Source organism: Manis pentadactyla, chromosome 9 (assembly GCF_030020395.1).
Source record: "Manis pentadactyla isolate mManPen7 chromosome 9, mManPen7.hap1, whole genome shotgun sequence".
Lineage (NCBI taxonomy): Eukaryota > Metazoa > Chordata > Mammalia > Pholidota > Manidae > Manis > Manis pentadactyla.
Window position 1 is genome coordinate 123518550 of NC_080027.1, and position 142962 is coordinate 123661511.

The window sequence follows — 142962 nt, forward strand, 5'->3', positions numbered from 1 at the left end:
TGAGCCCTTCTCTAGGATGAGGGTACACAGCTTTCATTAGACTCTCAAAGGTCTCCTTCTCCAAAAGAGCGTTAAGAATGACAGGCACGGCGTAGCCTCGTTTTCAGGGGACAGTGGGGCCCAAAGGAGAGACCTGACCCCCTCACACATACTGCAAGGCCATGTGGCTAGTTCCAGAGAACTGACTCCCAGACTCATTACAGTGCTCTTGTCACCACCACCTTCTTCCCCAGGACATGCTACGTGGCGAGGTCCTGCAGGGCAGGGGCAGGGCGGGTGTGTGGGCTCCATCCGCGGGGGTGTCACTCCAAAGCCACTCCTGAAGTTCCCTCGCGCTGCCACCACGGGGCACTGGTGCTGCGGCTGGCAGCACTGGACTTGGGCCAGTCTCCCCCTCCCCCGCACCAAGGGCCAGATTCTGAAATGGTTTTTATTATGCCAACAGAAAACAAAAAAAATTCCCCGAGTGTAAACAGGAGAAAGGTGCTGGTTAAGTTACTCATTATCTTATTATTAACAAAATAAAGCACTATCTATGTTTACAGTCATAAAAAAAGAAACAGCCTGGAGAGAAGTTGGGCACGGGGTGGGGGAAGAGGGGAGAATATGGGAGGCAGGCAGGCTCCACATCTGCCCCTGTAGGATTTGGGGTTCCCTCCCCACCCTTACCCGAGGGCTGTTCTGGATCTTTGGAGTCAGGTGCCAATGGGATTTGATTTTCTTGGCAGAATAACTTGTGAAAATGATCAGGGCTGAGGCAAGTTCCCCCATGTACAGTGGGGGAGCAGAGAACAGGCAGGCAAGCCTGAGCCTTCTCCCTAACCAAGAATGGGGGGCCCTTCCACGCCCTGCTCATGAGGGAGGAATGGAGACCAGCTGCCATGAGAGCCCCGCTCTCCAGTGCTTGTGTCGCACACAGGAAGGGGGCACCACCAATCCCCTGCCCCCACTCTGGGCATTCAGGCTGGGACAGGGGCTGGGTACCCTTGGCGGCTGAGCATATTCCCATGCTGCTCGGAGCTAAAAATGGCTCCGTGGGAACTGACCAGCAGAGTCAGGGAGGGAGTGAAGGGGTAGATGGTGGACATCAGGGCGCTGGTGGGCCCAGGGGCAGGCCAGGGGTCCAGAGACCTGCGTGACCAGTGGGCACTCAGAGGGCAGAGGCAGACACCAAGAAAGGGAGACACAAAAAGGGCCCTGCAGAGACAAATACACACAGAACACACAGAACCTGAGACACCCAGACTGACAAAGAGGTAGCAAGTTGGGGACAAAGAAGCACAGAAAGAGGCCCCCGAGAAGCCAGAGTGGCATCAAGAGACGCACCCACAGGAACTCAGCAACAGAGCCTGGCACATAGTGGGCACTCAATAAATACCTTGTGCAATGAATGAAAAGATGCAAACACACACATGCGTATACGCACACATACATCACACACACACACAGAGCAGCCAGAGGCACAACAGGCTTGGCAGAAGAGACAGACAGGAGGGAAGCTAGACCGTTTTGCTCAAAGAACAAAGTGGTCCTGGTGATGGAGGGGCGATCTGGGGGGGTGTTGGTCCCACAGTGGCTGGTCCAGCCAGGACAAGAATGGAGACAAAGCATATGGCCCCAGGGGGACAGGTCTGGAGCTGCCACACCCCTGGGCTGGGTAGACCTGCAAGAGGGGTCATCCAGTGTCCCCTGGCCATGAGCCCCAGGGGCTAAGGAGCTCAGGTGGCTGGCCCACTACCACCATGCAAGTGCTGCCCACCTAAGCCAACAGCTCCTCGGGTGTGCGTGCAGGTGCAGTGGGTGGGAGCCTCTCCCATCACGGATGTATCTACAGGTGCACAGCTGTGCCCACCTCCCAGGTATGTCCAAGTCCAAGTACCAACATGGTCCAGGTCGGCAGGCTGTGCCTATCTTGGGGCCACGTCTTCCCCAGGGAAGAGGCCCGGGCCCGCCCAGCTGATGTCAGTCCGTGAGCACCACCAACTCCCCGTCGCTCTTCTCCTCGCCCTCTGAGTCCTCATCCTCACTGTACCGGTACATCTCCCCATCGGCCACCGAGTGCCTGTCTTCTGCGGCCTCGCCCTCCTCCCTGAGGCTGCAGGCGTTGATGATGACAGGCATGTTAGGGTCCAGGTTCCGGGGCACATAGTGCTCCACCAGGGGCTGTGCCAGGGCCATGCCTGCCACCCGAGGGTACAGGACGTCTGAGGAGCTCATCTGCACTTGGCCAGCCTGCGGGCTGCGGGCAGAGAACACCTGTGGTCACAGATCACCCCCCCTCGCCCCCAACCCAGCTCCCCTGCTGGCCTCCTCAGGGCAAGCCCTCTTGCCCCACCCCCTTTCGTTTCCAAGATGCTCTGCCCCCCTGGTCTGCTTTCTGATGGCCCAATTCATTGTTGGCTACGGTGCCCCACACACACGCAGACTCACGGACCTGCATGTGTTCCCCAGATATTCCTGGAGGACTGTGTGCAAATCTAGTTTTTGGAAATTATACATTTAAATCCCCCGGGACATTTCCTATTTAAAGGAATCCACTAGGGTGCTCCTTCTGATCAAATCAGGAATCCTCGTATGATTTCTGGTATCCCTAGAACCCGAGTTTGCCAGAAATGAGATTCGCAGGCACATTTCTCCAGATACACGTGGCTGGGCCCCCTCAGCCACACTCACCTCTATGGTCGCACACGGACCCAGCCAGACAGAAAATGCCACCCACATAGCTAAGCACACATACACACACCACGCTCCTGGAGTCACAAAGGCAAGCCACACACTACCACCCGGCCACTGACGTGGGCTGCACAGACACACGCACACGCACGCAGTCTCAGCCGCCCGGGGAGGGCCTGCTCACGGGGCCACGTAGCTCTGGCGGGCATCCTGGCGTCGGGTCCTCATCAGGGCCTTGTACTCGCCCACGCGCAGCCTCTTGCCTTCCACGATGCACGTGCGCTTGGGCCGCGGCTTGTACTTGTAGTCAGGGTATTTTTCCAGGTGCTGCCGGCTCAGCCTCGCCTGCTCCTCGTAGTAGGGCTGCTTCTCCTGGTTGCTCATAGACTTCCAGCGAGAGCCTGGCCCAGACCCCCGGGGCAAACAGTCAGCTCTGAGCTTCGCCAGCCACCCCCAATCCCCTGCAGGCCCTGGAGGCTCCTGGAAGATTTTGGTCTCCAAGCGGGTCAACAAAATGGTATCTGTGCAAGCACTTAGCAAGGGCCTGGCTCTGTGTGTGTGCCCCTTGGATTTCGGTCTTGCAAATGAATAAAGTTGGCATGTAGATGGGTATTTGACTGCCAGCTTAAGACAGAGCACCCACCCACCCCAATCCCAAACTACCCAGCAACTTCTGGAAGCCTCTAGTCTGTATGAATTGCATAAACAAAGGAGCAGCCACCCCAGGTCCCCAACAATGCAGACAGGCTCCCTACTGAGGACAAAATACCTGGTGTCTCACTTGACAGGAGACATTGGAGGAGCCTCAGTCTTAAAAACAACGTCCCTCTTCTAAGGAAGGAGGTAGGACAGGTGCGATACACGTGTCCTGCCCTGTGTCCTTCCTCGGCCTCTAATCAGGACATATACTTTTAAAAACCTTTCTACTGACACCTGAAAAACACCAGTCTCTCCCATTTCCTGCCAGAGCCAGCTGCAAGGGTCTGAGCAAACAGCAGGACAGGGGAGGGAGATGGGAGGCTAAGGAATGTACACATGTGCGTGTGTGTGCACGCACACACACACACCCTTGAGTTCCTGGGTGCAGGTTCTAGAAGAGCCCCACAGTGGTACGAGACTCTAGGACCCAGCTGCCCCACATCCCGCCTGACTCCCGTACCCCGTCAAACCCCACTGGTGCTCCACATGGTGTGGACTATCACCCAGCAAGGCCCAGGTAGACCTCGTTGTTCCTGCAACCAGGTCCTGCTGGACCACGGCTCCTGGCCCCCTCAAGTCCCCAGGGCCCCCGCTCACTGGCCCTTACCGAGGATCTTGCTGATGCTGGAGTTGTGCATGTCTGGGAAGGCTTGGAGGATCTTCCTCCGCTCGTCCTTGGCCCACACCATGAAGGCGTTCATGGGCCTTTTGATGTGGCTGCTGTTTCGGGACTCAGGAAAGTGGCGTGAACCTGGGGGGCAGGGGTGGAGTCAGCCAGCAGGGCGGCAGGTCTGGGGATGAGCACAGTCCCCCAGGGCTGGCAGAAAGCGATGGCCCACGCCTGACCACTAGGGGGCGCTGGGGAGGCTCCAGCAGTGACCAGGGAAGGCCAGTCAGGGACCCAGGGACAGACCAGGACCAGCCATGTAAGAGGACGCCACAGACAGACAAAGGGCCAGGAGGGGTCGCACACAGACAGCCTGACCCCGCCAGCCCTGGTGGGAAGCAGAGGGGGTCCTCCTGCCCCTCAGCCCAGCGTGGGGGCCCTCACCATCCATGTCACAGCCCAGCACGGCTTCGTCCAGCGGGTGCACACAGCTCTCCTCCAGCCGCTCCTTGGCTGGGGATGTGTCCAGGCTGATGAGGTCCTGGGGTTGACAGGGCCAACTTGTGTCACCCCGATGCCCCCCTCCCCTCCCTTTGGTGGCTCAGCCTATCTCCTGCCTATTTCCAGGTACAAAGAGAGCGGGGGTCCGTACCTTCCGGAAGGGGGCATTGGAAGAGCCTTCTAAGGCCCCGCCATGGCCATGGAGCAGCTGTCGAGCATCCTGGATGGCTTTGGTGACAGCGTCCCCTTCACCAAGGAAGCCTATGCGTGAAAAGGTAAGACAAGAAGGGACAGGTTGCGGAGGGGTCAACCCAGGTCACAGCCTGCCACTCCTGTGAGGCACCTGCCAAGGCTGCGGCTCCCTGTTGCCCCGCCCCAGGGCTGTTGCATAGCTCATCCCCAAGGGGGTGCCATTGATACTGGCTTTTGCGAGGTACCCAGACCAAAAGTAAGAATCGCCCCTCGAAAGTGAGCATCTCAGTGGCCTGAACCTCTGATCCTGGAGCACCTAGTCAGACATGGGGGTGGGGAGTGGGGCAGGCACCTCCGGACACAGCAGGTCTGACCCCTTCCGGAGGGGTCGGGACCCACCCACGGCCCTATCACGCCCTTCCAGCTCTCGAGGCGAATGCTGACAGGAAAGGTGCACTTGGCAGAAAGCTTACCCAAAGGCAGGCTGGGGGGGCTGGACTGCAGGTCCCGTGTGGGGGCCCCATGGCTGGGGGGACGGGGTCCACAGGTGCTCATCTTCAGGCTCGGGGAGCTGGAGGTGTTAGGTAGCTCGGGGGCCTTGGGCTTGGCTGTGAGGTTCAGGGGCTGGGAGGGCTCCTGAGGGAGACCCGGAGGTCAGGGGGTCAGACACCAAAGGACACCCCACAGAGGGGCAGAGGGGACATATGGTGACCCAGGAGTGACAAGGAGACAGGAAGAGAAGAGATGGAAGGAGCAGGTAAACGAGACAAAGGCCCCCCCTGCTCCCTGGGCAGTGGGCAGCCACTGCAGGGAGGGCCCCGGGCAGCGGGCACGGTGGTACCTGCATGGGGTGGTGGGCGGCCAGCGCCCCAGGCCTCTTCACCACGGGGGCAGGGGGGCTGTGCAGCAGCTGCAGCGGGTACTCCACTGTGGCAAAGGAGGCAAGGGGGAACATCTCGGGTGAGCACAGAATAGCACAGGCCCGGCTGGCGGTCCCGGCAGCACGAGACGGCCAGAGGCCCGGAGCCCGGAGCTAGCCCAGCTGCCTCTGGCCACTGCCCTCTGCAGCCCCGGGACGCCGCTGAGGGCCTCCTGGGGCTTCGTCCACCTCTGCTCTGCACACTGATGGACATCTTCAGCCTTTTCCTGCCCGTCCCAACCCACTGAGCCTGGGGTTCCACCCCAGTGGTGAGATAAGAACATCTCTGTCATCTACTCATCCTGTGGGTACGTGTACCTGTGTGCAGGGTACAAAGGCAGCTACCTGCATGTGGCAGGTGCTCAATACATTATCCCATTTTACAGATAAAGAAACTGAGGCCTGGAGAATTCATATGAGTTGCCCACATCATTAATACATGAGAGCACCAAGACATGAACCCTGGTCCTTCTAGACTCCACAGCCCACATCTACTCCACATCCACACGGCTTTCTCTAGTCTACCAGGCCTCCCTTACTCTCCCTCAACCAGGCCCAGTGTTGAGGAGTTGACAGTGCAGGTGGAGAGGTAAGCCAGGTGTACTGATGGCAAACCACGTGGCCGGCTGTATGCGTAGCACGCCAGAGAACTTTGTTCCAGCAGGGGTGACTGGAGCAGGTTTCCCAGGAGGAGGTGAGCTGCAAGCTGGTGCCTGCAGCTGGCGGGTGGAGATGGATGCATGGAGGTGGGTGTGAGGGCGAGACATGGGAAATGAGACTGGCCGGTGACAGGCAAGGTGGGCTCAGAGCCCTGAAGGCCGAGCAGGAGTTGGACTCCACACTGCAGGGCAATGGGGCACCACCTAAGGCTGGGGAGCCGGGGAAAAGCCTCATTCCCTCGGCCTTGGGAAGGGGCCTCCCGCTGCCTGCGGGCCCCACCCGCTGGGATTCTGGAGCGAACTCAGCAGGTGGCCAGTCCAGGTCTTCCCCAGCTGACGTCCGCTGCTCTCGCCCGGGGCGCACGTGGCCCTCTGTCCTGGCCAGGCCCCTGCCCTCCTCACCCCTGCGGTTCTGCACCACAGCCACCTGGCTTTGGGCTGCTGCCCTATCCCCCACCTCCAACCCTCTGCTCCCCAGGCCCCCCCACCCCCTCACTGGAAGCTTCCTTCAAGGTAGGGCCTGACTCTTCTAGTCCCTTATGCTCCGCCTTCCCCACCCTCGAGTGCCTGGTGCAGAACCAGGCGGTGGCAGAGTGGGGCTGACCACAGGTCTTGGTGGGGGGCCCAGAGGAACTCAGCTCCCTGCTCTGTCACTTGCAAAGTCAGGGTGGCCCCAAGGGGGTTGACTCGAACGCTGTTCCCACTGCTGAGGCCATTACAGGCAGCCTCTCTGCCCTGTCCCACAACCTTCCACAAAGAACCAATGATCGTGGCCTGGTAATTCCACCTCTGCCTCCTTCCTGTCACTGCGAAGTTCAGGCTGCCGCTCCATCATTATCCTCAGCAGCCCCTGCGGTCCAGCCTCTAGTAGGTGCCCCTCCGCTTCCCTATCACCCACAGCCAGCACGGCAGCACATCCTCAACTCAAACACTTAAGCATGTCCGCATCCTCCTACAAAACGAATTTCAAACTCCATGCGTGGTCCCCACAGCCCTCCCCAGCCACACCCCAACCCTGCAGGGGCTGACGCTGCCCCCCCCTCCAACAGCCCCGGCAGCTTCCTGCCCCCGGGCCCCAGTCTGCACAGCCCCCAGCCCACACCCCCACCGTCAGCCCCCAGCTCTTCGCGCCCCAGTCCACTCTCCCAGGCCCAGTCACGAGCCCCCTCAAGACTCCTTCCCAGATTCCCCGGGTTCTGGTGTCTCCCATCCTCCCTCCCCGGACTGCAGTTCCTTGAGCTCAAAGTCCACGTCTGATCACCCTCACAGCCACCGGACTACCCAGGGCCTGACACGTGGTTGGTCCTCTGTCTGTGTTGCCGAACTTCAGGGACGGGGCAGAAGGCAGGAGTGACATGGTCAGGGCAGGAACAAGAATGTGATTTGGGAAATGCATAAACCTCAGTGGACATTCAAGGGCAGAAAACGTGGGAGATTAGACCGGGACTGGCTGTCTGCTCACGCGGGAAGCACTGCATGGTTTTCCACGTGCTGTTCTTTTCATTCTCAGAGTGAAGTTGGAAAGGGGATTATTCTTCCCCTGGACAGATCCGGAAGTGAGGCCGGGAAAGGCCACACTGCGGATCAACGGAGGACGGTGGTCCCGGGCTCCTTCCCCGACCCCAGCGCAGCCCCCAGGGTGGGATCTGCCTCCCACACTCACCTGGCTTACAGGGGATGGGCTGTATGGGTAAAGCCAGCTGGGAGTCTGGGGTGACAGGCAGAGGCTGGTGGCTCGGGGGGAAGGCCGGGATCATGACATAAGGCATGTTGACCTGCTGAGGGCAAAGAAACCCTGTGTGAGTCCCTGGGGGCCCCAACAGCTCCCGCAGGAACAGAGGATGGGCCCAGAGATGAGTGGCTCAGGGACTGGGGCAGGGACAGTCTTCAAGATGACCCACGTGACCCCATGCCGCCTGCCGCCCACACCACCCCACCTTCCCCTCCTACCTGGATCTGCTGCTGGAGGAGGTTGATTTTATGCTGCTGCTGAATCAGCTGTTGCTGCTGTTTGGCAATCTGCGGGGACGGGACGGGGGCAGGCCAGGGGCTGGGTTAGGCCTGGGCCCATGGCCCAGGCCGCCATCAGGGCCCAGCCACACCCTGCCCTCCACGCCCGCACACACCCTGGAGGAGGGCTGGGTGGCAAGAAGGAAGAGCCAACCCTGGATTTATCCTCCTTTCCTGGGCAGCTCACCCTCCCCCGAGAGGCCGGAGGGAGGCTCAGCAGGGGCTTGGTGCCCCTCCACCTGCTGTCCCCCAACAGGGCTTCTGAGTGGCCAGAGACGGGGCCCTGCCGCCCTGGCACAGCCCCACCCATGCCGACCCTGCTTGCCTGCCCCCCTAGGCCTGGTGCCTACTCCCTGGGAGACCCTGACCCCAAACCCTCCCTGGGACCGAGACCCTGACCCCTGACCCCTGACCCCCCCGGAACAGAGACTCTGACCCCCAACCCCTGACCCCGACCCCACCTGCTCCTGCTGCTGCCGCGCCAGCTCCATCTGCTGCTGCTGCCTCTCCAGTAGCATGGCGGCCACGCTCTTCTGCTCCGAGTGCGCCGTCAGCAGCTGGTCCCGCAGGCTTGACAGCTGGTGGATCATGACCAGAAGCTGGAGCTCCTTCTCCGCCAGGCTCTCCTGGGTCCCTGCACCACAGGGCACGGCTGCCACTGAGAACTCTGTCCCCGTCCCTCTGACCCCTGTCCCTCTGTCCCGTCCACCCGTGCAAGCACCTGGCCACCTGACAGGACTGAGCGACTGCCCTGTCCCAGGCTGTGAGGGGCTGAGGGCAGGGAGACTGTGGCCGGAACGCTGACCTGGACAGGCACCTCATCGGGCTCGCTGACAAGCAGCTGCCCTAGAAGTTCCCGCCATTCATTGCCTCCAAGTCCTGGAAATGCCACTGGTGGGCATCTCAGCCCCAGCCCACTTCCTGGCCTGCCACAGGTGAGGGAGGGTCATCGTCCCATGGCAGGAGCCCAGTGGGACACACCATGCTTTGGAGCGAGACAGAGCGGCGTTCAAATCCTCATTTCAACCCATCCCGCCCAGGAGCTGTTGAGCAAATAACCAACTTCCCTGCACTCGAGCTGTTTCAGTTTATAAATGAGCACAGTAACTGTTACTTCACTGGGCCGTACAGAGACCATCAATGTAAAGACAGGAGTCCAGGATCTGGTACACGGTCCTCAGCCAGTAAATGCTAGCACTTCCTGCCCTCCACGTTAGCTAATGTCAATGCAGCAGTTTGCTCCTAAATGCCAGGCCGCAGAGCATCTGCATCAGAATCACTCAGGGAGCCTCTGAAAAATACAGATGCCCAGGCCTCCGCTCCTGGGGTTCTCATTCAGGAGGTGGCACCGTTACTGTCTACAGCTCCCTCTGCGGGTGAGAACCCCCACACTAGGAAAATGATAATGGCAATGAACCCAAGCAGCGCCTTACTTTCACCTAGTGAGGCCCTGGTGGCCTACAGTTAATTTTCAGCAGTGAAAGGGAATATTTGGCCCATTTTATAGTTAGATCTGGGCAGTGGCAATGATGTGCCTGAGGTTACAAGGGTCCCTAGTAACTAGAGCCCAAATTCATACCCACGAGCTGTGATTCCCACCAGGCCTCTCCTGCCTGGGGATGAGCCAGATCCACATGCTGGGTCCCCAGGTGAAGACGGAGCTGGGTTTTTAATCCAGAGTGGCGCAGGTCAGGTATGAGGGTACCAAAAACCCCAAGAATTCCCTTACAGATCCAGACTGCATGGCCAGGCCAGAAAGGGAAGGGGCTCAGCCACGCCCCCCTGGCACCCCAGGGGCTTTTTACCTTTGACATCTTTGGTTTCTACGGAACTCCTTCCCAGAAACCTCTCCTTCCAGTCACTGGAGAGCAGCTTCTCGATGGCCGGCACAACTGGAAAACACCAAGGGGATGAGAGGCAACATCCTAAACCTCCAGCGCAGGTCCCTGCCTCCAACTAGGGCAGATCTTACCTTCTTTTAAGTTCCGGTGGAAGTCCAGCTTCTCCTGGCTTCCAGAAGCAGCCGCAGGACCTCCTGGTCTCCTGGGTCCTGGGGACCCGTCGCTCTCTGGCGAGCTGCAGTCCTGCAAGACACACTGAGTGTCACTGTCACCCTCAGGAGAAGGGAGGCAGACTGCAGGGGGAGCTGAGTACCCCAGGGACGAGCACCCTGGGGAATTCCAGGCTCCACCTGGCCCCTCAGGAGGGCCCTCCCCCTGCCCCCCCTTCCCTACGTGAAAAGAACAAAAGGCTGGAAGCAAGAGACTGGGATTTCAGGCCAGGCACAGTGACTCACAAGGTGCTTGATCCCACATGAGTCCCTCAACTTCTCTGAACCTGACTCCCCTCTTCTGAAAATGGAAATGCTAATACCTGCCTGTCACAGGCTAGCTGCTGGGATCAAGCGAGTTAATGCACGTGAATGAGGCTTGTACTGCCGACTCAGGGCCCCAAAGCCAGCTGCTAATTATCACCCGCTTGCCAACACCCACAGCTCCACCCAGGGACCCCCTTACCCCTTCTTAACACTGTCCTCTCTCTTCCTCTCATCTGAGTCCTCTCTGTTCTTGGAGGCCCAGCTTACTCCTCCAGGAAGTCCTCCTCAATCACCATCAGTACCCCCTCCCCACCCCCTGCTCCTTCAGGCTGGGTCCTTCCTCAGAAACCCAAAACTCTCATGTTCACTCATTGGGTTTTTAATCACATGGTCCCTTTTTACGCCTCTTGCATGGAATCAGAATTTTTGAGAGCCACAAGAATCCTTACTGCTTGGGTCGTTTATCTCCTTCATTGGAAGGATGAGAACCCCAACCTATTGTCTGTAACTGCGATTCAACTCTGGCTTGGACAGTAAGGCTGATTTCCTCGTCATGTAAAAAAGCTGGTAGATTTACCTTTAAGCCAAAGTTGGAGCGTATGTATATATATATCGTCTCCCCAACTAGTCCTTGGGGGTAAGGACTACCCCTGTGCATGAGCACTTAATATCATGCGAGTGAGTCCATGACCCGCTCAGACAGGTGGCCTGGCTGAACTTGGAAGCCCCTTCCCCACTCACCTAAGTCTTGCCCCAGAGATGAATGTTCCTGCCCGCCCCTATGCCCAGGTAGGGGGTAAGTGCCCACCTGGCTCAGTGCAGAGGCCAGGTACAGAGCACAGGTGTGGGTGGGGACACTGACCCAGGAGCCCCTGGGAAAGGGCTGGGCACCTGGGCTGGAGCTGGGGGGTCAGCACCATCCTGAGGGGCCCGGGCTGGGTCTCCAGGCTGGGGTTCGGCTGCGGCGGCTGAGCCCTGGAGGGCCTCCTGGCAAGGCTCCTTCCTCCCCTCTGACTTGACAGTACAGTTCACCATGGTGCCAACGCCCTCCAGGGCCAGCTGGGCAGAGCCGGGGCTCCTCATGGACATCCTGAGGGAGGAGAGACAGGGTGAGCAGGTAAGTCCCGAGCCCCAGGGGCAGTGCCCTCCACACCCCCACCCGTTCCCCGGCCCAGAACAGACATGCACAAACTCTAACTTGCATTTCCATCCCACGGTGAAAAATTTTGAAAGATTCTTTGATCCCTCATTTTAATTTTTTTTAATAGGAAGGTTGAGAGAAGACTGGGCCCCCCCACCTTTGGCACAGCCTGTTGGAACTGGGCTGATGGGTCCATCCACAAGGTTGAAAGCTGGCTGTTTCTGAGCCCAAAAAAGCCAAATTTACACAAACATGTATGTGTCTCTGTGAATGTTTGTGTTTGTAATTACACAATAATAGCTGTAATTATTTACCAACATTTAAAAATCACAAAATATCACATAAAAAACATGGATTTGAACTTCTCTTGAAGTTGGCCTGTGGCAACTGGCTGAACTCAAACGGCAGGCCCCCTACGGACAGGCCAGGTGCCTTAGTCCTCACCACTCCGCAATGAGAAACCAAGTATAAGCAACCCTATGTCTACATTTGTTCTCTTTTTTCCTTGTAATAGAGACAAGATACAAGTGAAATATTTCTTACGTCCATGTATCTACCAGAAGTGGGAAAATAAGTAACAGGCTGGGATACGCATGGCTTGAAAGTATTGTCTTGTATTTAGCTCGTAGTGACCTCCGCTTTGAGCCTGGCCCCTCTTGGCATTTGCAATCCCTGGGGTAACCTGCGGCCCCCATGCTGCCTCCCCAGCACCTAAGACATCCGGAGTAGGTGAGCAATCAAAGGATCCCGGGGAGCAGTTTCCAGGGGTCATGCCAGGCTCGGGCCAGAGCAGCAGATGCCCACAGCTCACCTGCTCACCATCCAAAGTCACTGAGATGAGAGCCATGGGCACACACAACAGATTCCAATATGCCTGGGTCCTACCTTGGCTACTTGACTAGCAGCTGAGTGACCTTGGGCAAGTTACTTAACCTCTCCGTACCTCGGTTTGCTCATCTGTAAAATGGGCAGTTGTGATAAAACTCACATGGTGTTCACAACAAACCAGAACACCAACCATGGTACCAGGAAGCCCAGATGTGCCTTTGTTAAACCACTAGTTGCAGTACAAGGACCCAGAGGTGCTTGTTTGAGAGGCGCTGTCATGGGTCACCCACAAATCACTGTGGGCGGGGCCAGGGGTCTGTTTCAGTAAGTGCCCCAGGTGATTCTGATTCATGCTAGTTTAAGAAACACTGTTAAGTACAATTTAAAAAGTTTTTTTTTTTACACAGCCATTAAATTTTTAGGAGGGGGAGTGTAAGGCAAAAATCAGATATAGTAAAACATTCCTTAAACTCAATTGCAGGTGTGTATACTGTTTGTATATTGCATCAACTCTGTACAATAAAAGGTTTCTTGTAACGTATAATGGGTGGCGCAATGTGCCATATACAAAGGGCCCAGGCACAGCGTTAAATAACTGCAGACGCACGATGGTTCAATGGGATGCATCTGATATGATGCCACCCTCGACAGCAGTCCAGACTAGACTCTCCCACCACTTCTAAAGGGCAGGGTGCCCTGGGGGCTGGCGTGGGATCCAGGACAGGGTGCTGCAGGGCGAGGGGCACACCTGACCCCAAGGACACCAGCCCAGGAGAGAGACGGGACCCCGGCCAGCTCACCCTGGGGCTTCACGGTCGGGCTCCCCGCCGCCCAGGGACCTGGAGAGCGTCCAGGAAGCAGGCGGCTCAGCCCATCCGGGTGCAGGGAGGGGCGCAGAGCCAGGCCCCGAGGGGGGGAGCCGGCCGTGGGGGAGGGGAAGCCAGGGAGAGGTATTATCCTGAGGCTGAGGGCAGCAATTACATAACAAACAAACCCCGGGCTCAAGCTGTGAATTAATCAAACCGCTGAAAATAAAACCTTCCTCTCAGGAACTTCAGACAAAAGAAATGAAAACAACCAGGCTGGCTGGAAAATAAAAGGCAGCGGTGCTGAAAGGGGGACAAAAGGAAACCAGACAATAGGGTGCTGGACAAAGGCAATAAAGCCAAAGGAAGTGTGACAGGCGGACAATGCGGGCCTGTGGGCTTCTGATCCCCGGCGTGGCCCTGCGCTACCTCGTCCCACACCCACGGCTCTGTGGCCACAGGCCTGCGCAGGTCACCGGGTCACCTCCTCGCTCTGGACTCCAGTCCCAGCTCTGCGGCCCTCCGGCTCCCACCTCCAAGCCTTTCTTCCCGCTGCAGCGCAGGGATGCCAGCAAGCGGCCGGGCACGTGGTTCGGGGAGCAGGTTGGGAAGGCCTTGAGGCCTCCGAGCTATCGGGCTGCCACCTCCCCAGGGCAGGATGCTGACCTTCCCGCCATCCCGAGCGGGAGGCAGGGGTGACCACCGGCCCTAAAGAACTCTGCGACCGCACTGCCCGAGAGCACAGCCACTCACCACGTGCAGCGACTGAGCACCTGTAACTCGGCCAGTCCCGATGCAAATGTCCTGGGTGTAGAAGACACCCCGGTTTCCAAGGCTTAGCAGGAAAAACGGAATGTAAAATATTTTATTAATGATTGGTCACTGATGACATGTTGAAATTATAATAGTCTGGATACACTGGGTTAAATAAGTTGTTAAAATTAATTTCACCAGTTAATTTTTATATCTCTTAACGTGGCTACCAGAAAATTTTCAACTGCGCGCGTGGCTCACGTATTTCTTGGGCAGCGCTGCACCGCGCTAGGACGTCCCCCTTTGGGCTTCTCTACTCACACGGCGTCCCCAGGAGCACCCCCGGCCGGGCTCCGTGCGGTACCTGTACACTGGGAAGCCTGCCTCCCGGGGCTCCCAATAGCTCGTCCTGGCCTCTCTGCACAGTGCCTGGTAACCAAGAAAATGGCTCCTGGTGACCAGCCAAGCTGACTCGGAGGCGTCCGTCTGTTCACCAGGGTGGGGTGCCCACCAGACAGCCCTGCCGGGTGTATTGATAACTCCCACAGGTGTATCATTCAGTTTTGGGCACTGGCTCAGTCCGTCCCCTCTGGACCCATTTGTTGATGGAGAAGCAACAGCCCCGGCCTGCTGGTCTCCTTCCTGGGACTCACCATAGGAGAGGGTCCTTGGGCACTACCCTGCCTGCCTCCCTCTCGCCCTCCACGAACACACAGGCCTGCTGGAGAAGAGCAGCTTGCCTTCCCTGCCCTTGCACAGCCTTGAGGCCCGCAGAGAGGAAAGCCTCTCTGCAGAGCATGAGTGCTGGGCTCTGGACCCTCACCACCTCGCCTCTCTTTTCCCAGAGCGTGCAGCGAAAGCCCCACGTGATAGACTCAGTAAGGAGAGAGGAAAGAACGAGGTGGGGCTTGGAGTGGATACACAGTCCCTGCTCTGCTGTTCCGCAGCTGGGTGTCCCTGCACGGGCGGCTTCACACCTGAAGGTTCTGTCTGCAAAAAGGAGGGTACCTGGGGTGGGGGCAGGGGTCAACGGTACAGGGATTGGAAAACTCACAGGCTTTTGAATTCAACCACCTGGATTCAAATTCCTGCCCTGCCAACACAGCTGCCTTGTGTGACCTTAGGCCAAGTTAATTCACTCTGAGCCTCTGTGTCCTCATCCACAGAATGGGTACAAGAACCTATACTGCACAGGTGCCCATGAAGAGTCAGGTGGTTAAGAGAAAAGTATCTGGCACCAAGCAGACCTGGGTACATTTTAATCCCAACTCTGCCCAATTTACTGCTGTACAATCTTGAACAAGTAACTTAACCTCTCTGAACCTGTTTCCTCCTCAATAAGATGGGAATAAGAGAACCCAGTATGAAAGGCTGAGCCTTCCATTAATACTCCAGATGCTAAAAGATGCACTTGTTTTACATTCTCCCAGCAGCCTGAATTTGGCCTTTAAAGTACTTATCACGGTTGATAAAGATTATCTTCACCTGCTTAATTTATTTCTGACTCACGCAGTAGCCTGAGAACTTACTCAACCCGACCCGGGGCACTGTGGAAATATATGTGGTTTTACTCTACACCGTAGCCCCAGAATCCAGCACTGAGCCTGGAGCATAGCAGGTGCCCAGCACATATGTGTACAATGGTCAGAGAGCATAACATAGTTCCGCAGCATAGCGTGAGGCCGCCTGGCTGTTACTAATTGACAACTACAGACCTTCCTCTCCTTACGATGGGGTTATGTCCCAATAAATACTGTGAATTGAAAATATCCTTAGGTCGAAAATGTATTTACTACGCCTAACCTAGCCTGCCTTATACATGCTCCGAACACTTACATTAGCCTGCAGTTAGGCAAAATCATCTAACACAAGGCCTATTTTATAATGAAGTGCTGAATGTCTCATGGAGTTTATTGAACACTGAACTGCAGGTGAAAGCCAGAATGGCTACATGTCAGGTGCCCACCGTCAACCATGTGGCTGACGGGAGCCGCGGCTCGCTGCCCTGCCCAGGGTCACAAGAGAGGGTCGGACTATGTGTCTGCCTGGGAAAAGATCCACATTCTGATTTCAACATGTGGTTTCTAGTAATTTGGGTCTCACTTCTGCACCATTTTAAAGCTGAAAAATCCTGAGTCAAACCATCTTAAGTAGGGGACCGTCTGTACGACCATCACTACAGATGCTGCTCCCTGCAGTTCATTTCACATCAGTTACCCTCAGCGGCCTCCTCCCTGCACCCAAGCTCCTCCTGCGAGTGACCTGAGTCACCCCAGCAGCAAAGCAAGTCCGTTTCCTTTTGCTGTTACCCTGGGACAAGTAACATTCTCCATACCTTTCGGATTTCAAGACCCTGTCGGAGCCTTCCGCTAAGTCTCTTCTTTTCCAGAGACTAAATGCCTCAAATTCCTTTACCTTCCTTACAGAGTCCGCTCCATGCTTCAATCATCCAGTTTCTCAGGAGGTTCTAAGGCCAGAAGCCACGCCTGCCCCTCTCTCCAGAGGCCCGTCAGTCAAAGCAGCCCAGCAAAGTTATGAGGTCCTGGTCAAAGGCCCTGAGGCCACAGGACACTCTAGTCAGCCTCCACTCGGGTGGGTGGACGTGCTCCTCTATACCAGTCTCTTCCCTCTTACTCAGCAATACTCATATTTTTAAAATGGAGGAACTGAAGCCTGGAGAGGTCAAGTTCACAGGGCTTATTTAGGCAGTACTGCTTCGGATTACCTCCCACCAGCTGGGACACCGAACAGCATCCCTGGTCTGCCTAACAGCTGCCCTTCTTGGGCACCCACCCCCACCCCGGTCCTCTGCTGCCTGCCTTCTAGGCCTCGTCTCACCTGAGCGTCGGTAGGAGGTGAATGCCCCTAGGGGGAGAGGGCTCCAGCCATCCTCAGCCTTGATGCCAGAGCCTTGAGTCTCTGAACAGGTGCTGAGAGGCGCTGGGGCCCCCGAATCCTGTTCCCAGGACGGGGCACAGAGAAGCGCCTGCCCCCCAGGAGGGCCACTGGCTCAGAGCACACAGCTCTTCTGTGACAGAGCGAACTGCAGGTGAAGATCCTCTCCCTTTTCTCCTCCCCACAACCAACCCTTTCCCAGCCCCTCCGACCCCCACTCAGGCCCACACACACACGGGGCCCCTTTCTACCCCAAACAAATCACCAGCCACTTCCTCCCCCAATCGACCAACGACCAGCCCAGCTGGACTGGAATCAAAGGAGTTTTCACTGAGCCCTTCCTCCCTCCACAACGAAAGCCCCCCTCCCAAATATCTAGATGCAGATAAAGATAGAGATAAATTCCAGTCATCGGAGCATGACGGGTGACTCAAACCCAAGGGTACAGGAAGACAGACTGAACAGACAGCAGACCCTCGGAGGGCAGCCGGTGACTGCATTTTCCCACCATGCACACACCAACCCCTACTGCAGGCTCCCACTCCCAAGCTGGCCCTGAGCGGGGGGTGCCAAGGGGCATCTAGGGGAGAGATCCACACAGTAGGGGTGGGGCAGGGCCTGAGTCCCAGGGGAATGTCACTTCCTCTCAGAGCCCCAGAGAGTTGAGAGCCCCAGGCAGCCCTAAACAATAGCCCAAGGCGTGGGTGCCCAGAACTGTGCCCCAGTGCCACATCCTGCCATTCTTCTCCCAGGCCGCACCCTGCCACCCTTCCTGGCTACGCCCGATCCTATCTCTGCTGTTTACTCAGAACTGGGAGCTGCGCCGGCTAAGGGCTTGGGGCAAGCTTTCCTGAGAGGCCCCTTCTCTCCAGCCTCCATGGGCCTTGGTGGGTAACAGATTCAGGGCCTGGTCTAGCTCAGCCCAGGAGGCCGCCACAGCCAGCAGCCCCAGTCCTTGGGCTGTTCTGGGCTGGCCGAGGTGGTGTTCACCCGGCAGAGCAGCCAACACCAGCTGATGGCGGCTCCGTGAACCCCCGAGCTCCTGCCCTCCAGCCTGCAGGAGGGACAGCCTCCCCCCATCTCCGGCACCGAGGTGGGACGGTGGCTGTGATGTCCCTGGCAGGTGCTGAGGCACTGAGTCTTCGCCCAGTCCAGGGGGAGAGTCCAGGGGGAGAGAGGACAGCTTGGGAGCGCTAGCAAGGCTCCCCAGTGGCTGGGATAAAACCGAGAAGAGGTACCAGGGTCTTCAGGAGTCCCTTCTCTGGGGGCCCGCCTGCCTCAGAACCTGATGCCTTCTCCAGCACCCCCACACAGGGCCAGGAGGCAGCCGCATGACGTGTCCATGTCTCCCAGGGACCAGTGCAAGCCTCTGTCCTGCACAGGCCCAGTGGGTCTGGTCTTCTGCACGCACAGGGCTCAGCCCAAGGCCAGCACGGCAGAAATGGTGCAGCTGGGGCTGTCATACCCAGTCAAAGGCCTCCCTTTTGCGACAGCCACAAACATTAACCACAATAAGGAAAGCACAAAGGGCAAAAACTCAAGGACAGAGCACTGAGTGAGGGGCATGCCACGCACTCCCTCTCCCCCCCAGGGCCAGCACCGGTGGCCCCTGAACCCAAAACCCTCACTAAGGCCCAAAGCACTGTCTTCTCCTGTGTCACCTGGCGCCCTGGCCACGCACCCTCTACCCCAGATCACGGATCCCACCCAGCAAGGACAGACCTGCCACTGTCCTCACCACGGACAGGATTCTAGTTGCTTTTGACTTGAGTCATGGCCAAAGAATTAGTCAAAAGAAACCAAGGCCACATTAGGACCTTGGGGAGAAAACTCAACCTCTCAAAACCTCAGTTTCTTCACATGTAAAAGTAAGGACTCTGATACCTGCTTTGTGATTAGAAGGTAAAGCTTACTGGAAGAGTCTGGCCCAGAATATAAGCGCTCAGGGGAGGAGGGAGGGACAGACCGTGTGCAAGAGGGGATCTCTCCCTTCCAACCCCCAGAGCGCCAGGAAGGACACCCCCGCCTTCCTCCCTGGCATGGCCCCCTCCGTAGCCTGCAGCTTCTCCGCAGGCAGATGGGCGTGGCCCCCTGGCATTGCTGGGAGGTATCCTGGCATGGCAAAAAGAAAATAGGCTTTGTTCCCACCCCTTTGTGGTTTGAAGCCCGGCCCCACTGGTATACTCCTAGCTATGTGACAATGGAGGAGCGTTGGGGGTGGGGGGTGGGGGTTCTATTTCTCTATCTCTAAAAGGGAAGAAATAACTATCTTGTTGAATAACTGAGAACACTGAATGTCAAGTTTGTCAAAAGCAAAACAAGTTTGCTCCCTGAACCCTCCCCAATACCCCTGGGGAGGCCTCCCTGACCCCCTCGTGGCCAAACACCCAGAAGACCCCCATCTGGAAAACAACAGCTCACGTCCCCCTCCTCCACCTGCTCCCTGTAGGTCTCTCCCACTCTTTGGGGCTGTGTCACCACCCCACTTAGGTTGTCTGAATGTCCCATCAGGAACGTCAGCCTGGAATCTCCCCTGCTGGGAGCCTATGCTTAGTCAGGCACCAAGGCCCCCCCCACCCCCGTGAAGACAGGCCGAGAGGACCCGAATTTGCCAAGGGAACCCCACAGACTCAGCACCACTGCGTATCTGGCTGAGCTGCCGTGCCTCCCCTGCCCAGGCTGGTGACAGAAAAGCTCTGTAGAACTCACGAGCTCCCTCGTTTCCTCTGGGGCCCAAGAGGGGCAGAAGGACAAGCGGGCACAGAGGGACAACAGCCATGTTGACACAGCAGGCTGGAAAAGGGTCATCTTTGCCACATCCTTCCTCCCAGGCCTGGCATGGGCTGGGCACATTTGGCTTCTGCTTGGCAACCAATCTAAGCCGTGCAGACTGAGCTCTCGCGGCACACAGTGACATGGAGGCTCTGGGGACGTGCAGGGTTGGCTCAGACCCCGGCACCCTGTTACTAGTGACATGGACAGGCCAACCTGTTCACCTCTGTAAGCCGACAACTTTACCTACACGTGGGACTAGTAATGCATATCCGATAGTGTGGCTGCAAGAAGTACACAAGGCAGTACAGGTAAAGCCCGGAGCCGGACACACAGCTGTGAACACCGAAGGGGTATCACCATTGCAATCCAGTGCTGGGGGCTGAAGGGTGGCCAAGTGGGGAGTCAGCCGGTTCCACACCGCTCTAAGTAAGAGCCCAGGGAATGCTTGAGACCTAACCTCTTTGCACCTCTTTATCTGTAAAGACGGCTAACAGTACCTACTTCTCATGGCTGTTAAGAGAATTAGTAAGTACTGTACATAAAATAGCACAATGCCTGGGACAGAGCAGAATCGCTGTGGTTGATGAATGAATGAATGTGCTTCCAGGGGACCTCTGCTCTCAGCCCCAAACCAGCCTGAGTTTCGAAGGCCTTTCTGAAAGGCATTTCAAACGTCAGCCTCCACACGTCCGTGAGCCCGCAGCCCCGGCCCAAAAGGACACTTTCACATCCCAGCCTGCGGTCCCCGAGGGCTCAGGAAAGGAATCTGACTCTCCCCACTTCCTCTCTTGCTTCCTGCCTCAGCCATCCACTGCAGGGATGGGAGAAATGGGTCCGCAATGGAGATGGGTAGTTGGTACGAGAGAAGAAGAAGAGTCAGTCAATGCTGGCCACCAGGCAGCACTGACAGGAACACAGCCTTGAACCCACCAAGTCGGCAAATAGTCAGCAAATCCACCTTGGCCTCATCCTCTCCTCCCTGGGATGTACCTCCCTAAGGCACACAAAAGATACACCGTGAGACAAGGTCTGGGGGCTTCCAGAGGGGTTCGAGCACGTAGCTCCCCAGCTTAAAAGGGAAAGCAGGCGATGGCAGAGGCAGTCCCGGCGGCCAGGGGCCATGGCTGCACCGGCGCGCACTGGCCTCCCCCGAGTCCCCGCTCAGGTCTGCTGCCCCCCGCCTCCCCCTCCCACAACCCCCCTGCCCCAGGAGGCTCTGGGCGGGACACCACCTGCGCCCTGTACAGCCCGATCACCACCATCTCCCCCCCGACGGCTCACTCGTCGGAAGCCCCGATTCAGCAGCTCTTGCTCGGGCTGCCTTCATTCTTCCAGCGAACAAAGTGTCCTGTTCTTTTTCTCTGCAAAGGCTGCATTTCCTCTCCCATTATCTACCCCATAGGCAGCCAAGCCTGCCGCAAAAGCAAGATTTCCTCTTTCTTTCTGTTATTTTCACGGTCCGCTTTGCTTACGGGTGGCTTTTTTTTCTTGGCTCCGGCTGCACTTCAAAAGGACAGAGAAGCCAGGGGGGGGAGAGCAGTACGTAGTTAGTCTCGATTTCATCTAAAGTGCTCATCACACCACAGGGGCCACCTACCCCTAGGTGGGCCTGGGACCCACCCTCCAGCGCCAGCACACCTTGGGAAATGCAGGCAGGCCCCCTCAACCAAAAAGGCAGATCTAGGAACGGGGTGGGATGAGGTGTGACTCCGGGAGCGCTCTTGACATCTGGAGCCCACAACGCTAATAATCACGAAATAGTAACAGTAGCATTCAAAAGATCTAACAAGTGTGGGCACTAACCAATCAGATGGGACCCTTGGGACCATCAAAGAGTTGGCAGATGACAGACAGACAAGCAGTTGCCACACTGGTGTGTATCAGCTGAAGACCCCCTCGGATCACAGCTAACGTTTGCTGGGCATTTTCAGTGTGCCAACCTCTATCCAAATCACTTTTACTTATATTAACTTACTTAATCTTCACAATAGCCACCTGGGGTAGACGGTATTATTACCTCCGTTTTGCAGGTGGCCAGACTGAGGCACCTGAGGTGATCTGAGCCCTGGTAGTGTAGCATCAGAACAGGAATCGAGCACACAAGATGCTAAGTGTCATCTACAGGGGATCAACTCTCTCAATTCTTTCAATAGCCCTGTGAAATAGCTGCTATCATCTCTGTTTTACCAATGAGGACACAAGAGACTTAAGGAGGCTAAGCAACTGCCCAAGGTCACAGCCAGTGAGTGGTGACCAAGAGGCTGAACCCAGAAACTGGCTTTTAAGTCCCATCTTTTAAGCTCTGGATTGTACTGGTTTCTCTTCCACTGGCCTGAGGTCCTAAGAGCCAAAGAGAGCCATCCCCTGGATCCTGAGCCACCTGCTCTCCACCTCCAACCGGGGCCAGGGCAGCTCCCACGATGGGGGTGCGCAAGGAACCCAGGCAGGTCCGGGTTCAGACAAGAGAAGTCAAAGGCAAGCCTGGGGCTGAGAAAACCCTGGTTTCACAGGCTGCAGGCCTTGCTTACTCCTCCCAGCCACGCCAGGAGACCAGGTCAAAGCAGGCAAGAGCTCAGGGTGGCCGACCCACAGCATTTGCAGAGATAAGGTGATTCAAAGCCAGGGTCCTACCACAGTGGCTTCCAAGTGAATTAGGGGCAGCATTCCAGAGGCCCAGGCTGCCCCAGCCCCGACCTCCCTTCCAGGCACCACTCCTCCCCTGGGTTCTGGCCACCCTTCCAGCCACTTAGCCTCATGCCTCTACTCCTGACGGCCGCTTCTCAGGCCTGACCCGCAGCAGCACCACGCAGAGTGATGCACTTCCTCCACAGGCCCCTGCAACAGGTCCATCTGATGAACAGTGGCACTCATTCTTATTTTCTTATCAGTTTTTTTCAGAATATAAAAGGAATGTGCCTCATTGTAGAAAATCCCCCCCAAATTAGAATAAAATACAGAAAAATTAATCACTCACTTCCCATCAATCCAGAGGTAGCTACTCATAATAGTTTGGCATATTTTAAATTCTTTTTTCTATATGGTTTTCTTTCTCATCATTGAGCTCATAAGCAAGTTTTTATACTACTTCCCCACCCACCCTGCTGCCAACACATACTTAACACTGTACCTAGGGAAGTTTTTATGTTACTAACAACTGGAAATCATTAAGTATTTCTTTATAAAGCCATTTGGAGTGACGGCACATCTTCTCCCCTATGGCTGCCCCATACGTTTATTTTACCCAATGCCCATGGTTGAGAAGATTCAACTCTTCAAACCTACTATTACTGAAATTTCATCCTTACGTCCAAGGTCACCCTCCTCTGGTGGGTCACAGCCATCCTGCTCCTGTGGACGGATGGCAAGGAAACGACCCTGACAGTCTGTGGACAGCATGAGGCCCTCTTGATGGGCCGGGGACAGACCAGTCAAGGGAGAAGGGGCTAAGGATGGAGGCGAAGACGGGCACGCGGAAGCCTGAGCCCAAGGCCTGACTGCTTCTGCAGCACAGAGGGTATGCCTCAGCCTTTCTCAGGGCTTTGACTTCCCCGTAGAAAGATGGAGAACCACAGTGAAGACCACCTATGACTGGCTGTGACAGAAAGAAAGGAAGCAAGAAGCAAGGAAGAAAGAGGTGTCAGCAAGGATGCGCACAGCTGCTGGTGGGAAGTAAAATGGTGCAGCCTCATGGGAAACAATACGGAGGTTCCTCAAAAAATTAAAGAGAAAACTGCCACATGACCCAGCAGTTCACCTCTGGGTCTACACCCCAAAGAAGTGAAAGCAGGGTCTTGAAATATTGTCCACCTATGTTTATACAGCACATTATTCATAATTGCCAAACAGTGGAAATGACCCACGTGTCCATGGAGGGACAAATGAATAAACAAAATGTGGTATAAATATATACAATGGAATCTTATCAGCCTTAAAAAGGAAATTCTGATACATGTTTCAACATGGCTGAACCATGAAAACATGCTACGTGGAATTAGCCAGGCACAAAAGGACAAGTACGTCATGACTCCACTGACATGAGGTACTTGGGATAGTTAAACTCATAGGGACAGAAAGCAGAATCAAGGTTACCAGGGGCTACGGAGAGGGGCGAGGGTAGAGTTGTTATTTAGTGGGTACGCAGTTTTTCGGTTAGGGAGGATGAAAAGTTCTGGAGATGGACGGCACTAATGGTTGTACACCGTGGATATACTTAGTGCCACAGAACTGCACAATTAGAAATGGTTAAAATGGTAAATTTTGTTATTGTATATTTTGCCACAATAAAAAAGGGATGAAGAACACGAAACTGCTAATAATTTGCACTTTCACAGCGCCTCTCATCTTGCAGCTGGGCAGAGGTGAGAACATAGACACAGGCTCACAGGCCAGGGACTCGTGTCAGACTGGCCGGGCGGCAGGGCGGGCGGCAGGCTGGAGACGGGCTCCCTTTGGAGAACCCCATGCTCACAAAGCCGTAATTAACGTCACTAACTGAAGTGTCTAGAAAAGGCCAGAGCCAGACAGTGTCAGACCTGCCCCCCCAGCCAGAAGGCCTTCCCCTCCTCTAGAACTATTACGGGCTTCCAGCTGCCACACAGAGACAGGTGTATTTAGGATTCCTCAGCAAGGAGAGAAAGGCATCTGGGGGCAGGAAGATGGGGATAGAGAAGAGATTTAGCTTCCCTTGAAGTCGTTTCCTTGGCTTTCCTGGAAATCCCTTCCTCTAATGTCCTTCATCGGACGGCAGTTTCAAGGAAAGCACTGGGCTGACCCCTGGGTTCAAGCACGGGGCTGCCCCAACTTGTATAAACCTGGGCGAGTTATCCTACTATTCGGGGCCTGTCCTGAGGTCCATGCGCAGCGACAAACGTGTAAGCGGGGGCCCTAAACCAGGTCTGTGCTAACCGAGGGCAGTGCCTGGGGCGGGAGGTTGGCTTGCCATTTCTATTTTCTATTACCGCTGCCTTGGCTGGTGAAAAATATCCTAATGCCCACTTTACGAGGAGCACGTCGCAGGGCTTCCAGTGTCTCTAAGGGCTGCCTGTGGTCTGTGGCCTGATTCAGGGTACAGGCCACGCTGACGCCAGTCCACAAGGGGCCCTCAGGGATTCCCTACAGAAACCAAGAAAAGCCACCGACATCATTGCCCATCTTTGTCCAGAGAGGGAGAGGGGAGCGCCCCCGCCCCCCTCGCCTCCCCAGGCCCTCGCTGCGCTCCTGCTGGGTCATTACGGCTGCTCTGCCCCCCTCCCCCACAGCCCGCCTCCGACCCAGGGGGTGGGGGTCAGTGATGGGGTCAGCGAAGGCGAGGAGCTCAAAACCAGCTCCGTTTCTTAGGAAGGATTTAACCCTCTCCCTCCCAGCTCAAGCCTGTCCACCCTCACAGGCCACCTATATGGAGGGAAAAGGTCTTTGCAGAGAGGATCAGACAGGCCCAGGAGAGGAGCTGAGAGCCCAGGGCAAATGAGCTCTGAGTCTGGGGGAGAAGGTCCGAGCCTGAGTCCTCCCTCTGGTGCAAACCCAGGGAGCAGTCCTGGGCAAGTCTTAAGTCTCTGAGCCTCAGTTTCCCCCATCTGTAAACTGGGAGGCAAATGCACACCCCTCGATTGCTAGGCACCTCAGCACAGTGATTTTCTAAACGTCAAAGCACGTCATACCGTGATGGTTTATAAAGCCCCATATGGAATAAAGGACACGGACGCCTTTGACTCACTGTGGGGGACCCAACACCCAGCCTTCCAAGGTCTGTCTTTGCCCTTGTATATGGAGTGAATTACTAGTTCTTCTCCCAGAGATAAAATTATAAGTGGGGGAGGGCACCAAGGTCTTGATACAAGGGAGAGATACAAGGGTGGAAAGCCCCTGATTTCCGCCTGCAGGTTGCACCCCAAATCAGCAGAAAGATAATGACAGCACCTGCCGTTCACAGAGTGCCACACGAGGCTGAGCACCTCACAGGTAATTTCTGCAACAACAAAACCCATTTTAGAGATGCGCACCTGAAGCTACGTGTAGAGGCAGAATCCCACCGGAATGTGCCCAACTCCAAGTCAAGCAAAAACCAATGCTCCCCACGGGCCCTCCAAACCCAACTAACCCCTCCTCCCTGAGGTCTGGGTGCTGAGGGGACCACCTTTGGTTCCTGCCAGGTTCCGTAGGCAGCTTCAGGGTCCAAAGGTTGAAGGCTGTTTATTGTTAAGAATTATTGAAATTCAAAACAGCAGCAGACTCACAGAACCCAAGAAGGGACTAACAGTCACCAAAGGGAAAGGGACTGGGGAGGGTGGGTGGGAAGGGGAATAAGGGGCATTACGATTAGCACACATAACGTGGGGGGGGCACGGGGAAGGCAGTATATACAGAGAAGACAAGTAGTGACTCTATAGCATCTTACTCTGGTGATGGACAGTGACTGTAATGGGGTGTGTGGGGGGGACTTGATAATGGGGGGAATCTAGTAACCACAATGTTGCTCATGTGACTGTATATCAATGAGACCATAAAAAAAAAAGTATTGAAATTCACCAGCAGTTGAGTTTTGTGAATGTAGATGTTCCGTGCCTCGAAGCAATCCCCACTACATGTAAGTTTCATAGGCTTTACAAAAATGCACCCCATTAAGAGTAGAACTGCCCCCTGAGCGATCAGTTTAAGAAGAGCTGGCACTGGGCAAGCAACAGAAGGCAGGGCCAGACTCTGAGCCAGACCGTCGTCTCTGCTACACCCGGCAATGCCCGCCGGCACTTAGCGTGTGAGAAGTTCACTCCCTGTCCTGGGCTGCTCCCCAAGCACCCGCAGGGCGGGCTCCGTGGCCCAGCCTACCTCCACCCCACCGCACCCCGCAGCGCTGCTCAAGGCCGGCGCAGCACCTGGGCCAGCAGCTCTCTCTCTGGTTTCTTTGAGTGAGTAGGTCACGCTGGTAACCAAACCACCACACCAACAGGAACAGCAGCAAATGCCCGGAGAGGATCCAGGCGCCGGACACTGTTCAGAACACTTTCCCAGGAAAGCTTTGCATTTAATCCTCCCAACACACAGGCCTGCTGGTCAGCGGCACTTCACGGCCGAGGAAGCTGAAGCACAGAGAGGCCAAGTAACCTGGCCAGTGCCGCACAACCATCAGCGTGTCACCGCTGGAGGAGGGAGGGGGTGGACGGCTGAGCGAGGTGTGAGAGCCAACCATCCACCCTCCCCACACTCCTATCCCAGATCCCACGGAGGCCGTGCTTGCCAGCCCCACACCCAGGCAGGCCCAGGGGAGCCACGCCATCTGCACCCCAACACAAGTACCAACCACACCACAACGGCCATGGTACTGGTATTGGCCCCACTCACGCTGAGCACTGCAATATATACGCCACCTCACTGAATCCTGGCACCCTTGTGAGGTAGGTATTTTTCTGCTCCCACTTTGCAGGTGAGAAAAAGAGGCCATAGGAAGGTTCCAGTATTTGCCAGAAATCAACACAGCTCAGCAGAGCAAGCAGAGCCAGCACTCAAACCCAGGTCTGACTCCACCTTGCACCTTGCAGCCTCCCGGCCCAAGGCTGCCGAGATGGAAGTGTCTCTGCCCTCCCAGTCTTGCCCATCGGCTGAAAGGCTTTGTAGCCACAACGCAGCTCCGCTGCCCATGATTCTGCCTCACCTACCCAGACAGGCTGCAGCTTCCCGGACCTCACCCAGTGACCTCACATAATGAGGTAACACTTACCCATTTCCTGAGTAGCATGTCTGTTCAAAAATATATCAGACCATTGCCTTTTAAAAAGACATCTAGATATTAATACTCCTGAATCCTGAACAACGTGTTTGCCCATTCATCAAGGAATGGCACATGCTGGATTTCCCAGGCAAGCTGGCCATACTCACTTGGATGCCAGAGGGTCCAAAGCCCAGGGCAGCGTGGATCATGAAGACAGGGAAGAGGAATGACTCCCCCTCCCCTCCAAGGGCAGCCAGCCCCACACCCTGGGAGCCCCCCAGCCCCAGCAGGAAGGGGAAGTCAGCACAATTTGATTTGAAGGCAGCAGTGTCTCTGAATGGGAAGAAAGAAACAGGGTTCCGCTGGAATTTTCACATAACAATGAAAGAGAAGTTTCAGTCTGAATGAATGAGCCACCCATTCTGAAACTTGTCTGAAATATTCTCTGGTTCCTCATTGTCAACCAAGTCCTAACTCCTTGGCCTGCCCTGACCTCGGCGCTCTCCACCTAACTGCAGTCTAAGCTAACGCCACCCTTCAGCAGGGCTCAGGGCTGGCAGGTCAGCCACCATTGTCACAGCACCTTACAGCACCTAGCACAGAGCTGGCCTGCGGACATTTGTCTTGGCAGGACACAGGGTTGCTGAGAGAGCCCGGAGTCTGGTGCTGGGCCCAGAGTACGTGCTCCATACACACTGAACTTAGCCACGCTGAAGTGAACCTTGGAGTTCATCCTTTCGTGAACCCCCGGCAAGGGCCTCAAGCTGGCTGGAAAGGAGGACGCCAACCCGGAGAACAGAGGACAAGCAACCCGCCTCAACGGAGTGGCCATCGGCGGTAGGAGGATAATAGTAAGACAATAGTCTGAGCCTCGCAGCTGGACACCGGGCCTGTTCTCGCCCATCACCCCTTTCCTCCGCTGCCCAACACACATTCTCTGCTCTGCTCTGCCCAGTGTCCCACAGAAGCTTCTCCTCCTTCCCATGGATCGCGTCTGCCCTTCAACCACCACCCAACAGCACCAAGCTGGGGACCTGGCCGGGACGCAAGGATGCACCACTTGACGCATTCGCTCTTCCCAAAGCAGCCAGTCTCCTCGCGGCCGTTGAGGGAGAGGCCATGGGACCAGCGCCCCTGACCCTGAGAGGTACCCCTCACGCCACAAAGCTCCCCGCCCTTCGGCACCACGGCTCCCCAGGGGACGCTGACCCCTTGAAGAACGGCTGAGGTAGCTACTTCTAGTCGAAGCCAAGGTTGGGAGAATTGGAAAATCAAGGAACAAATAGACCAACTTACGTGAGGGGCGGATGGAGGAAGGGGATTTGCTTCCAAAACTGGGGACAGGGACTGAGTCCAGGGAAGCATAGAGGCCAGCCTGGTGGAGGGGGTGCCACAGATGCTGCTCCTGTCCTCTCTGTTGTTTTCCGGGACCCCCACATAACCACCTGCACACGTACAGCCCAGGCGCCTGCAGAGCTCTATCTACTGCCCCAATCTTGCGGCTGCGGAGCTAAATTCCACCAGCTCAGCACTTCTACAGAAGGGGGTTGTTTTTTGTGCACCATTCTTTCCACAGAGGTGGTCCTCTTGCCCGCACCCCTCTTCCGGGGTCGTCGCACACATAGCTGCTCCCCTTCCCTCATAGGGGTCTTCCCAGGCTCACCATCTCGATAGACTAATAATGACTCAGTGTTCTGTGTGTCACCACCCTGACCCCATTTCACAGAGAAAACCTGGTGCCCAAGGCCCAGTGGGATGAGTGTGGGAGGGGAGCCCAGTCGCTCTGCTTACCAGAGCCATTTGGGTTCCCAGGGGGTAAGCCACAGCAGCCAGAAGGGCATCTCTCCACACAGGGCTAGGCTCGGGTTGGCCCCTTGTTAAGACTGTCCCCCAGCGAAGGCCGAGACACTACATAGTCAATCACGAATTGCTGACCTGTTCCTCTTTCCTGTCCAGCCTCTTGCCATGGCCCCTAAGAGTATTCCCCCAACACTAGAGAACAGAATGTGCTTGGCTGGAGACCTGGATGTCATAAACTGCTAATAACAAATTTTCAATCTGAAAAACAAAACAAGAGAAGGCCTGGCCCTTCCTTTCTGCTGCTCTGGTCCTCGACTCTGTTTCCTGCAAAGCCAAGAAGAGAAAGAAAGCACTCCTCTGGCCACAGTCAGAGAGAAAAATCGATCCCTCCCTCCCCCAGGACCCCTACAGACTCATTCCCCCCAACCAGCATCAGTGACCCTTCACAGTACAAAAAGCCAGGCCCCAGGGAGATGACTGTCTCTCATTTTGCTTTATCCTCAGGTTTACTGAGCACCTGCTAACGGCTAAGGACTGCGATCTGCATGGGAAGGCACACAGGTGAGGGGTGGCCACCGGGCAGGGTGGGGAGACTGGGCCCGTGTCCGCTCTAAAGAGCATGGCTGTGGCTGGCCTGGTCCTCTGTGCTCACCCAGGGAAGGCAGATCGATAGCAGGGAATACGGACCCGCTGCTCCCGGCCACCTGCCCTCCGAGAGAGGGGTCGGGGAAATGGGACAGGAGTGAGAAGGCAAAGAAAATAGCAAAACGCCAGAGCAGCCATCGCTGCAGAGAACAATAGTAAAGGCAGATCTGAACGTGCTGTGGGGGGGATGGATTCTAACATTGTGCTCAGTGTACGGGTGACATGCAAAGTGCACATAAACATGTGCATGGCCCTCGGAAAAAGCCACATGTCACTGATGCTCCTTCTGCTTCCCTCTTGGGCGGTTTCCAGGGCTACCTAGGAGGCTATCTGCCCGCCTGGCTGAGGATCCCAGAGTGCTGTCCCCCGGCCCAGCATTCCCCTGCACCGACTCCCCTCCTCGGCCTCACCGCTCCTCAAAGCCACCTGAGACATGCGAGTGTGTTAGAGGAAGAGAAAGCGGGGCTGTGCCCACGGGGCACTGGCCAAGGTGGCAGGTGAGCAGGAGCAGGGAAGGGAGAGGAATGGTGGCCTCTGCCAAGGCCAACATCCTTCCAGATCTGGTGTCAGATGGGCTCTAGACATTCCTCCCTGCCCCTAGGCCTTCCCATCACCAAGTCCTCAGAATCCACGGCAGGAGGCCAGGGGACGCTGCAGCAAGACCCCCGCGTGGGTTTCCACTTGTCCTGCACAGGGTCAGACATGCCACATCCCTGCAGACCTGCAGCCTCACGACTTGGACCAGTCCCTGCCTCAAATCTGTTTTCCTCATCCACAAAATGGGGGTCCTTCCTGACGTGAGATTTTGTGAGGCACCCCTTGATAAGCAGCACGGGAGGAGGCGCACGCGGAGGGCTCTGCTAAGCGCAGCTGTGGGGTTGTGACCACATGCCTGACCCCACATCTGGATCCCAACGCCACAACGATCCCCAGGGTGGCCATCCCCGTCCTCATCTATCACCGCAGCAGCACAGCATTCTAGTTTTATCCCGGGAGGGGTCAAAATGGTCCTTCCCACGTCACAGACGGGAAAAGCTGGTTCCCAGAGGTGAAGCGACAGGCCTGAGGGCACACGGGCTGGTCCAGGGCCTGGGTGTCCCCTGGCGCCCACTAGCCCCAGGTGCCTGACCGCCCCCTGACCATCAGGGCAGCACTAGAGAAAGTCAGAAGACACTGCAGGGGCTTCACCCACAGGGAAAGGCGGGATGGGGCTTCCCACCACTGCCTGATGCTGGGACCACCGGCGGCAGCCACCGTGGGGCCGGCTCCCTCCGCCGCAGTCCAGCAGGCCTGGCCAGTGCCCCGGGAAGGCTACCGTCTGGTCCTCCTGATCCTGGGCCTGCTGGCCTGACTGATCTGCCCAGAAAGTGGGCAGCCTGGCCCACTACCATAGAAAGTCACGGGAGGAAGGAGACAGGCCACAGTTTCCACGTCACAGATCTAGAGAGCAGGACGCAGAGAGCTGTCTGACCTGGACAAGACCACACAGAAAGTAACCCAGTGACTGTGAGGAGGGAGGTAAACACCGCCTGTCCATCAGCAGTCCCTCACCACTCGGCACACCTTTTCTCTAATCCTCTCCCAACCCCACGGTAAGGGAGACAGCACCCCATTTTATAGATGAGTGAAACGCAGCTCAAACAAATCAGGCCCAGGATCAAGATTCAAGCTCCAAATTTCAAATCCACATTGGACTCTAAAACTCCTTGGTGCTTTCACTAAACTATCCTGCTTCTCTGTACATCGAAGAATATTCCAGAGTGAGTGAGAGTGTTACTCATAAAGCACTATGGTGGGCGGGGAGGAACAAAGCTGCCAGGTGAGGCCTGACCTTGGCCTCTGACCCCGGTGCCAGTGGGGGATGAGCCCCAGCTCCCTCACCCAGCACGCGGCCCTCTGGTGTCACACGGCCACCCTCCAGCTGTCCTCACACACGCAGAATACGGGCACTTTCACACCTCTGGGCTCCGGCTCACACAACGCCCCTGCCTAGAAGGTCCTTCTCCTCCATGCTTAGCCAGGAACCCACACCCCACTCAAAGCCCAGCATGGACGCTGCCCCCCCTTTATACACCACTCCCCAATAATCCTGGAAGAGTTGACTGATTGTTCGTCCAGGGCATCCCAAAGCCCGTGGACATCCTCGGTCTCCAGGACTTGACTGGACTGCATTTATTTACTTACCTGTCCACTTCCTAGGCTCTGGCTAGATTTGAGCCCCTGGTACTCTCTCAGGGGCAAGGACAACAACGACCTTCTCTTATCAAGCCCTTTCTATACAGTAGGCATCATGCCGGCGTCTCTGTGCCTTCCACAGTCACAGCAGCCCCTCGAGGCAGGGAGTGTCACCCCCTCCAGCCTCCAGGTGAGGAAACCGTGCCCGCGGTGAGTTACTCACCCAGCCGCACACAGGCAGTCTGGCTGCTGCCCTAGATCCTCTTCCTTGCCTCCCCAGCCCTACTGCGGGGCCTGGCACAGGGTATGTGTTCAGAAAAGGTGTTTCACCAAGAGGGACGGAGGGAGGCCAGTGTCACTGCACTTGAGCCACAGCAAGCTCCAGATCCCACCTGGAGTCCCTTGGCCCAGGTACCCCTACTTCCCACCCCACCTTCCATCACTCCTGACACAGTTTCCATCTTCCGAAAGCTCCGTGTGGCTTTCCCATCTCCTCTCCGTTTCTCCCTTGGGTGCCCCAGCAGGCCCGAGGGGTCTTGCTGTCTTTCCAGAGGGAAACTGAGACCCCCAGAGGCCGCGTGGCCGGCTGCTCACAAGCAGGTCTCCTGCCCCTGGGGCTTCTGTATGGACTGGTTTTACCTCTGCCTCAAGCGGGAGAAAATGATCACTGCGATGCTGGGGTGTGTGGAGGTCAGCACCTACCCTCCCCTCAGTCCCAGCACCCTCTGGCTGACCTGGCCACTTCTCTGGGCAGGGCCAGAGAGGGGGAGGGGGGCTGCTCCCTAGGGCCAAGGAGGAGGAGACAGGAGCCCTTTGTGTCTGCAGTGCTCCTGAGACACCTGTTCTCCCTCCTGCCTGCAGTGGCCTCCCTCCCTCCCTCCCTCGCGGCCAGCCTGTGTGCGGCCTTGTTTATCCTGCAGCCCTGGCAGCCAGGCCCAGCCTGCTCCCAGCGTGGGGCTCCAGCAGCCCTGCCAGCACCTGCCCAGTCCTGGCAGCTTCGGGCTGCCGGCCAAGCACAATCACCCCGCTGTTGACACAGTTGTTGATTTTTGGGAGCACAGGGAGGAACGGGGCGGAGGGGGTAGGGGGTAGGGAGGAGAGAAGCAGCAAAGGCATTTAACGCCAGCCTGGCTAATTTGCAGTTGGCCCTGGCAATCCTGCCCCCACCCCCACAGCTGCCTGGGACAGGCCTGGGCTTCCAGTTCCCGGGCCGCTTGGGCCACACACCACAGTGTGCCCAAGTCCCACAAGAACCCACAGCGCCCCAGACCCCCATCCCACACAGACCCGTGCACCTGAGTGAGACCCATGCCCCCGCTTGCTGGCACACATAGCTCATAGCTGAACAAGGCCTCTGCTGCCAGGAGCCCTAGCCACCGTGTCTTTGAATGCCCGCCACTCCCCCTTCCCCCAAAGTCGCGATGCCCCCAGGTTCTTGGTGAGGGACAGGATTTGCCCTTGGAGACCCAGGTGAGGCGCCCAGAGACTTAGGGGATCTGCCCTTGCAATCTGTTTTTCTCTCACTTGTTCTTGCTAAGCCATCTTCTCCTCACCCTCCAGGTCCTTATGTGTGTCCTCTTACAGGGAGCCTTCTCTGACTGCGCAAATCTGATTGTGGTGCCCTCCCTCAGTGCTCCCAAAACATTCCACCCTGCACCTCCCTACCTTCACTTTTGTCAGTCAGCATCTAATTGATAATTTATGTCTCTTTATCTTGGTCAAAACTGTGTCAGAGCCCTGGCTGGTCCCCCTAGCCCCAGCAGAGACCCAGGCGCAGCCGTCAGGCAGGCACCGCTCCCCATCTACCCCAAGCTCCCACTCTGATAGTCACCTCTTGGGCTAATAAAGCCCAGGGGCTGGTTAAAAGGCTCCTGTGCTTCAGGAATCACCTGCTAATTTGCCACCAGCACAAGAATTTAGATTGGTAAATCCGATTAGCCTAAGTTATCTCCCCAGAGATCAACAGTGAGATCCTGAGTGACAAGGGACGGCTGGGTTTTGCTGAGGGGAGAGGGGGGGAAGGCACAGACCAGGAAGACCCTGTGGGCTGAAGGCCACGCGTGGGCCTGGGGTGGGGTGCGCACCTGAGGCCGGCCCTCCGCTCATCTGCACCCCCCTCCACCTCGCTGTGAGGCTTCCCTGCTCCATCCAGCCCTCCCCAGACCCCACCAGCCTTGATTCGGGAACCAGGTGGTCCCTTGCATCTGCGGCCAACTGACTCACACACAAGCCCTCCCCTCCATTCTGGTTCCCCATACTCCAAGTCATTCAATCCCCAGAAAGGGGTAACAAACAGCCAAAATCACCCCCCAAGTTGGGGTGTCATGCTGAGGAGTATGGATCTACGGCCAGGCAGAGCTGGTAAAAGAGGAGGAACATTCCACCATGAAAGCCGTAGGTCCCTGACACTGAGCAGTTCCAGCAGGGCCACCATGCACCGCTGCATACACTGTGCACTGCACAACTCTAAGAGCCCTGCTCACCCAAACTGGTGTACTTATTACAGCTTGGCTTCCTCTAGATACCAAAAAGGAGGCTCTCCTGCTACCTCCTCTGTCCCGGACAAGAGGCGACACAGATCCCTTCCCCTGTTCTCTGACCCTGTTTCTGGGCCAGGGTACCTGTGAGTGAGGGCTGAGTCCTTCACCCCGGCTGAGAGGAGAGGCCTCTGCCTCCCTGCCCCACCTGCCCCAGCTGGGGACCCCACTGGCTCTTTCCCTCCCCACTCCTCTCTTCCTCCAGCCCCTCATCCTGGCCAGACTCCCCATATCGTCCATTCCTGGTGGGGGTTGTGGTTCGCTGATCACAATGGCAGAGCGGGAGGAAACTGAGCTTACCGAGAGCGCAAGGAGGGCAGGAGGTGACTGCCCACTGCCCAGCCCCTCCCCAGGTAGTCTGGGGTGGACACCCAATCCACATGGGACACCAGAGGCTCCAGGGGACTGATGCTCAGAGGGAGGCACGAGTGGCCACCCCCCACCCCACCTCTCCTCAGCACCCCACCTGCTCTGACCCTCTCACTCTCCCCTTTCCTTCTTAACACTGGTCTAACATCCCCCGCACCTCCCTGGGGCCCTTAGAGGCGTAGCCTGGTCCCCCAGGGCCGGAGGGGGATGACCAAGGTCTCTGGAGTGCAGGGCCCTGCCTAGCTGCCTGGACACACAGCTGCTCATGTGCACACACACATGCATATGTGTGCACACAAACCCACAAACATGCACACCCTTCTCCACCAGCCAAGAAAAGGGGAGCCAGGCAAGCCAGAGAAAGAGCAGGGCTGGAAGGGCCCCTCTCTTCACTTTCAACAGCTCCCTGATCACTCCCCACCTGCCTCTGAGGCTCCTTCCAGCACCTCCCCACTAAGCTTACATCAGCCCTTCCTTCCCACCCACCCCACCTCTCAGGGGACAGGCCCAGAACTAAAGCCTCACGGGAGTGGATGGGTGACCGACTTCAGGCTCCCACAGCAGGGCTCGGGGCTGTTCTCTGAGCTTCACTCCCACACCCACACCAAGACAGAACCCTCTCCTCACCTCCCACCCAGGGGTGCACAGGGCCCACCTTAGGTGGCCAGGCGGGAGTTAACTCCACTGAGTCCAAGTGAGGGCAGCTTAAGCCAGGCTTCACTCCCTCTCCATGCCTCCTCCCAGGTGCCAGGGTCAAGGCAGGAGGCTACAGGCCTGGCCCCCAGCCCACCAGGGGGCCCAAGGGACCCACTCAGCTGTCATCCTGACAGGGTACTGGCCCAGTCCACAGGCTTCTTCCCCGATTTCCGCTATCACCCCTCCCACCAGGGACCCTCCTTCTGCAGAATCTTCTAGTGTCAGTCAGCCTCGACTCCTCTTGGTCTCCCAGAGAAAAAACACTACCTGTCCCGTTACACTGTCTGGCAGTTCCAGACAGATTTTAAATCGTTTCCATTCTGATTACAAAAGTAATACACATTGTTGGACTACTTTTGGAAACTACAGAAAAAAGAAAATACGTATGAGCAACAATTTTTTAAAAAGAAGTTAAAGGATTCTGGTCCAGGGTACGCCACCCCCAGCTGGAGGTGGCGATGGGTCTGCTTGGCCCGCTCTACCCCTGGCCTCTGACTGGCCATCCACTCTCATCTTGGACTTACGAAAAAATCCCCCAGCCCTGGCCATTCCTTCAAATGGCTGGACCTGGGCCCCCATGACACCCACCTCTGCCCCAACTCAGCACAGGGCCTCAGATGGTCAGCAGGGCACCTCGGCGCGCCAACAAGCGAAGGACCCAGCCCCAAGGCCCCCCACCCCCTTTGGGGGGGTTGGGAGGGGGCTGGGACCAAGGGCCTCTGGGAACTGGTTCTCACCCCATCCAGTTCCACAGGCTGCACATTCCATTCTGAGTCAGGCAGGGGGCGGGGCCTGGGGGAGGTAAAGCTGGTGGTGGGGGAGAACAGGCAGGCCTCCTCCAGAGCGGATCCCCGGGGGAGCTCCAGGCCTGGCAGGGATCAGACCTAAACCACCGGCCCAAGGGAGCCGCGTTCCTGCTCGGTCTGCGGCTCCTGCCCCTTGTCCTCTCAAGCTGAAAAACTGATAGGCTACTTTGGACATGTCCCCAGAAGACACCGGGGGACAACGTGGGGGGTAACACTAACCCTCCCCCCAACCCAGCCACAATCCCCTTGGCTGCATATGGAGCTTTGTGCCAAGGCCATTTAAATGCTAAGGCCACTGCTGGAGGAGGGGAGTCTGAACACTGTATCAAAGGAACTGAATTCAGATTTGATGTTGTGTGTAAGGTTTCCTGGTGTGACCAGAAGGGCTGGAGTCGTGAATGCTATTTAGGAAAAACGGGGGCAGCTAAGATACCGTCCCCACTTCTTTCCTCTCAACCACCCCACACACACTCCTACTACCAAACACTCCTGGCTGGAACCCTCATCCTTTGGGTAGGAATCTCAGGCCCTGCTGCGCTCCCAGTTCATTCCCACGTGCGCAGTCAGCGAGATGCTCGGCGGCACACAGCACTTCCGGGGCCGTGCCCGGACTTCACTTGCCCACAGCCGACCTTGGGAGGAGGCATATCCCAGCCACTTCCTCCTCACCTCACAGCCTCAGTGGTGTGACCACTGTCACTGTCCCATCCTCCCTGGCAGCACCTAGGAACACCAGGGGCGCAGGGGGTAAGGAGGCGAAGTACAGTGTTCCCGGCCCCTCCCAACAGAGGCAGAGGTCCTGTGCTGCGGACCACACAGAGCAGACAGAAACCTTTTCCCAGGGACGCCGCATGAGCCTTCAGCAGCCCAGGGTTGAGCAGGGATGCTTTCGTGGGTCTCTGGCTAAGGTCCACGACACAGAGCAGGCACTCGGGCTGAACTGGATGCACCCCCCTCCTGCACTCTCACTGTATCCCTGTTGCTCAGAGACAGTATTTGAACTTTTAAAAGAAACAGAGTCTCCTCTGATCAGAGCAGCTGGCAGAGGTTGAAGGTGGCCCTGCTGAGCTGGCCTGTAACTTATCTAAATCTAAATAAGTCTTTCCCAAGTTGTGGGAAGGAGGAAGAGGCAGTCAAAATGGGGAGTCACCCAGGCAAAGGTGCCCCCCAAACCAAGGCACGCCTTCCTACTCAAAGGCAGGGTGACAGGGAGGTGACAAGGGACGTGGAAGCGAGCACCATGGGTCCTGGTCCCCTGCCATTGACGGGCACTGTGACAGCTTTCCTGGCCTAGCAAAGGGTGAGGACTGCAGCGAGTTCAGGCAGGACTGAGCCCTCCTAAGCAAACACTGAGCACAGAAGTAATTCCCATTCAAAGCACGATTTACTGTGGGCCTGGTCAGGCCTTCACAGCACAGAGCCCTTTTCAAACACTCAGCTTCACCCCTGAATATGGCTGGGGGAGGGGGCCTGCCCACACAGCTGCATTTGAATTCCACTCTTTCCAGTGGCGTCAGCTTCCTGGTGACCTACTGGGAGCTGCCCAATTAGGGCGAACCTCAAAGCAACCCTAGAGAGGAGAAAATCTGTGTAGAATGAGTGAGTGTCAGCTCCTCAAGAGCAGGAACCGCTGAATCCTCTGTAGTAGATCTGGCTCAAGCAAACACTTGTCTGTCAACAGCAAAGCCCGGCCCTCCACCGCTCATAGTACACTGCTGCGGACTGAAGGGGACGTGAGTTTTAAGAGGTTAAGTATTGTCGCTGTTACTGTCCCATTTCACAGATGGGAAAATGGAGGCTCTGCAATCGTGATGAACACCTCTCCTGACTCTAAATCCCTCTTACTGTAGACATGATGTTAGCCTGACTCTGCTAATTATCAAAGTGGCAAAATGTTTAGGATAGGGCTGCCCCTACCAGGAGGAAATATGGGAATAAGGATGTATTTGGAGGCCAAGATAATTCCAAAGAAAGCAACACTGAAACTGTCCTTCACCATCACTGATCCCAGCGCTCCTGAGCATGAAATCTGAGTTGGGGGGGGAAGGGCCCTCTCTAGGCAAGAGCTGACCACCATGTTTTGCAGTGGCACATTAGTGCAGCCTGCTGGCTCTGATTCCAGAATGGCCTCCCGTCCACCGCCCTATCCAAGTCATCATCTCAGGTCGGAATCAGCTTCCCAGCTAACCTGCTTCCATTCTTGCTCTCCTTCCAACTATTCTCTACTTAGCAGCCAAACCAATCTCTTTAAATTTTTCCCCACTTTTAAAAGTAATTCATGACCATTGTACCTTAGGAAAAAATCAACGGACAATAAAGAAGGAAATAAAAGTCACCCATATGTCTGGCATCTAGAATTAACCTCCATAAACAATTGACACCGCCTTCTATGTATGTATGCATGATGAGCATGTGTACACATGTAATTATCTTTACAAAACTGCTACTATACAATAGTTTTGTATCGTTTTTTTCACTTTTTATCATGCACATTGTCCAGGTTATAAGCTATTCTTTTCTGACTGTGCTTTTTGCATTTGGGTGTTTGGGGTATAGTTGATACTTGCACATGGTACTTTATTTATTAAGGATGAAAGGGTCTACAATGAAAACACCATCTTTCCTCCATCCCATCCCTCCAGCCACCATTTCCCTCCCCTGGGGAAACTCTGATTACCTTTTTTGCTTACCAAATAATCCTTTAAAATCATCAATCACATCCATTCACTCTCTTTAACACCCTCCAATGGCTTTCCATTGCCCTGGCCATAAAATCCAGGGTCCTAACCAGTCCGACCAGGTACCCTGTGACCAGGCTCTGGGCCTGCTCTGATTTCTCATCTCCCCCTGCAGCCACATTGCTGTTGCGAACCCTGGCCTCTGGGATTCTTCATGTGCTGTTCCTTCTGCCTGGAATTTCCTTTCTTCAGGTCTCTCTGTGCAGCTCCTCCTTCAGACTGAAGTGTCCTCTCCCTGGGGCAGCTCTCACAGGCCTGCCTCCACATTTCATTCTCTGTCACACCACCTGTTCTAGTTCTTTCACATCACACAGGATCTAATATTGTCTTGGATACTTATTTCAAGTTATGTATTGCCTGCTTCCTCCCACTATGAAGAAGGCTCCTAACACTAACCTGTCTTGCTCACTCCAGAAGCCTCATTGCCTGGGGCAGGGCCTGGCACATAATAGGCGTTCAACAAATTTCTATCAAAGGAATGAAGGGGGGGACGGCAATGCTGGTTCTCATCACCAAAAACAGCCCACTTGCAGGCTCTCCAAGCGCCGAGAGCCGCACCCCTAGCCATCTTCCCCAATGCCTGGGGTGATGGCTACAGGGTCAGAGAAAGAAGAGGATTGGGTTGTCCAAAGCAGCAGCCACCTACTCTTCCTCCCTGACACCCAGCTCACCCCTTACTTGTGCTGTGCCTTTGCAGAGCCCAGAATCTGACAAGGAGCTTGGGACAAACCCGAATTCCTAGAAAACACTCTAACTGCAAGTGATAAGTTGAAGGCCAGACTTTTGCCCCTTGCTTACCCCCAAATCCCACATGCAATCTGTCCAGGCTGCTGGGATATTCCAGGTTCCCAAGTGAGCCCCAGGTAACACAGACCCCACCAAGGAGCAGAGCTCCCCCAGGTACAGCCAGCCCATCCTGAGTGACTCTCCCCCAGGCCCCAGACACCTGGGCTCCTCTCTCTGGAAATTCACCCAGCCCCAGAGACACAAATGCACATCCAATCTGGAGCCAGCAGCCCAGAACAGGGTACTGGGGGGACAGCCTTGTGGAGTCACTTCCTTCCTGGGGCCCCATTTCCACTGAGAGAACACTGCAGTTGGGCCAGAATTGATTTTTAAGAGTGAGAAAGAGGAAGGAATGAAGTGTCTTTCACAGGAATTGGAAGAGAGGAAGAACGGAAGGGGGAGAAAGAAAAAAAAAAAAAGGCTTGCGTCTGTCTATATGAGATACAGACAGACAAGGAATAGGAAGACCCTAGAAGCCAAAATCAAGAAAGGGTGGGAAGAAGTATGAGGTTTCTTCATTCCCAAAAGCGGACAATTCTAACTGGTTAAATGAGCACAATTCCAAAGTGACCATCATCTGGGCTCTGTTCAAGGTGAGCTCAGTGACCGTGGCGGTGAGCGCTAACATTGTCCAGTGCGCACTACATGCCAGGCATGTTCTACGAACTTCACTTTATACTGTGAATCATCAAGACAATCTCATGAGGTAGGTGCTGTTCTTATTAAACCCATTTTGCAGATGAGCAAAGCGAGGCACAGAGCAGCCAGGGTAAATTGCTCAAGATCATGCCGTCAGTGGCCAGTATCTGGCACCTAACTCCGGAGCCCTGGCTCTTTTCCACTAAGTTATACTTAGCTTTCAGGGGTCCAAGTGGGGCGGGGGTCCCTACCCTCCTGGAACTCATGCCTTCCAAACTAGTCGTCGCCAGCTTCAAAGACGGGTGCACAATTCTTCCCATCTTGCACAGGGTAAAATCTAGAAAAGTTACAGGACTCCCCTGAGCTCACGCTGCCCATAGGTGGGGAATTAGGACCAAGACGTGCTGAATCCCAGCTTCTTGGGCGCCACTTCCTAAGGGAGCACAGTGGAAAACCAGGGTTTCTGGAAACTCCGCCCAGAGCAGCAGCATCTCTGGCTGTCTTTGCCAGACCCCTCCACCAGCGCCAGCGTCGAGGCGCCCTGCCCGGAAATTCCCACAGAGTCAAAGCAAACTTCCCGGGAAAACGCCTCGGCTTCCTCGTAGCCCCCGTCGCGGAGAAGGCTGCCAAGGGCGCCGCTGGAGTTCTTGCAGCTGCCGCAGGCCCTCCGGGGCGGGAGCCGCAGCTCGTGCGCTCGGGGTCCTCCCGGAAAGGTCCAGGGCTGAAGTTCAAAATTCACTTCCCGTGCAGGCACGGCGAACGGCCCCGCCCGGGGCTCGCGGGCACCCCCACGCCTCTTGCCCTTCCCGGCCCCAGATAAGTAAAGGGGTACCTCCAGCCTGGAAATCAGGCTGGCAGCTAGGAAAATCCCGCGGGCGGTCCCAGCGCGTCTGGGGACTCAAGCAGCCGGCGCACGCACGCACACACACGTGTGTGTGTGTGTGTATGTGTGTGTGTGTGTGTGTGTGTGCGCGCGCGCGCGCGCGCGGCTGTGTATATGTGTATGTGTGTGTTTACGTACGAACGCTCGGGGTGGGAAAACAATGGCGAGCGCTGTGAACAGAGCGGCTAGCCCCCTCCCCACCGCTCCGGCCCCAGGCACGATTTCCTTCAGCAGTGAAATAGGGATGAAAAGATTCACCTCCGCCATCCGAAGGCGGGGAGGTGGGGGGCGAGGGGCGGGGGGCGCTGAAACAGGAGCAGCCGCAGCTCAAAACAAACAGGCTGCAGCGCCCGGCTGGTCCGCTGGGGACGAACCTGAAGGGATGGAAAGGACCGCGACGCTGGCCCCCGGCACCCCGCACAACCAGGGCGGCGGGTGGATCCGCGTCTCAGCGCGGGTACCCGAGCCCCACGCTGGGCGCGCACAGGTCCTCTCGGATTCCTGCTGGGAAATCCTCGGCCTGGGCGTATAAAGCCTGGTGAGAAAGACCCAGTGCCCCCGGCCGGTCGGCGAGGAGCAGGCGTGGTGGGGCACCCCATGCTCGGTTCGGTGGTGCGCGCACACACACAGACACAAACAGCCACCCACGGCCTCACCAGGCTGCCACCCCGCTCCCAAGGACCTGGGTCTGCCCGCGGGGAGCCGCCACCGGCACGCGTTGTTGGGGATACGTAGGGGTCCGTTCCTTCTCAGAAAACTTTGCAAAAGGCGGAAACTCGCAGAGATAAGAGACGGCGTGTGCCCAGCAACGTGGGGGCGCGAGTGTCAAACTTCGGAGGGCCGGGGAGAGGGGCGCGGCGGCACGCAGCGCTCGCGGCGCGGAGGGGGCGCACTTACTACTCAGCCCGGTGCCGGGCTCGGCGCTCGCGGCTCCGCGCTCCTGCTCCTCCTTGCAGGTCCTCGCGGCCGGCAGCCCGGGCTTCCCGCTCACATGCCCGGCCACGCAGCGGGCTGGGGCGGCCGGGCTGGGGGAGGCACGCCCCCCGCCGTCGGCCCGGGAGCCGCTCCGGGATCGGGGCCACCCTGGGTCTGCGCCCCACAGCGGCCCGCCGTCCCGGGCAGAGGGCTGGCTGCGGCCGGGCGGCGCCCTGCTCCGAGCCAGGCCGCTCTGTGCACTCTGCCCTCTGCCCTCTGCCCGCGGCCGTCTCCCTGCCTCCCGCGGTCCTGCTCCCTGCCTCGCCCGGACGCTGCGCCGGCCCGCCCGCCCGGCTCTCCGGCTCCGCGCCTCGGCTCGGTCCCGAATCAGGCCGCAGCGGCGGCCCGCTGCACTCCGGGCTCAGACCCGGGCTCGCCGCTCCGGGGCCGGGCTTCCAGGACGCGCACTTACGCGGCTCAGTTCTAAGCCGGGACTGCGAGCTGGGCGCCCGCCGCTCGCCGCTGCGAGGCGACTCCACAGCCTCCGAGGAGAAAGAGGGAGGCAGGGCGGGCAGGGGAGGAGGCAGGGGGAGGGTGGGGAGGGTGGGGAGGCGGGGAGGGAGGGACGGACGGAGAGTTCCCTCCTCCTCCCCGCAGCCAGGTCCGGCCCGGCATCGGCAGCTGGAAACCTCTGTTGGAAGAGCGGGGAGCCGAGGTTCCGGGGCGCTGGCGGGGGTGGAGGTGGAGTGAGGGGGTGCAGGGGGTAGAAGAAAGAGGTGACTCTACCCACTCCCTCTGCCCAGGTACGAGGGTCGCCACAGAGAGTCCACCACTCTTTGAGCAAGACCCAGGAAGTCGTCGGTCCTGCTCGCAGCCTCTACCCCCTCCAGGCAGCCTGGAGTTTGGGTTTTTTAAACCCCATTTCAGGATCACCCCTAGGAACCTAACCCCCTCTCAGCCAGCCGGCTTCCCAGCGGCTCAGACCGCTCCCGAGTCCTGTCATTTGCGTTCTCTCAAACGTCCTTTATTTTGTTTTTCCTGCCTTGTTCCATATTGGGTGGTGGTGGATTCGTTTACTTTTAAGGTATTTATTAAATGCCTACAATATGTCTGGCCCAAATGGTGCTGCGGACACCAGGATGAATAAGAGGGTGCCAGCCCCATCTGGATTCCTATTTTGTGAAAGGAACAGATGAGTGAACACACAATTACAGTGAAGTGGAAGAGTGCCACGATCAGGCAAGCACATGGGGTGTGGGGACCACCAATGGCACTAGGGGGTGAGGACAGGCATCAGTCTTCTTCGGGGGGTATCACCTGAACGGGGTCTTGGAAGGACCTGTGGGGGTAGAGCAGGTTAAAGGGGTGTCACTCTGGGAACCGCAAGTCACAAAGTGCCCACAGGGCAGGTGGTGGTCAGCAAGGCTCATAAGACCTTCAAAGGGCTTCAAAGGGCTTTGCATTTCATCATTCTGCCCACCACCTTCTTTGGCTAACTCGTTATTCATCTTGTAGGTCTCATAATTAGTGTGGGAACCTCACTATCCATTTATCTGACTGTCCCCGCTGGACTGTAAGCTCCGTGAGGGCAGGAATATGTCTCTGGCTCACTGTTATATCCCCTGTGCCTATCCGGGGCTTGGCAAAGAGCAGTCACTTATAAATGCTTGTTGATCAGTTCGTTGACTGAAGGGAATTGGGAGTCACTGAGGGGTTCTAAACAGGGTCCCTGATGACATCAGTCTAGCCAGAGACAGGGAGGCTGATGACCACACATGGCAGTAGCCAGGGTAAAAATGATGCAGGCCTGAGCTAAGCTAGGGGTAGGGAGGATGGAGAAGAGGCAGTGTGGGGGTAAGGAGGTGGGGGAAGTCAATATTAACTCAAGGGTCAGGCTTTTGGGTGACTGTGGATGAAGCCATTTCAGAAACCACAAGAGTTACCCAGGTGCCCCAAGCCTTTCTTCCTCCCAGCCTACCTGCCTGTGTTTTGCATATGTCTAGTTGTTTTTCTCTGGCCCCTGATCAGCTTCAATGGGCAACTTTTTATTATGTGTCCCTCCCTGTAGCTGTCCTTAGCCACAGCAGATTGACAGAGGAGGAACAGAGAGGTGGGAGGTAGGACTGTACCCCCCCCACCCACTAGATCTCACTGCATTGGTGTCCACCCTTCCCAATCACTGCCCCTCCACTGAAATATTTTAAAGTTATCTGTCCACTGTGTCTTGTGCATGGTACTCTTTTCAGGCACAATATCTATTTGTACCTTATCCTAATTCTGTGAGGTTAGCATCATTGTCCCTATTTTGGAGGTGAGGATAATAAAATTCAAGGTCGCAAGCAATAAGTGATGGGAGGAAGTTATTTGACTCTGAAGAGTCTAGGACTTTCTATACTGCCACACAATTTCCTGGGAACACCCATCAAAATTACACCATTTAACCCAGTCAACCACTTCCTCCTTGAAACACTCACTTCATGACCCCACACTCTCCTGAATTCCTCCTGATCTCACTGGTTGCCCTTTCTCAGCCTCCTGATTTTTTACTCCTTTCTTCACTCTTACCTCCGGGAGGTTGTTTCCCATTGGCTCTCTCCTGCACCCATTGTCCTTTCTCGCTACCTTCTCTCCATAGATGAAATTTTATCTGTTCCATAGCTTTAAATGCCAACTATGTGCTGATGACTCTCCCCAATTTTTATTTAAATCTCCAAGACTGTTTAGTACACTTCAGACCAGACACTTGATGTTTCTACCCAAGGATCTCACAGACATCCTAAACTTAACCTGTCCAAACTTGAACTTTTACCCACCCACCCCCAAGCCTGCTTACACCCTGCACCACATCTTTCCCATTTCAGGAAATGGTACCACCCAGTGGTTGGAGCCTAAAACCTAGAAGCCATCCTAGATTCCTCTGTTCCCATCCAATCAAATTCATGAGTGCAGTTGATCTATCTCCAGAAATATATCCCAATCCATCCACTTCTCTGTCTTCATTGTCCCCACCCTAGCCCAGACCATCATCATCTCTCCACGAGACCACCTGCAGACACATAACTTAAAGAAGGCTGCGTACATGAACATGACTTTAATATTTGTTCCAGAAATTTCATGTCCAGGACTACCAACCAATAAATAACTTCATTATTTTCTTTAGGAACTTTCTGAGAATCCATTTATCTGAACAACAGACTGCTCAAACAGCCCCCTTTTTAAGGACAATAGTTTGCTTAACCTGGCAAACCACTAGCTAATCAAACAATTGTTTATTTTTGAAGACCCTCCCCGTGTTACGTCCCCCAGTCCTAAACTGTTACTCACAAATTCTGCCCAATCCCAACCAGATTCCATAGGGTAAGATCCGCTTAAACCAGACTTGAAGACCTATAAATATCTCTACCTGCAAAGCGCTTTCCTAAATCCTGCTCTTCCCAGAGCAGGAGCCTTTTCATCCTCTTGTCTCAACACAAATGTCCCTTCCTTCATCTGCCCTCCTCCCACATCTCAAAACATCCTCTTTATTCTTCTCAGCCTCATTTGCATCCTTCATAGCACTTATCACAATTGGTACTTATTTTATCTGTTTTCTTGTGCTTTTCTCTGCCCTTTAGACTGTAGGTTCTGTAAGGAAAGAACCTTGTCTGCTCTATTTTCTGTTTAATTTTCAGAGCCCACAGTCCATGCTCAAAATCTATTTGCTGTGACTTTGATGGCTTCGGTGAATGTGGCCTCCCACCCACTCCAAGTCTGCTCGTGAGACACCCTGAGGGCTGCATGCCCAGAGGCACTGGGGTTCCACACACCCCCTTTAGCCTCCAAGGTTAGAGACAAGGTGTAAAGAGCAAATGCCTGGGGAGACTAATGAGAGGATGAAATCCACAGCATGGTGTGAATTGCTTCCCTCCGTGGGGCTGGAGCAGGTGAGGGGGAGACACCTCCCAGAGGGCAAGTGAGGTGAGGAGCTGGGAGAAGGCCGGAGCGTTGGGCTCCCTGTCCCATGCTTTGTGGAAAGTCCTCCCCTCTTATCCCTGGACCACCCGCACCTGACGAAGGGCCATTTCCTCCTCAAGCCCGCAGGAGGGTGTGTGCAGGGCAGGGCAGGGCAGGCTCAGCCTCCTAGAGCTGTGTGGGCACCAGCTCTTCATGCCACTGGCTGGGCAAGTGCTTTTCCACATGGCCACGGCCAGGCTTTGCCGACACAAGTGCTCAGCTCAGGTGGGTCTTGTATCACGGTGGATCGACCGCAGCCCCTTTTCAGAGGCAGGTTGTCCATTCAGGCTGAGGGTTGGTGGGCTCTACTCAGGTCTACTTGACCTTTTCCAGAGAGTCACACATGGATTTGGAAATGAACCAAGAAAGTAACAGGCTGGTTTGCGTTATTTCATTTGCAGGTCAGAATCTGGGAACCTAAGATCTGGGAGAAATCTGCCTTCCAGAACCATCTCCTCCTGCTCCTCTCTGTGCACAGAAAGGGAAGGTATCTTGCCCAAGGCAGGCACTTTATACACCATCTCCTTAAACCTAACAACAACTCTGTGAAGATGGGGAAAGTTCCATTTTACAGATGAGGAAAATGACACTCAGAGGAGAAGCAAAAGTTTCCAAGAACACATAATGAAGGGACAAGAATAACATCTGAACCCAGGTTTTTTTAGCCTGAAATCCATGCTCTTTCTGCTATAGCATCCTGTTTTGCTTCCTATGGGGTTTATGGTCCTTAGATTCTGAACCATATAAACTAGCACTTAAATATTATTCAACAACCTAAACCCTAGAAGTAGAAATGGCTGTTTCTAATGTGACATTCGGCTTCCTGTCCCCCATATGGAGGACTTTGGCCCATACCAGCCCCAACACAAGTGTGCACACACCCGGGGACCCCACCCAGTGAATGTTGTGAGCCCTTTTTACGCACACACACTTTCCGGACTTCACGTGCCAAGCTACCATCGGGAATCGAGCGTGAGGAATTGGGCTGCAGCAGTCATTCTCACCTCCAGCGCTAGCACACATTTCCTCTGTGTAAATTTAATTATTAGTTGTCCTCCTAAAGGCTGGGGGTAAAAATCCCGCCACAGGTCTTACTGATCCACGTGGAATGGGTGCAGCGCAGAGCCAGACCCGCACACGCGCACGGGCACCACTGGGTGTTTCTTTTTCTTTCTCTTCTCGCCCATCCCTTCCCACAGAGGCGGCCTTGGGCCCACCTGAAAAGGCAGCCTACCGGGGAGTGGGGGAGAGAAGTGGTGCGGGGGGTCCCTTCCCAGAGGCTGGGGCAGCTCAGAAAGTCCTGATATGGCCTCCTCGCTCCTCTCCACTTCCTGCCCCCAACCCGGCTTCTAGGGCCCCTCCTCCACCCCTAACTTTTTTTTAAACTCTCTTTCCTGTCTTGAGGAGACCTAGATCCTCATCCTGGGAGGGACGGGCCACAATTAACAAAGGCACCATGGAGTAAAGACAATTAACAATCCAGAAAAGAGGGGAAAGAGAGGCTTTGTTCTGATCTCCATGGCAACGGGGGGGGTGGCGGAGAAGGGGACATCTAGAGAGGCTGATACTTTCACTTTCCTTTCTTCCCTCCCCTCTCCCACCCTCTTGGGTTTCCGCCAGGGAAGGGTGGGGGGGCCGGGACAGGCCAAGTCTGCAGGTGGAGAGCCTAGTGGGTGACTCCATGCCCTAGCTAAGAACTTGCTGGGGAGCCAAGGCTAAAGGGAAAGCCATGAGGCCTGCGTCAAAGGCACGCTCCCCTTCCTTCTTTTCTGAAGCCTGTTCTTGGGCTAAGAACTTTTTCCAGAGTCTATGCTCTGGACAGCTCATGGTCGAAAGGAGTTTGAGTGGCTTGTAATTCCTTCCTCAGCAGAACATGGTGGGAAGTGGACTCGGGGGCAGGACAGGCCAACACAACTTCCAGGGCCCACTGCAAAATGACACATAGCACCCCTTGTTCCAAAATGATTAAGAATTCAAGATGGTGATAGCAGAGCATTAAATCAAGCCCTTCTGAGCACAGGGCCCTATGCAGCTGTCTACGTTGAACACCCATGAAGCCAGCCCAGAGCAGAAGGTAACCTGGGCCTGGGCTCTGTCGGCCTGATCAGTGTGTGCGTGTGTGACGGGAAAGAGAGAGAACACTTCCCAGATTCCATTTCCTGCACTATCACAACGACACTGAACTAGGTGATCCAATGTGGCTTGCCCCCTCTATGGGTCTGTGCTTCCTCTAGGATGCGAGAATATTTTTCAGGCTTCTCTCTACTGCACACGGCTCTGAGCTCCATGTCAGAGCAAGAGGAAAACCAAGCACAGAAAACTCCTTCCCAGGAATGGGGCGCTCCGGCTTCCCTGTTTTGGAAGATGCAGGAGGCAATAAGGTAGGAGCTCCAACCCCTTGCTAAGGAGCATGCTGTCAGTTTGGGGGCAGTTAGCAGGCGCCTTCCGCCTCACAAGGGTTTCTAGAGCAGAAGCCAAGCACACCAGCCCGGCCTCGTGAGAGGGCCTCTCCGGGAGCCATAGGAGACTGGCTGCCAGGACATTTCTTGCTTCTAGCAAACCTAACATCATGATAGAAAATGGGTTAGGGACTCCAGAGCCTTATTTTTCTAGGGCTCAGCCTTACTGCTCTGCGGATCCAATGACATAAAGAATATTCATCACAAACTAAAATCAAGGAGAAAAGAAATCAGTTCCATCACAGGCCCCAAACCAGGCAAGAGGTCAGAAGTCCTCTTGACAGGCAGGAGGTTCCTGTCCTCCCCGGAACTCCTTGTAGGGGTGCTGTCACGAGCTAAACTGTGTCCCCTCCTTCCCCAAATTACTATGTCCTAACCCTAGTACCTCAGAATGGGACTATATTTGGAGACGGGGTCTTTATGGAGGTAATTAAATTAAAATGAGGCCATTAGGGTGGGCTCTAACCCAGTAGGGCTGGTGCCCTTACAAGAGGAAATTTACGCACAGACCCACCGAGGAAGTGAAGAGATACAAGAACAGGGTCGTCTGCAAGCCAAGGAGAGAGGCCTGGGGAAGCTCCTTCCCGCGCGGCCTCAGAAGGAAACAACCTACATAGCCTTCTAGCCACCAGAACTGAGAGAAAACAAATTTCTGCTGCTTAAGCCATGCGGTCTGTGGTATTTTGTCAGGGCAGCCCTAGCAACGAAGTGTGGATGCTTAGAGGCTGGGAGGTCTGAGTAGCCTTGAGGCTGCCTGGACTCAAAGAATGTGTCCGCATAAGGGGGTCAGGCTTGTATTTTTGCACTGAAGCATTACGTTAACTCGAACCAAAATTGATCTATTACTGTCTTCTCCCATCGCCCAGTCTTTTAAATTTTTTATTTCTTTTGGTATTGGCTTAACACGTTTTATTATTTTAATCCCTGTAGTCTTTTATTTTTTCTGGTTCTAATGATGTTACTTACCTCAGTCATTTTTAATCTCTGTTTTGTCTTTCTTCTAGCTATTTTGTACTATCTACTTTTATCTCATCTTATCTTCCAGATTTATTGTTATTGTATTATCTTTTTATTCTCCATCTTTTATTTCTAACCTTTGGCGTATCGTGTCTTTGTTCTATCTTTTCATTTCTTTTTAGTTTATTTGGTTTATATTTAGTTCAGATTATCACTTTGCCTGCTGTTTTCTTTTTTGTACTGTTTTTTACCAGCTTTTTATTTCTTCTTAGTTTATTTTATCTTTTTATTGACTGTTGCATTATCTTCCATATTTTACTGTTTTCGATTCTCCCAGCTTATTAAATGTGGAGGCTGGAAACACAGCCCTCGGGGGATCGCTGCGAGGCCAGGCCAGGCCCCAGCTGGAGGGCCGGCTGCCCTGCCTCTCCAAGCCGGCCCTCCCAGCAGCCCCCAGTAGACGCCCCCTTTACCTCCAAAGCTAGTCTCCCCTATGTATAAGAATTAATCTGTGTAATATAAGAGACCTTGGGATAAAATTCTCTCAGGAAGATAGCAGGTTTGCTTATAGTAATAACGCATTATATATGCTGGAAGAGGCTGGCGTTCTCACATAATAAGCCATCAAACTGATCTGTGCACTACATCATCTAAAATTTACCATTGCTAAACATCAGATGAATGCTATAAAGAAATCACACTACTTGATGGGTGGGTGTGGTGGATAGGAAATGTCAATTAAGGAAGAGCTCTCAACATACCTCCTCAGGTTCACTTTGAACAAGAAACCAAGAGGTCTACAGCCTTGCAACAAAAATGTCTGGGAAGGGGACTTCTAGAATGTTTACATCTGGCTGCCTCTAATCCATTTATTTGATAAGTATGTACTGAGAACCTACCTACTATGTGCCACGAATGATGCTAAGCAATAACAACAAAGTGAAGATCCAACAGAGCTAGGGTCCTTTTGCTATCATGTTTATAGTCTAAAAAAATGATAGTACCTATGCCCAATCTGATTTGCTTTCCTTACAAGATTACAGGAGGCTATTATGTCAGAGACGCCAGCTGTCCCTCAGTACTTGTTTTTCCCTTCTAGAATAACACAAATTTCAGCTGAGAAAAGGACTGCCAATCAAAAGACTGCATTTTCAGCCTCCCTTGCAGCTAAATATGACCGTGTGCTTAGGCTCTGTTCTACAGAACCTGAGCAGGAGTGATACATACAACTTCCTGGTTCTGCCCTATAGGACGTATGCAGAATGACATATGCAACTTCCTGATTATGTCCTTAACAGTAAAGGGTGTATTCTTCCCATTCTCTCTATCTCCCTTCTGTGGACTGGAATGTAGGCAGGACAGCAGGAGCTGTGGCAGCTATCTCAGGACATGAGATGAAAGAAAGGCACTGAAAAAGGAGTCTGGGTGTCTGATGCCATGGAGCCCCCATAAAGCTCTGTGGTGTTTATTCCTGAACAATTACAGGAGAGACTAATAAACAGGTATTTTGTATAAGCCACTGTGATGTTGGCCTTTGTTACAGCAGCTGAATCAGCTCTCTAGCACATACGTATCCCCTAAAACTTCTCCTTATTTTGAGGTGAGTTTAGAATCATATCCTTCCACGAGCTTTTAGGAGTAACCTGCCTGGCTACTCATATAGGCAAGAAGAAGAGCCCTTCCTCTAGCCAGGCTGCCTGAGGGCGGGCGATCTGCTGCATTCCAGGACTACACCCTCCTCACTGTCCTGTTCTCTTCCGAGTCCAGAAAAAGAAAGCTAGGTCTTAGCACTTGTTCCCACTTTAAATACCTTTTTCATGCAAAGTACTTATGCTACCTGAATAACCTATTCTGTTAAATACAATTTCATCCGTGGAAATCCACTCTAAGGAGCACGCTGACCCTACGCCCCCACCAACAATGTGATTCCTCTCCCAATAGTCTGCTGTTGGCTTAGAACTCCAAGTTGGCCTTTTAAATATTTACTTCCACGCTCCCCAGTCCCCATTCAGTAACTTCCTCAGCTGTTGGAGCTCCCTTCCTTCGGCCCTGCCCCTCTGAAGACAGAGGCTGTTGTGAAAGCCTGCAGATTTCTCCACCACTGAAAACTCTGTAGGATCCTAAAACTGTGAATTTAACCTGGATTCTACTCATTCAGGTGACACTAGCCCCTTACAGGCGTCTGCTTGGGAATGTTTAACAATTGCCATAGACTGCATGACTTAAAACAATAGAAATTAATTTCTCACGGTTCTGGAGGCTGGAAATGCAAGATCGGTGCCACTGACTGGGTCCCCAGAAAGAGCCCTCTTCTTGGCTTGAAGACTGCCATCTTTTCCCCGTATCTGTATCTGGTGAAGTGAAAGAGCATTCATCTCCCTTGCTCTTCTCAGAAGAAAACCAATGCCATCACGGGGCCACCACTCTCATGACTTCATCTCAACCCAACTGACTACTGAAAGTCCCAATTCCAAATACCGTCACACTGGGGGTTGGGGCTTCAACATAGGAATTTGGGGGTAGTCACAGATATTCAGTCCATATATGCCTCATCCCCACTTCCCTCTCTCTAGTTCGTTGCTACACCTTCAATCCTTAAACAAATTTAGGGCCATAATACTGCATAGTTCTAAACTGCCGAAAGATAATGGTTACATCCTTCCAGAAGATTCTGTGAAGTTGCCTCCTAATATTTAAGGTATTTCTCATAGCATGGAGTGGATATGATTCTCAGTTAAAAACTCCTATTACATTTTATTTTAGGCTGTCATAGTGTAATGTCCATAAAGAGGACTAGATTCTACAAAATAATTTCATTTCTAAAAATTCCCTTTTCTTTAAAACTATAAGTGGAAAAGGAGGCAAAAGTGAATTGGCCATTTCAATCTCAGTGTCACTGAGATTCCAGATTCTTCATACTGTAGTCAGTCTATGAGAGTGTCTGGTATTAGGGCTCCAAGATGGCTCCAAACGATCCCCACCTTTTGGTGTGCATGCCCTTGTCCTGATGTGATCCCTTCCCATTGAGTGTGGGCTGGACTTAGTGACTGACTTCTAATGAGGCAGAAGTGCCAATATGTGATTTGGAAACCAGGTCATAAAAGGCAGAGTGACATTTGGATCATTCACACTGGGGGAAGCACCTGCCATGTCAAGCAGCCCTGTGAAAAGCCCACATGGTGAGGAACTGAGGCCTCCTGCCCACAGCCACGGGAGTGAGCTTGGAAGCAGGGCCTCCAGCCCCACTCAAGTCCTCAGAGCCCCAGCCAATAACTCCGTGAGAGACCTCCTGTGAGGAACAGTCAGGTAAGCCAATCCTGGATGCCTGTCCCTCAGAAACGGTGTGATACAATAAATATCTATTGTTTTAAGTTGCAAAGTCTGGGGGTAATTATTATGCAGCAATGGGTAAGGAGATAATAGATAAGGATGTCAGTATCAATAAGGTAATGTCACAGCTTCTAAATATATTTACCTTCTATGGGTGGGATCAGCCATCTGCAATAAGAGAAAATCAGTAAATGGAACTGTAAGAGAATATTTATTTTCTAGAAAGCATGATTGAATCATCTGCATAATCTGTATTCTCCCAAGCCTCCTAGCATGACGCTGGACACAAAATTAGCTAATTGATTAATTGATAGCTGCTTATTGAAACTTGCACTGCTTTCTATTTCCTTATTTCATAGATTCACAAGCTCCCTCTGGAATGAAGAAGAGCTACTTTGCCTGCTGAACCCATTTTAAAAGTCTTGTCTGAAATCTTCCCTGACCCCCCTCATCTTTACACCAGCAATTGGTTGTCATTCTTTCCTTTGCGTTCATGGCATCCTGAGAACATCTCTGTTACGGCACTTGGCTCTGCTCTGTAAGTGTCCAATGACTTGCTGTCTCTCTCATTAGGATGGGAGAGTTTTGAAGGCAGTGACTCTGAGTTATTCATCTTTGTTCTTACAACAAAGCACAGTCTCCAGCCCATAGTAAAAGCTCAAGAAATATATGAATGAATAAGACCGTATTAATGAAGGAAGGAATACATGAGTTGGCTTTGAAAGAAAAACAAGTGGCCCAAGGAAAACTCCTTACCCCTTGGATTTCTACTCACCTGTGAAATGAATGGGTTGGACAAGATCATGACTGAGACCCCTTTCCATTCAGACCTTCTGTGATATATGATTAAAGATGGGAGTGGGAACCTATGTCCTTCTATGACTTCAAAAAGCAATGTTAGGAAAAAAATAATAAAGATAAAAGTGAAAATCAATAAAATAGGAAACAGACCAACAAGGAAGAAAATCAGTGAAAGCAAAAGCTTGTCCTTCGAAAGGATCAATAAAATTGATAAACCTCTGGCTGGATTGATCAACAACAAAAGAGAAAAGACACAAATCACCAGTATCAGGAATTAAAGGGAGGGAGCATCGCTTGAGATCTTACAGACTTAAAAGGATAAAAAGGAGTATTATTCACACCTGATCATCTACATTTGCTCTCTTACAACACTAAACTATGTTTTGTACCTTTATCTTGTATCTACCTACCACTTCAGCATTTTATTAAAAATAATAATAATAAAGAGAGAAATGTGGTATCCACATATAAATCAAGTATAAAAATCAAATGAGTATTCATATTTGAACTGTTTATAGTTCATAATGCATGAGCAAAACCGAAAGTTTCTGTGATGACTGCCCTTGTACTGTTCACCATGTAACTTATTCACTATGTAAGAATTTGTTCTCCATCTAAGAACTTGTTCGTTATGCTTCAGAAGATTGGAGACTGATGAAAATTAGGCTTGGGGTGGATTAATGATTGTGCATTGAGCATTGACCCCCCTATACAGAATTTTATTGTTGTTAACAACCATTTGATCAATAAATATGAGAGATGCCCTCACACACACACACACAAAAATATATATATATATATACATATATATATATGTATATATATATATATATACACACTTCCAATTGTAAAATAAATAAGTAACGGGATGTAATGTATAGCATAAGGAATATAGTCAAAATATTGTAACAGCTTGGTATGGTGATAGCTGGTACCTAGAATTATCATGTATATAAATGTTGAATCACTGTGTTGTACACCTGAAACTAATGTAATACTGTGTGTCAACTAGCCTTCAATAAAAAATAATTATCTAAAAATAAATAAATAAATAAATAAATAAAACACAATGACCATTTAAAAAAAAAAAAGGGAGTATTATTAACAACTTTATAGAATGAAGTTAGCAATGTACACGAAATGGACAAATTACTTAAAACATATATATTAGGAAAACTGGCCCAAGAAGAAATAGAAAATCTGAATAGCCTTCTATTACACACTTGGATTCATAGTTTTAAAAAAACTTGCAAAATGCTATCATGTAAGGATGAAATAATATTAATCATATATTAATCATTTCAGAAAACAGAGGAGGAAGGAATTTTTCCCAATTTAAGAATCCAGTATTACCCTAATGCCACAACCAAAGATATTACAAGGAAAGAAAACGACAGACTAAATGTCCCTCATGAACGTAGATACCAAGTCTTAGCAAAATTTTTGCAAATAGAATCCAGCAATGTACAAAAAAGGATAATACATCAGGACCAAGTGGAGTAGTCCGGGAATGCAGCAAATATAGACAGTAAGGAAGTTTTATCTAACTGTTCTTATTCACAGCTAAAATGATATGTGTGTAGAAAACCCTAAGCAATTTACAAAAAAAATTCTACTAGAACTAATTCAATAGAGCCAGGTTGCAGAATAAAAGGGCAATATACAAAAAATGGTCGTATGTCTATATACTTGTAACAAATTATTTTTTTAAAAAAAGAAAAGATGCCATTTACAATAGCATCAACAAACATATACTACTTAGAGATAGATTTAATGAAAGATGTATAAGACATTTACATGGAAAACTACAAAAAACACTGCTGAGAGAAATTAAATTAAAGACAAGGTTATGTTCATGGCATATGTTCATGGAAGGGAAGACTCATTATTGTTAAAATGTTAATATTCCCAAAGTTGATGTACAGAGTCAATGCGATCCCAGTCATAAGCACGGCTGTAGAATGAGTGTCTGTGTGTCCAGCTCGGATTCTTCTGTTGAAAGCCTGATCCCAGTGTGACTGTGTCAGGAGGTGGGGCCTTTGGGAGGTGATTGGGTCATAAGGACGGAGGCCTCATGAATGGGAGGGATTAGTGGCCTTTAAAATACGTCCCCAAAGAAATCCCTTGCCCCTTCTGCCATGTAAGGACACAGCAAAAAGATGGCCATCTGTGAACTAGGGAGCAGGTTCTAACTAGACAGTGAATCTGCTGTTCTCTCAATCTTGGACTTCCCAGCCTCCAGAACAATGAGAAATAAATTTCTGTTGTATAAGCTTATGGTAAGTCTATGGAATTCTCTTAGCAGTCCAAACAGACTAAGACAATCACCCAGCACCTTTTGCAGAAATTGACAAGCTTATTCTAATATTTATGTGGAAATTCTAAGGACCTAGAATGTCCACAGCTATCTTGAGAAAGAAGAGCAAAGTAGGATTTATATTACTTGACTTCAAGACCTACTATAAAGTTATAGCAATCAAGTCAGTGTGGTATTGGTATAAAGAATGCATATATAGATCAGTGAAACAGAATAGAGAGTCCAGAAATGGTCCTACATGTGTCTGTCAACCTACTTCTGACAAGGGTCCCAAAGGAAGTTAAAGAGGGAAGGATATCTTTTCAACAAATGATGCTAGAAAATCTATAGTCTTAGGGAAAAAAATTATACCTTGACCCTAACCTCATCATACATACAAAAATAAACTAGATATAGATCATACATTTAAAAATAAAAGCTAAAATGATAAAATTCTAGAAAACATAGGAGAAAATCATCATGACCTTGGGGTAAGAAAATATTTCTAAGGACACAAAAACAAAACAATAAATTTAACTCCATTGAAATTAGAAACTACTGCTCCTCAAAGGACACTTTTGGAAAAGGAAAAGGAAGTCAAAGGTCATAGCCTGGGAGAAAGTATTTACAATATATATATCTGACAGAGGACTTGGATTCAGAATCTATAAAGAATTCTTACAATTCAATAGAAGACAAGCAGTACATTTTTTGTAATGGACAAAAGACTTGAACAATCATTTCACCAAAGAAAATACATTAATGGCCAATAAGTGCATTCAACATACTTAGTTATCAAGAAAAGTACAAATTAAAACCACAGTGAGACCGTTACTACACTCCTACTGGAATGACTAGAAGAATAGGACAGACAGTACCAAGTGTGAGCAAGGATGCAGAGCATCGAAACTCTCCTGTATTGCTGGTGTGTGTGTAAAATGCTACAACCACTTTGGAAAATAGCTTGGCGATTTCTTATAAAGTTAATATATACTTACCCTATGACCCAACAATTCCCCTACGAACTAGATACCCAAGAGAAATGAAAATGTATATCCACAAAGACTTTTACACTAACTTTTAAGGAAGTTTTATCCATAACAGCCCCAAACTGGAAATAGTCCAAATGTCCATTACTAGGTGAATGGATGCACAGGTTGGTAAAGCCACGCAATGGAACACTCGGCAATGAAAATAAACAAATGCAGGTGTGCAACAACTGGATGAAGCCAGACACAAAAGAGTCCATATCTATGGCTCTGTCTAAATGAAAATCTCGAATTTGCTGAACCCTCCTATAATGACAGAAGTCAGACCAGCGCTTGCCTGGTGCCAGGGGCTGTGGGAAGGCCAGTTGCAAGGGGGAGCAGGGGGCCTTTTTGGAAGTGATGGACACGTTCGATATCGTGAGTGTGGTGTTGGTTACATGGGTTTATATATTTGTCAAAACTCATGGAACTATACCCTTAAAAATGTTGTATTTTAAGTAAGTTGTATCTCAATAAAGTTAATTTAAAAAGAAAAAAAGGCAGCCTTGCTGGATCCTACACAGAAGGCGTATGGTTTGGAACAGGTCCCAAGTCCCCATTTTCCCATCCCCCTTCAGCGCATTTCCAGCACAGCGGGCTCCTTCCCCCGTGCCAGCTCTCTTCCCCAGCCTGTCCTCCCCACCTGCCACCCCAACCAGGACCTTTCACACCAGCTTCCATGACCCAGGGTCTCCTGTACCCCACCAGCTCGCTTTAAGGACGAGCTGTCTGGGCTTCCCCAGGGAAGGGCTTGGGGTCCAAGCTGAGCAGCCTTGCCAAACTGTGTTCAGCTGATGCAGAGCTGGCCCTCAACTCCACACGTCAACCTCACCAGCTCCTTCTGGGTCTTGGCAAGAGCGAGAGACTGCGCACGGAGTGGCTGGCACCTTTGCTTTCAGACCTCATGGCTCTTTGGCCTGTGGACCGCCAGGGCCAGGTGCTCTGGCCGGCACAAGAAGTTCCAGATCTGGCCTAGGCTTCCTGGTCTCGTCCCCACCCCAAGTCTCCCCACGTCCTCTCCTGTCCCTGAGGCCCAGAAAACTTACCTTGGTCAAGTACAGCAGTTTAGAGCCAAGGCTGGAATGGGAGCCTAATTATGTCTTTCATTCTCTACCTCTTGGTAGAGAAATTGAATCTAAGAAATTCCAAATAGAGTTGTTTAAAAGAAAGGGATCCAGGTTGGCAGCTATTGTGGCATAGGCCCCACTGAGGAGCCATTAGAATCCCTTGAGAAAGCACGCCCTGGGCTGGCATGTGCTCCCCTGCACCAGGCCAGCACCTGTGTGAGGCTGGATGGGCTGGTTGCTCACGTCATTGATGGACCCTATTCCCTGCCACCACTTAGCCCCTCCCTGGGGACATACCCATGAAAGCTTTGGGGACAGAAGGAGCAGTCCTAGCCAAACACAGAGAGAAAAGGGTGCCAGGAGGGCTGAGAGATTTGGCTAAGGCCCCAGCCCACATTTGTTTCTGGAGTCTGTTTGCACCCTTGCTCCAGGAAGAGCCCAAGGTATGGACTCAGATGGCCAGGGGGGCCGGAGGCCTCCTGAGCAGCAGCATCCTTAGGGGACCTATGGCTCGTTGCCCCAGCCCCTTGTCCAGGGCAAACTTTTGGACAGCAAAGAGGATGCAATTACCCTGGTCATGGGAATGGCTGGACCCGGCTGTCTTAGAGACAATGGCTTGGCCAGAGCACGTGGGCGAGCCCAGGAGACTGGCTCGGGTCTGCAGCTTCCTGGGAGGAAGTGAGGCATTGTTTCGGGGGCTGTGCGGGGCGCTGGAACGGTGCACAATGAAGGGAGTGGTGGGTGCCAGGTCCAGCCCACCGACAACAATCGGGAACTTGTTTATTGCTTTAATGACCCTCCGGTGGATCCACCTGGAAACAGACCTGCTAATGAGTGGAGAGAGCTGGCACAGCCCCAAGGGAAGCCTGTGGGGCCAGCTCCCCTGGAGGCGCTAAGGGTGTGTGGTCTGAGCTGGGAGAGCTGGGAAGTAGAGACCCGGGTTCCATCTGGGAAAACCACGGGAAGATCTCAGGCTTCTCCACCCCCATCTCCTCCTGCTGTGGGTTCAGGAGAAGGCGGAGAGGGGTACGGGGCCATGAGGCAGAGAATGAAAGGCATAATTAGGCTCCCATTCCAGCTCGGCTCCCAACTGCTGTACTGTGACCAAGCTAAGTTTTCTGGGCCTCAGTGTCCCCATCTTTTGGGAAGGGATACCAAAATCATTCCTGCTGTCTCTCCACCTTCCCAGGGTGTTGGGAGGATCAGGTAAGATCAGACACAGCAACTGCTTTGAACTCCTTGGAAGAAAAAAAGCTTTTAAACATCAAGGCTTACACTGTTTGCTTCTTTCCCCTGTGGCTGGAACCTTGGAGCTTGGGGAGATGTACTGTCTGGGGCTTGCTTTTCCTAGACGGTTTGTCAGACACCTGCCAGGGACTGAGACAAAATTAAAAACTGCCCGTGCATCAAAGGCATCTGGGAGCCAAGGGTGGGCAGCATGGGAGGGGCAACAGTGTGCTGGAGCCAGCCCGTGGCAGCTCACCGGGGCCAGGCGTTACATGTTCAGGAATGTTGCATCCATCGGGAGCTTGTGATCAGCCATTACACAAGTTTTTACACCATAGAAATCAGCAATCTGTACAAACCAGGGCCTTTTTTTTTCTTTTGAGAGCTGGTTTCTTGGACAGGGTCTGGAGAAGGCTCACTCAGGGCTTTGCTGACCTCACTGAACTCCCTGTCCAGGTGTCACCAGGCAGGTGTGGCTTTTTGGCCCTCTGGACAGACCCCAGGGGATTGGAGGCCTGCGCACTTAAGAAAACAGCTGTGGTGCAGGCAGTAGTGGGGCAGGAATGGCCCGTGAGAGGGAGCTTCCTGGCCTAGGCTCTAGAACTCGGAGAGGTGTCCCTTCCCTGCCCCACTGGGTTCCGAGGGCCTGGGAGGCAAACCAAAGCTCCAGGTGGGGCGGCGGCCGCTGCTGCCCACGTGTTTCTTTAGCCTGGTTCAAGCACAGCAGGGACTGGGCATGCGGGTGGGGGTGGAGGAACGGGCTGGGAGGCCACAGGAGTTGAACACGTCATGAGTTGAACCTATGAGGACCTCATTAATTATTGGAGGAATTGTTTTCTTGCTTGTTTGGAGGGTGGGGTGGGGGCTTGTTTTTAACCCAAGAAGTTTCTTTGCAGGCTGAAAATGGGTGGCGATCATAGAATCTGCTGCAGGCCTCTGACATGGCAGGCAATGGGGGGAAAATTGTGAAGCTGAAGGACGAAGCTGCCAGTCAACTGGCGTGGGTCAAGGTGACAGCTCTGGGCGTGGAAGCCAGGACACCCGGGTTCTAGTTCCGGCTCTGCCATGTGGTCCAGGGACCTCATTTCCTCTCTGTGGGCCCCCATTTTCTCACTGGTACTGTGGTCACCAGCAGGCCATCTCTAGGGGCCCTGGCCACATCCATACTCTCTAGAGCTGAGTTCATCCTCACTGCCCTTGGGTTTCTCTTTCCAATGTCCTAAGTCTAATCAGGTGGTACGGAAGCTGGAGGTGTGCTTCCCCCAGAGAGCACCTACCTATGGCACAGTGCATCTTCCACCATTAAAGGCACTTTCTCCAGAGTCGTGAAGGTTCTGGGCTTACATCTTGGCCCTTGCCTCTTACTAGCTGTGTTACTTAGGCAGATTGACTTGGTCTTCATTGAGAAATAAAAGTGATTAAAGAGCCCTGTACCCCGAGTTACTGGGAGAATTAAGTGGGATAATCCATGTATACTCAGGGCACAGACCCGGCACAAAGCAGGTGTGCAGTAAAGGTGGCCGTGGTCAGTCCTTCATTCTGAGGGGCCACCGCTCCCTAGAGCCTGGTGACATGGGTAGGCCCAGGCAGGACCTGCCACGTAAGAGAAGTAGGAGACCCTGAGTCCCATGTCAGGGGAAGCTATGCATCTCCTGGTGGTCTTGGCAGCGGCTTTCAATCGAGCAGGTAAAAGTCACAGCCTCCCCGAGGAGCCCCTGCTGCGCTCATAGGAAGCACACAATGTGTGCGGCAGGACATTGGCTGCTGGTCACTTAGCCACGCTTGTCCCCAGCTCTCTGCTTGCCTGGAGCTCATCCCTGCTCTGCCTCATCGCCCTGCACAAATGAGGTCCTGCTGATGAGCAAAATTATATCACTAGAAATGTTTTTGAATATTCTATAAAATGTATTATTATCGCAAATAACAATAGAATTAATCTCCATGGCCCTGGACGCCCTTGGAGACTTATTTGTGGGTAGAAGAAATTTTTTTCTTCCCTGTTCTTTTCCAGGGAGCTTTTTTGCAGCAGGAGCCTCTGCACCTTGGGGACAGAGTGTTGCTGAGGGTCCAGTGTGGTTCACAGTCCTGCCTTCTACCCTCCCACTCGTCCCTCCCCTGGGAAATCTAGATGTATTTTTAGGGAACCTCGATCCTCCGCCCCTGTTTCCTTTCACTTTCCAGGGCGAGCCTGGGAAAGCTCTGCGAACTCAGGATGGGAACTCCGCAAAGACGTCTGGGCAGTCCTGTCTGACCTGGGGCTGTGGTCCCCAGGAGGCCCAATGGGGGTGGGAGGCCCAAGGGCTGCGAGGGCCAGAAAGACAAAAGGTGTGGCAGTGCCAAGAAACGCAGTAAAGTCTGCAGTGGAGGCTGGGGAGGAACAACTGCCGAGGCCCCCAAGGAGAGAAAACAATAAACAGCCTCTGCACGCTGGCTGCGGGCAGGGCTCCCGCCCAAGGCAGGTCAGCTTCAGCTCCGAGAGCCAGGGTGGGGCCATCAGGTGACACGCACCTCTGGGAAGCTGATAATCTTCAGCTACAACAATAAAGATCAATTATGACCTAATTGCCCAATCTGATTCCAATGGCCCCAGGGCTGGGGGGAAATCTCTCCCCTGTCCCTCCAGGCTCAGTTATCTGAAGAGTCTTTGGACTTTGGGAAATGCAAAAGAGTAAGAAGACCTGCAAATAAGCTGTGGAATGGCCTTCCGGGGAGCAGCGTCTGTGGGTGAGGGCCACAGGGTGTGGCAGGACCCTCTCAGCGCATCCGTGTGGGGTGCAGACAGAGCAGACAGAGGGAGGCAGCCCAGGTGGGCAGGAGCTCCAGGGCAGGAAGAACCAGAGGGAGCTCCGAGAGTCCTCATTCTCTGCCCAGTAAGGCAGACACACGGGGAAGCGCCCCGTGGAGGCCACTCCTCCCCAGGCGCTCTCTACCGTGTTCAGGGCACCTCTCCGAGTCCTGCAGTTGTTGGCAGTGTCCTTGAAGGGACTAAAAGGTCTCAAAACAACTAAAGCAGTCAGCGTAACTACGACACTCCCTGCCACAGGACACGAGGCTGCAGGACCCAGGAAAGCCTGCACGGTTGTTTCCTACCCACCCAGACCTGTCACCCATCCAGGAGCTCCGTCTCTCCCTGACACCGTCCTGGCAAAGCTCTTGCGAAGTTCGGCACTGTTTGTTTCTACCTGGCGATAGGCTGTGCCCGACGTGGTACCACCTCACACAACTTGCCCAGATCCACATTCTGTATGACACATATCATGAAAATAGATGTATGTCCACAGTGGGGGCAAAGATCAATTTCACACCCCACTGAAACTATGAAGGAATCATGGCCCGTGGGACACACCCCCACGAGTGTTTGAGGCAGACACATTGCTTTTCCCTAGAGGAGTTTGGGGTTGCAATTTATTAGGCCTGGTCCTTCATGTCCAATACAGGTCCCCATAAGGTCCCTAATGGGGTTTTCATGTCTCCTCCGCCATATTTGCCCTGCATTCCTCTACAACCTAGCCTGTTCTTACCCCGCAAAGGAACAGTAGAGGTCATCAAGCCATTTCACAGATGAGGAAACGCAGTGTTCTTTCCAAAGAAAGCACCGGGCTGTCTGGGCTCCCATTTGCTTTCTGAATGATTTTTCAGATTGGTTTTGCTAGTTAAATATTAGTTGATATCTTTATTGATGACAGTCTTCCACGTGACCCCAGATCATGTCGTTTGTTGACATGATGGCTGAGCCTCACCCTGGATTAAACCGTGTCCAGGCAGCCCCCCGAGAGGACAGAACACAAGCGGCCCGGGAGCACGAGGCCCATCCCCCTCTCCAGCACTGAGGCTGTACCGTGTTTTAAAAGTACCTTGGTATATTTATATATTAGTGTTCTTTTCTATTTTAGAAATGCTTTCCCATTGTGCTCCGGCTCACTGGGGCATTGCTGTTCGGCTGCTTACGCCGATAGGCTTTTCAATCAAAACAAGAAAAAAAATCCACATGTTTCTATTTCTTTATGTATCACTGCTTTTTCAGGGAAATAAATATTTGTTGAATTGAAGTAGGAAATTTTTTGAGAAAAATGTTTTTGTACCTTGTGTGTTTTGCTGTTATTGTTAAATAAGGGCTTTTGTTCTGGGAAAGGGCTTTCTGTGTTGGGGGGTGTCGTGCATCCAGGGGGCTGTGTTAGGAGTTTCACAGTGGGAGAGTCTTAGATTGTACAAGCCAGGAGTGGCCCCTCTCCTTTCTCTTCTTCCTCCACTACCCCCTAATTCATATCCTCCCTCCTCCCCCTGATGCCATCACCCCCTACTTGCAACCGTTATGTGGTAGGAAACCAGGGCAGACAGGGAGCAGTTGTTAGTCTGTGTTATAGGCTGACAGGGGGTAGCAGAGGTCCCAGGACCACGGAACCCATCTGACCCAGAGTGAGGGGGAGGTGACCCAGCCACCCCTACCACTGAGATGAATGGAAAATTGTCCTGGGGTTCAAGTGCCTGGCAGCTCAGGTCATTCCTTTCCACCTGCATGGCTATTTCCAGCACCCACATTTCACCTGGCTCTCTCCATATCATTTCACACAGTGAGTTACTTAGGTGGAGACACTCACGTGTAGACGGAGGTGCAGGATGAACCCCACCCCTTCCCCAGCTGGCAGGAGCAAGTCCCCAGAGGCGAGGACGTAGTGCCAGCACAGGACAACCCCAGGCGCCTCTCACATGGCCTCACCCTCTCTCGTGATTCAGTTCTCTACCTACCAAACACTCCCTGAATCCTGCCACGCACAGGCCCAGCACTCTGCCAGGTCCCTGGGGTTGCAGCAGTGAGGGACACATGGCCCAGGCCCCCAGAGTTCAACATCTGGCAGGACACAGACACTTAGACAACAGATCACACCGTGGATGGTACGTGTGACAGAGGGGCAAGCCTGGATGGTATGGGGAGTGCTCAGGAGAGGCCCCGGACTCAGGTGGCTGAACTTTCTTAAAAGATGTGGAGGTTTTCATCAATTGAAGATGGGGAAAGGCATGCTAAGAGAAAGAACAATGTGGGAAACAGGATGACTGAAATAAGACAGGAGGAACAGCTGCAGGAAAGTCGTGGCAGGAAATGCTGAGAGCTGGCTGGGCTCATTGATTTATGCCAAGCTCTGTTGTGGGTGTTGAGCAGAAGACAAGCTCCCTGCTCTCACAGAGCTCCTGTTCCAGTGGGGAGACAGATAGTGAGAACCAAACAAACCAACATATCAGAATGCTAAGCAGAGAATTACTACAGGAAGGCATGGAGATTGCAGACAGAAGCACCACTCTGGGTTGGGCAGCCAGAAGAACCTCTCTGAGAGAGCTGATTGATAAGAAACTCAGCCCTGTGAAAATCAGGGGCCCCAGGCTGAGGAAACAGCTGCAAAAGGGGCCCCAGTCAACAGAACTGCTTCAGGACAGTTGAACAGTGGGACTGTCTAAGAGATCCCCTCACTCACTCCTCTCTAGCACCTTGAAATAGTTATTGCTGCATAACAAATTATCCCAAAATTTAGTAGCATAAAACAATGAACATACTACCTGTCTTGCCTGAGAGTTTCAGCCTCCACAGGTCATTACAGATTGAGTGAGCCTGAGAAATGACAATGGGACGTTCTTAGGGTAAAAGGGTTTGTACCTGGCTTTATCCTCCCCGTGGTAGGTCGAGCGCTGGAATCACGTCTGCACCCAGCAGTCTGCCGGTCTGTGATCCACTTCCGTCTCTGCCTCCACCCAGAGCACTGGGAGGAGCTCTTTATATTGACTCAGTCAATACCAGCTCATTGCTAACAGGTGTGGAAGCAGTAGCCTAGCAGTAGGCCAATTACATCATCAAGTAGTTTAGGGTCAGGTGAGGATCCTGGCCTTAGGAACTTTCATTTTCCCCCCATTACCTCACATAGTTTCTGAAGATCAGGATTCTGGAAGCAGCTTAGCTCGGTCCTTCTGGCTCAAGGTCTCTGTTCCTCACCATGTGGGCCTCTCCATAGGGTTACTCACAACATGGCAGTTTGCTTTGCCTCAGTGAGACACAGTGTCTTGCCAATGGGTTTCAGCCCTGGGCAAATTCACTATGGATTCAATGAGACCAAAGAATGACAACAGAACGTTCCTGGGGTGAAAGGGTTTATACCCAACTTTATTCCCACGGTGGCAGGTCAATCACTAGAATCCGTCCACTCAGAGCGAGTCTGCAGGCAGCAAGCTGTTCTCTGCCTCTGGGCCTCTCTGCCCCTGCAGCCAACTCAGTCTCTGTCCTTAGTGCTGCCATCATTCCAGTCTCTGCTCTCCTGCAGCCTTGCAGCTGTGCGGCCATGTCACCGCATCACCCAGAGCACTGGGCAGAGCTCTTTATATAGAGTCAGTAACAACATATAGCCCACATGTGTGGAGTGAGCAAGCCAACCAGGGCCAGATGAGAATCCTGGCCATAGGAACCTTCACTTGCTCCACAGACAGAGAGAGAGATAGCTTACCCAAAACAATGGCCACAGTCTTTAATGACTATCTCAGAAGTGACATGCCATCACTTTTGCCATGTGCTGTTTGTGCAGTGTGCAAAGGACCACACAGAGGTGTGACTATCAGGAACCGGTGAGCCGTGAGGGCCGTCCAGAGGCTGGCTACCTCTGCACTCTGGACCCTAATGTTCATATCTCCCCTGCATACAGTGCAGTCACTCCCTCCCCAAAAACCCAAAGTCTTACCCCATTTTTTGCATCAGCAGTATCTCATCTAGATCAAGTCCAGGTGCAGATAAGGCTCCTCAGGTATAGTACCTTAAACATAACCCTGAAAGATTCCTCTCGACCAGTTAAAGAGATGAGTTATCTGGCCCCACCTACACACCCATTGTACAGTGTGAAAGGCATAAGATAGCTGCTATTTACATTCCTGTTCAGAAAGGGGAAAAGTGGTCCATAACAATTCTGAAATCCAGCCAGGCAGATGATTTGAATGATTTTCCATGGCTCTTTCCCCTCACACCTCTTGGCACTGATCTCTGTGTCATTATTCCCTTTTCATGAAAGCTAGCATTTGTTGGCAGCTGAGTAGTTTTCTCAGCTTGCTTTCTGCCAGTAGAATTTTGGAAATCCAAAGGCCTCTTCTCATTTTGTATTGTCTCTATAGCATATGAAAATACTTAGAAAAAAAAACATCCCAAAGCCTAAGGTACTGAACAAAGTATCTTCAGTAAATGGTAGCAATTACTATGAAAGGGAAGAGTCTAGGTAGGTGTGGTAGGCAGAATAATTGCCCTCTAAAGATGTTCACATACTAGTCCCTGGAAACTATGAATCTGTTACCTACATGGCAAAAGGGACTTTGCAGATGTGATTAAATTAAGGATGTCGAGATGGTGAGATGATCTTGGGTTACCCAGGTAGGTCCGATGTAATCACAGGAATTTTTACAAGTGAGAGAGGGAGGTGAGACACCTGGAGGAGGTGTGCGGACAGATGCAAAGCTTAGGATGCTGTGACGGCTCACACTGAAGGTGGGAGGGGTCTCCAGCCAGGGATGCAGGCAGCCTCTAGGGGCTGAGAAAGGTGAGGAGGTGCACTTTCCCCTAGAGCTTCCAGAAGGAATGCAACCCGCCAACACCTTGAGCTCAGCCCACTGAGAGCCATTTTGGGTTTCTGATTTCCATAAAATTATGATGTCATAAGCCACCTAATTTGTGGCAATTTTTTATAGCAGCAACAGGAAACCAATATAGGGAGTAATGGTGCCATTAAGGAGAAAAGAAGACCTGTTTGGGACATGTTAAGTGTGGAGCCCAGGTGCTGATGCGCAGGAAAGAGCCGGGTATTTGCGGCGGGAGCAAAGGAGGCGAGTCTGGGCTGGGCAGAGACCCAGGGTTTCAGAAGATATTGAAGCCATAGAAATGGATGAAGGATAAGAGTGAGGAAAGGTGGAGGATGGAGGATGCCTGGAGAGCAGGCCAAGGAGGAGAAGCTAGGGAGTCCTTGAAGGAGACCAAGAAGGAACAATCAACAAGGATTAACTAGGGGATTAACATCGCTTTACAAAGGTGGTAAAGTGAGAATACACGGAGACTCTAGTTTCATCCTGCTTATGCCCTGGGGTCTGTCTCTTATTTTCCAGGTTGGCTGACTCCCCACAGTCTGTCTGGAAAGCCTCATGAGATAGGGTCTCATTGCTCCCAGGATCCCGGGGAGGAGGGAAGGGGGCGTGGCAGACAAAAGCATGCCTCTACAGCAGCTGGGCCATCCTGGGAGCAAGGCCCAAGGCCTGGCTCACATCGTGGGAGCTTACTTTGGGATCATCAGGGAAAAGAGGGGCAGAGGGGTCATCAGGATGGAGCTGTCTTTTTTTCTGCTTTGGCTCTCAACCCAGGGGCCTAGATTTATCCCGAACTGAGGGAATAATACAGGGCCCTTTATCTGGGGCCCAGCTGAAGCCAACATGAGGCACCTGAGCAGAGCTGGGAGGTCCAGGACGTGCTGGGGAGGGACAGAGGCCCTTCCAGATATTTCCTCCTAGATGGAGGGCCTGGGTGACTCCCTCCTGTTCAGCTGTAAGGGCTGAACGGCTCCTTTAAGCCTCCTTCCTTTGAAAACATCTGTAAGCAACCTTATCAGTTGGGAATGCTTTTCAATAACAAGAAACAGAAAACCCAACTGACAAGGGCTTAAATAGTTGGGATTTATTTTCCCAAACATACATAAAAAGAAGTCTGGAGGTTGTCAGTGGATGGCATTGGTTTAGGGTACTAGCATATTTCGTATGGCATCTTGTATGTTTTTGGGCCTTTCTCTCAGAGTCACCGTATGGATGTCCCAGCTCCGGGTATTACATCCCAGGGCAAGGTGGCAGCAGGGGGAAGGGATGGTGCCAGACACAACTGTTCCATTTTCTAAAAAGCAAGAGTTTCCCAAAAGCCAAACAGGATTCTGCTCACGTCTAATTGGCCAGGAACATTGTCAAAGGTCATCTACAGCTACTGAAGACAAAGAAAGTGGGTTTAGTTCTCCAGCCGCTGGAGTGGAGACTGGTAAGGGAAGGTTTGGAACGAGTGTGGGTAAGCCTGCCTGTAACTAAAGGAATGCTTGTTGACTCAAACTGCCTCTCCTTAAAGGAGATATTTTGTTCCACGGAGGGCATCTGGGGCATAAGGGACATCTAATCCTGCAGGGACCCCTCTGCCACCACGACCAGGCAGACCCCGGTGGTCTATCCAGGCACCCGGCACCTTGGGCTGCCCACTGGCAGGTCCTGTCTTGCAGAGCCCCACCACTGAAGAAGGAGAGGAAGTCTGTCTTAGCTTGCAACTAATAAAACTTATGGCTGTTTTTTTGAGGCCAAAGATAACTGTTCAGTTAGCTCAGAGAAGAAGACGTCAAACCAGTGTCTGAGATGGTGACCGGTCGTCACCTTTCAGTCAGCTGCTGGGCCTTGGCAAGACAGGAGGACCCAGGTCGGGGTACATGGGGGTCTCCTTCCAGCCAGCTCTGCCCCTTCCCCTCCTCCCACCTCTAGCTCTTCTTCACTCAGTCCCATCTGACAGGCACACCTGTTTGTGCCCTTAGTTTGGGCTGCCCTCCCACTCATCTCTCACCTGCACACGGGGTGTCTCTGAAGTTGAGTGTGTTGACACCCACGTCCTCCCTGCCTCCCCACACATGTCCAGCCCGCCCCACAGCAGTGGGCTGCAGGGAGACCCCCTTCAGAGCCCATGCCCCTTGGCACACAGGCGCTGCAGGGAAGCTTCCCCAGAGTGACAGCATGCTATTGGATGTGGGGGGAGCGTGAGGCGGGGAGGGCTCCGCCCACTCCCTCTGGAGAGGGTCAGGGTTTGGGGGAACTGCAGACGACCTTCCGGCATGCCTCACGCTTGGTGCTCAGTGGGTGTCTACCCACAGGGACAAGCCCGCCCGAGGGTCCCCTGCGTGAGTAGGAAGGCTGCTGCTTCTCCTGATATGAAGGGAGAGCCCCTTGGCATGCGCGGCAGGAGTGGACCCTGCAGTGGTAGCCTGCGGGGTGGCATCGGGGCAGGACCCCATCCAGCAAGGACATGGTATCTCCTAGTGATTAATGGTCAAGGGCCACTCGCGTGGACCCCATTTCCGGGATCCAAGCAGCCTGGGAGTGGGGGTGGGGAGCAGCTTAGGGGCAGCTGGTACGGACAGAGGCTCTGGGCTCTCCTGCTGTGTGGTGAGGCTGTGGCCAAGAGGGGAAAGAGGCCCTCTTATAAGCTGTTGGTAGGAGAGAAATGGGCTTAGCCTTTTTGGAGGAGAGTTTGGCCTTGCCTACCAAATTTTAAGTGGGCATGTATATCTCTGCTACAGGTGCCTACCACACATGCCTTAGCACGGCGACTGAGTCTGGGGCGGGGCCTGGGAGGTGGGGGACCTTCTCTCACCTCTCACTTCATACATTGTTTGCACTTCTTGACTGATGCTTGACAAGCATCATTTCTTGATGATGATGATGAGAAGGTATTAACTTTCTAATTATAAAAATAGTGTTGCCAGCATCTCCCTAGTTCAAAGGTGTTACCAGTGTAGGTAAATATATTGGACCTTCGCGGAGATGCTGGTAACACTGTTTTTACCATTAGAAAGTTAATACATTCTCACCTCCGCAGAAGAAGTTGGGAGGTGTCACTGGGGACAAGATGCATCTGGTAAGGGGATTTGGGGCCCAATCAGAGAACAGAGCACCCAGCCTTCTTTGCTTGGGTTGGCTCACGGCTCTCCCCATGAGGCCTGGGCCCCCAGCACCCAGATTGTTAAGGCGAAAAAATAGAAAACAGGGAGAGAAAAAAAATTATATAGCAGTGCATAAAAAATAAATTAAAAGAAATAAAAAGATCATTAAAATGACATGAAGAGCTGTGTGCAACTAAATGATGAAGTGAACTGAAGACAACCCTCCGCCCAGCCCACAGCCCTCCTGTGGGGTCAGCCCTCGGGCTGCTGAGCACAACCCCAGGAGGGTCCCGGTGAGGCCATTGTCCCAACCGCCCCGCCCTGGGAGGGCAGACGCGAGGCCAGTCTCCCCTCTACTGTTCTGTCCTCAGTGAGGACACAGGCTGCTTCCTAACTGCCCTTTGCTGAGCTGGAATCTGGGGGAACTCTTCAGACAAAATGTGCATGAAGTCGTAGGGCCGTAGGGGCCTGGGGCACGGAGAGACATAGGACTGTATGTGAGGTCCGATCAGGGGCTGGAGTCCCCACGGCCCGCTCCCAGCCTGCTTCCCTTCTCCCCAGGAAGGGGCACACCCAGGCTTTCCTGAGGGGATCCCTGGAGCCACAGCGCTCCCAGGCCCACTGCTCCCAGGCCGCCCTTCCTCCCTGCGGTCTGCCCCCTCCTACAGCAACTGACAGAATGTGCACCCATTTGGGACCGAAGAGATTGTCTAGGACTTGGCCTAGGTCTTCGTAGAGGGCTTAACCAGCCTCTCTCCCCATTCAATACATTTCCCAAAGTGGGGTTCTTCAATCTGGGTAACCCCACAGGGAAACTTCAACATTCCCCCAGGGTGGTTCTAAGGTTATCTCAGTTTGGCTGTTCCAAGGCATCTCTGCCGGCTGGAGGAGAACATAATGTCCGCCCCTCCTTCCAGCAGCTTCTCTCTGTGCCCCATGTAGCAATAGCTAGAACAGGGCTGCATCCTCTCTCCTCTCCATGGTGTACAGGAACTATGGAAACGTCCCTACAGAAGAGAAGCATCGGCAAGGAGGGGCGGGAGTAAACACACACCGCCGCATCCTCACCACAGTTTCTTGAGCCTGTAAAAGGATGAAAGCACCTGCTTGTGGGGACAGGGGAGGGAATCTCTGCCACATCACTGAAGCCCGGCATCTAGTCTCCCAGAACAAGGAAATTCTTGCCCAGATATAAATCCCCACCGTTTAGAACAGCTTCCTGCTTTGAGACCAGGTGTTTGAAAGGCTTCAAAAGTCCCAGGACCAATTCTTGGTTAAGGCTTGAACTGAAATTTTGAGGGCTCCCCACCACCAAGAAACCTTCTCAGGGACAGAAACTCTCCCAAGTTCAGAGACTGTGGCTCCGAGGGAGGAGCAGGAGATGAACGATCACTGCTCACACCCCCAAGCCCCAGGGGTCTTTTCTCAGTCACTAAAAATAGCCCATTAACAAAAACAAGAAGATAAGATGAGATAAAAGAATGTAATATAAAACTATAAAGGACAAAATAGAGATAAGGAATGATCAAGATAAGTAAAACAGAACTAAAGGACTAACAGATTAAAAGGATAAAAGAAAGAAATGAGCTTTAAAGTTATACAAAAATATAATCAACCATTTATAAGATGAGGAGCGGAGGTTATAAACACAATGAATCCTTACAGCGTTGAAAGAGGCCGAGGCCACCAGGGATGAGCCGCCAGCAGCGCCGGAGCCTCCCTGTCTCACGCAGGTGGGGACTGACCACCAGGGTGGCCGACCCCCCCATCCCCTGTAGGCTGCTTCTCACTGCTTAAATGTTGTTGGACTTTTGTTTCTGAGAGCTGTGAGGTGGTATCCAGTCATCTTTTTGCCAGGATTTCCCAAAGCAAATTTTATTGGGAATTAGTAAAGTCCAGGTCCACAAATGCCTAATTCTCAGTTCTGAAGTCCAGAAATCTTGAAAACCAAAAATGTTGCCCATCTTTTATTTGGAGGCATAATCTGATCTGGCCTGGACTCATCTTGTGGCAAAACCTGAAGTAAAGCTATTTACAGTATGATTATCCCAGCATTTCTTACAGAAACACTGAGGTGTTTGATTTCAGGGAACCGCAGCCGAGCCGACATACACAGGGAACTTGTGTAATACAGGGCGTATGTCTGCACCTTATCATCTCTCAGCTTCTGAAACACACGTGGCCCCAAGGTTTCAGATAAGAGAATGTGGACCTGAGTTAAAATTCTCCAGTAGACAGAATAGTGGACACATAAATTGTGGCATAGTTACACGGTGGAATATTACACAGCGATGACAAAGACTTTTCTATACTTCCAGGAAGCATAATGTTGAAGGAAGCCAGACACAAAAGCGCACATGCTGGAAGCCTCCAGACCCTGTTGCTCTGTTTGTTCATCTCTTAAATTCTATTTATATGAAGTTCAAACATAAGAAACCTAATCAGGTAGTATTTCTTTCATCAAAATAGGCCAGAACCCTGATTACATCTCCCTCCTGGGAGCCTCAGTTGACCCCCGACGCTTACAGCACAGGGCAGTTCGCTGTGCCCCCTCCCTTCCTCTCTCTGCTTTTGTCCCCAGCTCCTCTTTGCTTTCCCTGGGGGGCGGTGCTCATGGGCTGGTGGCAATCTTGTCTTTTCACGCTTTTGTCCTGCTTCCATTCAGGGCCCCTCTCCACCCTCTTCTCTGGCCATTCATATAGGTGTTTTATCTTCCCTCCTTGCCTCTCCTCCTTGGCTGGTGGGGCTGCTGATCCCCACGTGGCCCACTCTCTTCCTGTTGTTGTGTCTCCACTGTCTGATCCTTGGGACTGGCTGGTTTTAGGCTTTTGTTTGGACCCCAGGGCTTTCTCTCTGCCTCTGCCTCCGTCCCACCACACTCCCTTCCATCCCCCTCATCTCCACGTGCTTTGTGGGACATGTACTTTTATGTCCCTTTGATTTGTTCTCCCCTCTTTGTAGAGAGAGAATAAAGGCTCGTCTAATTGTAGCAGGAGGGCAGCAACGCCCGATTCCCCTTCTTAGCGTCTCCCCACCAGACTGAGCAGGAAGGGAAAGGAGGGCGGTTCAGACCCCCACTTGCCCCAGATCTCTCTGCCCCCGGGGGCTTTTCTTCAGTTTCTCAAGGAGAGACGAGATAGTCCTGGAGACTCCGACCACCACCTCCACTAGATCTCCCTGGACCCGCTTCTCACCCATTTATGTACTCACTACGCCGGTGTGTGCCAGACTTGTGCAAGGTGCTGGATGCAGAGTGGCGAACAAAAAAGACGTGCCCTCCCTGATTTCATAAGTCATAGCCATCAAGTGGGCTGGGGCGTGACAGGGACCTGAGGGCGATGCCTCCGGCAGAACGGGACCAACGGGCCGTCCCTGAGGCAGGGGCTTCTAAGCTGAGAGGAGTCAGTCAGGTGAGAGGGGAGGGAAGCGGATCCCGGCCCGACGTCCTTTAGTCCGACGGGGAGAGAGCACGACGTGAAATTTATTATATGAATCTATGGGGCCCAGGGATGGAGTCTTATAAGAGCTTGGAATTTATCCTAAGGATGCAGGGAAGTCATGGAAGTGTTTTGAATGGGATGGGACGTCACCAAATTTGTGTTTGGGGTGGTGTGGGGAAGAGGCTGGAGTAGGGAAGACCGGAGGCGGGTCAGGAGGCGGATTCATTGCCTATGGTTACGATAACAAAGCGCCACAAATCGGGTGGCTTACAACACAGCTGTGTTATCTTCTGTCCTGAAGATCAGAAGCCCTAAGTCAGACGCGCTGTGCTAAAGCCAATTCCCCTTCTCCGTCTGGCTCCATCTGGAGGTTTGAGTGGAAAATCTGTTTCCTCGTCTTTCCGGCTCCCAGTGGCCGCTTACAGTCCCTGAGGTGTGGCCTCTTCCCCCACCCTCAAAGGCGGCCCCCCACCCCCTGCTCCTATCGCCACAGCCCTCTTGGCTGACCCCCCACCCCTCTCTCATGGGGAACCTTGTGACTACGCTGGGCTCACCTGCATGAGCCAGGACCCTCTCCCTTCTCAAGGTCCTTAGTTTGGTCCCCTCCAGAAAGCTCCTTCTGCCGTGTAAATGGCATATTCACAGGTCCTGGGGACTAGGCCGTGGACATCTTTGGGGGCTGCTGTTCTGTCTGCCACAGGCGACTACTGTGGTATTTCAGGCAGGATGCACTGATCATTTAAGCTGAGTAGTAGCAGAGGAGATGGAGCCAAGGGAACAGAGCTGAGATAACTTTAGGAAGTAGACTGACTGTGGACTGATGGGATGTGAGAGATAAAGGGGAGGGATGAGCAGGGACCACTCCTAGGTTGCAGGCTCCAGCAACTGACCGGACGGAGATGTCATTCATAGACGCAGGGAGACACAGTAGAGGAAAGCCAGGCGAGGCGGGTACCATGCAGGGGGAGATGAGTCTGAACTAGCCTGGAGACATTCAAGAAGAAATGCCCAGAGGGCAGGGGGGCATGTATCTACAGACCAGGAGAAGGGTCTGAGAGAGTGAGGTAAGTTATAATAGGGGTCAGCAAATTAGGGCCAGCATGCTGGCAGCTTGTTCTGCAAATGAGGTATTATCAGAACACAGGCCCGTTCATTCACACATCATCTGTGGCATCTTTTGCACTATAGCCACGGAGCTGAACACAGTGGACCCCATGAACAACATGGGGGTCAGGAGTGCTCATGCCCCCAATGGTCAAAACTCTGAGTTTAACTTTAGACTTTCCCCAAACTTAACTACTGATTGCCTACCACTGACCAAAAGCCTTACTGATGGCATAAAGTCACTGAACACATAATTTCTATCTATTATATGTATTATATACTGTATTCTTAACATAAAGTAATTTATAGAAAAGAAAACGTTTTCTCTAATTGTCATGAATGTCCAAAAAACTTTTCCAATGTATTTATTGAAAAAAAATTGCATATAAGTGGACCCGTGCAGCTCAAACCCATGTTGTTCCATGGTCAACTGTATTTGCAATTTTGCCCACTAAGCAACATGGCCCTTTCAGAAAACATATACCAACCCTGCCGGCGTGAAGAATCATCATCCCAAAGGTGGTACATAGGAGTTGTATGGTAGCCCAGAGCAATCACGTGGAGCGAGAGGAACAGGAGCCTGAGAAACCCAACATTCAAGGAACAGAAATAATACAAGAACCTGCAGATGGACATTGAGAGTGAGTGGCCAGAGACATAGGAAGACAACAAGGGGAGCTGTCTTGCTGCAAAAGACAAGTGGGTGGTTTACAAATATGCCCATGAATTATTTGAAACTGTAGGGGATCAGAATATGCCAGTTGAAAATATGCCACTTTGGCACAAGGATTATTTTGAGCTGAAGACAACTGAGAAACAGAAAACACCAAAAATAGCTCTCTACCCTCCTCCACTATATTCCTAAAAGCAGGCTTGGGCTCTTAATCACCAGAGACTCTTATCAGCCCGGAATCCATATAATAAACCTCACTGAAAGAACCCTTATCTTCCATTAGTTTTCCCCATATATTTACCTTCCCACAGTTTGCTGCTCTGGAAAACCTAAAACCTTGTTTCTTTGTCTTGTCATTTCTCTTCAAATGTATTGATTTGTAAGATGCTACAAGCTGAAGTACTAACCACCCCTTTGAGCTACTCATCACTGTTTCTCTGCATGCATGAGCTCTGTCTGTGCTAATAAACTTTGTTGTTCTCTTGTTAATCTGCGTTTTGCCAGTCTAATTTGCAGGGCCCCAGGTAACGAACGTAAGAGGGTAGAGGAAAGAGGCTTTTTGTCTTCCCCCATAATACTCCTTCCTTTAAGAGGTGGAATCTAGTTGTTTTCCCCTTGAGTGTGGGCTAGATTTATAGACTCACTGCTAAGAAATAGAATAAAGTCAAAGTGACAATGTGTGAACTTGTAGACTAGTTCAAAAAAGGACTGAAAATGCCTCCTCTTTCTTTCCAGGGGAAGTTATGCCATGTTGTGAGGACACACGAATGGCCTGTGGAGGTGTTGCCTGAGAGGGGCTGGGGCGTCCAGCTGAGCAGCAGAGAGGAACCGGGGCCTCCGCCAAAAGCCATGGGAATGAGCCATCTTGAGTGGTCCTAGCCCCAGTCCAGACTTCAGATGACTTCAGCCTGGCCCAGCACCTTGACTGCGACTCCACGAGAGAATTTAACCAGGACCACCCAGCTAAGACGCCCTGGAGTTCCTGGCCCACAAAAACCACGAGATAATAAATATTTGTGGTCGGTGACTAAAGTTTTGGAGTAACTTTTTACACAGCAACAGGTAACTAATACAATGAGGAAATAACTGTTTCCAGGGAAGACTGATTCATCATGTCCATGCAGCAAAGAAGTCAAAGCAGAATTTAGCAGGTTGTGCTCATAGGTACCTTCTGGTGGGCCCTGAGTCCAGAGTTGAGGAAGTCTTAAGAGAGCTTTTGTAGGACCCCTGGCCAGGATGAATACAACCATGTGAAACTAACGGTCATTTTTTTCACTAATGTAATGCTGGAGGGAAGAGGAAAAAGGAGCATCTGGGGGGCTGGTCTAGCATCAGTCCGCACTTACTTGACAGTTTTGGCCCATTGAAATTTGCATTTGGAAGAAGTTTTATTTTTTAAAAAGACACTAACTATGTCTTTTAAAAAGTCCTCCCTGTGTCTTTGGCCAGGAGGCTCATGGAGTAAAATCAAATAAATAAATATTCTCTGCTGTCCCTCTAAGTTCCTCTGGGTGAAGTCAAGACATCTGTTGATAGCTTTTATTTTCAGTAAATGATCCAAAGTGACTTGGGCTTTTGTCAGTCGCCACCTGACTGAGCAGTCAGTGCTCGAGGGGGAAATGTCCCAGGAATTTGACTTCACTTTCCATTGCTCGCCTAAAACTTTTCTCTCAAAAGCACCACAGAACTCTATGCCAAATCCACTGATCTCTCGTGGTTGCATACTTTTTGACACAGATCAGCCAGTTTGGTGACAGAAGAAGAAAGCCCAGTGCTCAAGGCGTCCACTGAAGGCAATAAATTCGCTTCTCTCCTTTGCATTTAGATGGTACTAGTTCAGTACCATCCTTGGGAGAATTGAGAAAACATTCACGCCAATCCTTTGTGTTCTGTGGTTCAGATCGGAAAGCTGGTTGAAGAAGACACTCGTGTAGGTATGTTGAATTTTATGGTTGCTTCAGCTTCAAGAATTCTGAGTGACTTAGCGTGAGATTCCTTAACTTCATTTGTTTTTTTTTAATTTTATTTATTTATTTTATTTTAAAAATTTTGTTATCATTAATCTACAATTACATGAAGAACATGTTTACTAGGGTCCCCCCTTCACCAAGTCCCCCCCACAAACCCCATTACAGTCACTGTCCATCAGCGTAGTAAGATGTAGAATCACTACTTGTCTTCTCTGTGTTGCACAGCCCTCCCCGTGCCCCCCGCCCCACATTATACACGCTAATCATAATGCCCCCTTCTTACTTCTTCCCCACCCTTATCCTTCCCTACCCTCCCATTCTCCCCAGTCTCTTTCCCCTTGGACTTCATTTGTTTTTGCTCCATATTTAGATACATTTATTATATTTCCTTATTTCCTTGTTTCTTACGTTTTATTTACCTTTATTATTTTAGCTTTTAAAAGTTATTTGTTTTAATCCTTCACTCTTTAGCATGCACTGATTGGGCAAAGTTTAATTGTTCTTAATATGCTTTGTCTTTTCTTACTACTTTTACCTCTTTTTAAAATTTCATTTAAACATTTTGTTCTCGATCATATTTTCCGTTTCTCTGTATCATTTCTCACTTTAGTGTTGCCTTGCTTTTACACAGCTTCAGTTTTCTGCTTATTTCCATCTTTTTTTCTTTAGTTTATCTCTTTCTTATTTGCTTTTTAAAAAATAACTTCTTTTATGTTAGTTTATTAAATGGGAGTCATAAGCACAGTTCTAAGTTGAGCTGTGCTCTGCCTGACCCACACTGTAAACTAAGGAGGTGAGAGGGTTTTTCCCTCTAGTTCACCCTTCCAGCTCTCTTTAATGGGCACCACATGTCCTGCCTGATTCAAAAACTTTAACTTAATTGATGTATAAGAGACCCACTTCCCAGAAGCTCTCCGATGATCAAGTGCAGTAGGTGAATTTCAAGGTGGCCCTACCATTCCCATCCCCCAGGGTGCATGTCCTGAACAATTCCCTGCCCTTGAACATGGTGAGACCTGTGAGTAGGATGGATTTCATTCTCAGGGCAAGGTTATGTTATATGACAAATGTGCAAGGATTCTGCAAGATGTATTTAAGGTTCCATATCAGTTGACTTTGAGTAAGTCAAATGGGAGATTATCCTGGATGGGTCTGACCTCACTGAGCCCTTAAAAGGAACAGGGCCCTGCCTGCGGTCAGAGATTCTGCTGCTGGCCTTGAAGTGGTAGGCTGCTGTGCTAAGATGGCCTGTGGAGAAGGCTACATGTCAAAGGACCTGAGAGCAACAGCCTCTAGTTGCTGAGAGCAGCTGCTGGGACCTCAGTCATACCAACACGAGGAAATGAGCTCTGCCAGTAGCCTGAGGGGTTTGCACATGGACATGTCCATGACTGAGCCTCCAGATAAAGACAGAACAAGCTGATACTGATTTCAGCCTTGTGACCAATGAGCAGAGGACCCAGTGCCAGACTCCTGACCCATAGAAACCGTGAGATAACAACCGTGAGTTGTTTGAAGCAGGTTAAATTGTGGTAATTTGTTCCACATCAGTAAAAATACTAATACATGTGATGTCATTCTGATAACTATTTTGAACTGCTGAAATGGAGCAGTTTGTGTGTATCACACTGTCAAGTTTCTCTCTGAGGAGGTGACAGCCTACGGTCTCCATCCTCTAAACCCTTTGGACTTTGGGCAAACCCTTTACATACAGCACTACATATTAGAAAGGGAGCCAAGAAATTCCATTTGGGGAAGAATTCTCTACATAAACATGGTTAAAAGTTAACAAATAAACAAGAATGTGTGGTCTTAAGCCTTCCAAAAAAAATCTTTGGAAGTAAGGAAGACAGAAGAAACCAAACCTGTTGTCACAAATGTATTTGCCAGTAATGGACAAAACAATATCGCCCATCCCATGTGATCATCCTATAAAAGGACTTGTACGCTCCTCTCACTGAGAAATGATTTCCACCTCATCTTTCTTTGACACTGGGCAGACTTGTGACAGAAGTAACACTATGAGTGACTGGCAAATGTCAATAAGAAATTACAAGTGTTGGCAAAGATGTGGAGAAAAGGGACCCCTTCTGCACTGTTGGTGAGAATGTAAATTGGTTTAGCCACCATGCAAAGCAGTATGGAGATTTCTCAAAAAATTGAAAATAGAAAAACCATATGACCTAGTAATTCCACATCTGGCGATCTACCCAAAGAAAACAAAATCACTAATTCAAAAAAATATATGTACTCCTGTGCTTACTTCAGCATTATTTACAGTAGCCAAGATATGGAAGCAACTGGTGTCTATCAATAGATGAATGGATAAAGAGATGTGGTACAATATAAGCAATGGAATACTATTCAGACATAAAAAAGAATGAAATCTTGCCATTTGCAGCAATATTGATGGAACTACAGGGTATTATGCTAAGTGAAATAAGCCAAACAGAGAAAGACAAATACCATTTGGTTTCACTCATATGTGGAATATAAAAAGCAAAATAAATAAACAAACAAACAAAACAGAAATAGAACCATAAACACAATGAAAAGACTAATGGTTGCCACAGGGGCAGGGTGTGGGGGGAATGGGTGAAACAGGGGATGGGGGAAAAAATTAGTGAGAATGTTTGTTATCTTGACCTTGGGTGATAGTGACATGAGTGTGTACACACGCTCATTTTGTATATTTTATAGTATGTACCTCAATAAAATTAATTAATTAATTTTTTAAAAAGGAAGTACCACTGACATCCAAGGTGAAGTTGCCAGCACATTCACCCTTGAAGTTCTCAGCCATCACGTAAGCAACCTGATTATCCTGAGGCCACCATGCTAGGAGTATATGAAATCAGCCCAAGCAGGAGACCACACAGAAAGGCCCTGCGACCACATGAACAGGGTGAAATTGCTTGCTAGCCCCAAACTGCGCAGGGCCCTACTCTTCCAGCTCTAGCCAGTTGACAGCAACCGTGTAACAGGTCCCAAGCCACAACTGCCCAGCCAACCCCTATTCAAATTCCTGACCCACAGAATCAGAGAGAGTAAAATAATTGCTGCTGTTTTAAGTTATTAAATATTAGGGTGATTTGTTACGAAGCACCAGGAAACCAAAACAGTTACATTTGAAATACTTCTTAGGTCAGCCTGCCCCCTGCATGATTCTCAGCCTTGGGTGGCCTTCCTGCAACACTTACCTACTCAAGCCTTGTCCCCACTGTCCCCCAAAGCCAGGTTATGAAATGTCCTCTTAATGTATAAATTGCCTCAATCCCCTTCGTTTGTTTTGAGATTTAGGAGAGTTTGGCTAAAACTGGGATTATCTTCAATGGCTCTTCTAGTCCTAAATACCTGTGTTTCTGCTGGGTTGAATGAGCAATAAGAAAATCACATGTAAATGTTATGCTAGATACATGGGACAAGAAGTATGAAACATGATAATGATGTCAAGGAATTTACAATTCAGTTAGCGCTTAAATGTCAAACAATGATCAATGACTTGTTCAGAAAACTCCAGGGACTCCATGTTGGCTCCCTGGTTGAATGATCATTTCATTCATTGCCCAAATCAAAATAGCTTTGAAAGTGACAGGGGGCACTGTTACTAATCACCTTGGGAAAACAGGTATAAAAAGGACTATCCTGGGCAAACCAGCACATGCTGTCTTCACAGCTACAGGACATACATAAGGAGAGCCAGACACTTCTCACTCATGTCATGCTCACTTAGCCAAACCACAGCTTTGTTTAAACCCAGTTCTCCTACTACTCGGCACCTAGTCCCATACAGCTGAACATGGCTGGGAACAATACATGGCTGTGCTGACTAGTCTGCATTGGATTCATGATCATTCATCTCACGTGATCCTAACACTGCACAGCAATCATGCCTTATTTCCAGCTCTCCTAGATGACACTGTCACATCTCCTCCTGTTTCCTCCAAAACTCCAACACCTCCTCTGAAGGCCTTACCCCCTCTACCCACCTCCTGGGGGACACACTGTCTGGGCCTCCTGATGGGGACAATGGGTCCAATCATACACTAGATCCTATTTCTTCTCGCCTGCTCAAGATTTTGCCCCAGCAATCCTCCCCTATTTTCCCACCTCCCTGTAATCACTTCCTCAGCACACAAACATGCTGTTACATCTCCTGCCTTTAAAAAATTATTTCTTGGAGTCAGAGGAAGATGGTGGAATATGAGATCACTGTGATAACCTCCTCCTATGCACACACCAAGGAAGCAACTACATCAGATACAACTAACTCTGAAAACTGCAGAACAGACTGTCTACACCTGTCAAAGAAGAAAATACCACATTGATAAAGGTAATGGGGCAGAGCCATGACTGATTGGGATCCATGCCCTTCCCCATATCCCAGTCTACAGATGAGAGGGAAGAGAAGTGGGGGGGAAAATGCTCAGGAATGGGGCACTCTTGGCCTTGGGGATCTGCTTCAGGAAGGTGAGTCACCATTGCACTGGGCTTTGATCATACACAGGGCTGGACACCAAAAAGAGTTAGTGTTGTGGGGGACCAAGTCTATGGTCACATGTGGAGGACCAGCATGCTCTGTTGATCCCTCTGAGACCCAACAAGAGGCTATTTGAGAACCTGGTAGGCTTTAGGAAGTGTGCTGGAGGGGTGGGGTCTGAGGGAGCTCTCTCTGGAGAAGGGCAGGTGGTCGATACTTTTCCAGGCCTCCTTCAGCCCAACTGGTCAGGCACCTGCAGGAGACAGTGTTGAAACTCTCTCCCTACTCTGCTGGCTCAGCCCTGGCGTTCCCCTGCAGACATGCCTCACCCAACACGCTCAGCCCAGTGGAAGTTGGCCATTGCCAGCAGACAGGCAGAGTGGCCCTACCCACAGTGCATCCTAGCAGAGATGCCAGACAGCACACAAAGGCACAGCAGTGGGGATCCACCATTGCTGGCCAACAGGCAGAGGGCAGGCCCTGCCTACAGCCCATCACCAGCAGTCCAGGCTCAACCACAACAGAGGACTGGGCTCTGGTAAGCAAGGGGTTTTGTGCTTCTGGGCACCACGGGATGCCCTCTTCATAAAGCCACTACTTTCAAAACCAGAAGGCATAAGCTGATCTATCTACTACAAAGGAGAAAACACAGAGACCCAGGCAAAAATGAGGAGGCAGAGAAGAATGTTCCAAACAAAAGAACAAGACAAAACATCAGGAAAAGTGCTAAATGAAATGGAGATAAGCAAGCTTTCTGATAAAGAATTCAAAGTAATGGTCATAAAGATGCTCATTGAAGTGGGGAAAAGAATCGATGATTTCAGCAAGAACTTCAACAAAGAAATATGAAAATAAAAAAAGAGCTTTTCAGAGCTGAAGAGTACAATAACCAAAATGAAAAATACAATAGAGTGAGTGAATAGTAAGGTAGAAGAGACAGAGGAACAGATCAGTGAGGAAGATAGGGTAATGGAAAGTAACCAGGCTGAGGAACAGAGAAAAAAAGAATTTTTAAAAATGAGATGATATTAAGAGAGCCCTCTGACAACTCCAAATGAAAAAATATTCATAGAATAGGGGTCCCAGAAGGAGAAGAGAGAGACAAAGGAACAGAAAGTCTATCTGAAGAAATAACAGCTGAAAATGTCCCCAGTCTGTGGAAGGAGGCAGACATCCAGGTCCTGGAAGCATAGAGAGGCCCTAAAATGATGAGCCCAATGAGGTCCACATCAAGAGAGTACTTAAAATGGCAAAAATTAAAGATATAGAGAGAATCTTAAAAGCAGCAAGAGAAAAGAAGACAGTTACCTGCAGTGGTAACTCCGTAAGACTATCAGTAGATTTCTCAGCATAAACATTACAGGCCAGAAGGGAATGACATGAAATATTTGAAGTGCTGAAAGAAAAAAGGTCTACAGCCGAGAATACTCTACCCAGTAATGTTATCATTTAGAATTGGAGGCAAAATTGAAAGTTTTCCAGATAAACGGAGGTTAAAAGAATTCATCACTATTTAACAAGCCTTATAGGATATGTTAAAGAAGCTTATTTACATGGAAATGTTTTTAAGTTTAAATGTTTTTTATCAAAGAAAACAAACCTAGAGTAAAGGTAGTAGACCAATCACTTCCAAAGCCAGTATGAAGTTCAAAAGACAAAATTGTAAAATCATCTATACACAAAATTAGTCAAGAGATACACAAAATAAAAGGTGTAGATTTTGACATCATATACCTAAAATGCAGAGGAGGAGTAAGAATAAAAAAGTAGTACCTTTAGGATGTTTTAAAAATTAAGAAACCATCAGCCTAATTGTCATATATATAAGAAACAATATGTGAACATTATGGTAACCACAAACTTAAAGCCTATAATAGATGCCCCCAAAAAATCAGAGAAAGAAATCCAATCAAATCATCAAATCACAAGGGAAGAAAGCAAGAGAGGAAGAAAGGAACAGAGAGGAACTACAAAAACAACCAGAAAACAATCAACAAAACGGCAAGGACACACCTATCAATAATTATTTTCAATGTAAATGTACTAAATGCACCAATCAAAAGACATAGGACAGCTTAAGGAATAAAGAAACAAGACCCATCTATATACTGTCTACAAGAGACTCATTTCAGACCTGAAGTGTACATAAAGACTGAAAGTGAATGGATGGAAAAAATATATTCCATGCAAATAGAAGAGAGAAAAAAAAGGAGTAGCAATATTTATATTAGACAAAATAGACTGCAAAACAAGGAAAGTAACAAGAGACAAAGAAGGGCATTACATAATAACAAAGGGATCAATCCAACAAGAGGATGTAACAATTGCGAATATCTATGTACACAACACAGGAATATCTAAATGCATAAAGCAAATACTAAACAGACCTAAAGGGAGAAATTGACAGTAACATAATAAAGTAGGGGATACATCAAAAGTAATCCAATACATCAATGGATAGGTCATCCAGACATAAAAATCAGTAAGGAAGGAGTGGTGTTGCAGAACACATTAGACCAGAGGGACTTGACAGATACATAATATAGAACATTATACCCCAAACCAGCGGAATGCACATTCTTCTCAAGTGCACATGGAATGTTCTCCATAGATCACATAATGGAACACAAGTCTCAATAAATTTTAGACGACTGAAATTGTATTAAGCATCTTTTCAGATAACAAAAGTATGAAACTAGAAATCAATTACAAAAAAAAACTGGGAAAAACACAAAACGTGGTAGCTAAACAAGATACTTCTAAATAATCAGTAGATCAATGAACAGATCAAAAAAGAAATCAAGCAGTACATGGACACAAATGAAAACGGAAATACAATGGTTAAACATAAATGGGATGCAGCAAAAGTGACCTTAGAGGGAAGTACATAGTAATACAGGACTACCTCAAGAAACAGGAAAAATCCCAAATAAACAATCTATCCTCACAACTAAAGGAACTAGAAAAAGAGGAACAAACAAAGCCCAAAGTTAGTAGATGGAGGGACATAATAAAGATTAAAGCAGAAACAAAATAGAGACTAAGAAAACAATAGCAAAAAATCTATGAAACTAAGAGCTGGTTCTTTGAGAAGATAAACAAAATAGACAAACCCTGAGCAATACTTACCAAGAAAAAAGAGAGGACACAAATAATCAGAAATGAAAAAGGAGAAGTTACAACAGACACTACAGAAATTCAAAGAATTTTAAGAGAGTTCTATAAAAGGTTACATGCCAATAAATTGGACAACCTAGGAGAAATGGATAAATTCCTAGACACACACAGTCTTCCAAGACTGACCGAGGAAGAAACAGAAAATCCGAACAAGTCAATACTAGTAATGATATATTGAACTGGTAATCAAAAAACTCCCAACAAACAAAAGTCCAGAACCAGATGGCTTCATGGGTGGATTCTACCAAACACTTAAAGAAGAACTAATATCCATCCTTCTTAAAATATTCCAAGAAATGGAAGAGGAGGGAATACTTCCAAACTCATTGTATGAGACCAGCACTACTCTAATACCAAACCCAGACAAAGACACTACAAAAAAGAAAGAAAGAAAGAGACAGAGAGAGAGAGGGAAGAAAGGAAGGGAGGGAGAGAGGGATGAAGGGGGGAGGGAGGGAGGGAGGGAGGGAAGGAAAACACAGACCAATATCCTTGATGAACATACATGCAGAAATCCCCAAAATATATTAGCAAAAAATGATACAAAAGGATCATTCTTCATGACCAAGTGGGATTTATTCCAGGGAAACCAGAATGGTATAATGTCCATAAATCAATCAATATGTTACACCACATCAACAAAAAGAGGGATTAAAAACCGTATGATCATTTCAATAGTTGCTGAAAAAGCATTAGACAAAATTCAACATCCATTCATGCTAAACCTCTCAATGAAGTAGGTATAGAGGGAACACACCTCAACCTAATAGAGGCCAAACATGACAAACCCACAGTTCACATCATATTCAATGGGGAAAAGCAAGCCTTTCCTCTAAGATCAGGAACAAGACAAGGATGCCCACTCTCACCACTTTTATTCAGCACGGAAGTCCTATTCACAGCAATCAGATAAGAAAAGGAAACAAAAGGCATCTAAATTGGTAAGGAAAAAGTATTGCTGTCCCTATTTGCTGATGACATGATACTATATGTATCTTTTGAAAACCTGAAGAATCCACCAAAAACTATTAGAACTAAAATGAATTCATTAAAGTTGCAGGATACAAAATGAATAATGAATTAGCAGAAATAGAAATTGGGAAAACAGTTCCATTTACAATTGCACCAAGAAGAATAAAATACCTAGGAATAAACATAACCAAGGAGGTGAAAGACCTTATCTGAAAATGATAAGACACTGATGAAAGAAAATTAAGAAGTCACAAATAAATGAAAAGCTAACCCATGGACATGGATAGGAAGAATAAATATTGTCAAAATGACCATCCTGCCCAAAGCAATTTACAGATTTAATGCATCCTCATCAAAACATCAGTGCCATTTTTCAATTAACTACAGTAAATAATCCTAAAATGTTTGTGGAACCACAGAAGACTGTATAGCCAAAGCAATCTTGAGAAAGAACAAAGCTGGGAGTATCATACTCCCTGACTTCAAACAATACTACAAAGCTACAGTGATTAAAACAGTATGGCACTGGCACAAGAACAGACCCATAGATCAATGGAACAGAATAGAGGCTCAGAAATAAACCCATGACCATGTATTCAATTCATATATGAAAAAGGAGGCAAAAATATACAATGGGGAAAAGACAGTCTCTTCAATAAATGGTGTTGAGAAAACTGGACAGCTACATGAAAGAGAATGAAACTGGCTCACTGTCTTACACTTTACACAAAAGTAAACTCTAAATGGATTAAAGACCTAAATGTAAGACATGAAGCCATAAAACTTCTAGAAGAAAACATACACAGGAATCTCTTGCAGAGCAGCACGAGCAATTTTTTTCTGAATACATCTCTTGGGGCAAGAGAAACAAAAGCAAAAATAAACAAGTGGGACTACATCAAACTAAAACACTTCTGCACAGCAAAGGAAACCATAACGAAACAAAAAGGCAACCTTCTATATGGGAGAATATATTTGCAAATGATATATCCCATTGGGGCTAATATCCAAAATATATAAAGAATTCATACAACTCAAAACCAAGAAAGCAAATAACCAAATTAAAAAATGGGCAGAGGACCTGAATAGACATTTTTCCAAAGAAGAAATACAGATGACCAGCAGACACATGAAAAGATCCTCAACATCACTAATTATCAGGGAAATGCTAATCAAAACTACAATGAGATATCACCTCACACAAGTTACAAAGACCATTATCCAAAAGACAAGAAATCATACGTTTTGGTGAGGTTGTGGGGAAAAGAGAACCCTCCTACACTGCTGCTGAGATTGTAAATTCCAGCCATTGTGGAAAGCAATATGGAGGTTCCTCAAAAAACTGAAAATAGAAATACCATACAGCCCAGTAATTCCACTTCAGGGAATTTACCAGAAGAAAATAAAATCACTGATTCAAAAAGTTAAATGCACTCCTATGTTTATTGACCCATTGTTTATAATTGCTGAGATACAGAGGCAACCAAAGTGTCCATCAACAGATGAATGGATAAAAAAGATGTGGTACATATATAAAATGAAATGAGATTGGAAAGCAAGTCATCACACCAGAAAAGGATGGATGCAGTTTACACCAGTCTGCGACCTTAGGTAGGGGGTGGAAATTTGAGGGGTGTGCTTGTGTACATCTTACGTATTCCTACCCTGCTTCGTTCAGCTAGGTGCACTTTTCTCCATTCACTTAGTGTTTCTCAGAGCAAAATCAAGCATGAGCAGCTGCAAAATTTGCATTATGCTCGAAGTGTTGCCTCGTATATGAATCAGATTGGAACTAATGCATGTTTTCAAAACAAGCCTTATAGCAGAATGGACTGCATCTGTGTTTATATCATTTCCTGAGGCCATAATAGTGTTCTTTCTCCTTTTTGCCTACCCAACTCCACCTTACTTCAAGGCTTATTTTCTATTGCCCCTTGTATTACCTACATGGGCTTTATCTTCTTTGAACATTCTTATACTTCCTTCTCAGTTCTAGTTTATTGTCAACTTGAAATCTCATGATACCAGTTCACTCTACACGCGCTTAAGTCTCTCTCTCCAGCTCGCTGTCCACCGTTTGAGGGCGGGGGTAGCCTCCACCTCATTGCATCTCCCTGCTCATCTTGCAGTATTCTTCCCAGGACAGTGGCTGCTGAAAGATTATTTGTGGATTTGATTTTGATCCTGAGGCAGTGCCAGATGATGCCTCTTTCAAGTCATAGCGCAATGCCCAGTGACAACAGCAGGGTCACTCATGGAGAAAACGTGGGCCAGGAGGGAGTATAAGAAACCAACAGGTCAGAGTGAAGATGGATGCAGTGCTAAGCAGGTAATGAGTCCCAAGAAAGAGGCAGGTCGATGACCACAGCTTGGCTGGCTTAATCCAGGATTTAATCCTGGAATGCCTGAGTTTTGAATAGGATTTTGAAGAAAAGAAGGATAATTTTATCTCAAGACTTAAAACTTCTCACCTAGAAGGAAAGTAGTCCTTGGTATAGGACACCTAGCCCACCAGCAGAGCCTAAATTAGTATCTCATGAAAAGTGAAGGGTGGGCTGAGATTACACTTGCCTCCAAGGATAGCATTGCACAAATGTGCAATGAAAGCAATCTAGGAATCAGGGATTCGGGGTTGAGGAAGGGAGTGGGGAGACTTTGGTGCCTCCATGACGTGGCATCAACTTGAAAATAAAAAATGAGTCTGGCCACACACTTTGCTCATTCCAGGAGGCCTCATCTCAGGGCAGTCTCTGTGGACCTTCTGTATACCAACTGGAAATGAGCCCCTAAAAGGGAGACTGACAACCCACCTGCTTCCAGGTGTGTGTCAGATGGGATGGGAGAGGCCATGGGAGCGGAGAGTGGTGGAGACGGTGCACATGCAATGACTCTCCCTAGGGGTCTAATTAGGGCCTATGGCAAACAAACAAATAAAAATTGCATTATTAACTCTTAAGAGCTCAAGTTTACAGTTAGTTTACATGTGACTATTTATCAGCAGATGCCGAAATCCCTTCTTCACCTTCCGCAACTCAGAAGGCCCTTTTTTGGGGGGGGGCCACCCTCCCCTCCTCTCCCAAGGAGCCCAGAGGCCCTTGCTTTTCCCTGATGTCGTGGGGAGGAACTATTTTCCCTCCTCCCATTTTAGGTTCATTGGCTGGGAACCTATAAATTAAACTGATAGATGACTCATTAACAAAAGGAAAACAATACAGGTTTATTACCATGTGCATTGCTGTGTACACGTGGAGTTCATGATGAATGATCCAAAGAGGTGGTTAGAACTTGGGCTTATACAGCATCTTAACAATAATTTTTAGGGAAGTGACAAGACAAAGGAAAAGAACTTTGAGTTTCTAAGGCAATGACTGGTGGGAAGTAAAACTACGGGAGAGCTAATGGAGGATAAGGGTTGTTTCAGTAAAGTTGTTAAGTAGATGCCATCTCTGGGCTGATGAGGGTCTAGCACTATCTCCAGTCATTAGCCTCTGTTCTTCCTGGTAGAGTAGGGAGGAGAGGCACCTTTACAAATTTATGCCCTGCTTTTAAACAAACAGGGGGAAGGCAGAGAGCTTTTCATGTGTCTGCTTCTTAATTGCCTCCAGCTCTAAACAATCCTATGCCAAGATGGCATATTTTGGGGTGACATATTCTGCTACCCCTCATTGGCATTCTATGAGTAGGCTCCCCAGTCCCCCACCTTAGGTCATCCCTGCAGTGACTTGATTTCCACTTTGTTGAACTTCCTTGGGAACTCTTAGCCATTGCCTAGCACTAGCTGCCTGGGTCCTATAGGACTGCTCTCAGACTCCAGAAGATGGTGCCATCTTCTGTATGGGGTAGCCAGGGGACCTTCCCATATTTCAGAGGTAGCCAGTCTTGGGTGGGTAGGCCATGTCACGGAAGACACACAAACATGCTAAAGGCGTAGGAGAGCATGTGAGGCTCTTGTCTGATACCCCAGACCTGCCCAGGCTGTGCTGTGCAGATCTAAGAACACAGCTGCTCTGGCTGCTGCTTGCTGAATGTTGAAAAAACATACGATACATCGACCCCTGTCCTGCATTGCTGAGAATTCAGAACTAATTACAAATATGTTCAGCGGTAGGCAGTCCATCTCAAACCTTAATATTTTTTTCCTCTCTGCCTTCCCCTGATCTGGGAAATGAGAATGGAGGATATCTGAGATAAACAGCCTGGGAGGAGTCAGGAAGAATCTTCTGAAAAGTTGATTTTCCAGTTTGGCTGTCCAGTAGATCACCAGTCCCAGACACCCTCCCTGCCTCCCAAAGCATGACACCCACAGATCAGAAAGACACTGCTATTCATTTCACTGGAGGGAACTGACTGGTTTCATAAGGGAAGACAGTCACATAAACACTCTGCAATGGTTTATAAATCCTTTTAGATTGGTTGAGTATGTGGGAGTCATGACGATCTTTACGGAAGATGATGAAATCAAACACACGGGGATTAAAACAACCATGCGGATAATGCCTTTCCGTACGTAAGCACCAACAATGGTGTTGTGGGTTTTTCCTGACCCATAGGAGAGAAAAATAGTGATCGTAAAAACATGTCTCCATTCATCGGTAACTCCCCACACACACGTTGAGGAGATAGCACCACCATTGTCTGAACAATAACAGGAAAATCTTCTCTCAGTCTTAGAAAAGCATTTTGGATTGATATCATCGTAACAGTCTGCCCAGTCCTACCTGGGAGTCGCTCTGAATTGCAGGGCACGCAGCAGCTCCACCTGGCCCGCTGCTGTTGTCCTGCTTGCACCAAACACGTCAGAGGAAAGGAGATGCTGCCATCTCTGCTTTGGAAGAATGAGATTCCATGTGTCCTCTGCACTGAGGCCCTTCAAGGGCCCTTCAGTCCACCCCTTGCAGGCCTAGAGGCCTCTCCTTCTCTCACATCATTAGACGTTTATATTAGTCTCCCCCACTGCCGTAATAAAGTACCATTGACTGGGTGGCTTAAACAACAGAAATTCATTTCCTAGCAGTTCTGGAGACTGGGAAGCCCCAGATCAAGGTCTAGCACGATCAGTTTCTGGTGAGAGCCCTCTTCCTGGCTTACAGACGGCCGCCTTCTCACTGTGTCCTCACCTGGTGTGCAGAAAGCGAGCTGTCTGGAGTCTCCTCATACAGCACACTACATTTATCAGGGCCCCACCCTTATGACTTCATTGAACCTTAATTACTTCCATACTCCAAATAAAGTCACGTTGGGATTTAGGGCTTCAATGTATGAATTTTCAGGGGGGACACAATTTGGTCCATAGATTTCTACCCTTGAACCCCCCAAATCCATGATCTATTGTATGTAAAATTCATCGATCCTATTGCATCAGCCCCCAAAAGTCTTAACTCATTATAGTACCAACCCTAAAGTCTGAAGTCCCACCTAAATATCATCTAAATAAGGTCTGCATGACACTTGAGGTACATCCATCTGGGGACAAAATTTCTCTCCAGCTCTGAACCTGTGAAATCAGAGAAGTCATGCACTTCTAAATACAATGGTGACAGGCACGGGATAGACATTCCCATTCCAAATGGAAGCCGAGGGAAGAAATGGGCCGTGGGTCTCACGTAAATCCCCACACCTAGCAGGGTACACGCCATTAGATCTGAAGGCTTAAGAGGAATCCTCTTTGACTTGATGCCCTAACTTCTGGACCCACTGGGGCAGTGGTCCTTCCTCCACAGCTCTGGTCCGGAGGAAGCTCTCTGGTCTGTTGCAGCCGAGGCAACGGCCCCACCCTTTGAAGCCAAGGGGGCAGCCTTGGGGATCTCCGAATTACCTGAGGGGTTGTTCTTCCTTTTACTTGACGAGTCCCGTACACTTGCAGCCAAATAACTTTACGATCCTGTCTGTAGGATCTAGAAAGTCCAATGGCCTTCCTTCGTATTGTTTCACTTTCTCTGTCCTCTCTAGTTCACATTGGCAGTGTCTTTGCTTGTATAATCACATCTCTATCCCTGGCATCGGCTGAGATGCCTGGTTAAATCCATGAGTTGCATCCATAATCTCTTTAGCAAATGGTTGTTTTGCCACACCCTTAGTGTTCTCTTTAGAACAAGACTTCCTCATTTAAAAAAATATGGATAGGGGGGATAATTTTCCAAATCTGCAAGTCTGGTTCCTTTTTACTTAATAATTCTTTTTTCAATCTCTCTCTTACCTTTCACATTTTACTGAGTCCAGAAGAACCCAGTTGTTCCTTCAGTACTTTGCTTGGAAATCTCTCCAGCTGAGCATCCAATTTCATTGCTTGAAGCTCTACCTTCTACAAAACACTAGAGCATAGTTCAGCCAAGTCCTTTGCTGCCCTACAACAAGGATTATGTTTCCCCTAGTTTCTGATAACACGTTCCTCATTTCTGAGACCTCATCAGAATCATCCTTAACATTCATATCTAACATACATGTCAAAAACCTGAGGCCTCTATCCAGTTCCCAGTTCCAAAGGCCCTTTCTTCTTGACACTAAAATCTGTATTGGTCAGAGTTCTCAAGAGAAACAGAACCATATATATATATACGATCTACATTTCTCTCTCTATATATATATTTGAAGAGATTTGTCATAAGGAATTGGCTCACATGATTCTAAGTTACAAGATCTGCAGTTTGCAAGCTGCGGACCCAGGAGGGCCGACGACGCAGCTCCGGTCCAAGTCCAGAGGCCCGAGAGGCAGGGGAGCTGGGGGTGTAAGTTACGGTCCAAAAGCTGGCAGACTTGATTCACGAAGAGCTGGTGTTACGTTTCCAGTCTGAGGATAGAAGACCAGTTGGCAGTCGGCGCAGGCAAAGTTCCCTCTCATTCGGCCTTTTTATTTGTTCTATTCAGGTCTTCAATTGGTTGGATGAAGTTGACCCACATTAAGGAAGACAGTGTGCTTTACTCAATCTACCAATTCATATGTTAATCTCATGCAGAAACATCCTCACAGACACATCCAGAATAATGTTTGACCAAACGTCTGAGTACCACATGTCCACAGAATTACTTGTCACAGGGATCATCCAGGGAGGTCATAATAAATTACTTAGACCTTCCCCTTTAACAAGCTCTGACCGAGCCTATACTAAGTACAAGGTCCCACCCCTAAACTCTTTGAATGCTAATTTAATTCTGATTTGACTCTAACTGTGGCCTAGACAAAGTGGGCTCCAAGGCCATGGATGGTGAGCTCATCTCTACAGAGATCTTCCTGTAGATGGTCTAGCACAGTTTCTATTCTTCTGTGCTATGGATGACAATACATTGGGAAGTAGGTAAGAGTTGTGGGGAGGTGGGGAGGGAGAAGCTATACTAGATTAATGCTTCTTTTATATGTGAAATACCTGTGGAGCTTGTTCAAATGCAGGTTATGATTCAGCAGTTTGAGGTAGAGCCTGAGACTCTGCTTTTCTAACAAACTCCCAGATGATGCTAACGCTGCAGCTCCAGGGACCACACTTTGAGTAGCGAGGTACTAGATGAGCTTTTGGTTTCCTTTAGACTCTTTAAATTTGGTCCCATTCAGCAAGTGTTCATTGAGAACTTATTATGTACCCTGATGCCATAAGGGAGCCAATAGATGTATAAGATGTGTTTCCTGCCTTCAGGGAGCTAACCTATATTGAGAAAGGCAGACAAAGGGCCGCAAATCCCTCATGTTAAGTGATGGTTCGACCTCTGGGTCTTCCTCTGAGTGTCTAGTTTCCCAGGAAAGCACTCTCCCCAAAACTCTTATATCAATGCCTTCCTGAGAAGTTTGGTCTCGATTTTCTTGTGGATGCCAGAAACCTTAAATGTAGTAGTTTAGCCACCTAGAAAAGTAATCTGAACAGAAGAATAAGAATAACAAGAGATCAGTTAGCTGAAAAAGTGTAGGGTTCTTTCTAAGCCACGAGGGCAGCTGTAGTGAGACAAGTCTGAGGAAACTCAAAGGGTGCCCATCCCATGCCAAGGACACCTGTGACCTGATGGGCTGGGGTCAGGGCCTCTTTAGGAAGGAAGAGGGTGGAGACACTGAGTGGGGACTGGCTAGGCTGCTGTCAGGCGCACTCTGCTGGGAATGGCTGTCAAGCTACAGAAAGGCCAGCGCTACCAGACAGGCTTTTCCCAAGCTAGGACTAGTTGCCCTGGCCCTTAGGTTCAACTTGGAGTGGCAGAGGTTGGGGGGAAAGTTGGAAGCTAGTCAAAGAACTGGAAATACTATAAACAAAGCTGGGAGAAAGCAGTAGCTCTGGGAAGTAGGGTGGGGAACACTTGCTGGTGCAAAGGAGGAAGGGAGCAGAAGGCAGGGTGGGACCCCCTAGGCCTTGCCTATTAAATGAACAGCCAGCCGCAATGGGCAAAACACATGCTGAGTAGGCCTTCTTAAAGGGCCTCGCGGGGCTAGTCTTGGATTGCTAAGGCGACTCCACCTCCCTGAGCCGTCCTCACGCAGCCCAGCTCTCCAGCACCTGTTTGCCCAGCTCTCATCTCCTCTCCGCCCTCCATGGAGACCTGGTGAGGTTGAGGGCAACTGGAAGGCCTGATAGAGACCCTTCTGGCTTGGTGCCCTCCCAACACAACACACACACACCCCTCACCAGGCCAGTGACTTGAGCTCAGAATGCTTGTAGCTGGAGGGGGCTGGAAAGGGGGACGGGGGAGGGAAAGAGGAGGAGAATCAAACAGAAACCTTCTCATCTTTCCATCAGCAGCCATGCAAGGAATATTGTTCAGCATGGCACAAAAGCGGCACTGAAAATAGCTGCAGCCAGAGCGGGGCTGCCAACCACTGCCTGAGATAACGTCTACTTGGAGACACTGGCGCTTTGTGGGGCTGTCAGTGTCCCTATTGTTCCCCCAGCCTATTGCCTGGGGAATATTGTTCCCAGCTTTTGTCTCCCCCGTTCACTTTTGTTTGCCTTTACTTACCGTTTCATCGCTGCTCCCTCCGTCCCTCCCCGTTCCTCCTTTGTCCCTCCCTCTCTGGGCCCGCCTGGGGCTGTGGATGGGGGCCCAGGGAGACCACAGGCCCTACCCCCCTCCACCTGCGGCCGCCCTGAACCCCCCACACTGCAGAGTTCCGTTCCTGCCCTCCCGCTCCCAAGAGGCCCCCAAGACGTCCCAAAGGAGGGCGAGCCGTGAGGGAGGGTGGGCTCCAAGCCGCCCTCTCCTCTCCCGGTAGCAGGAGGGAAGGCCAATGGGGTAAGAGGCCTAAAACGCCCGGGGTGCACACGTGTGTCCCTGCCTCCTTCTGGGGAGCCTCTGTTGTTTTTTTTTTTTAAAACAGGGTTTTTGGTCCAATCAGAAGAGTAAGGACCGCTCACGCTCCACATCGCCCCAAACGCTCTTTAAGTGCCCAGCGTGCACTTCTCTGGCCAGGGCAGCCAGCTTGCTTCTCCCTCCCTCCCAGCCTCCTGGATCAAAGCGACTTCTGTTTATTTGCGCATTCAAATCCAGGCTGCCTCCAGTAACCCGATCCAGCCAGGCGCCCCGACGGGGCAAGAGAAACCCGCCCGCGCCCCTCCCCCATCTACCAGCCCTTTTGGCAGAACCGGTCAAGGAGGGGACTGGGGTCCCCCGGGGTCAGGGCTGGGAGGAGAGAGGAGCTGGGCAGTGAGAAAAGAGGAGACTGCCAATCCCTAGAGAATGGCGCTGGCCCTCCCACCTCCGTGCCTGGGGGAAACCGGGGCTTCAAAAGATTCAGAAGACACAGGAATCAAACCCTGGGCTCGCCTGCCAATCCCCAGCCTGTCCAAGAGTCCAGTGGTGTGGACGGAGTCCCCTCTACGTCCAGCTACGGGAGGACAGGCCCCGCATAGTACTTCAGGGCTGGGGCTGACCAGGTTTCAGGAGCAGTTAATGGAAAGTGCTTTCTGTCTACCTCCCCCGGCTTCCGGCCTCCGGGCAGATGGGGGCAGGGATTGGAGCTGAGGAAGCTTTTGCTCTGGGGTGAAGGCTGGGAGCAGGGATGTAGCCTGAAGCCAGAGAGGAGGCTCTGCTCCCTCATTGCTCTAGTTCCAAGGACAATGAGAATAGTCTCCAGAGAGTCATTGTTTCAAAAGCTGGAAACTGGGTAGGGGATTTCCGGAAAGTTTGAATGGAAGCCCAGATTGGCTGAGAGGAGACAGGAGGAGGAGGAAGAGGAGGAAGGGGAAGGAAGCGGAGGGGGCAATCCGGGGTTAGGAGAAACCACCACGAGGACCCCAGACCGCCCAGACTGCACTGCTGTCCATCCCAGATGCTCGCTTCTTGTTCGGCTCTTCTCCCCTATCCCCCTTCCCCAGCCAAAATTACCTCTAGATTCTTAGTACTCTTAAGCATAAAGAAAAGCAAAAATAATTTGTGCCTGCCTTGAGAGCAAGACTTGAGTCTGATTTACCTTTTCAACCCTATCTTCATTGCAGAGCCCAGAGATAGTATAGGAAATGTACGAAGAAAGAATGAATGAAGACAGCATAGACTCTTGACTCCAGAAAAATCACTTAGACTACCTCAGGACTTCCAGGAATAGTAAGCATGGAATTAAACGTTTGAGGTGAGAGAAACCTAAGGGTGGGAGACAGTGAGAATCTGGGGACAGATGAGGAACATGGCACAGAAGGCAAGGTGTGGTGATTGGACAGCCACAGCAATGCTAAGCAATATTTGGCCTCTGGAATGAAATCCCCTGCCTCCTGCCTCTTTTCTCTTCCTGTTCACCCTATATAGTCTGAGCTATCTTTCATAAACACAAATGTGCTCATATCCCTCCTCTGTGTAAACCATTTGGTGGCTTTCCCCTGCCTCCAGGTATCTGTGAGTCACCTGTCCTCAAGCACAGGGCCATATTGATTGTTCTCAGTACTCACCATAGGTAACTGGATCCCAGCCATCACGGAAGCCTCTCTCAGTAAACACGGAGCTGAGTTAATTAGCAATTGTGTGAGTTTAATTTTGCCAGTTCTACAGTGCTCCCTCTATAGTGTTTCAAGTTTGGTACAGTCAGTGATTTTGACAATTAATGTTTTATCGATTTTTATAACTATTGATTTCAGTTTTGGCAAAATAGCCAAGGGCCCTGAAAATCTAAAGACATATTCATTTTAAAAATTGAGTCCCACCCCATCTAACTACAACATAATGAGGACCAGGAAGTAAGCTAATGTACACTGTAGAGGAACCAAAAGTGATGGCATAAAGATAATATATCCAATTTATTTGAGACAACAAAATATTTACCTTGTATTTAGGGATGGCCAATGAAATATCAATGGAAGAGGTGGATGTCTGTGAACTTTGTGGGGCTGACTCAGATGGGAGGCGTACCTCTTTGTCCTCTCACCTTCCTCTTTGTCTGGCTGGAATGTGTTTGTGATGGCTGAAGAGACAGCAGCCACCTTGTGACCATGAAGGGACAAGTTTAAACGCTTTGTGTTAAAGGAAAGCCAAACAGAAAAGTAGAAAGTGCTTGGTTCTCTGTTGACCAAGGAGCCACAATACTAGCCTCAAACTGCCTACCTCTGAAATTTATGTATATGGAGTAAAAAAAAGTTTTTATTAGATTAACCCCTTTAATTTGGGTCTTTATTATTAGGAGTCAGAACAGTTCTCATAACATGACTTATGTTAATGAAGAAATAAATTTCCATACTACTTAGAAAAGGAATCAGAAGATACCTCCCACTGTGTACTAGAGCACATGAATAAACCTGTAGGTTTCCAAAGTGAAGTCACAAACTGAATTTGGAGGCAGGGGCTGGAGAGAACTTAATTGCCCTGCACAATAAAGCAGGAGGGAGTATTCTGAGGTGGTTGGGGGTCAGGGAAGAGGCCACGCAACGTTTTAGAAGATTGCTATGGATGAGTATATGGGCATTTGAATGAAGTGGCAGCTGATAGTCTAAAGGAAGAGAAGAGGGGAAAAAATTCTAAAAGGAGACACAGAAGTTTATTAATGACTTACTTAGGGTAAGTAACACAAGGGCAACTTCATCAGCTGCCAAGGGTCATCAGGCTTTTGCAACATTATACAAAAAGGGACAAAAAATGATGAGTACATGTCATCAAAGCAAGTCCACGCCACGTAGTGATGCAGGAGCCAAGCTCTGGGTTGAGACAGCACGTAGAGCAGATGCTGAAACCTCCTCACCTTTCTCTGAACACATAAAATGAGGGAGGAAACAGACTTAAAAACTCTTAACCACTTAAAGATAAGAAAGGGACATATTAAAAACTACCAAAGGAGGAAGATGGACTATTCATCAAGAAACAAGAATCAGATGACACCAGACTTTCTTATATGTAACAGCAGATGCCAAAAGACAATGGAATTAAATCTTCAAAATGGTGAAATAAGATATTGTTAAATGTAAAATTCTATGTCCAGTGATACTATTCTTCCAGAGTAAGAGTAAAATAAAGACATCTTAAGGCATGCAAGAGCTCATAAATTTTAGTAACCACAGACTCTCACTGAAAGAACGATTTCAACAACAAGAAAAGTGATTCCTGAAGGAGAAAACATAGGATGCAAAGTTCAGCAGAAGATACCACATGTGTAATTTTGTCAAAAAGGCAATACATAGGTAGGTGATGCTACAGGAACAAACAACACCCCCAAGTCCCCAAACCTATAATCACAGGTGTATTTCTTGCTTATGCCAACACAGCTGCAGGTTGGCTAGGGCTCTGCTCTCCATGTCTTCTTTATTCTGAGATTTCAGTGGAAGCAGAAGCTCCTATTAGGAAGAAGCTGTTTTCATGACAGAGGGAAAAGAAAAGTGGAGTGCTCCGGCATTTAAAGATGATCACAGAGCATCATCTAGGAGGTAGTACAAAGCTTTTTAACCCACAAAACAATTTCGGTTGGCCAAGCCTGCCATAAATGGGATGTATTCCGAAGAATCACATGGCAGTTGGAGGAGGTGCATATAATTCTCTCAAGAAAGGGTGTGAATACTTTGGGAACATTTAAGACAATCTATCAAACAGCCAAAAAGACTGGAAAAATATGACTGTTAACAGCTAGGAATTCTGGGGAGGAGAAATATAGGTAATTATATTCTGGGTTTTCAAAGTTCTCAAAATGAACAAGAAGACAAAGGAAAAAGTTTAGATCCAATAGAAGAAACATATTTGTATCCTGCTTTTTAAAGTTTAATATTAATCTTATGAGTGCAGGGAAGGGAAAATAAATTTCTGGTCGGGGCCCTGGGAATTAAACTGACAAAAGACATATTAAGGAGAGAAAAACAAACAGTTCATTAACAAGTGCAGAGTATATACACATGGGGGGAAACCCAATGATGAGTAACTCCAAGGGGTGGTTAGAACTTGGGGCTTACATAGCATCTTAACAAAGAACAAGCAATTTGTAGAGAAGTAACCAGATAAAAGAAAATAAGTTTAGGTTTTTAGGGATGGCAAACTGTGGGGAAGTAAATAGAGGGGTATACTGATGGAAGATAAGGGTTATTTCAGTAAGTTTTGTTTGCAAACCCATCTCAGTGCTGACTTTCTGTCTTTTTCATGACCATAAAATGTCCCCAGTAGAGGAGATTTACGGCAGTCCTCATTTCTCAGAAGTTTCTGCTTTTAGTCAGACAGAAAAAGTTCTGAGTAGGCTTCTTTGCACATCTGTTGACTCTCATTTGCCTCCAGCTCAAAATAATGCTTATGCCAAAGTGATATATTTTGGGGTGGCATATCCTGATCCTCTATAGCAGCATTTTCTCATATCACTTATAGTCGTCACATTTTTTTTTAAATTAGAGGCAGAGATGTAATATGGTTTAGAAAAAACAAAAATGGATAAGATGATAGAACTTTGGAGCTTAAAGAGAAAACTTACGCACATTTCCAAAGGAATCTAGACATCGAATATTTCATTGTGTATGAGCGTGATTCTGAATGCCATATGACTTTAAATAATTAAATATAAAACTTCACTTTTATAAATGAAAAGGCCCAAAATAATTTTGAACACATGAAAATATTGGACACTGAGAGGATCATGAAGAAATATACTTTCTACCAACTCAGGTTTTTTCAGTTATCAGGAAAAATTATGAAAGATTTTGAAATGAATCAAAGAATGACCGGATGTATTCAATGGAAAACTGCATTATCTAGACATACCCTTCTAAGTTATCTGATTCTATGAGGTTTGAACCTTTCACTGTCTTTGAGCTATTTTACAACACCAAAAGTGGTAGATAACATAGCAATGCAAATAACTGTATTATACAGTTGCAAATGAATCCAGTGAAGGGACAATTGATTTCTCTCCCCTTCCATCCCATCCTAAAAGAACTACTTTTGCATATGTTTGTAAATTAATTTTATGGCCTACATATATATATACACGGCCTTTGAATTCTCTTTGGAACTGGTTGAAACATCTTACTTATTCCTTTGTTAATTAATGAGATAAATAAAATTTTTGATATGTGTCCATTTTATATTTGTACGGGCATCATGATTTTATCTTCTTTTAAGGTTATACTTTAACACTGACAATTTCACAAAACTTCATTAGAACACTTATCAGGTGTCAGCCTCTGGTGTTACATGTTTTTGCAAAATAAGACTATTTTGAATTGCCTTTTCCCCATGATTTTCCCCCTGACCTCTTGTGGGATCATGGATGGAGAAGCAGGAGAGGAGGTATGCTGGCTGATGAGGAGGTGGCAGACATGCAGAAGAGTGCCTGCAGCTCGGTTCCTGCCTGCTGCCTGCTTCCCGACTCTCTTGGCAGGCTTTCATTTCTGAGAATTATCTAGAATCCTTCCAATAAATTTCCTGTTTTGATTTACCAAATATGGGCTGATTTCTGTTACTTACAACCAGAATTTTAACCAAAACCAAGTGAGGAGGGCATAAAACCATTATCTGGTTAAGCCCAGGTCTCTGTCTATCTCACCCTGTTCAAAACACCCAACCTCACTGACTTGTTCTCATTTTAAATGAATGATTATCAGTCCCAGTGAGTTTTCATGCTGCCCAGCAGTCATCCTTTACTTCCCTAATCTCTTCTGTCTCCCACTGTCTCTCCTCTCTTCATACTTTAAAACCCTCTCACATATCCTCAACATGGGCAGTAAACCTGGCTTGCTTCATTACTGAAAAAACTGAAACTATAATAAGAGGACTTCTATATATTATCACCATTTCCACCTACACAGCTTCCTTTCTACCTCAGAGATTGCTCCTTCCCAATCTCCTTTGCCAGCCACTCTTCTATAAACCTTTTTATCTATGTTGTCCCACGTTAGCCACTAGCCCGCATGGCTATAGAGCACTAGAAATGTGGTTGTTGTAAGTGCCCAACACATACAAGCCTTCAAAGACTCATCAGTGAAAACCAACCTACAGTAAAGGTAGCAGACCGATCACTTACAAAGTGAGTATGAAGTTCAAAAGACAATAGTAAATCAACTATACAAAAAATAGTCAAGGAATACACAAAATAAAAGGTGTAGATTATGATGTCATATACATAAATGTGGAGGAGGAATAAGAATAAAAAAGTAGTACTTTTAGAATGTGTTCAAAATTAAGTGACCATCAATGTAATACAGACTGTTATACATATAGGAAGCTATATATGAACCTTATGGTAACCACAAACCTAAAGCCTATAATAGATACAAAAAAAAAATAGAGAAAGAAATCCAAGCATAGTGCGCGCGCGCGCGCACACACACACACACACACACACACACACACACACACACACACAATCAAATCACAAGGGAAGAAAGCAAGAGAGGAACTACAAAAACAACCAGAAAACAATTATCAAAATGGCAACAAGGACATACCTATCACTAATTGCTTTCAGTGTAAATGCACTAAACACATCAATCAAAAGACATAGGGTGGCTGAAGGGATAAAGACAAGACCAATTTACATTCCCAGCACCAAAAAACAACCCAATTAAAATTGGGCAGAGGACCTGAAGAGACATTTTCCAAAGAGAAAATACAGGTGGCCAATAGGTGCATGAAAAGATACTCAACATCACTAATCATTAAGGAAATGCTAATCAAAACCACAATGAGATATCACCTCACATCTCAGTAGAGTGGCCCATTAGAATGGCCACTATCCAAAAGACAAGAGATAACAAGTGTTAACAAGGACGTGGAGAAAAGGGAACCCTCAGACACTGCTGCTGGGAATGTACATTGGTCCAGCCACTGTGGAAAGCAGTATGAATGTTCTTCAAAAACTTAAAAAGGAAATACCACCCAGCAATTCCATTTCTGGGAACTTACCAGAATAAAAAATTAATTACTGAGTCAAAAAGTTATATGCACTCCTATGTTGAGCACCACATTATTTATAGTAGCCAAGATATAGAAGCAATCAAAGTGCCCATCAACAGATGAATGGATAAAAAAGAAGTGGTACATATACACAATGGAATACTGTTCAGCCAGAGCAAAGAAAGAAATCCTGCCATTCGTAATAACATGGATGGACCTACAGGGTATTTTGCTAAGTGAAACAAGATAGGCAGTAAAAGACAAATATCCAATGATTTCACATATATGTGGAAGCAAAAAACAAAGCAAAATAATGAACAAAACAGAAAGAGACTCATAGACACAGAGAAGAGACTGGGAATTACCATGGGAGAGCAGTTGCAGTGAGTGGGTGAAATAGGTGGATGGGATAAAGAGGCACAAAATCTCAATCATAATATAAATTAGTCATGGAAGTGAAAGTACAGCATAGAGAATATAGTCAGTAGGTCTGTAACATTTTTCTATATTGAAGGATAGTAGCTACACTTATTGGGGTAAGCATTTAATAATGTAAATAATTGTCAAATCCACTACGTTGTGCACTTGAAACCAATATATTATATATTATCTACCATTAAAAGAAAGAAAAAATATGTTAATAATTTTTTAGTGATCACATGTTGAAATGGTAACATTTTGGATCTTAAATAAAATATAGTTTAAAATTGATTTCACCTGTTTCTTCTTTTTTTACTATGGCTATTGGACAACCTAAAATGCAAGTGACTCACACTGCGTTTCTATTGTCAGCACCGCTCTGTGTGTCGGAATGCCCCACGGCTCCGTCTTTGATCATCAGTTGTTCTCTACTCTCACGCTTTTATTCAGTTTTATGGCTTTAAGTACTTTATATGCCACCAGTGGCCAGACCTCTCTCCTGAGCTTCTGGCCTGTGTATCCTAAAGCCTGCCCGGCCTCTCCCCTCAGAGCACCTCAAACTGGCTGTCCCTCCGGCCTTCCCATCTCCTTTGCTGGTGACTGAGGATTTCAAGAGAAAACCTTGGAGTCATCTTTGACTTCTTTCTTTCTTTCAAATGTCATGGACATTTCTTCCTGAGGGCTTATATTCAAATTATAACCAGAATCTAATCATTTTTCACTATGATGGGGTTCAGGACACACTATCTCAAAATATGGCATCTTGGCATATTGAATATTTTATGCTAAAGGAGTTTGAGGAAATGGCAAAAGCAGGAAGGTCACTCTGACTGCCTCTTCTCTCTGAAGAAGGTCGTAAGACATTCATGTGGATGGTGCCCTCCCTATACCCGGAGGGAAGGCGCACCCTTACCTCCAAGATGAGGGACAGAATCTGAGTGAGGAAGCCTTGCTGATTTTCCCCAGCTTGCCGCTCTTAGTGCACACACTCTTTGCCCTATCGTATCTTTCCATGACCTTCCACTCCATCAAACCTAGCATTACAAATACTCAGGTTTAATCACTTTTGCAGGTCTTCATTTCCTTATGAAGACTGTCATGTCACATAAAATAAATATGCATGCTTCGCTCCTGTTATTCATTATCAGTTTGATTTTCCGACCCAACCAGGGACCCTAAGAGAGTTAAGGACAACTTTTTCCTCTCCTATAACTACTTCTCCTGCTACCACATCATTTCTGGCCTGGATTACTGGGATAGTAACAGGTCTCTGTTCTATGCTGTCAGGTCTCTCACTTTCTACCTTTACAGTGTCTTTACAGTCTGTTCTCAACACAGTGCCTGAGGGATCCTTTTAAATTCAATGAATGCTATCACTCCTCTGTCAGAAATCCTGCCATGACTCACACGTCACTCAGTCAAAAACCAGTCTTTACAAGAGCTAAAGGCCCTATACGAGCCGACCCCATGGCTTCCCTGGCCTCATCTGCCACTCCCATTCCCCCTCCTGCAGCCACACTGCTCTTCTCCAACACACCAGGATGGGCATGTTCCTGCCTTAAGGCCTTGGTGTTCCTTGGTGCCTTTGCCTGGAATGCTCTACTCTGAGATATGTACATGGCTGAAAATCTTAGATATTCACATGGTTGAATATCTAATTCACCTCCTTCCACTCTGTCCATATGTGACATTCTAAAGGAGGTTCCTCTGTTTAAAATTGCAATCACCTCACCCCACCACAATCTCTTTGCTTCCATCTACTTCTTTTCCCCAAAGTACTTATCACCTTCCAATATCCTATCCAATTTACTTACTATGTTTATTATTTATTGCTATCCCACCCACTGCCCATGCCACTGTGATGGGAGCTCCTCTGGGGTGAGGAACTTTTATTTCCTGACGTGTTCCAAGTGTTTATGCCAGTGTCTGGTACATAGTAGACACTCAATATATATCTGTTGAATGAATGCTAGACTATTCAAAGTAGGTTGAGTATTCTTACAGATACAGTAAGACAAATTCCAGTTCAGCTGAAGCAGAACCAGAAATCAGATTCTGAAATACAGATCAATAAATCAATTATTTGCCGGGCCCAAATACAGCCATCCAAAGACTCTGATTTACTCTTTTATTTTGTCTGAGACTTGATTGATACACTTTCTTGGGAAGAGCAAGTGGGATCCTGAAACTCTCTATGGGGATATGAGGAAAGCATCAGGAATTTCTGGAACCCTGACCCCAGCCCCTGAAGAGCCTCTTTTCATGCATGCCTTTGCTTAAAGAGGGCCGCCACTCCAAGGCTACCACTGGAATGCAGTTGGGGGACAAGGGTAGCATTCCTGGGGAGATTAGAGAAGATAGGTTCATTGCGAACTTCTTTCTACCTCTTTGTTCTGGGTCTATGCCTGGAGGCTAAGGCCACTAAGCAGAAAACAACTGGGGCTGCTAAGAAATGGAAGACCAACAGTCCTGGCCCAGGCCTGATTTTTCAGTTCAGTAGGAATCGTGTACACATGCGGCAAGACCCCGCAATGTTACTGTCATTCTTTCATCCAGAAGCACATATTTATTGAGCTCCTATCATGTGCTAGACACATTCTCGGCCTTGAGGAAACAGTGGTGACTAATGTAAGATCCCTGCTTTCATCGATCTTATGTTCTGGATGGGAAAACAGAAAATAATCAAGCACAAAATGACTAAAATAATTTTAGATCATGGTACTTGGTAGACACCAAGAAGAATATAAAAATGGAAATGCGGTGGGGCCTGGGCTGATTTGGATTAGGGAGGCCAGGAAAGACCTCATGTAAGACTTGGATGATGATCTGATCTGATCTGATCTGATCAGGCAAAGGACATTCAGGCAGAAGCAACAGTGAGCACCGAGGCTCTGGGAGGGAAAGATGATCACACAGACCAGGAGAAGCCTGTGTGGCTCAAGCGGGTGCAGAAAAGGAACAGAGGGTGGAGGCGGAAAAAGGCAGGATGAGGTCAGACCGTGCAATGAGCAGACACTGACCGTTATAAAGAAGTAAATATTATATTCTGATTTTAATGTTATTAATAGTACTGTAAATTGTAGGGATATTTAAAAATTAGCTCAATAGTCCAGGTAAAAGATAATCACAGCCTGGGAAATGAAGTGGTGGTTGTAATGGAAATAAAAAGACAGAAATGGTTTCAAGAGATACTAGATATTTTGGAGTGTATGAGACAAAATGCATGGCACAAATTAACCAAAGTAACTTCCATTGGACAGAGAAAAGAGGTGGATATTTGTGTATTGTCTGTCACACACCCACATTTATAGACTTCTTAAAGTGGCAGAAATGAATGCATTCATTAAAAACCTAAATATACAACCTTTCTGTAACATATAAAAAAAGAAATATATAAACTTACATTATTCTTAGTAATCAGAACTTCAGTATTCTATCTTGGAAATTATCTTAGGTGTCTAATGAATATCCATCAATTAACTCAATTTAGTTCAAGGTTTTAAGATCCTTAAGATCTTAGACACTAACTTCAAATTAATTTTTGTTAAAATAAAGTTTGTCAGAGTAATTATTCTATTATTGTAGTATAGTATATAATTAATAATTATTATATTTGGTTAAACACAACTTTTTGCAATCTTGAACATTAAGTAAAAGTAATGATGGCTTATTCAGTCAGTAAACCTATATAAACTTAAGAACATATGTAAGTGGAATAAAAATGTACACTTATTTTATACTTAATGTCTATAACAGAGAAAACATAGTTTTTTTTCTTGTTTGAATTTTTTAATTGAATTATAGTTGATATACAATATTATACTGGTTTCAGGTGTACAACATAGTGATTCAACAGTTATATACATTATTAAATCCTCACCCCACCTAGTGTAGTTACCATCTGTCAACACAGATGTTACAGAACCACTGACTATATTTTCTATGCTGTATTTTCATTCCTGTGACATACAGCAATGTTTATTAAGCCAAAATTATTACACTAGTTTTGTTTGTCAGAGATTTATCTAGATTATATTAACTTGAGTTCTTAAAATATTTCTGATTAGTTTCTTTAAAAAAACCCTCTTTTTTCACATTAAAAATATTAGAAGTTCAATTTTCTCAATTTCTGGGAATTTTACAAGAATTTAATTTATATAAGTGCTTCTTTGTTTCTAAGCCAATCAAAATAGAACTCCCATAACAGATTTTATAATCTAATGTTATAATACCATCTGGAGGTAGGAAAATATTACATATTTCCACAATGAGAGGTAAAGACTTTCTGAATTGTAGACATATGAACATACAGACACACTGAAAGATAAAAATTAGGACTTCAATTCTAAAATTTCAAACGTGACCATGAGGTGGGTCACACGACTCGGGAGTGGTAGGGCCGGGATTCCAACTCGGGCAGCCCAGCTCCAAGTGGACTGCCTAGCCAGGCTGACCACGTGCTGCAGTCCTACTGTACAATCATGGAGAAAAGAAGCCCAGATATAATAAAGATTTCCTCTTAGGAAAAGGAAATAAAGGAAATTTCCAAGACAGTTCCAGACATTGATCACCAGTTAAGAGCATGCCAGGTCCTGCTGGACAGATACTGAAGTGAAATGTTACACCTACAGATCTCAGTGGTATTCGGTCAAGTGTTCATGTCCTTGATCAGAGATTGGGTTGGAGTTTCCTAGTCAAAGAATTCAGTTGCCACAAATTCTGTCCTCTGAGAGACTATACCTTTTCTCATTTCCATCAGACTATACTTGGTGGCCTGTTAGTAATCATAATGCTAGTATCTTTCAGCTGGTAGTGCCCAATCAGTGGCTGCAAAACTGGAAAACAATACCTCCATCTCATCTCCCAAGACCCATTTTTGACCAACTATTCTCAAAACTAGTTGAACTTCAGGCTGACTTCTTGGGCTAAAGCTCTGTACAATCTCTACCTTTCTTCATCAAGACAGAACATCCCATCGGAATGGCCCTCAGGCTGCAGCTTTCTGAATGAAGGCTTATGCCTCAGTCTTGTGGTTGACTTTCTTCCACAGTTTCTGGCGCTGTGACCTGTACCATTTGTTGCTCAGCCTGGATCACTGGGGCAGAAACTCTTGCTGTCTCCCTTCCTAGGGTCCCAGTGACGGTACAGCTGAGTAAGCCCTGCTCCTCATAAAGGTACCACTGTCTTCTCTTGAGAGTCACCTAATCTTCTATTCTTTCCCTTTATTGTCTTAGGTATAAGCTTCTTGATTTGAATCACAAAATAAAGCAAAAAAAAAAAATCTAAAGAACCTAAAAATCGAACCTTAAAGGCTACTCCCCCTCTTCTGCCCAACCCCTGATGGGCCTGTATCTTGACCCCCTTCCCTTTGCTCTGCCCTCCCCCTCCTCCCTGCACTGTCACTAGGCCCTCTTCTCGTCCAACCGCTTCCTCTCACTGACAATATCTCCTCACAATGGCTACAATATGATGTGAATAAAGATCACTCCTTACATCAATGTACTTACAAGTTTAAACCTTGGCCAAAATCAAATTTACATAATCTAGTTAAGGACTTTCCATGCCTTCTCAAGAAAAGGTAAAAATTCACCAGAGGATTTAGGATTGTTCTAAAAACTTGTAGTCTGGTTAATCCATATCTTTCTGGGGATGCAAAACCTGGATAGAAAAGGTAGGCTGGACTTATCACCAAACTGCATTAAACATATGCATCAAAATTTGAGCAGATATGGACACTTAAAAGTACAAGAATAGGAAACAATATCTTGGTAGCTTTCTATAAAATCTTTCCTGTAAAATATTTGGTCAACAAATCAAATTTGTAAACAGAGAAAGAATAAATCCATCCTAACTGCAGACCACTTAATTTCCAGGAACACTCAAATCTGATTAGGTCAATGAGATCACTGGTGTTATGTAATTTCATTGTTGATGGTCTTAAACTAAGGTGGCAGATTTAGTTAAAAAATAGAAGATAGTATGCCCCCTTCTCTAAATTACAGAGCACAGTGATTTTTCAGAGCCCTCTGAAGATACTTTGACTTGGAAAAAATTACACAGACCAAATTAGTATCTCCTTAGATTAAGTAACTAGATAGAACTAGAACAAGGACACATTTATGTCTAGTCTAGACAAAGACACCTGTTGACATTGTAAGGAAAGGGTTCATGGGAAGAACAAGTGCTCGGACTCATCTTGGAAGATACCATCTAAAAAGACAAAGGACAAAGTCTGGCTACTAAAATGACACTTCTCTGTGGAAACAGCTGCTCTGCTCTGCCCACAATCTCGCTTAACATAAAAGGGAGAGATTTCCATGCAGTTGCCAAACCAGAATGTTTTATTTCTACCATAAACCATACAACCTTTCTATAATTCCAATACCTTAGAGTAACAAGTTTTCAGTGGTAGAAATCTCAAATATACCTTAGACTCTGCCTTTCTTTCAGCCACATCCTGTTCATTTGGGCCTTTTTACTAGTCAGTGTGCTTGTCTGAGTCGTAATTTGACTCCAGTGAATCTGTTGTAACTAGAGAAGCATAATTTGACCAATGATTTTATGATGGCACAGATTGATTATCCACTGCTTGCCATCTCCCCTACTGTCTCAGACCTTGAACAGAGCCCTGACAACCTCTAGTCCAAAGATAGTTCAGATGTGGAATGCATAAAAGAGGCTGAATCCTTAAAGGTCTCAATTGATCCAGCTATACCCTTCCAAGATTAACCCAAAACATACTACAAAAAAGGAGGAATGCTGAAGGTCTTTAGGCCATAATTTTCATATACCACCAGGAAAAACACATTATTCCTTAAGCTAGCCCTTGTATTAACCCTATTCTGCCCATCAAAAAAGGTCAACAGGCTCATCAGCCACTTTGTGCAAGATTTAAGAGCCATTAACAAGATTGTTCTCCCTCATTTCCCTGCAGTTCCAATCCCAGTTCCATCCTACCCTCAATCCCTGGGACAGTACTTACTCTGCGGGGGTAGAGCTATGTGTCATATTCTTTAGAATACTTGCAATCAAACACAGTATCCATTTGGATTCATTTGGGAAACAGTACACATGGACAATTATGCCCCAAGGGTTTAAGAAGCACCCTTTTATTTTTCCCAAATACTCCATTATAATCTTAGAGAGACTTGGTTCCCTCAGGAATCTATTCTTATACAATATGATGACCTCTTACAATCTCCAGATGGAGACCCTTGAAATCGGATTCCCTCCGTCTGCAGACAGCATTACTGTACAGGGGTTACATGTCTCTAAGAATAACCTCCAATTTTATCAGATCAAGTGCATTGTTTAGGCCATGACATCACAGAAAGTGGAAAGTCTCTTTTTACTCATATATCGAAAGCTATTTGGGCCTTGTCCCCACCCAATTACCAAAAGACAAGGTCAAGGATTTTAGTCTCATAGGGTACTGTAGACATTGAATTCCTAACTTTTCAGAATTGGCTGCCCATTTGTATGTTCTGATAAGAACAGAAATACCTGAGTTCTTGCCCTGAACAGAGTATCTACAGACTGCTTTCTGTAAATTTAAGGGACTCCCTTAAAAATCTTCCTATCCTTGAACTCCCCAACTATCTTAAACCTTTCTGTGTATACCTCAAAGACCAGTACCAGTTTGGGGGTTCTAAATAGAAAACTCAGTAGACATCGAGTAGCATAGTCCTATCATTTATTTTGGCCTCTCACTTGACCTGGCAGCAAAAGCCTGCCTCTTCGTTTGTATGTAGTGGCAGCAGCTGTAAAGTTAACTGAAGGCCTTGAGGACTCAGGGTTCCCACTTAACCTCAGAGTCCCCCAGGTAGTTCAAACCTTACACTCAACAGAGAATGCCCAATATTTTTCTGCTTTAGACTGACCTCCTGCGGAATCCTTCTCCCTTAGCATGCATCTATTTCTATCACTGCAATATCCTAAACCCCACCACCCTGCTTCCCCAACCAGAGGATGGTAAACCTTATGACTGTCATGTATGAATTGGAGGAAATTCCTTGTCTCACTTTAATCTTGATTTCTAATTTAATCCCATTGAGGTACAAGAACATATTTTGTATGATTTGAATTCAATTTATTGACATTGTTTTATGGTCCAGAATATGGTCTGTGGTATGTGACTCCATGTACTCTAAAAAAGAATATTCTTGCAAGAGTTTGCTTCAGCTAGATAGAGGTCACAGTCCCTAAGACATTCTTACTTCTGACACCAACAGCAAGCTCAAAGTATTCCCACCCTCACTTCTGATCATTTGCTAGAATTCATAGAACTCTTGAACTCACTGAAAATAAACTCACAGTTATAGGTTATCCCAGGAAAACAATACAGATTAATGACAGCCAAGGGAAGGGACACACCGGGCAGAATCCAGGGGAAGTACCAAGTGGAGAGCTCTGTTTGCCTATCCCTATGGATTTGGGATGCATTGTTTTTCTGACATTGATGTGATAATATGCACAGAAGTATTGTCAACCAAGGCTCAACCTGAATCTCAGGGCCCAGAGTTTTTATTGCAGCTTCATTACATGGGCATGATTGATTGATTGCCCACAGGGTTGAATGCAGTCTGCAGGTCAACTGATACTGAGTGAACCAAAGCGCTTATCCTAAGACTATTATGTGTGGCCATCCTACCTTAAGATCTAATGTGACCAGCTCCTACCCTAAGACAAAGACAATCCTATCAGGTATAGCATAGATTACCTCCCAAAAGCTGAGGGTTAAGGACAGACTTCTCTTTGGGCAAGGCCAAATTCTCTATTACACAGTTCTGTTATTCTATAGAGCATTGTACAAATGTCAACTAGGTGAAATTGGCTGATAGTGTGAACTAAGCCTTCTACATCCTTAACTATTTTCTGTTTACTTGTATCTATCGTTGAGATAGAGGTGTAAACATTTCCAACTATAATTGTGGATTTGTCTTCTTTTATTTTTACTATCAGTTTTTTTGTCATGTATGCTCTGCTATACTATACATATAGCTCTGCTATAACATTTAACATTATTATGTCCTCTTGATAAACTGACATATTTATCATTATGGAATTACTCTCTTTAGCCTTGGTAATCTTTTCTTATCTGGATTATACTTTGATATTAACATAAAAATTCCAGATTTGTTTGCTTTTTTGTAACATCTTTTTTTGAGATATAATTCACATACTAGAAATTTCACTCTTCTGAAGTGCACAATTTAGTAGCTTTTACTATAGTCACAGAGTTGTGTAATCAACACTACTACCAAATCTAATCTACCTTCTGATCATACAATATGAGGTCTTATGTGTCTGACTTCTTTCACTTAGCATAACATATTCAAGGCTCATCCTTGTAATAGCATGTATCAGAACTTTATTCCTTTTTATGGCAGAATAATACTCTACTGTAGAGATTTGCTATATATCAGTTGATAGATATTTGTGTTATTTTTACTTTTTGAAATAAAATGAATATGATGCTGTGAACACTCATTAATAAGCATGTGGACATATAATGATGCTATGAACACTCATTAGTGAGCATTTGTATGAACATATGTTTTCAATTCTCTTGGTATATACCAAGGAGTAGAACTGTTGTGGCATATGGTAACTCTGTTTAACTTTTTGAGGAATTGCCCACGTATTTTTGTCTTAAAATCTATTTTGTCTAATATTAATATAGACACTCCAGCTATCTTTCAGTTATTATTTGCATGGTGTATCTCTTTCCATTCTTTTAATTTCAACCTCTGTGTATCTTGATATCTAGAATATATCCCTTGTAGGCAGTTTATAGTTGGATCACGTCTTTTTTAAATCTCTCCTATCAATATCTACCTTTTCATTGGAGCATTTAGTCCATTGATGTTCAGTGTAGTAACTGATGAGGTAGGATTTATGTTTGCCATTTTGCACAAAAGACTCCTTTATAGTGTGCTAGTGATGAATTATCTAAGTTTTTGTTTATCTGGGAATGTCTTCACTACTTTGGTTTTTGAAGGATAATTTTGCAGGATATAGAACACTTGGTTGACAAGTCTTTTTTTTAAATCACTTTGAGTATGTCATTCCACTGCTTCCTGGCCTCCATAGTTTCTGATGAGAAACCAGCTGTTAATCTTATTAGGGTGCTCTTGTAAATGATGAGTTACTTTTCTTCTGCTGCTTTCAAAATTCTTTGTCTTTTGACCATTTGTCTATCAGATGTTAAGGTGTAGATACCACCGAATTTATCCTGAGAGTTCATTGAGCTTCGTAGATATACAGACTAATGTTTTTCTTCAAATTTTTGGCTACTATTTCTTTAAAATCTATTGAAACTTCTACCTTTTTACCTTCTCCTCTGTTTTGGAGACTTTAATTATGCTTGTGTTGGTTTACTTGATGTTATCCCACAGGTCCCTGAGGCTCAGTTCATTTTCTTCTTTCACTTTTGATTCCTCAGGATGGATATCAATTGACTTTTCTCCAAGTTCTCTGGTTCTTTCTTCTGCCCACTGAAATCTGTTGGTGAGTTTGTCTAGTGTACTTTTCATTTCAGTAATTTTACTTTTCAATTCCAAAATTTCTATTGATTTTTAATAATTTCTCAATTGATTTTCTCTTTGGTAAGACATAATTTCATTTTTTTCTTTAATTCTTTAGATCAATTTCCTTTAGCTCTTTGAGCATACTTACAATAGCTAAATTGAAGTCTTTGTCTGATAAGCCCAATATCTGGGCTTACTCAAATACTTTCTATTGACTGACTTTTTCTATATATGAGACATATTTTTCATATCATAGTTTTTTTGTTGAAAACTGGACACTTAAATTATATAATGTGGTGACTCTATAAGTCAAATTCTCATCCCCTCCTCAGTATTTGTTTAGTGACTTGCCTGGACTAATGTTGTAAAACCCATTCTTTGCCATGTGAAAATAGTATAGAAGATAGAAAATAGTGTAGCCATATAATGACTGAACAGGGATTTCCTCAAACAACTTGAACCAATAGGTCTTCCAGTTTTTGTTGAATGACTATTTATGTACTGGGATAAGATTTTAATGATTTGTCAGGCATTTTACACCTCTCAAATTTTGGGCTGCAGAGGCGAGATATGTGAAGACAGTGAGAAACTGAATTTTACCAATCCTGAATTTGTGTAGTATACCTTTGGACTTTATAATTATGTGAGCCAATAAATCACTTTTATCATCTAAGATTTTTTGAGGTTGTGTATTCACCTAAAAAAAACCCCACATATCTGACAAAGGATTTGTATCCATAACATATAAACAACTCTCAAAACTCAATAATAAAATAACGAAAGTCCCAACAGAAAAAGGGCAAAAGATTTGAAGAGATATTTCACTGGGGAATATTTACAGATGGCAAATAAGCACAAGAAAAGATGTCCAACACCATTTTTAGGAGCAAATTAAAACCACAATGAGAAACTATTACACATCTAATAGAATGGCTAACATTAAAAAATCTGACAATACCAAGCATTGTCAAAGATGCACAGCAACTGTAACTCTCACACAATGGTAGTAGGAATGCAAAACGGAACAGCCACTTTGGAAAACAGTTTGAGATACCTTTTCCTTTTCTTTCTTTTTTCTTTTTAAAGAGTTTATATTTTTAGAGCAGTTTTAGGTTTATGGTTTCTTTTAAAGTTAAGCATATAGTTACCATATGATTCAGTAATTCCACTCCTAGGTATTTTATCTAAGAGAAATGAAAATATATGTCCACACAAAAACTTGTACATAAATGTTTATGGTGGCTTTATTCGTAATTACAAAAAAACAGGAAAAAAACCAAATGTTGTTTGTTGGAGTTCAGGGTATGTGGCCCCAAGATATACAACAGTGGCATACTGATTATTTTGAATTAAAATTATTTAAGAAACAGCCAGTGCTAGAACACACTGACCCTTCTTTGTCTCCAAAAAGCAGGAAATAAAATCTCATATGTGAAAGGTGCCCTCCCTGTACCTCCTTGCAAAAGTAGAGAGACACACCCTTTTCATCAGAGACAGGGAATTCAGGGCCAAGAAGGCTATGTAAACAAACTGCTTAGACTCTTCACTAATTAATACCCAAACCTAAATTCCTTTGTCTTATCAATTTCTCACAAATTTACCATTTGTTTAAAAAAAGTATAAAAGCTGCCTGTCTTGGTCACTTCTTAGGTCCCATATCTATGAGACCTCCATTCACACGAATTAAATTTGTTTTTTCCCTCCTGTTAATCTGTCTTGTGTCAATTTAATTATTAGACCAGGCAAAAGAACCAAGCATGGTAGGGGGAAAATATCTCCCCTTCTCAACACCTTCAACTGGTGAAAAGATAAACTATGGTATATCCATGATTGGGACACTACTCAGCAGTAAAAAGGAAAGAAGTACTGACACTTGCACCCCATGGATGAGTCTCAAAAGCATTATGCTAAGTGAAAAAAGTCACGTGCAAAAGGCTACACATGTATGATTCCACATGTATGACATTCTGTAAGGGACAAAATTATAGGGATAGGTGACAGATGAGTGATTGCCAGGAGCTAGAGCAGGGGTTGGAGGAGGGGCAGATTGCTTACTAAAGGACAGCATAAAGGGATTTGCTGGGCAGGAGATGAAACTTTTGTTTGTTGATTGTGGTGATGTTTACACAACTGTACACATTTGTCAAAACTCAGAATGTACACAAAGTGAATTTTACTGTATGTAATTTTTTTAAGTGAATAATTTAAAAAAATTGTTGTCTTAACAGTGGCTCTCAATCTTTTGGATGAGACAGAGTTCCAGTCCTTAGAGTACTTCTAGTGCAACTGGGAAAATGAAGGAGCCTGCTCTAAGAAACAGTCAGATGTAAAGTGCACACACCTACATATCAAGCATGCATTGAAGCTAGACAAGTAATGCATGTCACAGCAAAAGCTGATACATACAGGTATTGGAATAAATACAAGGTAAAGTTAGTGGGAGAAAGCTTCCTGGAAAGGATGAGCAGAGGTTATACAGATAATCTTGCAAGGACCTGAGAGAACTCTGGAAAGTATTAAGATTTATAGAAGTACAGATTTCATTATTTTCTTTGCATCCCCTACCAGGTTAGCATAATATTATGCATATGCTGGTGTTTGGTAAATAATTCTTATTTATTCTTATAAAGACTATTATGACATAATATGACATAACTCTATTCTGTAGGATTCACAAATAAAATGAATTGTTCAAAGGAGTGGAAAGGCAGTAAAGTGTCCAGAAGTTCCTATTGGTTCCTGAGCTGCTCAGATCCCAAGGATTTTCCCTTTGTTATGGGGAACATTTATAAACTTGATGCAGGATAACTGAGGTCCTACTTTCAGCTATGACATGATTTGCGGTTTGAGTAACTGGTATCAATCTTGAGCTCCCTGCTCTACACAAAGATGTAGGTGCTGATGGGTATAGGAACACTAGTTGCCAGCTGCCCAGGGTGGGCCCACTTCCCACAGCAGCCCCCTTCTGCTTGCCTTCCTCTCCTGCTTGACTGCGGGGCTCAGTGTTCTGCAGAAACAGCACTGATGGTATCTTGTTTCCCAGATCTGCTGGGGCCCTTTCAGCTGTAGATTGGTGATGTGACAATTAACCTTCAAAGTGGCCTGATTCCAGGTACAGGGCACAGAGCGGCAGCCACCTCCGGAAAGCCAGCATCTTGAGAGCCCACTAGCACCCCACAAATCCGGTGCTGCTGTGATTTGCCAGAGCAGAAGAGAACTGTTTAACGGTCTTTAATGACCGAACCAGGGCCCTAAAAGCCCCTGACTTCTCCCTATCACAAGAGTCCGTTCCCCAACAAGCTACAGACTGGAGAGTGTACAGAATTAGTTTTATTCAAAGAGATCCTGTAATTCCCTCTCCTTTAGGACACCTCCTAACTGAACACTTCTCCTAGCTACTGAACTCTCAACTTTTGTCAAATTTTCCCTCATTCTCAGAATCTATTAATTTTTCATGAAAATATCTTAATCCTACTTCACTATTGCTTTGGTTTTCTTTTATTGCTGGCTGGATCTTTATAAGTACACCTATCTCAAATTTTAATGCCAAAGATCAGCATTAGGCTCTGATCTTATATTGTGGAACCTAGCAACACATTATTTTTTAAATAATATACATATTACATAGGTAGGAAAACAAAAGGTCTAGTGAAAAATATTCACAGCTCCCAGGCTCCATTTCTAGCAAGTCACTTCCTGAATATACAGTAAGAGAAGGGGATTCTGTGAGTTACCGAGAAGTTTAGGGACTGAAGGTCACCCATGCCCTTTCAAAAGGTTTTCTGTGTATGTGTTTTTAAAATGTAGTAAAGCAGAAGACCTGCCCCGTCACTTCTTTTCCCTATTTCACATGCTCAGAACTACAAGGGTCCCACACAAATGATTCATAAATAAGAAACCATTTCGCATATATTTATATTTTAATTTAAATGTTTTCCACATTCAATGCCAGAATACAGACACAGGACCCTGCAGCCCTTTCCTCTGCCCCATGCTCACAGCACACTCTCCTCCTCTCCTGGTTTCCTCATGGAGAACAGGCAATGCCTAAGGCCCTTGCCTACCATTAATCCTTACTTTGCCCCAGTTCTCCCAGTAGGACTCAGGTGCCCTGTGTCAGTTTCATCCTTCCAGTTTTGGCCAGACCTGGGAGATTATTTTCCAAAGGTAGAAAGTATTATGGAAGCCTTGGGAAATTTCCCAACCCAACCCACAGAGAAGTTTGGAAAAGCCTACAGAACAGCTTGTGGGCTTTACGTTCATGCATCCTAAATAAAGGCCACCAACCAGAGGACTGTCTCCCAGGGGAACTCAACCACAAACCATGGAATGGCCAGGAGAGACCAAGGCTGGTGGAGATGGGAATTTTCTAGCCAACCAGCTTTTCACAGGCTGTGGGGACAGGTCTCTGAGTAGGAGGCCTTGGGGCCAAATAGGAGAAAATGGAAAGCAGCTCCTGTGTTAGCAGATGCAGAAAGAACAAGCAAGGCACTCCTGAGTGGAGCTGGGAATCCAGTGGGTTACAAAAATTCACACCTGAACTTTGCTGGCAATCAGTTCACACAAACATTAACAAATCAAGGCAGTAAGGCAAGCCAGAGCTCAGACAATGTGTTTAAAGTGGTGGGGACATGAAAGGCTGTGAGCTTTGTTCTATCATCAGTGATGTAACATCCTTGAGGAATGGCACATGAACCTCTGGGCCTCCAAATCTTTGGGGACAGCAGGCATTTCCCAGGCAATACAGAGGTAGGACCTAAATGCTCTAGGCTTAGAAGTCTCAGTTCCACGTACCTGTGAGAAGTAGTTACTGTAACTTCAATGGGCACTTTGCTGTTAAGCTAGGTTTACATCTATTGTCTTATTTAATCCTTATGATGATCCTGTGAGATGGCTATTTGTTTCCATTTTATGGAAGGAAACCAAGGCTTACAGAGACCGAAGCTTACAGAGATGCAGTTAACTTAACCCCAGTGGCATACCCAGAACTCAGGTTCTTTAGATACCCTAACCTGGTGTTCTTCACAAAACCCAGTGGTTTTCAAACTTTTTTTCAAGACCTTCAGACATTCTATGGAGGTATGTGGAGAGTTTTGTCAAAAACTTTGATCCTCTGCTCAGTAATGCCTGACTGGTGCAGCCCCTTGAGCTCATGCACATTTGATTCCCTCAGCAATCCTTGCAGGGTTGTTTGGCTCACCGTCCCCTGATGCTGCAACGATTAAGGATAAGTAGTACATCGATAGGGCCCTGAGTAGTTTGAAGGCAAACCTTGCTTCTGAAGAATACCAGCCTTGAAGGGCTGCGGTGAGAGAAGAGGGCAGAGCAGGAGGAAGTCTGCTGCTGATACTCGGCGGCATCAGTGATAACGCGAGCGTTCATCTTCCTGTTGAAGCTTGAAGCGCTTTCCCAGTTATGAATGAAATTCTCTTACATTCTCCTTTTTTAATTCCCTTAAAACATCAAGCTCTTAAATGAGTAATACAGCTTCCTGCATCTGCGGTCTAGCATCTCCACAGTGACTGCTCTTTCATAATGTGGTGTATATTTCCTTATTTTTGTGGCTGCCCATCTAAACTCTCTTACCTGTACCTGAGGAATTCCCTAACATTTGAACTTTAGTAAAAAGCAGGACCAGCATCCCACTTTAGAAGCAGAAGGACCAGATACTTACTTTCTCAGTGCCTCTTGAGCTTGGTCAGTTGGACATGCCCACCTAGGGGTTTGACTCAGGAAAAAGTAATGCAGAGAAAGAAACAGGGGAAATGAATTTATTCCAGCAAGAGCAGTATCCTGGTCCCACGCAGGGGTGGCATTGGTGTCCAGGGCTGGCAGGGGGAAGGCTCCATCAGCCTGGCCCTGTGGTATGATTTTGGCCGTGGTTATAGCTCCCTCCCCACTCGTTATGCCTATTTTCAGAGCTTGAGTCTCCAGGAAACCTTAAAACTATCCAACTTCTTCTGGTTGCTCAGGCCTAAACTTTGGAGATGTCTTTCAGTCTTCTCTGTAACCCTTTATCCTAACCTGACCATCAGGAAGTTCTAAGCAGCCTGGCCCCCCCACTGGCAGTCCCTGGCCGGGGCCACCGTTCTCCTTACTGCATTACAGCGTGTGCCTCTTAACTGGCCTCCTGCTTCCACTTTCGTTCCCATGAAGTCCTGTCTCCACACAGCAGTCAGTGACCTTTTAAAATCCTAAGTCAGATCCTGTCACTCCTCTGCTCAAAACCCTCTCATAGCTTCTCATCTTACTCAAAATGAAATCCGAAATACTTACTGAGGTCAATGACCCGCCCCTCGCTTGCTATTTCTAAGTCCGTCTCCTGTCACTTCCTCGCTTGCTGTGCTCTGGCTGCACCAGCCTCCCTGCTATTCTTCAAAATGCCGAGCCCTCTCCCGATGCTGGACCTTTAGCCTTGCCGTTCCCTGGGCCGGGAACACTTCCCCCAGATACCCAGGTGATCTCACACCAACCAGGTCTATTTAAATGTTACTTTATCAGACTGCCTTGACTACCCTAAGATAGTACTCCTCTCCTCTGTCAGATCCTTTATTGTTCTTTTCTAACATCTGAATAATTTCCCTTCATTTTTCTTCTTTAGCACTTGAAATATAACACATTTATGCATTCATTGTCAATTTCCCCAACTACAATGTAAACGACTTGACAGCAGGGACTGTGTTTTCTGCTATATCCCCAGGGCTTAGAGGAATGCCTAGCACAGAGTGAGCACTCAATAAATATAGATTGTAGATGTGTTGACCAAATAAGTTCCATTTCTGCTTAAATCAGCCATAGTTGGCTTCTGTTTCTCACAACATAAACTCCTGAAACCTTTCCTGATGGACACAGAGGAGGCCCCGGCACCCTGGGGATCAGATCTCTCTCTCTCTTTCAGTGACCTCGGCAAAGTCACTTAACCCCGTGGGACTCAGTTTCTTTATATGTTGCCCCTTTTTGCTCTATGACAATTCTATAAATTTTTTTAAAAGCCAGATTTCAAAGCAACACTACAGAGTGGTTTTGACAAACTACTTCATTCTTTAGCTTTTACAGTTACATTTATGTCTTCTTAGAAATGAATAATCTCTCCTCAAAGGTTTATTATTCTCAGATAAATCTTAGACATTGCCAATGTCATTTGTCACCACTGCTACAAGTATCACCACTATAATGATCATTAAATAAAAGCAACAAGCTGAAGGATAGTATAGGATGTGGGCTAAATAAATGCTAAAGAAGTTCAGAAGAAGGGAAAGTTCTCAGCTGGGCTGAGAAATGGGAGGCAGAAGCGAGGTTTGAATGAAAGACAGAAATAAGGTGAGCAGAGGAGAAAGGTCGTTTACAGGTACTTGACATGTGTGAAGGCAGAGCACGACAGGTGTACGATGAGGAGGCAGAATACCCGGAAGTAAGCAAGGTCTAGTATAGTAGAGACACCCACAAGCCATGGACTAGCTTCTCTTGATTTCTAGGAAAAGACTTAGATTCCAGTTTAAAGCTTGTCTTAGGCCTTTTTCCAGATGGTACCCTTACCTACATCCTTAATCCATTTGCCGCTTCCATCTTCTTACATCTGAAGACTGTATAAACTTATTTTTTTAGGTTCCTTTGAATCATTCACTGGCTTCTATGAACTCGTAGGCCTTTTTCTCATAAACTGCTTAGAAAACCAAGTTTTTCTCTTCCTGTATTTACAATATATTTTAATGTATTCAGTGGACTTTTAAATCATTCCTGCGCTTGTCTTTTAGCTCAACATTACAGCCTATTAATTAGAATTTGGAATCCTAACTCACTAGGTCAGTACAGTCCATTGTAGCTACTGTAGTTTACGCCTCCTGAAAAGTTCCTAAGTATTTGTTATAGGTCTTCATCCATGTTGAAGAAAATGTAACATGTGGTAAGGCCTGGGCCTTTAGAGATCTCTCTCCCAGTTGAAATTGGTCTTTATCAGTAGTTGGGTTTAACTTTTCAATCAATAACAAATTCACCCAACTGTCTTGCAGGGAAGAGACTGGTTTAGTAAACACAGCAATGAGCTGAGATTCCTGTGAACATAATTCTGATGCAGTCTTTGCCACTGACTTTGTCAAGCCAACTAATTTCTGATTCATTTGGAAAGTGACAGGGCTACACTAAACTTATTTTCTATTCTAAAATTCAGGGATTCTATCATCCTGTCCATTTTTTCCCATGAAAACAGACTGTATTATCTAAGTATTCATTTCCTCTCTCAAAGACAGGGAAATGATATTTCTCTTTGTCCTAATAGTATTTCAGCAAAGGTGAGTCTCACAATATCCTCAGGAACAGAGTTTAATTTTGATTAATTCCTCAAACATTTGTTGAGTGCATACTGTGTTAAGTATTATATTGAGGGGCTTCCAAAATAAATCACCAATAAAAAACAAAGTTAATTAGAAAATAAATATTGCATTCCCAAATTTGCCTCCTGCCCAGTGATTTTGAATCTGTACAGCACTATGGAAATATGTCTCTGACTCCTTTCCATTGACACTAACCATTGTAGTTTCCATAGCATCAATCTTTATGCATTTCATTAAAAGAACTATGTCCTGTCCCTGAATTCTCTGAGATATTCTCTCATTCCCTCAGAGCTCATATGCAATTAATCATTTTCTTCTTTTGTTTTTCCAGTGTTCCCTCTGGAGCTTTAGGGAAATTATGTCAGCTAGGATTTGACCAAGGAAGCAGATCACTATGAGTGATACAGAATGAAGGATTTATTATAGGGATTAGGTCTTCTGTAATCCTGGGAGCTAGTTAAGCAGCCTGTGTAAATCTGTTGCACCTGCATCTGGCACTGGGCCATAAATCAGCAAGCCCAGCAGTCGGCAAGGAAAGATAGACATGATGCGGGAGAGACAAAGGACAGAGCGGAACCCGTGAGGACGAACTTGGGTCTCTTTCTTACTCCTTCTACTCCAAATGCTGCAGGTGATGTGCAGGGTCAGCTGGTATTCCTCAGCACAGAGCTGTACAGGCACGTGGCCCAGGGGCTGGAGAAGATGGAGGAGGAGAACCAGTGGGAGATGGCTCCTGCCCCAAATGAACAAAATAAGCCGCTATGGTGACATGGGAGCTACATAACTGCATCTGCCCTACACTGACCTTCGGAGCACAAAAAGGGCTACTACTTTACTTTTACCTTCAAAATATCATGCAAATTTCTCTTGTGGACAATAATTCTAACCGAGAAGCTACAGGGAAAAAAGTTATGGGACATGTAGTTCCAGCTTAGCTACTGTTGACCCAGTACAAAGCTATCATAAGAATCAATACACAACCGGACAGGCTTTACAAACTTTTCCTCCCTTATTCTTCAGGGCGTTTTGAGTATTCATTTCCACATTCCCTGATATGTACTTGTTTCTATTTCAGGCTAGGAAAAAAACCTACCAAAAAAATAAATCTTCAAAAATCTTAATAAAGAAAATTCTAAGACTTTAACACATAAAATAAAACTAACTAAATATAAAATACATATTCATGGATGGGAAACCTCAATATTAAATGTTAATAAGGAAGTAAGTCTGGCCCAGATTAATCTAAAAATTCAATGAAGTTCCAAAAATATACCGATAGAACTGTTTTGTAGCACTTATACTTCACATAAAAGATTAAAAGGCCAAGAACAGCCAGTACAAGTATAAAGAAGAACAAGATAGAGGGACTTCTTCTTCCAAATATCAAGACCAATAGATGTTAGAGGGGGAAGGGTGGGCAAAATGGGTGAAGGGGGTCAAAAGTTACAAACTTTAAGTTATAAAATAAATAAGTCACAGGAACCTATAAGACCTATAATAAAGAGATAATGTCTGAACTATAAAACCAAAGCAAAACAAAATGAGCAAAATAGCAGTAGATTTATAGACACTGAGAAGTGACTGGTGGTTTCCATGGGGGAGGAGTTGGGGTAGGTCGGTGGGGAGGGTAAAGGGGATAAAAGGGCACAAAACTTCTCAATCATAATATAAGTTGGTCATGGGGATGGGAGTACAGCATGGAGAATATAGTCAATGATTCTGTAACATCTTCCTATGCTGACAGATAGTAACTACACTAGTGGGGGTGAGGATTTAATACTATGCCTAACTTAAACCATTGTGTTGTATACTTGAAACGGAGATTGTATATCAACAGTACTTCAATAAAAGAAAAAGAGAAAATATCAAATACCATGGTAATAGTATAGGGATTGTCAAGGCTGCCAATGAACCAGAATAGCAAACTAAAACCACAGACACATACAAATATGATCAAGGTGGCATCACAAATTTTGTAGCAAAAAAATGATTAAAAAAAATATTAGAATAAGCACTAATCCATAATTGAAAAAAGGTATAATAGATATTTATTTTATATCATGTACAAGAAAAATCTAGCTAGATCAAAGACATAGATTGGAGAATATTTTTGAATAATACTGGACATAAACTTGAAGGAAAAAGATGAATAATTTAACAGTATTATAGCTTAAAACTTCTCTAAAACAAGACACCATAAATAAAGTGAAAAGCAAGCCACAGGCTAAGAGAATATAACTGCCAATAAATATAACTGACAAGAAGTTAATATTTAGAATATATAAAGAACTGCTGAAATACAGTAAGAAAATAAAAAATAAAATGATAGAAAAATGAGCAAGAGGTGTGAACAAGCAATTTGCAAAAGAGAAAACTCAAGTGGCCAATAAACACAAGAAAAGAAACTCAAATCTCTCTTCTTATAAGAGAAATGCAAATTAAAAGTAGATTTCATTAATATTCATCAGACCAAAACACATTTAAAAGTCTACAGAAACTAGTACTGGTGAGGATGTGAAAAACAAGGAACTTATATACTACCAGTAGAAGGTAAATTGGTACAACCACTTTGGGAAGTGATTTGACAATAACTAATAAAGGTGAAGATGCACGTGAAATATGACCCAATAACACTCCTCCTAGTATGAACACACTAGTCTAGAGAATTCTTGGATGTATGTACAAGAATTCTCATAGCAGCATTGATGTAACACTAAAAACTGGAACAATCAAAATGTCCTTTTAGGTAACTAAATATAAATTGAGGTATATTCATTCAAAGAAAAATATCAATAATTAAAATGAATGTACTAGAGTTACATATACCAACATGGATAAATATTTTCAAAATCTTGAATGGTAAAAGCAATTTGCAGAATAATATTTATAGTGTGATCCCATTTAAATGAAGTTTAGAAACAGGAAAAACACTAGTATGTATTATAGTACATAGTAAATGAGAAAAGGCACCCACGAAAATGATAGATACTACTGTAATGAACATCCCTGTTGAGAAAGAGAAAGGGATTTTATTAGGAAGGTTACAAAGTGGGTTCAACTATCTAGGTAATGCATTAGTACTGAGTTGGATTCCTTATTGTAAAATAGGAAAAAATAAATCCAGCTCTCAAAGTGGTTGTGAAGATTACCTGAAATAGTTTATATAAAACAACTAACAGATAGCCTGTCATATAGACTTGTGACAAATGCTGAATGAATGATTTCCTTCACCTGTTTCCAGCTTCCTGCCTCTCCATTCCCACTCTAAATGTCCTACCCTCAGCCTGATATTTGCTGAAAGGCACGAATCTTCTTGTCTTTCTTGTAAACCTTTACATTTTTCCTGACAATCCTAAAAAAAAACCCTGCAGGTTTTTTTTCCACATTCTGTAATATGGGGAAATTAAAGCCCATAAAATGGAAGACACTAGACTGTTACATAGGGTATTTAGAAGAGTAGTTGGAACTGGAACTGAAAGAGTTCTCCTGATTCCTGGCCTACTAGTCCAAACCCTGCCATAATATTAAACAAAACAAAACAAAAGTAAACAAAAGGGGTGGGGTTGGGGGGAGGGGTTGGGGTGGGCAGGTGGGAAGAGTGAGGGGGATAAAGGGACACAAAAACTCTATCATAATGTAGGTTGGTCATGGGGATGGTAGTACAGCATGGAGAACACAGCCAATGATTCTGTAACATCTTCCTTTGTTGACAGATATTAGCTGTACTTGCGGGGGTGAGGATTTAATAATACAGTTAACTGTTGAACACCTGTGTTGTATACTTGAAACTAATAGAAGACTGTATATCAATAAAGGGCCTATAAAAATAAGATCTAGAAGGTACATATCTTTTATGTTTGGTGTCTTCAAGAGCACCAAGCGCTGAAAGCTATTGTTTGAAGAAAAGCGATGTGTTATATGGGTCAACATGGCTGGGCTATAAACCCCAGTTACTCAATCAAACACTAAATTAGGTATTGCTGTAAGGTATTTTGTAGATATGACTAAGGTTCATAATCAGTTAACCCGAAGTAAAGAAGATTATTTTAGATAATCTGAGTGGGCCTGTAGGTTGCTCTTAAGAGTAGAACTAGGAAGAAATTCTACCAAACTTCAGCTCACCAGAGTTACAGCTTGGCCTGCCTGATGCCTACACTACAGATTTCAGATTTTTCAAGCTAGCCCCACAATTGCAAAAGCCAATTCCTTGCAATAAACTCCAATAATACGTATCTCCTACTGGTTCTCCTTCTCTGGTGAAAACTCGACTGACACAGTGATATTAACCACAGTTGTTGGTGATTCTTCTTCATTGATAAAATATTAGAAAAAGATACAGAAAAGAGATTGATTTTAAGAAATATAAATCTTACCAGAAGATCACACAAACAGGTGACTAGTACATATTTTGTATGTACTATGTATTATGTCATATTCTTATAATAAAGTAAGCTAGAGAAAAGAAAACGTTTTTTGAAATTGTTACACACATCCAAAAAATTATCCAATATATTGAAAAAAATCCACATAGGCTTCTGATCAACAGAAGGTTATTAGTAATTAAATTTTGGGGGAGTCACAAGTTTTATGCAGGTTTTTGACTGCATGAAGGGTCAGTGCCCCTAACCCTTGCATTGCTCAAGGGTCAACTCTAGAGAGTTAAGGAGGTTTTTGGACTTAAGATACTCACTAGCAGAATTAAAATAGGGTGTTTGAGGTAGCCAGCTCCAAGACAGTACCCAACATTCCTGCCTCCTGGTACTTACGTCCTTGAATTGTCTCTTCCCACTCTGCACTAGGATTGGTCTGAATGACCACTAGACTAACAAAAGTGATAGCACGTCATTAGGGAGATTAGGTTTAAAAAGATGTATTGTGGTTTGTGTCTTGATCTCCCCTTCTCTCTTGTCTCATTTGCTCTGGGGAGGCATATTCTATGTCATGAACAGTGCTGTGGAGAGGTCCATGTGTTCAAGAATGAGCACTCTAGCTAACAGCCATCAAGGAAGTAAGGTCTTTGACTGCAGCCGAGTAAGTGAGCTTGGAAACAAACTTTCCAGCCCCCCATCAACTCCTGAGAAGACTGAAGCACCAGGCAGCATATAGGCTGCAACCTTATGATGCACCCTTTGCCAGAACTGCCCAGCTAAACCACTCCCGGGTTCCTAACTTTAGAAATTGGGTCTAATAATACATGCTTAATTAAGCTGCAAGTTTCCCTTCCATATTGATTTAAAAGGTAAAAGGAAACAAAGTAAAACCCATATAAAAGGCAGAACCGAAGAAGCAAGAATGAAAGTTAGGAAGCCAAAAACAGAAAAATTAAACCATGAATGATTATTTAAATTATCAATTAAATAGTATATTGTATATAGATACTAAAAGCAAAAAGAGGCTAAACATAAAAGAATGGGCAAAGAAGCTAAACTGATAAAAAAGGAAAGCAGTGCTAGCAACATTAACATCAGATAAATCAGATATTAGGGCGTAAAAACACTTAAGGCAGGTGAAATTACTGCACTGAGATAAGGTAGTTAACAATGAAAATAAAATAATAAGGAAACGATGTGGACCAACATGGCAGCTAAGTATATAATGGAGATTGATAGGCTCATGAGAAAGTGAGAAAAATACAATTACAGTGGGAGATTTTAATTCTCTGGTATTAATGACAGATTAAGCAGATAATATATAAAGCCATGGAGGGTCTAAACTCATAGGAGGAGCATAATTCATAATGCAGAACATTATTCCAGATTTTATATTCTACAAATAATATCCATATATGTTCTCTATTGAAACTGATCATACTAGGTTATAGAAAAAAATTCATTAAAGACAATAAAGGAAAACATTTAATGGGCTATAATTTTATACACAATTAAGCATTAACCTATAAATGTCTTATAAATAAATAGTCCCTAATCTAGTAACTACAGTTCCCACAAATAAGAATTTAGACAAAAAGAAAGAGAAAATATAAAAAGAGTGTTTTGTAGTCTATAAAAGTATATGGCAAATGTTAGTAATTATTATTAATTATATTTGTTATATAATTATATATATATATAATTATTACATAATAATTATAAATAATCATTCAAAAATGATAATGAAAATCCCAACCTATCTAAATCTTTGTGATAAAGTCAAAATAATATTTGAGGAAACTGTCTAGTTTAAATATATTATTTTTAAGAGAGAAAAAAGGTTACATAAAAGAAACACCCAAATCTCCAACAGTAAAGGAATGGGAATAATTAAAACCAAAACAAATTTGGAAAATAAAAGCAAATTGCTTTTGTAAACATCATGAAATAGACAAGTCCCCAGGAATCTAATTAATGAGAGAAAATAGATACAAAATACTAGAAACAAGGAGGTAAGTAATACATGAACATGAAAAACTTTTCCCTGCCCTAAAGAAGATTCTTTCTTTTCTACAGACCTTGCTCACTCTTCTGTTGAAAAACCCTCTCAAAACCAAATAATTTTTTTTGGAAATAATGTATGGGGTTTTTATTATAAAGTGAAAACAAGACTTACATTTCTGTTAGCATAGCAGAAGAAATGAACATAGCAGACCAGGCACTAGAAGACTGAACCAACTGCTAAAATCAACTAAAATTACGTGTAGTCTAAGGCATTGGTTGAAAGAGATGCCATTACTTTATTACTAAGAAAGGAAAAAATATTGTCAAACTAAGACCTAATGCTTTCTTGTAACTTAAAACTTTTACTTACACTTACTGAAGGAGATCTTTTAGACTTAGTCATCTATTTTTAGCACATATTACTTGAGCATATATAAATAGTAAAATATAAGTGAAAAAAAATCATTTAAGATATGCCCAAAACTTCCTTACATTTAATCTTATTCTTCCACAAAATGCTCTGTGCTATCAAGAACATTTCATAAAATAATCCTTAAGAGATTGAAAAAGCATGGATGTTGGGCCCGTAAGCCTGCCTTTGCAATCATGTAGTGCTGACCGACTTTTGACTCATGTTTCAGGAATGCTGCTGAATACATCTGATTCACTCTGAGAACAGTTCTTTTCCACAGACATTTGAATCCTAGGGGTTAAAAGAATGCTCCACTATCAGCCTCAAGATTTTTTTCAAAGCCACTGATGTTCATTCTGCAAGTTTTGATACTTCACTTTTGATATTCATACACAAATAAACAATACATAATATATAATACATATACATCTATGTTATACCTGAACCTAGGTACGACCATTATAGGATGCCATCAGTTTTAAGATGTGCACTAATTTCAGAGATGTTAAAACGTAAAAAAAATGTGTAGTTTGAATAACAAAATATGACAAATTAAAGCAGGAATGGAGTGAAATATGGAGGATATTTACCCAAACTGGAAGAGCTTACGATTCAATTTTGATAGAATAGTGTAACATGTAAGTTATAAATCAAAGCCCATGACCACCGAAAATAGAGAATCTAAAAGGAAATTCTTCCCTCAACTCCCATAAAGCTGATTCCCCAAAGTGTGTGATTCAGTGTGAAGTAAATTGTGATTCATCCATTTCTCTACCACACCACACACTATCACCACCAGGGCACTGTAATAGAAATTGCTCATCTCAAAACTTGGTGTTGAGTTGGGAAGAGGAGATTATCTCACCTCTATAACCACAAGCTAGTTTTAGCAGGTTTGCAGCCCAAATACATATAACCTGGATACTTAAAAAAAATCTTAAACCAAGAATTAAATTTAAAGTAGTCTTAGTACAATGATGCCCTCAGGTCCCTCGAAAAAGCAAAAGCAAATCCATTTGGAGGAATTCATCTTCATCTCAGGCCTTAAAGACTGACTGAAGGAAAAAAACCCTTTTTTAAAATTAATTAACAGTAAAACCACAACAAAATGAAAAGAAATATCATGAAACCACCAGGAAACAATGTACCATAAGCAAGAGCCAGAAGAAATGGCAGCAAAACCAGAACAGCAAAGACATCAGACGTTGGAATTACCAGACACCAAATAGGAAATAAAGTATATTTAATACATTTCTAGAAATAGAAGAGAGCATTGAAAACACGATTAAAAGCCAACATATCTGAAAAGAAACCAAAAAGAACTTCTAAAAAAGGTAGTAAATAAAAATTTTAATTTGCTAGATGGGTTTAGTAGTTAAAAATATTTAGGGGACTAGAAGCTAGACCTGAAAAAAATTATACAAAACAAAGAGAAAAAGATGATAAATATGAAAGAGGTAATGAAGGATATAATGCAAGGATCAAACAAATGACCAAAGTTCCAGAAGGAGAGAAAGAAAATGGGGCAGAAGCAATAATTAAAGAAATATGGCTAATAATGCTTTAGAACTATAGAAAGAATTCACAGATGTAAGAGAGCCAATGAATCCCAAGCAAAATACGTAAGAAGGTTATACCCAGACAACTGGAAAGTGACAGAACAAAAGCAAAAGCAGAAACAAAACAACCTACCACGTTAGAGTCAGCCATTAAAAAAAAGATGGATTATCACAATATATGTATCAACTAGAATGAAAGATGACTTATCAACAGTAACAATGGGAACTAGAAGATAGTGAAGTAATATAATGAAGTGCTTAATGCACTAAAAGAATGTTACCTGAAATTCTATGACCAGTGGAAATATTTTTTTAAATAAAGACTTTTTCAGACAAAGAAAACCAGAGAGTTTGTCACCACAGATCTTCATTAAGGGAAATTCTAGAGTCTCTGTTTCTGTTTTGACAAATGTACCATAATTACAGAAAAAAATTAACATTAGGGGAGATTGGAGGCATATGAGAACTCTGCAACTTCTCTGCAAATCTAAAATTACTCCATAATTTTAAAATTTATTAAAAAGAAATCAGCTGGGCTTATTAGGTTCATGGGTAAATTATTTAAAACTTCCAAGAAATTTAAAATTTCCATGTTATATAATTTCTACCTTAAAAAAAGACGCAAAGTTTTAAATTTGATTCATTAGGCATATGTGGTCCTGACAGAGATAACACAGACACATTCAAATAGAATCTAATAATAATAGAAATGTATTGAGTACTTACTATATATCAGGCACTGTGCTAAGTACTTTGTGTGAATTAACTACTTTTGTTCATACAACAACCCTGTGAAGGAGTTCATTTTATTATTACCATTCTATAGATAAGGAAATTGAAATATAAGCTTAAATAAAGGACCCAAGATTACCAACGTAAGATATGATAGATTAAAGAATCTCATACACACATCTACTATAGTCTTAAAATGGAATTTAACATTACATACAAGCATATTATCACAAAACGCACTTTTTCTCAATGTAACATACACTCCAAGCTATCTACCAGTATCCATTCTCCTTTTCTACTTTACTGTCTTATTTTGTGTTCCTTCAAAGGCCAACCCTGGGGTAAGATTTGGGAACAAGTAGTTTGTTTGGGAGGTAACTGCAGGAAGCACAGTATGACAGAAGTAAACAGGGATAGCAGGAAAGCTAATAAAGTTTGCTTTTATAATAGCTGGTTAACTACTGTTGGTAATGGGGGCTCAATCTGCTGGGGACCCTTGGAGAGACGGTACAGAATATGCCTCAGCCTTGTACCAAGGGTATTTTTCCTCCTCTCCAGTCCCTTAAGTGAGGGTTGCTTCAAAATCATTAAATCTCAGGCAGCATGCGGACTGAGCATGCTCCAGTGTCCAGAGAATGCAGCCAGGCAGAGATGCACAAAGCGACTGTTGTGTACAGCAATTGGTCTACGGATGCCTTCAGGGTGGGCCTAGGCACCTGTGATCGGTACTGATAGTCAGCCCCAGTAAGTCATAATCGGGTTTAGCTAAATGTCAAGCTAAAAATACTTACTGTCATGGACTAAATTGTGTCCCCCCCAAATTCAGAAGCTGAGGTCCTAACCCCCATTACAACTGTATTGAGAGATAGGACCTTTAAGGAGGTAATTAGGTGGGATCATAAAGGTGGAGCCCTAACCCAATAGAACTGGTGTCCTTACACAGAGGAAGGGACACCAAGCATGTCTCTCTTAGCCCAGAGAAGACAGGCCTCGTGAGGACACAAGGAGAAGGAAGCCTCCTGGAAGGGCCAGGAAGAGGCCCTTACTAAAACTTGAATCTGCTAGCACCTTGGTCTTGGACGTCTAGCCTCTGGAATTGTGAGGAAATGAATTCCTGTTGTTTAGGCCTCCTGCTCCGTGGTGTTCCGCGACAGCAGAACTGCAATCACGCCGACACTCGTACTTTCCCAGACGTCCTCGGAGCAAGGAAGTGCGCATTAAGGCCTGGTTATGGCTAACGACATATGAAGAATTCCTTGAGTAGAAACTCTTGAGAAAATTTTTTTAAAAAAGGACAGACCCAGATGGCACGCTGCTTCAGATTCCATTTTCCTAGCGGAACAGCATTCCTTTATTGTGATCACAGGGGACCGGAAGGGTAATGCTCTAAGGGGAACATCAGGGAACAATGGAAGTAGCCTGGTACCTGGTGCCATCCCCGGACTACCACGCTAACTGATACATGCTACATGCCAGAGGACGGCAGAGAGCCGGATTAACATGTCAGATTCCTTATGGTGAGACAGATATACATTTAAGCTACTGTTACTTGGGTTCTGAGTTACTTATAAGTTTCCAGATACCATATTCCCAGATGATAAACTCAAGGAGAAAGATGGAAAAATAAGAAGTCATCAAGTATGTAAAGCAAAATAGCAAAAATAAAGCATGGCTTTACTCTGTTCTCTTCTTCCCCTTCAGAGATGGAGTGTGGAAGACGAGTTAAGTTTTTAAACACATTCTTCGTATGTTAAACATTGATGAAAATAAATGGAATAAAATATAAGCAAAATCCACATGAATGTTTAAGCTAAAACTTAATACTTTAAAGAAATCCCTAGGGGCTGGAGCCAAGATGGCGGCGTGAGTAGAGCAGCGGAAATCTCCTCCCAAAACAACATATATCTATGAAAATATAACAAAGACAACCCTTCCTAGAATAAAGACCAGAGGACACAGGACAATATCCAGACCACGTCCGCACCTGAGAGAACCCAGCGCCTCGCGAAGGGGGTGAGATACAAGCCCTGGCCCCGCGGGAGCCGAGCGCCCCTCCCCCCAGCTCCCGGCGGGAGAAGAGCAGGCAGAGCGGGAGGGAGACGGAGCCCAGGACTGCCGAGCACCCAGCCCCCGCCATCCGGGCCAGAGTGCAGGCACAGTGCGTGCCCAGGGGGCCCTGGATGCTAGGGAAACAGGGCAGCAAGAACGGTGAGAAGGCACCGGAGGCCGGGCGCCGGAGGACATAAGAAAAGCGAGCGGCCATTTTTTTTTTCCTGTTTTGTTTTGGCGAGCGCTTTTAGGAAGTCTTAAAGGGATAGGGACCCCAATACTAGGGAAACAGAGCAGCAAGACCAGTGAGCAGAGGCCTGAGGCTGGCGCCAGAGAATAAAGAAAAACGAGTGGCCATTTTTTATTTTTATTTTTTAATTTTTTCAATTAAAAAAAATTTTTTTTTTGTGGTCGTTGTTTTGTTTTGGCGGGTGCTTTTTGGAAGTCTTAAAGGGGCAGGGCGGGTCACTTAATCCAGAGGTAGGGAATCCGGGATCTCTGGGCACCCGAACCCCTGGGCTGCAGGGAGCAGGGAGGCCCCTTACGGAGATAAATAGCCTCCCAGCCGCTCCCCCTCCAACGCGACTCCACCACTTTGGAGCAGCAGCCCGAGCCAGGCCACGCCCACGGCAACAGCGGAGATTAACTCCATAGCAGCCGGGCAGGAAGCAGAAACCCTGTCTGCGCGCAGCTGCGCAGCACAAGCCACTAGAGGCCGCTGTTCTCCCAGGAGAGGAGGGCCACAAACCAACAAGAAGGGAAGTTCTTCCAGCCATCACTCGTCCCAGCTCTGCAAACTATTCCTAATACCATGAAAAGGCAAAACTACAGGCAAAGATCACAGAGACAACACCAGAGAAGGAGACAGACCTAACCAGTCTTCCTGAAAAAGAATTCAAAATAAGAATCATGAACATGCTGACAGAGATGCAGAGAAATACGCAAGAGAAATGGGATGAAGTCCGGAGGGAGATCACAGATGCCAGAAAGGAGATCGCAGAAATGAAAAAAACTCTGGAAGGGTTTATAAGCAGAATGGGTAGGATGCAAGAGGCCATGGATGGAATTGAAATCAGAGAACAGGAACGCATAGAAGCTGACATAGAGAGAGATAAAAGGATCTCCAGGAATGAAACAATGGTAAGAGAACTGTGTGACCAATCCAAAAGGAACAATATCCATATTATAGGGGTACCAGAAGAAGAAGAGAGAGGAAAAGGGATGGAAAGTATCTTGGAAGAAATAATTGCTGAAAACTTCCCCAAACTGGGGGAGGAAATAATCGAACAGACCACGGAAATACACAGAACCCCCAACAGAAAGGATCCAAGAAGGACAACAACAAGACACATAATAATTAAAATGGCAAAGATCAAGGACAAGGAAAGAGTTTTAAAGGCAGCTAGAGAGAAAAAGGTCACCTATAAAGGAAAACCCATCAGGCTAACATCAGACTTCTCGACAGAAACCCTACAGGCCAGAAGAGAATGGAATGATATATTAAATGCAATGAAACAGAAGGGCCTTGAACCAAGGATACTGTATCCAGCACGACTATCATTCAAATATGATGGTGGGATTAAGCAATTCCCAGACAAACAAAAGCTGAGGGAATTTGCTTTCCACAAACCACCTCTACAGGACATCTTACAGGGACTGCTCTAGATGGGAGCACTCCTAGAAAGAGCACAGCACAAAACACCCAACATATGAAGAATCGAGGAGGAGGAATAAGAAGGGAGAGAAGAAAAGAATTTCCAGACAGTGTATATAACAGCTCAATAAGCGAGCTAAGTTAGGCAGTAAGATACTAAAGAGGCTAACCTTGAACCTTTGGTAACCACGAATTTAAAGCCTGCAATGGCAATAAGTACATATCTTTCAATAGTCACCCTAAATGTTAATGGACTGAATGCACCAATCAAAAGACACAGAGTAATGAATGGATAAAAAAGCAAGACTCATCTATATGCTGCTTACAAGAAACTCACCTCAAACCCAAAGACATGTACAGACTAAAAGTCAAGGGATGAAAAAACATATTTCAGGCAAACAACAGCGAGAAGAAAGCAGGGGTTGCAGTACTAATATCAGACAAAATAGACTTCAAAACAAAGAAAGTAACAAGAGATAAAGAAGGACACTACATAATGATAAAGGGCTCAGTCCAACAAGAGGATATAACCATTCTAAATATATATGCACCCAACACAGGAGCACCAGCATATGTGAAACAAATACTAACAGAACTAAAGGGGGAAATAGACTGCAATGCATTCATCTAGGAGACTTCAACACACCACTCACCCCAAAGGATAGATCCACAGGGCAGAAAATAAGTAAGGACATGGAAGCACTGAACAACACAGAAGAGCAGATGGACCTAATAGACATCTATAGAACTCTACATCCAAAAGCAACAGAATATACATTCTTCTCAAGTGCACATGGAACATTCTCCAGAATAGACCACATAGTAGGCCACAAAAAGAGCCTCAGTAAATTCCAAAAGATTGAAATCCTACCAACCAACTTTTCAGACCACAAAGGCATAAAACTAGAAATAAACTGTACAAAGAAAGCAAAAAGGCTCACAAACACATGGAGGCTTAACAACATGCTCCTAAATAATCAATGGATCAATGACCAAATCAAAACGGAGATCCAGCAATATATGGAAACAAATGACAACAACACCACCAAGCCCCAACTTCTGTGGGACACAGCAAAAGCAGTCTTAAGAGGAAAGTATATAGCAATCCAAGCATATTTAAAAAAGGAAGAACAATCCCAAATGAATGGTCTAATGTCACAATTATTGAAATTGGAAAAAGAAGAACAAATGAGGCCTAAGGTTAGCAGAAGGAGGGACATAATAAAGATCAGAGAAGAAATAAATAAAATTGAGAAGAATAAAACAATAGCAAAAATCAATGAAACCAAGAGCTGGTTCTTCTAGAAAATAAACAAAATAGATAAGCCTCTAGCCAGACTTATTAAGAGGAAAAGAGAGTCAACACAAATCAACAGTATCAGAAAAGAGAAAGGAAAAATCACGACGGACCCCACAGAAATACAAAGAATTATTAGAGAATACTATGAAAACCTATATGCTAACAAGCTGGGAAACCTAGGAGAAATGGACAACTACCTAGAAAAATACAACCTTCCAAGACTGACCCAGAAAGAAACAGAAAATCTAAACAGACCAATTACCAGCAACAAAATTGAAGCGGTAATCAAAAAACTACCAAAGAACAAAACCCCCGGGCCAGATGGATTTACCTCGGAATTTTATCAGACATACAGGGAAGACATAACACCCATTCTCCTTAAAGTTTTCCAAAAAATAGAGGAGGAGGGGATACTCCCAAACTCATTCTATGAAGCTAACATCACCCTAATACCAAAATCAGGCAAAGACCCCACCAAAAAAGAAAACTACAGACCAATATCCCTGATGAACGTAGATGCAAAAATACTCAACAAAATATTAGCAAACCGAATTCAAAAATACATCAAAAGGATCATACACCATGACCAAGTGGGATTCATCCCAGGGATGCAAGGATGGTACAACATTCGAAAGTCCATCAACATCATCCACCACATCAACAAAAGGAAAGACAAAAACCACATGATCATCTCCATAGATGCTGAAAAAGCATTTGACAAAGTTCAACATCCATTCATGATAAAAACTCTCAGCAAAATGGGAATAGAGGGCAAGTACCTCAACATAATAAAGGCCATATATGATAAACCCACAGCCAACATCATACTGAACAGCGAGAAGCTGAAAGCATTTCCTCTGAGATCGGGAACTAGACAGGGATGCCCACTCTCCCCACTGTTATTTAACATAGTACTGGAGGTCCTAGCCACGGCAATCAGACAAAACAAAAACATACAAGGAATCCAGATTGGTAAAGAAGAAGTTAAACTGTCACTATTTGCAGATGACATGATACTGTACATAAAAAACCCTGCAGACTCCACCCCAAAACTACTAGAACTGATATCGGAATACAGCAAAGTTGCAGGATACAAAATCAACACACAGAAATCTGTGGCTTTCCTATACACTAACAATGAACCAACAGAAAGAGAAATCAGGAAAACAACTCCATTCACAATTGCATCAAAAAAAATAAAATACTTAGGAATAAACCTAACCAAAGAAGTGAAAGACTTATACTCTGAAAACTACAAGTCACTCTTAAGAGAAATTAAAGGGGACACTAACAGATGGAAACTCATCCCATGCTCGTGGCTAGGAAGAATTAATATCGTCAAAATGGCCATCCTGCCCAAAGCAATCTACAGATTTGATGCAATCCCTATGAAACTACCAGCAACATTCTTCAATGAACTGGAACAAATAATTCAAAAATTCATATGGAAACACCAAAAACCCCGAATAGCCAAAGCAATCCTGAGAAAGAAGAATAAAGTAGGGGGGATCTCACTCCCCAACTTCAAGCTCTATTATAAAGCCATAGTAATCAAGACAATTTGGTACTGGCACAAGAGCAGAGCCACAGACCAATGGAACAGACTAGAGAATTCAGACATTAACCCAAACATACATGGTCAATTAATATTTGATAAAGGAGCCATGGACATACAATGGCGAAATGACAGTCTCTTCAACAGATGGTGCTGGCAAAACTGGGCAGCTACATGTAGGAGAATGAAACTGGACCATTGTCTAACCCCATATACAAAAGTAAACTCAAAATGGATCAAAGACCTGAATGTAAGTCATGAAACCATTAAACTCTTGGAAGAAAACATAGGCAAAAACCTCTTAGACATAAACATGAGTGACCTCTTCTTGAACATATCTCCCCGGGCAAGGGAAACAACAGCAAAAATGAACAAGTGGGACTATATTAAGCTGAAAAGCTTCTGTACAGCAAAAGACACCATCAATAGAACAAAAAGGAACCCTACAGTATGGGAGAATATATTTGAAAATGACACATCCGATAAAGGTTCTACTACGTCCAGAATATATAAAGAGCTCACACGCCTCAACAAACAAAAAACAAATAACCCAATTAAAAAATGGGCAGAGGAACTGAACAGACAGTTCTCCAAAACAGAAATACAGATGGCCAACAGACACATGAAAAGATGCTCCACATCGCTAATTATCAGAGAAATGCAAATTAAAACTACAATGAGGTATCACCTCACACCAGTAAGGATGGCTGCCATCCAAAAGACAAACAACAACAAATGTTGGCGAGGCTGTGGAGAAAGGGGAACCCTCCTACACTGCTGGTGGGAATGTAAATTAGTTCAACCATTGTGGAAAGCAGTATGGAGGTTCATCAAAATGCTCAAAACAGACTTACCATTTGACCCAGGAATTGCACTCCTAGGAATTTACCCTAAGAATGCAGCAATCAAGTATGAGAAAGACCAATGCACCCCTATGTTTATTGCAGCACTATTTACAATAGCCAAGAATTGGAAGCAACCTAAATGTCCATCGATAGATGAATGGATAAAGAAGATGTGGTACATATACACAATGGAATACTACTCAGACATAAGAAAAGGGCAAATCCTACCATTTGCAGCAACATGGATGGAGCTGGAGGGTATTATGCTCAGTGAAATAAGCCAGGCAGAGAAAGACAAGTACCAAATGATTTCTCTCATCTGTGGAATATAAGAACAAAGGAAAAACTGAAGGAACAAAACAGCAGCAGAATCACAGAACTCAAGAATGGACTAACAGGTACCAAAGGGAAAGGGACTGGGGAGGATGGGTGGGTAGGGAGGGATAAGGGGGGGAGAAGTAGGGGGGTATTAAGATTAGCGTGCATGGGGGGGTAGGAGAAAGGGGAGGGCTGTACAACACAGAGAAGGCAAGTAGTGATTCTACAACATTTGCTATGCTGATGGACAGTGACTGTAAAGGGGTTTATAGGGGGGACCTGGTATAGGGGAGAGCCTAGTAAGCATAATATTCATCATGTAAGTGTAGATTAATGATACCAAAAAAAAAAAAAAAAGGCAGTTCCTGTGTGGAAACCTCCAATGAGTCCTACACAAGGGTATAAAGGGCATATAAAAGTGTAGGCAAAGGGTCTGTTTGTGTTTATACAGAGGATCAAAGCCTAATTGGACTACCCCGAAAATGAACTAAGATACGATACGAAAAAGACCTTCCAACATCAGCACTCTCTGGAAGACTCATGCCAGAAGATGATCATCAAAAAACCCCAACAAAGATCCACGCACTGCTACAGCTGTAGATGCACTCATCCCACCAGTTCCTGGACTTGCCATGGGAATGAGGAAGGAGATATCTAAGCTGGCCTGTGCATACAGTAAAACAACAAATTTGACTGGATCTATACTGTTGGAACGCAACCAAGAATTAGGAGAAGTGCAAATTGTAGCGCTCCAAAATCTTACAACTACAGACTATTTACTGTTAAAAGAACATATGGGATGTGAACAGTCCCCAGGAATGGGTTGTTTTAATTTGTCTGATTTCTCTCAGACTGTTCAAGTTCAGTTGGACAATATCCACCATATCATAGATAAGCTTTCACAAATGCCTAAGGTGCCTAACTGGTTTTCTTGGTTTCACTGGAGATGGCTGGTAATTACAGGTATGCTTTGGTTATGTAACTATACTCCTATTATGTTAATGCGTGTGCGCAATTTAAGTAGTAGCTTAAAACGTATACATGCTGAAGTTACTCTACAAGAAGAAATGTCAAAGAAATAATCAATCTTCCCATGTTTTCTTCCGCCTGCTACTTCTATAGCTTTTCTTCTTCCTTCCTAATTACAACCCTTAAATAGAATTCGTGCCTCATATCAAATTTAACGAGTATCATAATTCTTCCAAGTGGTAAAGATACCTCAAGACAAATGCTGGGCATAGAAGCTACAGGGCATAAATATGCAAAGAAATAAAAAGCTAACCATTTCAAACAATAAGGCTTCTCTCTCACTTACCAACTTTACATTTCCCTGTATGGCCCCGGAAGATGACTGGTTAGCCAGAGACGGGTAAGATTCCTCAAGGGAGGAACAACCTAAGACAGGCACAGTCGCAGGGGGGTCATCAGGTGAGAAATTGGGGATCAACAGAGGTGAGGCTTAGAACCTCACCCCCCCTGTTCGGAGAGAAATCTTCTGCATACGTGGATGTTTTATTGCCCTTGTCTAGCTCGGATTAACACATAGTCTACAGGCACACACACCTGATCATCTACATTTGCTCTCTTACAACACTAAACTATGTTTTCTACCTTTATCTTGTATCTACCTACCACTTCAGCATTTTATTAAAAATAATAATAATAAAGAGAGAAATGTGGTATCCACATATAAATCAAGTATAAAAATCAAATGAGTATTCATATTTGAACTGACTGTTTATAGTTCATAATGCATGAGCAAAACCAAAAGTTTCTGTGATGACTGCCCTTGTACTGCTCACCATGTAACTTATTCAATATGTAAGAATTTGTTCTCCATGTAAGAACTTGTTAGTTATGCTTCAGAAGATTGGAGACTGATGAAAATTAGGCTTGGGGTGGATTGATGATTGTGCATTGAGCATTGACTCCCCTATACAGAATTTTATTGTTGTTAACAACCATTTGATAAATAAATATGAGAGATGCCCTCACAACAACAACAACAAAAAGTACACACTTCCAATTGTGAAATAAATAAGTAACCGGGATGTAATGTATAGCATAAGGAATATAGTCAAAATATGGTAACAACTTGGTATGGTGATAGCTGGTACCTAGAATTATCATGTATATAAATGTTGAATCACTGTGTTGTACACGTGAAACTAATGTAATGTAATACTGTGTGTCAACTACCCTTCAATAAAAAATAATTATCTACAAAACAAAACAAAACAAAAAAAATACTTAAATACTAATCTGTGGAAAAGAACAGAGATCCATAACCAAATTTTTGAAAACGTTTTTGCAATAGCTTGCCTCCCACAAGTCTATAATCAATTTGACTCACCTTTTTGTCTCTAGGCCAATTTGTACAATTTCTTGCCCTCCCCCAGGGTATATATGTTCCAAATTTCCTCCTCTTTCTAATATACTTTTACAATATATAATAAGAACTGTAAAAATCTTGTTAGTTTTTAAATACAGAAACCTACTAATGGAAATATACCCTTGTGAGACACAAAAGATGCACAGAGATGTTCACTATGGCATAATTTATAGTGAAAAAGCTTAAACTATATATAAGGAAATGTTTCATAATTATGATTTGTTAAATCAATGGAATACTATACATAAAACCTAAAGGAAGCAGGAAATGGCTATTATAGGAAGCATGATTAAGGGTGGTATTTAAAAAATCCCTGAATGTCATAAAAAACTTTTTAACAATGGAATATGGAAAAAAGGAACACATCGCAGTTGAAACAAGATAAAAAGACTATAGCAGAAAGTACTTTTTCTTTTCTTTAGCTGTCTGAAGGAAATTAACAATAAGAAAAAAAGGAAATGCCCTTATTGACCTGCCCTCCAGCCTTTCCTGCTGATTCCCTAACACTGAATCCCGGCCGACACTCTAAAAGGGCAGCCCGTACAGAAATGGACCAAGCATTCAAGTTTCTTCTAAGAGGAAGTAGGAAGGTTATGTATGGAAAGATCTCAAGTAGAAGCCAAGAAAAGATCCATTTGGTCAAAAAAAACACACCCCAAAACCCAAACCTCACACCTCTTCAAGATGAACAATCTGAAAAATTAGTTCCAATCCAAAAGGTCATGTTAAGTTTTTCAAGATTTGTAAGACAGAGAAAAGATGGGACTCCCTGACTGGACTGGCATATACACAATGTCAATCTTGATAATTACCTAAAGCAAAGACATTAAACAATGCATTGTGGGATTTATAACACATCAAAGTATGACAAAAAGAACACAAAAGATGGAAAGGAGGAACTAGAGGTATAAATGTTCTTACACTGTGCACAAAGCAGAAAGATAGTACTGAAGGTAAACTAAAAGTTAAAGATGTATACTGTAATCCCTAAGGAATCTTATAAAAAATTTTTTAATGGGGTATAGCTAATAAGACAGAAATCAGACAAAAAGGAAAGAGGTGGGAGAAACAAAAACGCAGTAAGATGCATTTAAGAACTGTAAAGTATCTGAAATATTACCCCACTTGAAAGCTAACAAGTTGGCCTTCCACAGGCTTATGGATGTGGGATACAGAAAGGCAGTTTATTACATCACTGGTGATATTCAGAGTATCAGCATTTTCGCACCAGTTCCCCAAGTCCCATTCCCACAGAGCAATGCAACTATGGCCACATGAAACTGACATATGCAATGGGTTGTTACAGCAGGAAAACCCTGAATTTGGGTAACTAATTTTTTATGTGGGCAGAAAGCATGCCTGTTTCTTGTTCTAGAGGGACAGAGTATCTATCTTCCAATGCTGTAGGCTAAATATCTGTGCAAAGACAGAAACAAAGGGCAGCCAGTTACCTTGCTTGCAAGACAGACAGAAATGCAAGAGAAGTTAAGAACCGTCTCCCACCACATGGCAGATTTAAACCAACCATATCAATAATCACATTCTAGGTAAATAATGTAAACACCCCAATTAAAAAGCACAGACTGTAAGGCTGGACCTAAATGTATGATATATACAATAAACCCATTTTGCACAGTAATGGGAAGAACGAGAATTACAGAAAATTAATAAGGATATAGAAGACCTGAACAATACTACTGGCCAATTTGACCTAATTAACATTTATAGAACATTTCCTAGTAACAGAACACATTCTCTTTAAGTCCATGTGGAATAGTCACGAAGATAGCTCACATGCTGTGTGTGGGCTATCAAACAACCTAACAAGTTAAAAATAATTAAAGTAATATAAAATATATTACCTGAACACAACAGAATCAAACTGGAAAGCAATAACAGAAAGATAGTTGGACAAACCCCAAATATTTGGAAATTAAACAATACACTTCTAAATAAGTCATGAATCAAAGAAATTTGAAAAAGAAACTGAAAATATTTTGAGCTTGATAAAAATTAAAATGCAACATATCAAATTTGTGAGACATGGTGAAATGCTTACATTAAAAAAGTAAACGTTTTGCAGCAATACTCTAAGTTTCTACCTTAAAAAACTTGAAAAA

General features: G+C 46.9%; 1 protein-coding gene across 5 annotated transcripts; it reads right to left on the reverse strand.

Moving 5' to 3' along the window:
* Window positions 1-412: 412 nt before the first annotated feature.
* Window positions 413-43039, reverse strand: SOX13 (SRY-box transcription factor 13). 5 transcript variants are annotated; one of them, XM_057508089.1, is made up of 14 exons: window positions 42939-43039; window positions 11469-11667; window positions 10233-10344; window positions 10066-10152; window positions 8722-8894; window positions 8201-8269; window positions 7914-8028; window positions 5514-5599; window positions 5146-5308; window positions 4632-4741; window positions 4424-4520; window positions 3980-4123; window positions 2858-3074; window positions 413-2239 (listed from the first exon to the last, which is right to left on the reverse strand). In XM_057508089.1, the coding sequence occupies exons 2-14, from the start codon at window positions 11664-11666 to the stop codon at window positions 1963-1965; spliced, it is 1848 nt and encodes a 615-aa protein (XP_057364072.1). In that variant the 5' UTR covers window position 11667; window positions 42939-43039; the 3' UTR covers window positions 413-1962. The 5 variants fall into 5 exon arrangements, with proteins under 5 accessions (XP_057364072.1, XP_036765535.2, XP_057364073.1 ...); XM_036909640.2 differs by lacking the exon at window positions 42939-43039 and adding an exon at window positions 42449-42927; XM_057508090.1 differs by lacking the exon at window positions 42939-43039 and adding an exon at window positions 40920-41504.
* Between the last annotated feature and the right edge of the window lie 99923 nt (window positions 43040-142962).

Bases quoted from the DNA above. Each gene is read 5' to 3' on its own strand.
- SOX13 (XM_057508089.1), bottom strand. From the start codon at position 11,666: ATGTCCATGAGGAGCCCCGGCTCTGCCCAGCTGGCCCTGGAGGGCGTT. The intron at 10,153-10,232 runs GTAAGATCTGCC...GGTGTTTTCCAG, and splicing joins CCACCGGAACTTAAAAGAAG to TTGTGCCGGCCATCGAGAAG. The intron at 2,240-2,857 runs GTGAGCAGGCCC...CTCTGCCCGCAG, and splicing joins CGCCAGAGCTACGTGGCCCC to CCCGCAGGCTGGCCAAGTGC.